At 40.3% G+C, this 110,600-nt stretch overlaps 6 protein-coding genes across 8 annotated transcripts in view; 2 read left to right on the top strand and 4 right to left on the bottom strand.

The window, feature by feature from the left end:
• Positions 1 to 29,333, bottom strand: part of LOC121324100 (phosphofurin acidic cluster sorting protein 2-like) — an 89,523-nt gene extending 60,190 nt beyond the window's left edge. The window contains exon 1 of the mRNA XM_041265570.1: positions 28,765 to 29,333. Coding sequence (XP_041121504.1) covers positions 28,765 to 28,883 — 119 coding nt within the window. The 5' untranslated portion in view covers positions 28,884 to 29,333. The remainder of the gene's footprint in view (positions 1 to 28,764) is intronic.
• Positions 29,334 to 34,245: 4,912 nt separating this feature from the next.
• LOC121324799 (serine/arginine-rich splicing factor 5-like) lies at positions 34,246 to 42,758 on the bottom strand. Of its 3 annotated transcripts, none has more exons than XM_041266983.1 (8): positions 42,657 to 42,758; positions 41,766 to 41,905; positions 41,137 to 41,207; positions 38,496 to 38,612; positions 38,258 to 38,327; positions 35,948 to 36,021; positions 35,420 to 35,527; positions 34,246 to 35,118 (listed from the first exon to the last, which is right to left on the bottom strand). In XM_041266983.1, exons 2-8 carry the CDS (start codon positions 41,889 to 41,891, stop codon positions 34,842 to 34,844), a joined length of 843 nt encoding a protein of 280 aa, XP_041122917.1. In that variant the 5' UTR covers positions 41,892 to 41,905; positions 42,657 to 42,758; the 3' UTR covers positions 34,246 to 34,841. The 3 variants fall into 3 exon arrangements, with proteins under 3 accessions (XP_041122917.1, XP_041122915.1, XP_041122916.1); XM_041266981.1 differs by having other exon boundaries at positions 34,246 to 35,121; positions 42,657 to 42,757; XM_041266982.1 differs by lacking the exon at positions 42,657 to 42,758 and adding an exon at positions 42,558 to 42,623 and having other exon boundaries at positions 34,246 to 35,121.
• Positions 42,759 to 54,505: 11,747 nt separating this feature from the next.
• LOC121324796 (serine/arginine-rich splicing factor 5-like) lies at positions 54,506 to 63,089 on the top strand. Its single transcript, XM_041266978.1, has 8 exons — positions 54,506 to 54,605; positions 56,705 to 56,844; positions 57,165 to 57,235; positions 58,345 to 58,449; positions 58,598 to 58,667; positions 61,881 to 61,954; positions 62,118 to 62,225; positions 62,477 to 63,089. The coding sequence occupies exons 2-8, from the start codon at positions 56,719 to 56,721 to the stop codon at positions 62,787 to 62,789; spliced, it is 867 nt and encodes a 288-aa protein (XP_041122912.1). The 5' UTR covers positions 54,506 to 54,605; positions 56,705 to 56,718; the 3' UTR covers positions 62,790 to 63,089.
• Positions 63,090 to 67,182: 4,093 nt separating this feature from the next.
• On the top strand, positions 67,183 to 77,313 carry LOC121324795 (serine/arginine-rich splicing factor 5-like). The gene is made up of 8 exons (XM_041266976.1): positions 67,183 to 67,280; positions 70,661 to 70,800; positions 71,121 to 71,191; positions 71,562 to 71,678; positions 71,845 to 71,914; positions 75,837 to 75,910; positions 76,235 to 76,342; positions 76,670 to 77,313. The coding sequence occupies exons 2-8, from the start codon at positions 70,675 to 70,677 to the stop codon at positions 76,980 to 76,982; spliced, it is 879 nt and encodes a 292-aa protein (XP_041122910.1). The 5' UTR covers positions 67,183 to 67,280; positions 70,661 to 70,674; the 3' UTR covers positions 76,983 to 77,313.
• An 8,342-nt stretch (positions 77,314 to 85,655) lies between these two features.
• LOC121324797 (serine/arginine-rich splicing factor 5-like) lies at positions 85,656 to 98,169 on the bottom strand. Its single transcript, XM_041266979.1, has 8 exons — positions 98,075 to 98,169; positions 95,200 to 95,339; positions 94,704 to 94,774; positions 94,183 to 94,326; positions 93,652 to 93,721; positions 91,199 to 91,272; positions 90,751 to 90,858; positions 85,656 to 86,932 (listed from the first exon to the last, which is right to left on the bottom strand). The coding sequence occupies exons 2-8, from the start codon at positions 95,323 to 95,325 to the stop codon at positions 86,662 to 86,664; spliced, it is 864 nt and encodes a 287-aa protein (XP_041122913.1). The 5' UTR covers positions 95,326 to 95,339; positions 98,075 to 98,169; the 3' UTR covers positions 85,656 to 86,661.
• Positions 98,170 to 100,786: 2,617 nt separating this feature from the next.
• On the bottom strand, positions 100,787 to 108,290 carry LOC121324798 (serine/arginine-rich splicing factor 5-like). The gene is made up of 8 exons (XM_041266980.1): positions 108,198 to 108,290; positions 107,116 to 107,255; positions 106,678 to 106,748; positions 106,148 to 106,264; positions 105,519 to 105,588; positions 103,593 to 103,666; positions 102,738 to 102,845; positions 100,787 to 101,563 (listed from the first exon to the last, which is right to left on the bottom strand). Exons 2-8 carry the CDS (start codon positions 107,239 to 107,241, stop codon positions 101,275 to 101,277), a joined length of 855 nt encoding a protein of 284 aa, XP_041122914.1. The 5' UTR covers positions 107,242 to 107,255; positions 108,198 to 108,290; the 3' UTR covers positions 100,787 to 101,274.
• Between the last annotated feature and the right edge of the window lie 2,310 nt (positions 108,291 to 110,600).

Here is a 110,600-nt window from a genome sequence, read left to right as displayed (position 1 = left end):
ACACCACACAGAACAGCAAACACACAGGAACCACAGCACCACACAGAACAGCACAGGCACCACAGCATCGCACAGGAATTAAACACACAGGAACCACAGCATCGCACAGAACAGCACAGGCACCACAGCATCACACAGGAATTAAACACACAGGAACCACAGCACCACACAGAACAGCACAGGAATTAAACACACAGGAACCACAGCACCACACAGAACAGCACAGGCACCACAGCATCGCACAGGAATTAAACACACAGGAACCACAGCATTGCACAGAACAGAACAGGCATCACAGCATCACACAGGAATTAAACACACAGGAACCACAGCATCGCACAGAACAGCACAGGAATTAAACACACAGGAACCACAGCATCGCACAGAACAGCACAGGAATTAAACACACAGGAACCACAGCATCGCACAGAACAGCACAGGAATTAAACACACAGGAACCACAGCACCACACAGAACAGCACAGGAATTAAACACACAGGAACCACAGCATCGCACAGAACAGCACAGGAATTAAACACACAGGAACCACACAGAACAGCACGGGAATTAAACACATAGGAACCACAGCACCACACAGAACAGCACAGGCACCACAGCATCGCACAGGAATTAAACACACAGGAACCACAGCACCACACAGAACACACAGGAACCATAGCCCAGTCACGGTATGCTACAATCATTTCTTTGACATATTAGACACACTACCAACAGAAACTAACCCCATTCTGCTCTGTGATGTCATTAAACTAACCTTGCAATTTCCTAATCTGCTACTCAAATTAAATGGAGGCTTATATTCCACCCACACTGTAACAGAGGCAGGAAGGGACACTGAGCTATTTCTTGCATGCTCTGAATAATATATACAAAGATTAGCAGTCCAATGTACTGTACAGGGTTGACAGAACAGAACATGAGAAATACCTGTCTTAACATGGGGGATGTAGGGCAGCCAGGGTGCTACTGATCTGACATTCCCACCCCCTTTGGAGGGACAGGCACCATTCCTCAATGATTCACTGCCTCCAGGAGCTGTACTACGGTGAAAAAATACAGCAAAATCCTCTCCAGAATCATCCCTTTTAAATCTGTTCCTTTCTCCAGACCTAGGAAGATGCAGCTTTTATTAAAGGATATGTACTGCCCCGTCACACAACTGCAGTGTCAAGTACACAGCACAATTGCTCAAGCAATATAGAGCATTTTGTATAGCTTCAGTTTTATAGACATTTCCTGTAAAAGGTTATCAATAAAGCAAAAACACTGAGATGCAAGCCTCCACCTGCAGCAAGGAATAGGTGACAGGAGCCTGTCTGTTAGACTCGTAATGTGACAAGCAAGATTCGAGGAGGGTGGAAGTTTGTGCCCCTAAACTTCTGGAATGTCAACAACTTCCTATGTCACACAAACCGTCGAGCCCTGCATGACATCAAGGAGTTATATATTGGTATAAAACTGAGTAGACTGTGTCTTTAATGCACTGCCTGTGCTCAGAACTTCATGGTCATGCTGCGTGGACTGAACAGAGACAGAGAGATGCTGACAGCCGCAGAGAGCCCCTTCACTGCCGCTCGGGGACAAAGGGGACAAGAAAACAAATCAACAACAAACAGCTTTGAAACCTAAGCTACTGTAGTTCACCTTCACAGGGGTTCTATGCTGTAGAGTTTGCCAAGGTACAGTACATGAAGCTTGCTTTTATTCACTGAGATACAATCAAGTGTATTTAATTCACACAGCCTGTCCTGTACAACTGAAAGATCAGGAAAATAAATCTACAAATACTTCTCAAACAGTCGCTATGATGCATCTCTCTGTTACACTGCAAATCGGGGGCACTGAATGAATCTGTCCAATTAAAATGTACAGAAAAGATTCTCTCCTTTGATTTAATCAGATACCAGGTTATTCTACTATAATATGATATGAATTACACTTTTGTTTTCCAGCCAATTCAAAAACCCATGTTCGTTCCAATACTGGTAAATAATAGCTTGTCCGAACAAGAAATAACATGAAAAATTAAACATGCTGTGATAATCTATTAAAGTTCCAACTTTACCATCATGTGTATGGTGTTGAAACACATGCACGGTTCATGAAAAGCACGTGTTCTGTCAGTAATGTCTTGGTTATTACCTGGGTTTGGTTTTCTGGGAGCACTGGGAGGTGTGCTGCCCATGGTCTCCTCATTCTTTTGTGTTCTTGTTTATTTGTAAGATCTGTTTCTCAAACAGATGAAGCGGCTGTCTTTAATTCGACACTCTGATACAAAGCTCTCTTTCAAGCCCTGTGACAATGCAGCTGCCACACAAAGACAGAGTGATGCAGTGAAAAGGCTGCTTCCATCATCGCCCCCATTCCTCAGCAGGGCTGAATTCAATCAAACCCACAGCTCGTCAGTGGGTCTTAAACCCCTCTGAAATTACAGTGCTGAATTCTGTTTCGTTTCACCGACCTCGATTAGCAGGAATCTTGGACTATCGAATGGTTTCCCTGGGTAAGGCATTCTGAGACTCATGCTAGTGCTGCTCACACTGCTATAAAAAGACACCTGGGCTGACCTAACCTGTGCTACATATTAACTCATACTCCTGATATTTGAGCAATGTCATTAAGAACCTCTCACAATGACTGCAAATATCAAACCAGTCAAGGAGGACAGCAATTCAACTCTTAAATCTAAAACTACTTTTTTCAAGGAGGGATCTTGTTATTTTATGGCTTTCCTAATTGACAAAGGGTCTCCTCGAACCGGGTATAAAGAATAAAAGATCATGCTAAACAACAATACTATGTTATTGGTGTCTGATCTGACAAGACCACCAAGAAAGGGACAGTAAATACGAGACAGTATGACGGTCTTGTTATGAGAACTAGAATTCAATTGACCGGTCTCAGTATTATTATTACCTGTATTACAGTTGCAGGCACACTACTTTCAAAAACCAACACTGAGCAGCCGGATCACATTTTAAATGAAAAGTTTCCAGCAAACTTTACAGGTTCGACAACAGCTCATAGTGCAGTAGAGGCTAGACAATAAAAATCAATACAACTCAATATTTAAATCAACAATTTCAAGCAGTCATTATTAGTATTAGCAGTCCGGTTCCAATGTGAGTTTCACAGGGAGTGCTAGCAGTGTGGTTCCAATGACAGTGGGTAACACTCTTTTAATGAGGTTGTTGATGTATACAATGTACTGTACCCAACTCCTGCCTAAAACTGAAATCCAGGTGAACAACGTTATTCACTGTATAAATCATGGTTGCCCAAGTCTTCCTCTCCCAATCTACCCCCTCCCTCTCTCTCCTTTCCCCTCCTCGCTTCTATCCCACATTCCGTAACCCCTCTACAGTACCTTCCATTACACCCCTCCCTTCCTGAACAGAAAAGCTTTTTCAACCAATATCACACAATTGCTAAAAGCTATGTTCTTGCAATGGAATCAGACTATGACCTAGAAACCATTCCTGTATGCGCCTGCAGACTCTTTTGTGCAGCATCAGAAAAGTCCCATTCCCGATGATCCAAATGGAAACAGAGTTCAAGTCTCCAAGCGCGACTGCAAAGATTGTTTTAACTTCAACCAGCGTGCAAAAAGCGAATTGGGACATTCCATTTTAAATGACCAGACCCCTCCGGCACAAAACATTTGATTTTGTCAATTCACTTTTTCCATGCGCCACTGAGCTACTGTACTCTAATCTGCAAAGTCTCCTAGTCCTACTGCTGGTTGAGCCCTTCTCCAGCTGTGCCTCTTCAATTCAGTCAGGCTGCGGTGAAAGAGTAAACGTGTAAAGCAGCCTTTTAGAGAGGTAACCCCAAGACATCAGAGCACGTGCATGTCTAACCATATTGCAGTTACTGAGACCTCAGAGGACCAACAGAACATGGCTTTGATAGGGTTTGGAATACTTTATTGAAAGGGTACATAAGGAACTTTTTATTTTATTGTGTTACATGTTTCCATGTGTTCCTACAACAGTTTATGTAAGGTGTGTGTACCGTTTTAATTTCTTTTATTTTTTTTACATTTTGACCACTTTTTTTAAAACTTTTAAATTGCATTCCCTGCCTCAAGATGGCTTCACATGTATGCGCATGGACGTCTCAGAACAACATTTCCCATCATCCTCCTGCTCACATATGTAACAGATAGATTTACCAGTGAGCAGGAGGATGACGGGAAATGTAGTTCTGAGAGGTCCATGCGGGTACATGTGAAGCCATCTTGAGGCAGGGAATACAATTTAAAAGTTTAAAAAACTAGTCAAAATGTAAAAAAAAATAAATTAAAATTAAACAGTACACACCTTACGTAAACAGTTGTAGCAGCACATGGGAACATGTAACAATAAAATAAAAAGGTTCTTATGTACCCTTTAATTGATTAAAACCAGTCATTTATTTGAGTTTGTATTTTTATTCTGTATCTAAATCAAATGTGGAATGTAGCTACATCATGCTGCATACAAGATTTAGTTGGGCTTTTTTTACATTTTAAACAATAGAAAAATGATTTAGCTGAAGTTTACAGCTACAGCATTCTGGTCTTATCACAGAAGTCACTTAGCAAAGGCTAGACTAGACCACAATAATGCACAGATTTCAAAAGAGCAACAAAATCTATCAACAATCAACCGCAACACTGAAATAACAAGCCCTTTCCTACGAGTGTATCAGAGAGCAACTAATTTTCAGACACAAAGTACGTCCTACAGTATAAGGGGTCCTGGGCTCTGCTCCTGCATACCGAGTTAGCATTTCAATCAATTGGGTTACATCTGGCTGAGCTTGTCTGGAGAGCCCAAGTGCCAGGACTGAACAGCCTTCCTCCTTGCTTGATCAATATTGTTTGTGAAAAGTAACTTATTTGAAAATAATTAAACACAAACTGTAAATAATTTTAAATAATTAAAATACAGATTGCAGAAAGTAACTATTATTTGAAAATATTTAAATATGGTTTGTGGAAAGCAATTATTTGAAAATATTTAAATATAAGTAGTTGAAATAATTTAAACTCTTCATAAATATGTAACTGTTAAAACATCAGACTAATCCTGCATTGTAAGCAAGTTGAGCCTTGTTCTCGTTAACCACTCATGTATCTTTTGGGAACTGCTCTATTTCAATTAGATTTAATTTGATCAATTAATTGAAATATTTGAGCGTTTCAGCGGGTAAATATAGGTTTAAAAATATTTTTAAACCTCTGGTTTAATGGTCTGTTTTGAAATGATTGAAATGAACATGTTTAGCATTTTCCTCATTAGAAATCCTCCTCAACCACCATGTAGTAAGACTTGGTCCATAATAATTCATTTAGGGTAATTATTCATTAACTATTTGGGAATAGTTGAAGATATTTTTATTGTTTTCAAATAACTTACATATTTAAATATGTTCAAATAGTATTTGTTTTCGGCAAAAAAAAAAAAAACAACAATATTTTCAAATAAAAATTTGACTTATTTGAATATTTAAAAACAAAATGGATTTATTTCAAGCATATATATAATATATATATATAATATATATATATATATATATATATATATATATATATATATATATATATATATATATATATATATGACTATTTGAAATAGTTGGTGTTTACAAATACAATCTCAAATACAAGTGTACTTGTCCCAGGTCTGGTGGATAGGTCACATGGTTACAGGATTGGCTCTTCAGTGCTGGCACATGGATTCTCCAGGCAAGTTCAAAGCAGCTCAGTCAGGCAGAGGCAGATTTACAATGAGAATACTGGAGAAACAGAACACAGAACTTCAGAAAGGATTACTGTAGAAAGATGCTACAATAACAAAGAAACACAAATGTTTCAATAATACTTGCAGATCATTACTCTAAGGCCTCATCATCAGAGAACAGAACCCATTCACATATGGGTCACAATGACCTGGACTGTAACATTGCAATGTGAGGAATGCCAGACCACCCTTAGAAACGTTTAACATAGTCCTGCATAAGTGCAATACAGCACAGTGAAAGCATGGTAAAGCATAGGAAAGCAGTGTAAAGCACAGGCAAGCAGTGTAAAGCACAGGGAGGTGTATTGTAAAGCACATTTAAAGCCATAACTGCATGTATAACCATGCTAAAGCGTGAGGAAATACAAAATGACCATGCAAATGGAATGTGGTAAAGTTTTCAAAGGCCATAATTTCACACGACTTGTTCTGCAGTTTGCCGACATGGCTCTGCAGCATAATTAGACTGTGCTTGAAGTCCACCTCCTCAGGACTGGAGTATCAGAGTGTCACTCAGGCAGGAATCACCACATCAGTAGCTGTGCTCCACGCTCCCACTCATCTCCACACAGATCAATGGGGTGACTGACGCACACTGCAGCTTAAGCTGCCTGATCAATCGTCCACTGCCTCTTTTTGCACCTGCTGTCCAAAGATCACATGCCAGCTGCTCAAGACAGCTCCACTGAGTGCAGATTCAACTGAAATATTGTTGCTTCGCTTCAAATGAGTCCAGGAATAGAGCAGTCAGATATTGCTTCAGAATTTCAGATGGAGGATTTTTAATTGACTCCTTCAATTGACTGAAGTTCACTTTGCCGTTTCCTTTTTGCTTCTCTTGTAGTTTCAGTAACAGCTAGGAATCAAATTTCTACAGCGACCAGAGAATTCTGCTTTCTCAATCCATTGCCCTACAGGCTCTGACCTTCAGCATAGTCCTGACGCAGGGAGATGCACCTTTCCTATAATGTCTTAGAGACAGTATGAAGGTACAGTTATAAAAACTGTAATCTAATTCTTCATGTTTCTGTATTACTCAAATAAACCTGTATTAAGACTGAGGGGCTCAATCAAAGTTGAAATGAAAAGTTCCCTGCAAACTGAAGGGAGGCTACAAGCAGCAAAGTCTCCCGCACCGTTCACCGGAACTCCATGACAAACTGCAGGTTAAAGTAACAGCTCAGTGCACTACAGGCTATACAAGAAAAAAGCAACACAACTCGATATTTAATCAAGCTCTCTGAACCATTTCAAGCTTCATAAAAATGTAAGGGAACAAAAACAAAGCATCCCCTGGGGGCATCGTGGAAAGACAATAACAAATCAAACAGCTTCCAAACAGGAAGTAAAATGAATGTCTGAAAAAAATCATTGCACCATTGACATAGCCGGAGGTGAAAACAGTGTGGCTGTGAAACAACACTCCCACAACTGAACTGAGTCTTGGACGCCCTGCGGTTACATAGACTCAGTCGTTCAGCTGTCTGAATAGATTGGATCAACAGGATTGGATGAAGGGCAACAGGAAACCTCTCTCCTGCTATCAGCCAGTCTCATATTGTCACTCAACGTGTCTAAGCAATGGGTGTTACTGAGCATCTGAACCCTGGAGACTTGTCCACCTGTCCTGACTAGCAAGGGTCCTTGCATCCTAATGAGGCAAAACAACCCCAACCAATGTTGCTCCCTTCTCCAGAGACCAACGATGACAGCTAAGATCAGCAACAGGATTGGAAGCACACTGCACTACTGCCCCTGTGCTCCATGCTGTGCTGCCTTTACTAGGGGAGAGATAAAGAGGACCCTTTGCACAGCGCTGATTCAGGCTACAGAGCAAGCCTTATTATGAGCTTGTTTAAATGACTTTGTTGCATTAATGTTTAGATGTTTCTATGAAAGCTTGCAGACTCATAACTTCTTGGATTGATTGGAAAATGAGTACGAGCCTTTTTGAGCCTGGGGGGAGCAGACAAGGGCAATTCCAGATGATCACAAAGCAATGTCCCTTTCCCACTATTAGTAGATTTAGGAGCACATTGGCATGGTTTGCCATGCTAACCCTTCTACAGGAGAAAAGCCCACAAACAGACAGATCACAATTAACATTATTAACACAATGCAAGACCAACATCCCTTTTGGAATTAACACAGAACTACAAAAACGTTTACATTTGTTAGGGAAAAAGTCAGGTAAGCAGTTCAACCATTGCCTTCCTGTGTGTAATGCTCAGGGTCTGGCACATGGTAGATGAATTAAAAACTCATGATCAGCCTCAATGTGCTGGTGCTATGAATAAACACTACCAGACTGATCAATAATCTCAGATCTGCTAGTATCCGGTCACAGTGAAGTCTCTGCTACTCTTGATCAGCCCCAATGTGCTGGTGCTGTGAATAAACACTACCAGACTGATCAATAATCTCAGATCTGCTAGTATCCGGTCAAAGTGAAGCCTCTGCTGCAAGGCTTAGGCTGGTAAATCAGATTAAATATTTTAAACCATTTGTGCAAACGGCCATGTTACATTAAAACGCATACATTTGTATTTACCCTATTTATATTTTATAGTGACTTTCATACGCATCTCTCAATCACAGTGGTTTGAAATGCATCAACATGCTATAAATGAAGAAACATTTTGTACAATTCAAGATCCTCTGTTTAGGATTTGTATTCTTGTGAATACAAAAATGTATTCTCGGAAAAGCAGAGCCAGTGCAGTGCAATCAGCCAAGGCAATGCTCCCTGTGGAATTTCTAGTGAAGACTTGGCACAGCCAGGACTCAAACCTGCACTCCCCTGATTGCATGACTCACCCTGCACACCCCCAGGCAGTGCCTTCCCTGTGTGGAAATGATTTAACTCTCCACAAATCCACATTGCACACGGGACGAGAGACTCAGCCGGTCCATACAGTGCTGTCCTGGCTGCCCAACACAAGTTTATTTTTATATACAGTATGTATAAGCCTGTCTCCCGCTGATATTAGTTTCACTGTGCTGTCTTACCCAGGAAGCAGAAATAGAAAAGGTAAAACCCTTTTTAAAAAGCTGTGAAACCAACCGCTCCACTTACAGAAATAAATTCATAGAAACTGACCATTCCATTATGCTAATGCAATTTCAAAATGAGCACATGTACAAAAACTAATGAATTGAGAAAGAGACAGAGAGATCAAATGCAGAACAATAAGAGATTGTGTCTGGATTGTTTTCATTTAGCCCTTGAACAGGATATTTGAACCCATCCACACATTTTTAATATTGACTCTCTCACCTGTTCAATATTGTTGTTCCTGTTGTTGTATTTTTCAACTTTTGGTTATTGCAGCTCAACTGGAACAAATGCTGGGAAGGAGTTTACTGGGTGTGGTTTTGGTGATATTTAAAGCACATGTGTTTGAGAAACAGGTGCCAGTGTTATGGGCAGGTGTGTGCATGCAAAAGTAAGGCTGTGGGACTCTTCCCCACCTAGTGGGACTGTGAAGGTGGTAAAACTGATCAACAGAAACATTCCTTGTAAAGCTTGTTTCAAGGGTTTGAAATTGAGGCAAGTTGTTGAGCTTGAGAACCCCCTGCTGATCCACTGGAGCGTTCTCTATTGCTTTTTCTACTGAGATCCTTTTACCAAGCTTACTGACTAATGAAATAACCACGAGGGGGGGTGCAACTGCATTGTCTGCCCCCTCTGCAACTCTGAGTTTGTAAAAGGAAAATCTCACAGTTCCGGAGGGCAAAGAAACTACAGCTCCACACCCCTCATTTTCCAAACCCCATCAATTTCTTATGTAGCTTTTAGGAGTCTTTTCAGAAGCAGGTCAAAAAGGGAGAGTAGTTAGAAACATTGGTAAGTAAAGCTCTGAGCACAAACAGCACTAGAGAATGACAGAGAATAGCCATCATATTAATACAGGGAAGAGCCGAAATATTGCAGGTTTCACAGATAGCACTGCTTGAGGCTCAGGTGAGGTAGCCAAAGAGTAGTGCTCATCTGGGTCTGTGAAACCAACCAAATAGTGTATTTTTAAATCATATTCTATAACATTTTATTTCATTTCTTAATAGGTCATGCCACAAACAACACAGCTGCCCTGTAATTTCCATGTTCTCTGCATCGCTCTGTCCTTTTCCAGTTCATTTGATCAAAAGCGTTCCTGTTTAAAATTTAAATTGGGTTCAGAATGATTTCATCACTGCCTTGTAGGCCTGTTGCCATGACAATCATATGAAAACTCCCTACACGGTCTTAAATGAGTCACTACCAAGGGTTAAAAACAGCTTCTTTCCCATCATTAGCAAATAAAAAACTTCTTCCAAGAACCTTATTGTTTTGCTGTTTTCCAGAATGAATGACTCCTGTGTATTCAACCACAAGACAAAGTTTAGTGACAGTGCTTCTTGGTTTCCCCTCCTGCATCCCAAGCATTGGATAATAACTCACTACAGACAAGGGGTAGAAGATGGGGATTTCACCTCTGGGTGAGAGCAGCCAAACATGACATTTTACTATGGAAATTGTTTCACCTACTGCACATCTTGTCTACTGTGTATTGATCCTAAGTAGGATCGCCATGCGTGGCATCTTTAAACATCATCTTTTAGTATTTCTCACGTTCCATAACACTAAACAACATTAACTTCTTTAAACGTGTCCTCTGATATACCCCTGTGTGTAGACTACAAAAGCACTCCTCATTTGAATGACATGATCAATTCATAAGAACACACTCAAGATCCTTTTCTGTAAAATATACGAGAGTCCTGGAACACCACACAAGCCTTTGAGACATTCAGGAGATGCTGGGATAGTGAACAAGCAAGGTGAATTTTGAGAGAGTTGTTGAAACTAAGCTGCACATTATCTCTGTGTTACATGGTGGAGTTTGGTTGCAAACTACTGAGCACACGCTCTGAAAGCCGGTGTGTTAAGCACAGGTATAGAGCTTGTTACCTCGGGAGCTTGTTCTGCATGGCTCCGTTCTCAGATTTCAAGCAACTCCCTCTCTTGGAACAGCAAAGATTCCACAGGGATGAAGAATTTCATAAGAGAGTGTCACGTGAACATTGGCTTACAAACTATTCCCATATGCACAGGAATAAAAAGAATAATCCAACAGTCTCACTAATCCACAGCAGTGGGGCCAGATCCAGCTCAGATCAGCGATTTGTTTGTGGTCCTGACCAGAATCTGTACCGTAATAAAAATGTTCATAGCCTCTTGTTAATATTTTTTGTATACTTCTATAAAATAACCCCTTTGAATAAAATAAACAGAGACAGCATGTCTTCCACGAGATCACAGAATGATTGAATATGTTTAGTTGCTATAGCTGCCATCCGCATGCATTTCATTACCAAAGCAGCATGGTTCAGTCGTGCACTACCACGGTTCAGATTAGCAAGTGTCGATTGGAAATTCATTAACCTGCAGGGTAAGGAATCGGGTTGCAGTTTCAGAGAATAATCACTTTGTATTTTTTTTGTAATACGCACATTGAATATATTCACTGACACGGAAGTGTATTTTTTCACTGTATTTCACATACAATGTATATTTAGTTTAGTAACTAAATATGTGTGCTCAGTGAATGTTAAATTATCGTGTGTGTGTTTGTGTTTATATCTAAAGTTTCACAGATTTTGAATTGAAGTCTGGCAGGGATGGGGTTAATGTGCAGAATGAATCGATTCATTGTCCATTAGGCCTGGCCTGTATAGAAGAGGAGCTGGGAGAGAGCTCCTGGTGAGTTGGGTTAGAGAAAGGGCTGGGAGCAGCAGCTAACTCTGGGGCCCATTTATTTTGTTAAAATATTTTGCTTGTTTTTGTAAACAGTAAGTTTACAGTGAGTGAGCAGTCTGCTTAACATAATAATAATAATAATAATCTTTATTTTAAATAGCGCCTTTCATGTACAAGCATCACAAAGCACTGCACTGTTCAATAAAAGAGACACAACACAACATTATAATTAAAACATAAGAAAACGCGAACATATCAAAGTACCAAAGTCTCAGAGTCCTTGATCACACCAGGATGAGCATTCCACAAGATTGACCCACAATCTTGGTGCAGAACTGCAGAATGCTCTGTCACTCACTGAACACAGCCTTGTTTTTAGAATGATTAAAAGACTAGAGTCCATTGACCGCAAATTCCGTGATGGAATACAGTTGTGCACCAAATCGTTTAAATAGCATGGAGCCAATCCGTTTAGGGCCTGTCACAAAGACGGCTGCAGTGGGTGACATCAGACCAGAAACCAGGAACCAGGAACCAGGAAATAAACAACAGAGATGGAGTTTGGTGGAGCTGAGCGAATGGTCTCGCTCAGCATTTAATAGTGCACAGACAGACAGAAAATAAAAGGTTGCAAGACAAACAAAACTCAGGATACAGCACTGGTAGCCAAAACAAAACGGACTAACACTAAATAAACACAGTGAGCTGATATTTTACCTACTATTATTATTATTATTATTATTATTACCTCCGTCTCCAATCCCGTTCTCCACTCACCAAACACACAACCCAGAGTGAGTGAAAACATGCTGCCTTTATGCAGCTGTACCGAGACTCGACTGCTAATCAATCAATCAATTGGAGTCTCGGTACAACTGCACGTGAATTAATAAAGTGCAATTCCCTGTGCTCACATCTTATTACTTTTTACTTGTACGTGAAGTGCTGTGCAAGCCTCGTGCCTAAATACAAATATACATTTTAAACACTTGTGTTACACAGACCCGTTTATATTCCGTGTACCAATGACTATACACCAACATTAACACACAACATACAACACAAAATACATACAGGGGCGGGCACTTTGCCACAGGGCCTAGGAGGTCAGCAGCAGAAAAATCAATCCTAGGCTTGACAGGCAGCCAATGCGAGGATACCAAATCAGGAATTATATGTTCATCGGATTTAAATTTGTTAAAACCCAAGCAGATGAATTCTGAACATACTGCAGAACACTCTTAGAGACACCAGCAAGCAGAGCACTGCAGTAATCAAGTCTAAAAGAGACAAAGACATGTACTAATTTCTCAGCATCAGACAAAAACAGTAAAGAACGGAATCGGCCAATGTTACACAGAACAAAAAGGACACCCTGGTGACAGTCTGCACATGGGACTGAAAGACTAGGGTCAAAAATAACACCAAGATTTCTCTTTTCAGAGCTAGACCTACTCTCAAGCAATCAATAACCATACTAAATTTGTCGAGTTTACACAACTGATCCTGAGATCCAAGTATCATTACCTCAGTCTTATCACTACCAAACTGCAATAGTTTAATTTCTGTCAAGAAAGGTGTAAGTGCAGAGACCGTGAAATCAGCGCCACGTTTAGTCTGCACATAAATTTGAGTGCTGTCGGCAGAAGAATGAAAATTGATGCAATGACAATGAATTATCTGTTCAAGTGGTAGCATATAAATGCTAACTAAGAAGCGCCAATATAGAGCCCTGAGGGACACCAGAGGTAGTGCTGGACTCCAAACCTCGCCTTGTCAAACTGCTTTCTGACAGACAGGATCTGAAATTTCTGACAATCTGAAGTTTGCAGTTCAGAAATCCAGTTTGCTGTTCCTGGCACTTTTTTCAACTGTTACAGAGAGGATTACGTATCATAACCGGTACAAAATTCAAAGAGGTTATGTTATTGTGGCCTTGATAGGGAGCCACCCCTCTGGTATGCTCTCTAGCTGTACGTTAACACATGACACTTTGAGCTGCCAGCCTTGACAGCACTTGCAACTTAAACCGTCCCAACAGCCATCCGCCCGCACACTGCTTTCCTCCGCCTGATAGTGACACAGTCACTGATACATTCTGGAATATGAACAGTGCTTTTTTCAAGCACTGTTTGTTTGAATATTGGAATATACGTCCAGCTCTAGTTATTTTTGTAGCTATCTCTACACTGCAGTCTGGGCTGCTTCAACAGATTCCAACGTGGCCAACAAAAACACATCATCTCTACATAATGTGGCAATGACAGCGACACTGGCAAGAACTAAAAAACTAAAGTCTAGTAAAAAATATCATGGAACGTTATCTTGACATTATCGAATTGGTACGCAAACCTGTGGATGTGTACGGCCGCTTCACAATTTATTTCTAGAAATACATATTTTAAATATGACCTGGTTTTCAGTAAGCTGCTTATTAAGATTGGGGTCAAGTCAGTTGGAATTGGTTGCCTCACCAGGTTTTTATTTTGTATTTCTGTTTTGTAATGTTTGATTTTATGGCCATCTTTTGAATGATTCGTAACTTCTTTTTTACTTACTGATTTTATAATATGACATTTCTTGCCGCTTTTCTTGTCTGGTCTCTCTTGGTTAATCAGGGGCGTAGAAAACAGAGAGGCGGCCGCCTGGTAAAAATCTGCTAGGTACAATTTTTAAAGAAAAATAAAAATGTGCAATGTGATGTTTAGCTGCCATGCCTTTTCATAAATCTGTTTTTCTTGCGCAATGGGAACACCTTCCCCCTCCCCAGATATAACGATCAATAGCTGTTAGTTTTTAGTATTGTATTATATTTGATGCCATGGGCGAGAAGACTTGGAAGTAATTCTATTTATAAATTCACTGTTTGGCAACAGCAATTAAAAAAAAAATTCCTAATGTTTCCATTACAGAAAAAAAATCCAAGGTAGTACTGTTTTTAATACTGGCGATTTAAAAAAAATAAAAATAAACTGTTTCCGGCATCTTTAAACAGCTTGTTCAGTGGTAACAGAGCACTGGATACTGAAGTAAACTGCAGCTACGTTCCAGCATGAATGTGACAGTGCGCCTCATTCAACCTTGACCTCTGTACAACAGAAGCAGTTTATAGTATATTTATGTAGATTTAAAGCAACGTTATTCTTATATACACTGTATATGATGTGTATAGGTTTGGTTACAGTGGCTCTCAAAAGTATTCACCCCCATCTTGGACTTTTCCACATTTTATTATTTTGACATTGATCAACACAAAAAAAGTCCATAATGTCAAAGTGAAAAATAAAATCTACAAATTGTTCTAAATTAACAATTACAAATACTAAACAGAAAATAATTCATTGCATAAGTATGCACCCCCTTGAGTCAATATTTGGTAGAGGCACCTTTGGCAGCACTTACAGCCATGAGTCTATTTGGATAAGTCTCTACCAGCTTTGCACATCTGGACACTGCAATTTTTGCCCATTCTTCTTTGCAAAATTGCTCAAGGTCCATCAAGTTGAATGGGGACCTTTGGTGAACAGCAATTTTCAAATCTTTCCACATATTCTCAATTGGATTGAGGTCTGGGCTTTGACTAGGCCACTCCAGGACATTGACCTTTTTGTTTTTAAGCCACTCCAGTGTGGCTTTGGCTGTATGTTTGGGGTCTCCCAAGTCCCAGGTCTCTTGCAGACTTCAGCAGGTTTCCCTCCAGGATTTCTCTGTACTTTGCTGCATCCATTTTGCCCTCTATCTTCACGAGCTTTCCAGACCCTGACACAGAGAAGCATCCCCATAACATGATGCTGCCACCACCATGCTTCACTGTAGGGATGGTGTTCTCAGGATGATGTGTGGTGTTAGAATTGTACCAAACATAGCACTTAGCGTTGAGGCCAAAAAGCTCTATTTTGGTCTCAGTCTCCCAGATGCCTTCTGGCAAACTCTAGCCATGATTTGATGAGAGTTTTTTCAACAATGTCTTTCTTTTTACCACTCTCCCATAAAGGCCAGTTTTGTGAAGAACCCGGGCTATTGTTATCGTATGCACAGTGTCTCCCAGCTCAGCCGTGGAAGACTGTAACTCCTTTACAGTTGCCATAGGCCTCTTATTGGTCTCCCTGACTAGTGCTCTTCTCGCCCAGATACTCGGTTTTTGAGGACAGCCTGTTCTAGACAGATTCGGTCATGCCATATTCTCTCCATTTCTTAATAATGGACTTTACTGTGCTCCGGGGGATATTCAATGCCTTGGAAATGTTCTTATATCCTACCCGATTGCTGCTTTTGAAGAACCTTATTCCGGATTTGCTTTGATTGTTCCTTCATCTTCATGATGTAGTTCTTGTTAGAAAATGTATTAACCAACTGTGGGACCTCCCAGAGACAGGTGTAGTTAACCTGGAATCATGTGAAACACCTTAATTGCACACAGGTGGACTCCATTCAACTAATTATGTGACTTCTAAAGACAATTGGTTGCACCAGAGCTTATTTAGGTGTGTCATAGCAAAGGGGGTGAATACTTATGCAATCAATTATTTTCTATTTTCTATTTGTAATTAATTTAGAACAATTTGTAGATTTTATTTTTCACTTTGACATTATTTACTTTTTTGTTTTGATCAGTGGCAATGTTGTAACACAATAAAATGTGGAAAAGTCCAAGGGGGGGTAAATACTTTTGAGAGCCACTGAATCAAAACAAACAAAAAAAAAAGGCTTTCATGTTTTTGGCCCTGCCCCAAGGGTAAAACTAAAAATTCTCAGACAGCATATGGGAAATCCCTGTTAATGACGTAGAAAGAGTTTAACTGTGTGCATCGATTCGATATGTTTGCTCTCGCAGCGGTACAGGTGAAAATAGACCGAATGGACTTGCCCTGCTATATGTCCACAGAGACATGTCCCAAGAGGAAGCGTTACAGCGTTTTGATAGATCAGGCCATGGGAGGATTGGCAAACTATTTAAAGTAAAGCCTTCTAAACCAGTGTTTTTAATCATGGCATCATACAGTCCCAGCAATGTCAGCACCAGTCTTACCAATTCCAGCTGTAGCATCAGTGTCACCAGTCTCGGCATTAACTTCAGTAGCAGTGAATCAAATGCATGTCTCAATGAAGGTATAACTCTATCTACTTATTCATATGTATTACTTCTATTCTTTTTGTCCTTTTAATATCACATTATTCACACTGTTTGAAATTAGTCATTTTAGGTTGGTGTTGTTTTGCTGGGAGATTTGTTTAAAAAAACTGTGTGTCATGAAATTTCAAACATCACCTAAGGTGGGTCACTGGGTAAAAAGAGTCAGCGACTTATATTGCTTTGCAGTTTGCATTACTAGTCTCCAAGCTTCATGAACAGGATATGCAGGTTTTTTTTGTTGTTTTTTTTTTAAGACAAAAATCTATTCCTAGCTACGCCCCTGTATATTTGCAATGTCAAAGACTTTGACAAGTATGGAGTGTAGTTTGTGGTGATTTTGAATTTGCAGCTGTGATGGGGGCATGTATGTTACAGACAGACTGCAGTGGGCAGAAGTTTGTAATGGAGACTACATTCAGCAGAGTGGATTCTCTGTTTTCACTTAGTTTGACTGAATGTCACAGCCTGAACTTACAAAACACCAGCAGCTGCCAACAACAGTGATAAAACATCACCAGCTAGTACAGAAATTCTTTAAAAAAAAAAAAAAAAACACATTTGCAAACAGCTTTTCTGGCTCATTTACCTAAAACAGAGTTGCTAAACTATTCAGGATTCAAAATGTGTTTGTTTTGTTAAACTATCCTTTTCAGAATGGAATCTTGGCAAGCTCTTAAATGAAACCAAGAATTCTCTTGAAGATTCTTCCCAGTCCCTTATCAGTGTCTGTGGACTTTGACATCTTATTTTTTATTATTATTATTATTTGTTTATTTAGCAGAAGCCTTTATCCAAGGTGACTTAGAGACTAGGGTGTGTGAACTATGCATGAGCTGCAGAGTCACTTACAACAACGTCTCACCCAAAAGACTGAGCACAAAGAGGTCAAGTGACTTGCTCAGGGTCACACAGTGAGCAAGCCGGGATTTGAACCGAACACAAATTTACCACGTTTGTTCCAACTTTCTAAGACGTCCAGAATTCATCTGTGGCATTGGCGGGTTTCATGCTAAATGAATGTTTGAAGACATTAAGAAAGACTTCTCTTCAAAACATCTGTCACTGAACTTGTTCAGTTTCTTTCAGTATTTATAAATGAAGCACTACAAGTGTCCAGTGTAGCCCCTTTAAAAAGCAATCTTGTTCATTTGAAACATACGTTTGCTATCTGCAGAGATGGAAGTGCACCACAGGTAAGGCTGATGAAATTATTTTGTTGTTATCTACCAGCACTAATCGTAATGTTCCTGCACTATTGGCGTGGTTAATGAATCTCACACTAAGTGGAAAATGCTCAAACTGTTATGCACTGGGAGTCCTGAACAATAACGTAGTAATAAACACTCCCCTGGCCCGGCCATCAGTTGAAAAACCACTGTCCACACATACACGGGGTTCTCATCATCGTGTAGCAATCTACTTGGAAAGGTACCAATCACAACTGTCCGAACCAAGGTTTTAAACTCTCCACTAGAAGTACACTCCTGCAAGTGCTCCTGTGTGTAGTTTTAGCTCTGGGTTTCCCTGCTTGCAGGGTTGTTTTGTATGGTGTGAGGATAAAGCAGTGTTCTGTTTCAGGTGTTCTGTCTGGCTCTGCTCCGGGATGCTCTCATGTGTTGTTTCAGGTGTTCTGTGTGGCTCTACTCTGGGATGCTCTCATGTGATATGGACTCTGTTGTTTCAGGTGTTCTGTCTGGCTCTGCTCCGGGATGCTCTCATGTGTTGTTTCAGGTGTTCTGTGTGGCTCTACTCTGGGATGCTCTCATGTGATATGGACTCTGTTGTTTCAGGTGTTCTGTCTGGCTCTGCTCCGGGGTGCTGAGATACTGTGCGCCCTCATAGAGTACCACACACAGGGTGCATCTATACACGCCCAGACTCTTACTGGGATAAAGAATCTCCTTACCATCACAATTGCATTAATGCTATGAATCCATTCTAAAAGCAAGTACGTAGAGACAAGACTTTTCGTTGCTTGAAAATAACCACAGATAAACTGCAGCTTTAACAAATTGTGCCCACAACTACTCAACTAAAACATCTTAGTTTAAAAAAATAATAACTGAAACCACTGTACTCAAACTCGCACTTTGCTGCACTGTGACTCCCTAGTTCTAGCAATAAAAATGACTATGCAATATTTTTTTTAAAATCAACAATAAAAAATAAATAATAATTAATTACAAATGCTTCCAGGATGCCACGGTTTACGCGATCGTAGCACTAGGACAGCTTTCGATTTTGTCAGTCAGAGAAAAGACAAATATATCTTGTCCTTGGAGTGATGCGTTAGGAATATTGAAGCGATCAAAAATCTGCCAGGAAACCATACAAAGCAAATCATTTAGCACAAGCTTTGAGGTGTTTTTTTTTTTTTTTTTTTTTTTTTTTTTTTTACTGCTGATCGGGTCCTTGTTGTCAGCACTTCTTTTGCTGCAGTGCCACTTGATCCTCCTTCATTACTCCCGCTTTCAACACATTTCTTCAGAAAACTGTCAACTTTAACTCCCTTCAAAACAAAAACCACAGACACTACAGAAGTGCATCCCATTGGCATGGCAAGTGGGTTGCTAGGTAACCAGTTCAGAACTTTCAAACAAAGGCAGGTAGGGGGAGGGACTCATTGGGAGTACAGCGGATTAAAAAATGGCTCCATCTTTACAATCCTCCCTTTTCTATTTTGACGGCAGCTGCTGTGCTCCGCGTACAAACACCGGAAAGCGACAGCTTGAGGCTTTCAGTCGACTAATCATACCTAACCCAGCGTCATGTGTTCCAAAATAAAACAACGTTCCAGGCAGAGGAGTGGAGTTCAGAGTTCAGAGGCAGTGTGTAAACATGTTTTGTTAGATATTTACTTTTAAAACACAGAATGACATTTTATCAATTTGTATTATACGTTGTGTTATGTAAACGGTATGCATTTATTTATCTGTTAACCATTTAACCTATTAAATCACTATTCAATAATTCAATAAAATCGCCCAAGAGTTACAAACATACAGCATAATGCATTTTGGATATATGGATATCTATTTTCATACATTGATTAGACAAAGAAAAAGCCACGTTTGGTGCCTACGACTTGTTCTTTGAAAAGTCGCCTCAGGGTTAGTGCAAAGGATTTGTAATGACTAGGCATCAAATAATACCTAATAAAGCACAATGACAGTTTTTTTTATTTAGACTAGTCACTTTTTGGAATGTCATGGTTATATTAGGGTGTGATCTTGCAGAGTCCTCTTACTATTTCACGGTTATATTAGGGTGTGATCTTGCAGAGTCCTCTTACTATTTCACGGTTATATTAGGGTGTGATCTTGCAGAGTCATCTTACTATTTCATGGTTATATTAGGGTGTGATCTTGCAGAGTCCTCTTACTATTTCGTGGTTATATTAGGGGTGAGCTGGGGCTGTGATCTAGCAGAGCTATCCTAGTTGCTTGAAGGAGTTTGTTAGGAAGCTGACACTGCAAAAAAAACGAACAAAAAAAAAAAAAACAGTACCACAGGCTTTATTGCTGAGAGAGTCACTGAAGCGTTCTGCTAATCTGATCATTAGTCTCACCCACAACACCTGCACCAGCTTCCATGCACAGAATGGTGTTCTGATGAGATAGTGGAGTTCATTGCTATATTGATTCCATTTATATTTAGGGAAAAGAGAAATACCACAATTGTATTACTTGTATGTAGTGTTGAATCTGAAATGCTTTTTTGCTCTTAATTGTTTGGTTCTTATTATTAGCGTACTTTTGTGGATAAATATTTAAATAAAAATCAATGCGTCTTGTAAACGCGGCAATTAACTCAACAATTAACAACAGTAATTAACTCAACCAGTGCAGCAAAATGCAATTGTCAGCAAGAAAGCTCTCAGGTGTGTGAGAATGAATTTATTATGCAAATAATATGAAATAGATGAATGCAATGGACACAGTATAACTCAATCAATCAGTCATAGCTCCCCTAACCAACACACACACACAAGGAGGCAGTGCCAGCATGGACGAGGTTAAACAGACTCTGCATTAGGGGCTGTGAAAACAAAGTGCCTTCTTCCTACTCCACACTCTCTCAGCACAAACACTCCCCAAAGCCAAACAAAGGACGACTGTCCCCCGAGATAAATGTGACATCTCAGCACTTCACCCCCACCAACAGGCACAAATATGACAACCTACTGGAGACAGCTGCTTCAAAAAATATTAAAAGAAAGAAGCCAGGTCAACTGAATATGTGTGTGTGTGTGTGTGTGTGTGTGTGTGTGTGAGAGTCTGTGTCTGTATCTCTGTATCTGTGTGTGTCTGCATCTCTGTGTGTCTGTTTGTGTCTGTGTACGTGTCTGCTCCCAAAGGTGCTCCACTCCCATTGTCCTCAGATACACACTCCGGGAGAGGCAGCGAGGCCGAGCTACAGAATGACAGCCAGGAGAACAAGAGATGCTATTCCAGTGAGTTAGCGGGACTCAGAGCTGGACTAATTCCCAGTCCTGTTTCTTTGAACTATAAATCAGAATGACATTTTCTGCTACCAATAAATGGCTTGAAATGATCCCAAGAATATAAATGTACTATTTCCACAGTAACCTATGGATTTCTCTCATTTACAAATGCACCTTTCATTTTTGGCACAACTAATAAATCATTGTGCCTATTTAACCATCTAAAATATCCCACTTAGTAAGTATGATCAGACACTGACAAAATGGTTATTAATTTATTACACTTATTTCCCCAAAGCGATGGTAATCGGCTGCATGACTGACTGAAATGTGATTGTGACTGCTGGAGTGTGACGATCAGGAGCTTGTTAACAGTCACACCCATTACAGTCTGGCTGGGATCTTCAGTGTGGTATTTATGTGGGTCTGAATGTCCCAACCCAACAACCATAAGGCATGAGTAACTAAGGAAGATATATGGTTTTCCATCCATGTTTGCCTTGATCTCTCCAGCAACTGAAGACCCTGAGACAGGTGAGACTCCCTGTATGGCAGCCCTCCTGCAACGAGTCTGATCAGAGCAGGCTCAGACTGCCGTCACATTACAGGGATGGCAATAAGACTCCTATTGCACAGCGGTTTCACCCATTCCAGGTTTTTTAATATGTGCTTGATTAGCCACAGTGTACAGTTAACAAGCGAGGGTGTGTCTTATGAAACCCGAGTAAGAGAATCACACAGTACAGCTGCGTAGTGAGTATGAAGCAAAGATCTCAAAGAGTTAGGTCTTTATGACCAGGATAACAGAAAGCCACATGTCAAAGTGAAGGGTTTGTAATCACCTGCTGAAATGCTTTTTGAGATATTAGTAGGGGCAGCGGCAGCAGATTTGCAAACTCATATAGCTGCCTTAAGGCCTAATTACTTGAGACATGCAACAGTTTTTTCAAAGTTGCCAAAACTTGTCCTTCCTCTTTCCAATACTGCTATCCTCTCAGTGACGTCACTCTGAAAATCAACAGCAGTCTGATTCTGTCATTGCTTCACCTATCTCAACAGCAGTCTGATTCTGTCATTGCTTCACGTATCTTATCTGGTACAATGCAGCGTGGACAGTAAATGAGTTTGTGTGAACTCAACAAAACCTGTCGTCAAAATTGCAGAGGCTCCATTTTTGAAACAGTGAGGGGTCAATCTAGAGGAACACCAGTGGGGATGAGCAAGTGAAATTTCAGCACCTTCGATAAAGAGCTGGCCTTTTCAAACACTTTAAAAGCACTTTCCCAGGTCAAACAATAAAAACAGAAAACTCAGTAACGGAGTCTGGCACTCAGGATTATGCAGAACGGCTCAATGCAAGCACCACTGGAAGTGTAGTCTTTGAAAGAGCTCTTCGGAAGCAGGGCAAACCTGGTTGTCAAAACATAAAGAAAATTCCTTTACCTGAGAAGACCTCTCACTACATGCCTCCTGAGCATAAATACAGCACTGTAACAAGATGCAATGCACTCTGAACTATCTGTCTAGGATGGTGGTGGAAGATCTTAACACAGGCATCCATCCATACCAAAATAAACCCAACGATTACGTTAGGATCAAGACCATAACACGCAAGGACTCTGCAAGTATGATACATGGATAAGGAATGATGTCATCCATACCTCTCGCGGCACCACTCCACTTCTAAATTTAAATCAGTCAAATTGTGCATCATCCAAGCACAACGATTTTTTGTACCTGATCCTTGCATAGCTTAAATCTGCCTTTATGTCTTGCTTGATCTTTGTAAGGCCCTTGTGTTTATCTTAATGTTTAGCAATATATTTATGACGAGTCCTAACAGATCAGTAAGGTGAATTTCAAACGTAGACAGTCGATATCCAGTAGTTCAGAGTCGAAATGAAAACACTCATAAAATCTTTCTATCTACACTAAGTATTATCACATGAATAGTACCTATAAATGTATCTTGTCTGTTCCAAAAAAAAAAGTAAAAACTGTGCACTGTGACTTTCTCTGTCGAGGTATAAAGTCCACGTCGTATAAAACATAACATCGGCTGAAACTACAACCAAATAAATTGCACCTTGGTGACATTTCATTAATAAACATTGCTTGTGTGGTTTATCATGTCACAGAACCCCTTGATGAAATTCAATTTCCACACAAAGACCACCTTTTAATAGTAAAACAGCAGAAAGCTAACAAAAACTAAACAATTAATAACTATTGCTTCATTGTTGGGCTACAACACTATTCTGAACAGCAGGCTCCAAACTACAGCTGGAATAGTTCAGTGGGCAAATAAATGTGAAGAAACACGTTCTGGTTCGTAGTAGCCGAGTTTGTGTACCATTTCAATTTGAATGTCGCTGAAGTCACTTTGACCCAATTTGCCCAGGTGCATGGAGCCAGTCTGTTAGAGAAGAAGGATCTGAAGACTGCACTTTACTGCATAATACATTCAGACTCCCAGGGGAAATCACGGAGCTACCCCGCTGTAAACCAGGCAGGAAGCTCCTGCATGCTGAAGCACACACGGAGGACTCATCACCCCCCTGTGTACAATGCCCTGAGACACGCCGCTTCTTAATGGCTTTCCCCACAGCCAACAGCACCACTGGGCATAAGGAACAGCTGTGTGCAGCGGGCAGGTTTTCTGGGGCACTAGGTGAAACACCTCCGTGAGATCCCTCGCCTCTTTAATTGTGCTTTTTTTAGCCTACTCAAGCTGTGCATTACGAGGGAAGTGTATAAACAAATCAGGGAATTCAGGAGTTCATCTGAGACAGCGATGCAGCCTCGAGTGTGAAGAGGATAGCAACCCTATATCAGAACCTGGGGGGGGGGGGGGGGGGGGGGGGGGGGGGGGGGGTGCAGCACACTGGTACTACAGGGAATGCTTCAATTTTTGGGGGATTCACTTATTCTCTTTTCAGAATTTTCTGGCTCAAAATGAGTGTTTAGCATGGCTTTTGTTTATCACATCACAATGAACTGAACATTTTTTCTGGAAAGAAGAACTCTTCTGGAGTTATCGGCTTCATTATTGCTAGCTCCTTTATTTTGTCATAGTGCCTCTCAGTATGATCACATCCTGCCCAGAACTTTGATGCTCCGCAGTTCAGTGAACCAAAATTAGATGTTAGAAATGGAATGAACGGAACGATCAGATTGGCTAGGAACATTCTGAGGATGTGTAAGACATTAGAGATGCATTACAGCGCAGCCCGACACCAAAATAACAAAGCTGTATGAGTCATGCCATTGTCATGCCATTATATTGCAGAAGCCATCAATGGCAGGACTATTGGCAAGAGTTTTAAGACTGCAAACGAGTGCACATTATACAGTTAGACCCACCATGACAAATATCTGGGACTGCCATTCGTCTGAAATCAATGACTTATCAATGTAATGCCACAAATCCATCAGCACTCAATCTCGTCTCCTTCCCAGTATCAAACTGGGGCTGCAACTGGACAAAAGTCAAAGATCACCTGTATGGGTCATTTTTTTGGTAGGATTGATACTTATTAATTATTACTTCACCAACCTCCAATATTTCCCCCAACATAAATGTGTTCTTGCAGCAGGAGATTTAAAGCTTGCTGCTCACATCCAGTGCACAGTACACTCATTAGGTAACATCCACTACCAGCATGACTTGGATAGACAACACTCCTAACCAGGGCTGGGGAGTCCCCATGGAAATCAGTTTGATCTCAATCTGCTGCTGATGAAAATCAACAAGTCTGATTTCAAAGCGCTTTCGAGTCAGTGCCAGTGGCAGGTGGAAACGGGCCACAAGTAAGCATACCTGTGGCCTCTAATCTTGGCTACAGTGCCACTCGAAATCAGTTACAAAGCAATGCATCAGAGCAGGCAAACTAAATCAAACAAAGAAACCCTAAATAAGAATAATAATAATCTTTATTTGTATATAGCGCCTTTCATAGAGGACCACCATCACAAAGCGCTTTACAAGATAAGAGACTAGGGTGTGTGAACTGTGCATCAGCTGCAGAGTCACTTACAGCAACGTCTCACCCGAAAGATGGAGAACAAGGAGGTTAAGTGACTTGCTCAGGGTCACACAGTGAGTCAGTGAGTGAGCTGGGATTTGAACCGGAGACCTCCTGGTTATAACCTGTTTCTTTAACCACTGGACCACACAGCCTCCTAATATATACTAATAAGAGGCTGGCAAAGGTCCTTTTTTTTTTTTAACTAAGTTTTGAAATGTATTGTTGCAATAAGACATTAAGCTTTATAATTCAAAACAAACTCTCCCATACAAAGAACAGGTCAGAACTTTCATTGACCACCACAAGGTGTTAATCAAGACTTTATAATGCAAATAATAAGTGTTGGCAAGGCACCATCTCGTACGTCTTTAAATTCTCATACAGTTTAAAAAAAAATGTATTCAATTTAAAAATGGGACAGAAGGGGATATTATTCTTTACTATCCTTTAAATCAGTTTAAAAACGATGAATGCATTTAATAAATCACAACACTATGCAGGGATTTGAAGGCTTATTTTTAATGTAAATTATCTTTGTTTCTGCTTTGCTACAATTGCAGATGATTTAAAAAGAGATGCGAATAATGAATTATTCAATTGTTCTTATGCTTCAACTATAATATGCAATATGAATAATTCAATATTTAAAAAATAAAAAAAATGCAAAATATTTTATACATCAAGACCTTGATAAATCAGGCCTCTGCTGTACTTAGATAATCAGTGAATAATAAGTAACTGAACATTTTGTGCACAAGTGAAAAGGACACAGTATGTGAAAACTGCAAAGCGGTAACCACTGGTTGCTTAATTAATGTATACAGAAATTAGGCAGGCTGCTCCATTCATGCACCACTGCTATTTTCAAGCAGACGTTATGCCCGTTGATGACTGTGGGTGGCAGATGAGATCCGAAGGTGATAAAGTCGCTATCCAGACTAATCCTCTACAGCCTCTCCAGACTCAAGGTTTTGCCCATTCTCCAGAGCCTACGGGGTTAAGCAGCTTTTTAAAAATGTTCAGTCTATCATCCAGACGATGCATAAACCACATCTCCACTTTCTGTCATCAATTTAGCCCAGTCAAACATAAGAAAATGCAGTAGTTTACATTTTGTAACAGAGGAATTCTGCCTACATTAACCTGTGCTTTAATGTTTATGTTCAAAATGCAGGGTGGCATTAGATGCTTTCCAAAGAGTTTCCACAACACAGGAATCTTGACAGCTTCAATTATTGTGAAATATTAGCAGGAGTACGTGCACTGGTTTGCAAACTCACTCACTTCCGGTAATGCAAAAACATTATGCAAATTCAGAAGGTACAAAGCATTTCTTGACAATGTTTTCATCAGAAGCGATCTTAATGATTCATGTATTCATATCAGCATGATGTTTAAAAATGTAAATGGAGGCTCGTGGTTTACAGTACTTCAAAACAATCAATATAAGAATCAGCAGTAGGCTGTCACTGAGCTGCTGACCCTAAACAAGCACTCTCTCCAGCGTGGGTGTTTTCGAAGCAGGTTCAAAACTCTTCAATGTGGCACACGATTTTTGCTCCCTTTATGTTGGTCTGAAAGGCACTATATAAAGCCTTGTTATATGGTACTGAGTTGCCTTGGCAGTCACCATTGCAGAAACACATGAACAGCATGAACCAGGATTGGGGTCAAGTCCTGACTTTCAATTCCGATTCAGATTCTCTTTCATTTGAAGCCAATTTAACTAACAGTGAGGCTTTGTTTCAGTAATGTGTTGCCACCGAGAGGAGCTCATTTTAACAGAACGCGGCTAATTGCAATGTTGATGAACAGTGTGTTGGAACTGATTAAAAGGGAACAGGCACTGGAAATGGAATTGGGAATTGATTTTAAAAAGGAATTGGCTGACACAGTGATCATTTAGGGATAGCAATATATGTAGCAAGTGGGGAGAACAGACACCACCAAAACACCACAGAGATATGAACATCTTCAATGCAATACAGTGGAAGTGCTGAGGGTCCAACCCCAGTCTCAAGGTTCTACTGTCCTGAAAGAGCTGCATTACTGCGCATGCTCATGAAGTACATTTAGTGCTGTTCTGGGCTTCATAAGAGGTCATGAAATTGCACTTGCATTAATGTGCAGAGGTAACTCAAATATGCTTTGAGTTTAACTAAGCTTTGAGTTTAACTGGTGATTAGATCGTTTAACAAGCAGCTCCACTGAAAATTATAATGCAAGTGCCCAATTTAAGCTTCAGCTACTCAAAATGATCGGTCGATCTTGGGCAGGTGTTGTGACTCTTAGTCTCCCAGTTTGTGGCTTGTCATTGGAAGAGTGTGTCTCGTTATACCTGGTTTGAAATTGCTGGCTGGGAGCTCCCAAGGCTGCGAGCCACAGTGCGCTGCCTTAGTCCAGCCTCCAACATGCCGATTGCACTAAATCACTGCTCTCTTGACAGATGTGGCATATTGGTGTTTTTCTGTGATTTTCTTTATTGCTTTTATTGAAGCTTGCAATTCAACAGCTGAAATCGCTCCGATGAACGTCCAATCAACTGTGCCACTAATTAGGTGATTAAGAGCATATGCTTCAGTCAAAGTCACTCAAGCATGTCACGGTCAAGGTGATCAAGTGATTAAAAAGAAACCAAGAACATTGTCAGTGTCCATCCTTTATATACCTTTTTTTTTAAATAAGTGTTATAATAGTGATAAGTTTCTTTTGATGCGTGGTATATTTACTGACAACTGTGAAGGTAGTCATCTGCTCTAGCCAGCTAATATAGACCAGGGATGGAAACAGGACTCCCACTGCATTGCAGTTTGATCCATTCCTGATTTCACTGTGAGCCGAGTATGACGCACCTCAACTTGTTTTACCTACACACTGTGGCTAATCAAGCTGGTAGCAAACCTGGAAACTGTTGGCAATAGCAGTCCTATTAACATCCTTGTAGTTAAGCTCTTAATACTGTGAGCATAAAAGCGACTTGAAACTCTGAAGAGCCACTATAGTCTCAAGTTTAAATCGGAGCACAAGACCTGAGATTTAAAAAGAACCTCAAAAGCAAATTTAAAATCCATCCTCGCTTTACCATACACACACACACACACACACACACACACATATATATATAAGACAACCGTACTGCTGGAACGCCAGTATTTACTGTAATGTGCACGTGCTCAGATATCAAACAATGCAAAATGTATTTGAATAACCGCACTGCTGAGCAAACCCCACGCTGTTGCGAGGAAACCATGTTTTCGTAGCTGGATTCATTGTTGTCAGTGCAATTTCGAAGCAGGTGTAAAGTTAGTGCTTTTCACTGCATAGCAGCATCCAAACCGACGCAGTTTGCTGGCGGAGAACACTTGTATACGTTTTCACATCATACTGCAAAAGGAAACGACCTCAGTTTTATTTTTATTTTTCTCCGACCCCGCACATTACAATGCTGTCTGCTCTCCCGCTGCGAACTAGGCACGGGCTGAGCCAATTCGCTATGCTGTCTGTACAAAATATTTGCAACTCTAGCAAATGCAAATACGTTTTAAAAAATGCACTGCGAACGTCGTAACGCGACTGACACTTACTGACTGTGTAACCTGAGCAAGGCTCACCTGGGTATGCAGCTTGGAGACGAGCCGTCGATTTCCCAGGTAGCGAACAGGTTCATCGGAACGGGTCTGTTCAGCGCACCGCTCCCGGGGAAGCTGAGCCGGCCGGTCTTCTCCGCCATGGTCGGTCAGTCAGTGAGACTCACAAACGTTGACAGCTAAATTATAGATCTGCTTTGATATATGCGTTGTATATAAATATCACCAGTTCCTATCTGAGCTCTCCGTGCAATGATACTGTGCGGTTTACTTCCACGGGTTCACGTCGCTGTGCCCATGTCTTTATTTCCTCGGCTTCTCTGTTCAGCTGAACTCCACTGTGCACTGAAGCCAGGGTCTGCAGAACCTTCACCGCCACCCCCAGGAAATAACGTCACTACATCTGCCCAGCGAGTCGCTTCACACACTGCTGCTTTTTGTGGGCATGATGAATCTGCAATGCTGCTAATCCATCAATTGTTGAATGATAAGAATGAAGCCGTTGTGAGGACATTGTTAGAGGATTGTTTTTGTATTCTTCATCTGAATTTTGAAGGTCGTTTTTTTGACAGTTTCAGTAGTGACAGTTTTGCAAACCTGAATGCAATTCCATTCACTGTGCGTCTCTCAGCAAACCACAAGGAAGGGGCGTCTCATAGGACTGCAGCTGGACATGTGTAAATTATCAACAGCTTCATATAAGGAACTGTTTTCAGGTTGTCCCATGCCTTGTCTTTATTTGATGATAGTAGACTCGGCACTTGGAAGGGTGTTCACCCTACACTGGCTTGATTGGCGATTCTGGTATATAATATGTTTCTATCATTACCAATCATGTAACTACAATAAACGTGCTTGTCAGAATTGCTAATTATTGTATACTGTGTACAGAGCACATGTCTCCAGGCACATTGAGCATCGGAGCAACACTATAAAGTGAAAACAGTATTGAAAGTTGAACGGTTGGTTTCACAGACCCCGATTAACACTAATCTCGGATAGCTCATTGTATCGTAGATGAGGTAGTCCAGCGTGAATATCAATAGGTATCTGAAACCAGCCTTTCTTTTTGTGATTTATAATATATGAGCCAAATCACAAACACAAAGATATTGTTTTATCTTAGCTACAGCTATGGACAAAAGTTTTGCATCACCCTATAAAATGAACTCAGTTTGCTTCATAACGTCAAATAAAACCTGCTTAATGATGTTACAGTAACATATTGAATTACATACCGCTTTGTAGTTTTCCATATACTTAACAAAAAACTGACAAAAATCGAAAAATGTGACATTTCAAAAATCTAAAATTAAATACTGTACTACTATTATGGCTTCCGGTAGTCTTTTGTGATACCATCTTGTAGTTTTTTGATTGCATGATTCTGTTTAATATAGTTGCTGCAGAGTGCTGCTGTGGACAAACCTGTATATCCTGGAATAAAAAATGAATACAACATTCAACAGAAGAAATGGGGGGTGATAATGCTGCACAGAAATAGCTCTCAAACCAGCTGCGCTAAAAAAAGAAAAGTGACTACAGCTATCGCCACTCCTTGACCTTTGATCCAAGAGCTATGGGAAAGATTCCTGGCATTTGTCGCATCCAGACAATGAAAATACTTCATGAATACTGATGCCCCCTGCTGGAGACATTAAGGACAGCAGCACTGAAACTGCTCTGTACCTTGCAGGTACCAAACCCTGCCTGGCAAGAGTAAAACACAGTGGGGGCAAGTGTAGACTGCCACCTGCTGGAATATTTAAGTACAACACACAGTATGTAGTAGTTTGACCTGAGTGCTGTGGTCTAACTACTGTACAACACACACTTTAGAGAAATACGCAATTTTATATAATATATATATATATATATATATATATATATATATATATATATATATATATATATATAATTGTAAAAAAATCTACATATACGTAAAAAAAATAAAGTGCTGGAGGATTTGATTTTTCATTGGTATTTGTGATTTTCTATACTTTTATTTTAACTGCATAACAAATTGTAAGGAAACTTGTTGAGGACATTCTTTAGAACAAGTTCATATCAGAATGTGGGAATATAAAGATCTGATCGTCCGTCTGTCTTCAAGTACCGATGTCACTCTTACATACACAGAATCAAGAGAACCGTGTGCAGCTATCGGTATATATTGGAGGAGCCTGCCCTCTTGCACTTAGTACATATGGTAGATGTGGGTCACTTGCTCTGTAATTTTGCATGTCATAAATTAATCTCATCTTTTATTTACAGCCTAGGTAGAAAGAGCAAAGATCCAGATGTAACCTGGGGCTCTGGAGCTACAACACATAGAAGGCATGAAAGTCTATTGCATTAAAACTCCTTTTATACTGCGCTTCCATTGCAATGCAATGGCTTTGTCGTCACAATCAAATTAACTAGCCAGATCTACGTGCCTGTTGGTTTATAACCAATAAATCCACCTGTTATTGGACAGAGGAATACTGAGTAGAAATAAACAATTTAATCACAAGTCTGTCAGTAACATGCATCCCTCACCTCGACTGTAATTTCAAAACTAGAGCCTTCAGTATGACAAAAAAAAGACATGACCATGACATATCAACAATATGTATGAATTAATAGAAGAAATGTAAATGAATAGTTTAATGGAAATCCTATATGTGGTATTTAAGACCTAAATTGGAAAAAAGGAGGTGTTAGAATCACGATAAACTATATTAAAATGACTGATATATAGTATGCAGAATAGCATATATCCCAAAAATGTAATCCTTTCAAGAAATTACGCTAAATAAGGTTAAAACCAAACTCATAACAACTGGATATGCACTTTTCCAGCTAGGCACAAGAATAAGCATGAATGCTGAAAGATGGAGTGGTTTATCTGATCAGCAACATCAGCTGAGCCAGAACCATTTCAGCAGCGTACAATATGCTCAAAGCGACAGGTCAGTTAGTCACCTGCCAGACAAATGCTCATAAAATTGTCTGAGAGCATCAAGTGAGGTACTGTGCTTCAATATTGCCAACTGCCCTCCTGTGTCTTGGCAACATTACTAAATACAGTAACCCGTGCACGCACACACAGGGGCTCCTTATAATCACATAAAAATCACACAAGACCTGAAACCTCCCACATTTATAGAAGAACACACCAAATTAGAATCAAATGCTATACAGGTTATAGGAGACTAGAAGCTTAAAGATGTATGCAAAATTATGCAGTAACTGCTTTTGCTATGCAGTGACACAGACACAACCAGTGCATTTATTCAAGGAGGACCCAAAAACAAATAATGGAATAATCAGTGTCACAGATCTTAGGGTAAAGATCTGCAGCTTTTTATATCATTAAAATAGAATCACCTCTTTAATTTAAAGTATGGGGCTTCATTCAAATGAACCTCCTCACTAAGTAGCCTGCTATCAAGATCTCTACATTTACAACTGAACTACTTTGACAGGAACAATTTGTTTGTGATGTTGATTTAGGTTTCCATTGACATTGGTGCAGAAGACCAGTTTACACTTTGCATGAACAAGTTGTTACACACAGCCATAAGGCACTATGTATTTTTAATGTGTATGGACCTGTGCCAACAGGTAGCAGAAGAATTACCAGTAGTTGTAAAATATGCAGTACCTTGAAAACATTTTCATATACACTAAACAAAAATATAAACACAACATGTAAAGTGTTGGTCCCATGTTTCATGCAATGAAATTAAAGATCCCAGAAACTTTCCAAACACAAAAAAAGCTTATTTCTCTCAAATTTTGTGCACAAATTTGTTTACATCCCAGTTAGTGAGCATTTCTCTTTTGCCAAGATAATCCATTCACCTGGCAGGTGTGGCATATCAAGAAGCTGATTAAACAGCATGATCATTACACAGGTGCACCTTGTGCTGGGGACAATAAAAGGCCACTCTAAAATGTGCAGTTTTGTCACACAACACAATGCCACAGATGTCTTAAGTTTTGATGCTGCTGACTGCAGGAATGTCCACCAGAGCTGTTGCCAGAAAATTGAATGTTCATTTCTCTATAATAAGCCGCCTCCAATGTCGTTTTAGAGAATTTGGCAGTACGTCCAACCAGCCTCACACCCGTAGACCACGTGTAACCACTCCAGCCCAGGATCTCCACATCCGGCTTCTTCACCTGCAGGATCGTCTGAGACCAGCTATTAGGACAGCTGATTAAATTGTGAATTTGCACAACCGAAGAAGTTCTGCACAAACTGTCAGAAACCGTTTCAGGGAAGCTCATCTGCATGCTTGTCATCCTCACCAGAGTCTTGACCTGACTGCAGTTCAACATCGTAACCTACTTCAGGTGGCAAATGCTCACCTTCAATGTCCACTGGCACGCTGGAGAAGTGTGCTCTTCACGGATGAATCCTGGTTTCAACTGTACCAGGCAGATGGCAGACAGCGTGTATGGTGTTGTGTGGGTGAGCGGTTTGCTGATGTCTACGTTGTGAACAGAGTGCCCCATGGTGGCAGTGGGGTTATGGTATTGGCAGGCACAAGCTATGGACAACGAACACAACTGCATTTTATCAATGGCAATTTGAAAGCACAAATACCGTGACGAGATCTTGAGGCCCATTATCATGCCATTCATCACCTCATGTCATGTCAGCATGATAATGCACGGCCCCATGTTGCAAGGATCTGTACACAATTCCTGGAAGCTGAAAATGTCCCAGTTCTTCCATGGCCTGCATACTCACCAGACATGTCACCCATTGAGCATGTTTGGGATGCTCTGGATCAACATGTACGACAGCGTGTTCCATTTCCTGCCAATATCCAGCAACTTTGCACAGCCATTGAAGAGGAGTGGGACAACATTCCACAGGCCACAATCAACAGCCTGATCAACTCTATGCAAAAGAGATGTGTTGCGCTGCATGAGGCAATTGGTGGTCACACCAGATACGGACTGGTTTTCTGATCCACGCCCCTACCTTTTTTTAAGGTATCTGTGACCAACAGATGCATATCTGTATTCCCAGTCATGTGAAATCCATAGATTAGGGCCTAATGAATTTATTTCAATTGACTGATTTCCTTATATGAACTGTAACTCAGTAAAATCTTTGAAATTGTTGCATTTATATTTTTGTTCAGTGTGGAAAAAAAAAAAAAAAAAAAAAAAACGACAACTCGAGAAATAATTTAAATTTTTTTTCTGTGTTACCAACTTGGTTATACAGGTTTATATTCCCTTCAGGAAGTCGTGTTTTAAAAGCCGAGCGTTATATTCTGCTACAATTATTTTGAAAACTTCGTTCGTAAAAAAAGAAAATTTTATATATATATATATAAAAAAAAGACTTGACAGTATAAATATTTCCAAACTGAACCTGCCCTCTCCCTCCCCACTAGGCCCCTATAGTGCATTCCCTGTTAAACACAGCATCACATTTTCAGATCGGTTCCCCAGGTTCATTAATATTACCACCCTTCCCCACTTTACTAAAATTGTCACTTTGCTGTGCAGAGCGTTCAGAGGGTAAAAACAAACAAGACACCAATTTACTGCTTATGGGTTACTGTCCACTCCTTTAAGCAGAATAAAGTAGTTCAGAACAACAGTGTCACCCTGAATAAAATTCACAACGTTGTCACTGCCTAGGTTTGGGCTTGCTGTCTATATGATTTGAAATGGAAGAGGATATTTCTTGGCTCATTCAAAAAATACATACATATATATGCAAATACAGTTCAAGGTTTGTTTTTTGAATTTTTGGTATAGCAAGGAATCCAAAAACACCACCAGGAAAAATTTATAACCGCTAGCCAGAACACCAATACCCATCACAAAATAATAACTAATGGAAAAAAGAAAAAACACCGTTTTTTGGGGGGGGAGATGATCCAAACATTACAGGTGGATAACATGGCATTTTTCAAATTATTAAAAAAAAAAAAAAAAAAAAAGTTATGCCTACTGTGGCATTCTATTATGCAACCGAAAATAAATCACACCAGCTGCTTTAACAGACAGATGACTGCAATTCTAACCAGACACGAGACCCGTTGCCACATCTACAGATACAGCAGGTGCAGGCAGGGAGACGGCTCTCAGTGCTGGCTCTCAGCCGAGGGGGACCTGGATCTGGACTGCCTCTTCTGCACTGGAGGGGATCGGGAGTGGGATCGAGACTTGGAGCGAGACGGGGAGCGGGAGGGGGAGCGAGGGGCAGCCCGAGGAAGGGGTTTCCTCTCTGGGCTGTGGCTGAGCGAGCGAGACCTGGTACGGCTATGTTTCCTGCTTCGGCTCCTGCTCTGGGATTTGGAACGGCTCCTGGATCGGGAACGACTGCGAGACCTGGTGTAGCTCCTGGAGCGGGAGCGGCTTCTGCTATTAAAACAAACACATTTACAGTAGATCCACGCATTGAGTTAAATTTAGTTATAAATATACAAGATTCAACTTGCTTTAAAACAGAACATCAAAGTGATGTCTGCTGTATCCATAAAGGTAAAAGCTGGAAATGTGCAACTAAAGGCATAAAGTTTGTCTACTTTGAGCATTTAAGTTAGATACTGTATACAAAATACATGCTCAGAACTAGTAGAGGGCAGGAGATTGAGTAACAGTAAACCAAGTATAGTACACTTGGCGCGCTACCCTTTTCACAAAACACGTATATACTTACTTCTTCTTGCGATCCTCAGTCAGTTTGAGTTTGCGTCCGTTAAGTTCAGTCCCATCTAGTTTATCAATTGCGTTCTTCATATCGCTGTGTGAAGCAAATTCCACCACTCTGGAAAACAAACAGAAACACACATATATTAGAGAGGGATTACAGGGAGACCTACAGGCTTTACTGGCAATAGCACAGCTGGACCCCTTCATTCCCTATCTACATCACCTCCTACACAAAGAGAAAATAAAACTGATGGCACAAGACCACGGGAATATAATGTGTATTAAATGTGCTCAGTAACCCTCTGAAATAAGTAAGTATCAAGCCCAAATTATCATTAAATAACAAATTAAAGTAGAATACAGGCATTAAACTTAGTACTACTCAATGGTTATGACAGAGAAGCGAATACTCAATTAAAATCTTTGTTAATGACTGCAAAGTAGTCTACTTCACCAGTAATCGTTGCAGCACTAGCCGAAACCATTTCTAGTATTTAATACATTGTGGCCTGGCCTGGTTTGTACAGGAACTTACCCTTCATTCTTGTTGGATCTGTGTGCATCCACAAATGTGACTTCACCAACCTTCCTCATCATATCCTTTAGATCCTGCGTTGTAAATAAGAAAACAAGATGTTACAAAAACAAAATCAGCAAGAGAAATCTCTTATTTGAAAGTTACAATTTTAGAATGTACATTAGAGCTGTTAAACTCATTAACAAGATAATAACACAAGGTGTGTCAAAGGCTATTTATATATAAATAAAAGCAGTCTGGCATAACACCAGCATCACCTGCTTAAGAGCAATTTGCTCCAAAACCAACAACACTTGCACAGGCAAGTAAGGAGTCACAATGCTTTGAGGTCTCCCCAAAAAAACGTAAGGGACAATGGAGATTTGGGGATAAAACTTCAACCTCCACCACAGCCTGTGCTGCATTAATGGACACCAACAGTAGACTGAAAGAGGCTCGATCCAAACCGGACGATGAATATTTTGAGTGATAAATCCTTGAGTTCTGAGGTGCATCTGTGTACCCAACCACTACTTTCGTAAGGCTACAGTACATTGCTTTGACACCATTTCAGGTATTTACTAACAAGAATAAAAAGCAAAACCAGCATGAATGGATAGGGGTTGATTATCCGCTTTGTATTATTAGCAGTCCATGACAGCAAAATAGCTGCAATATGAAAGTAGCTAACTGAAGTCTGGAATAAAACTGTTAAAACGCCAAAGAGGTCTCCAGTGAGATGCAAAGCAGAGACATCATCTCGTTGGGACACCCCTACCAGAAAGGCGCATTGTCTCAAGCATTCAAAAGGGTTTACTGCAGGCCAGACACCTAAATCAAGGGAATAATATAATACACTCCAGGTGTCAATGCCATTAGCTTAGACTTATATGATAGCATTATCAAAACAAAAGTGCCTACCGAGATTAAAGGTGTCCGTATTACAGTGAATGAGCCATCACACTGTGCGACAAGTGTGTTTTGGGGTATCTAGAGATGTAGCATGAATAGGACTGCCTTTCGGTCTAACGCACGTCTGAAAAAAAATGTACTGCGATTGCTCACCATGATGCCTTATCAACTGCGCTGTCCATGTAGCTGAACAGGCAATCATAATGGGAACCAGCTGCTTCAGCGATTACTAACAGAATCTAGCTTCGCAGCGCAACTGCTAGTTCCAAACTGTTCAAGCAGTGGATGCCTGAAATTCTGATATAACACTGCAGCCAAATACCCGTCCTCCATCCTCCTAAATTCAAGTGTATTCAACTTGCACCTACTGAGAGAAAGCCCTCCTCCCACCCCAATCACATTAGCTAGTGCGCTACTTACCATTCAGAACCCAGGGTGGACCTTAAGCAAAGAGCCACTTGTCCAAATAGCAATGGGACCAAGCCTTGTATAGCCTTTGAGAAAGGGATGTGGCTTTGGGTTTCGGAATCCAACTTCCACAAGAAAGGAACCACCAGAGTAAGGAGGCTGCAACCGTTAACACCCCCTTCCGCCAGCAACAGAAAAATAACCAATCAGGGAAGAAAAAAAAACTGCAGCCAGGGAAGCCAGACCACAGACCCTCCAGATTGCAGCTATGGACCTCCTAAGGCTGACCTGCGCTAGACCACTTTCACCCGCTAGGGGGCCCCAGCCAAGATATAGACCACGGCAACTGTGTGTAGGGAGAGGCACCAAATGGACACTATTCAGGACAACAGCAGAGGGTGCTAATCACAATACACCCCCACCTCCCAGTCCCATAAGGGAGGGGGAGGGGGGGGGATGCAACACCGCTCAGGAGAGACCAGATAAGAGCAGCTGTTAAAAAAAAAGAAGGTTTAAGACGTACTTGGTTAGCTTAGAAATAAAATTGATTGTTTAGATTTACAAAAAACTGCTTAACAAAAAAGCTGTAGTAAAAAAATAAAAGTATTGCATAGTATATTCATTCCTCATTCAAATCTGAGTTTTAACCAACATCCCAGTTATAAAACTAAGTTAAAGGGAGGGGTAGAGTACAAACTGACAAGAGGATTTAATTGTTAGACAAAGATCTGATCAATCTGTAGAAGTCTGGGTAATGAATCCAGGACAGAGCACCAACAAGGAGCACTGCATACCCTTTCATGGCTTGGCAAGGGTGTGCCTGCATATTGTTGGTTCCAACAAGGTTTACAGAATTTAGTTAGTTTTATTTCTCACGTAGATGTTCTCTTTTTAAATCTGTGTTTTATCAATGGGATGGCGGTTTTATGCAAAAAAAAAAAAAAAAAAAATCAGCATCAGGACAATTTCTGCTGGAAGATTAAATGAAACTTAGATCAGTGCTCTAACCTGCCAACTTATCCGGGACGAGAGGTTCTCAACAATGATTCTGTGCTCTGTGCGCACAGGAGGACCATACCTGCAAAACAAAGTATACACTTAAGGCAGCTACAAAAGCATGCATGTTTGTCAGTGCATTTCAATGTTTGTGAAGATAAATAAGACTTGTCTTTGCATTTTTTCCCAGCTTTGCTTTATAGTTACAATTTTACAGAAAAGCCAGGTACAATCTACATTATATTCTTACATTGAGCCGCGAGTCTGACGGTAACTGCTGAACCGCGGAGAGAACCTTCCTCCTCCTCCTCCTCCAGCTCCTCCACCTCCTCTCCCCCTGGGAGAGCGGGCATGCTCGATTGTGACCCTGCATAGAAACCAAACAAGAGTTAGTCTCATCATACTCAATATATCACAGCCAATACATTGAAGAGATTAGTGTAACTTTGGGGTACTGTCAAAGTAACATGTTGAGCAAATCTCTGCTATTAATGAAAACAAACTAAATATAAAAGCAAAGACTACACACTGAAATAGATGGCTGCACATTTACTAAAAAGATCCCCTTAGTACTGGCAGCAGGGCTCTACTTTTAGATTTCTAACTACTGGCCCCTTGGACCATTGAGCTAGTGTTTTTACTGGCCCAGATCAATAATCTGGCCCAATATATTTCTATATTTTAAGATTTTTTATTTTCAATACGTTTCTAACTGTGTAGGGCAGGGGTCACCAGCCCTGGTCCTGGAGAGCTACTATGGCTGCTGGTTTACGTTTCAACCAATCTCTTAGTTACTTAATTGAACCAATTACTGGTTTAATTAGTCAAGATTAACAGGTGTTCCAGATCTTTAGCCACTGATGATGTAAAGACACCTATAAAACCTGCTGGACAGGGGCTGTCCAGGACCAGGGTTGGAAACTCCTGGTGTTGGGTAACCGAAGATAGCCCACGTCTCTCAAAAGAAAAAGTGGCTAAACAAAGCCTTTGAATATACGTTACTTCAGAAAATTAAAATACTATTACATTTCAATACTATATACAAACGATACTATAAGCAAACCCGCAATCAAGCTGTTACCATATGAATTATAATAATCCTTATTAGGGATGGGTCAGTGTAGTCGAATACATGAAAATAAAACTATTTGAATAGCATAGTCCATATTCGAGTAAACAGAAAAATGTGTGAACTGAAATACAATAAATGTATATAGCTAGTGCTAAAAGGAGGAAGACAAACTTGCGTAACATTGAAATTAAAGTTTAACATTACGGTGATGAATATAAGAGACATACTAAATGTTAAGCAGGACAATGCAGTGACTAATAAGAAAAAGAAAGATACTTTAACTCTGGACTACAGTTCCCTATCTATTGTTGACATTGTGAATGGATAGTACAATCGACATCTGCACTGACCATTAAATACAACCAGGTATGTTCCTTGCTTTGAATTACTTAAAGGTCATTGAATAAACAAAGTAACTTGAGGTCAGTACTTAAAGGATAGTTGTAATTAGTAGAAATGTTATGCTCTTGCAATGTATTTTCTGTTGTTTTGCCCAGGTTACAATATTTGTACTATTCAGATTTCATAAATGTTATTTGTTAGTTAAAAAGAGATAGAATATTTAGGTTGTTATACAATAGGTATTTTACTCTGAATACAGCAAAAAAAGATTTGGTTATTTTTTCAACATTATGCTACTGTTGCTTTAATTGCAAGAGATACGCACTGTGACGTTCTCACACATTGTGATCTGTATTAATTCAGTAAACAAAAGAAAACCTGTATTAAAACGAACAAATAGTCTTAGACTTTGTTTGTACACTTTGTGAACCCAGCTAAGCTTTATTGGCTTACACTTATGCTGTCTGCTTGTACACATACGCATTTGTGCTTTATTCTTGGGAGCGTAAGAGAGGGACTAGAGTTTAGGTAATCAAATATGCAAAAATGTTGGACCCTGTGCATTCTAATAGGAAACTATTTGAAATTTCCATTCCTAATAAAACACTAGAAAAACAATTCATAATACAAAATAACAATCCATCTCAGAGCATTGCTGCTTGTGCAGCCTCTCCCAAGTCAGTGCTGCGTGACACCGAGTCCTGGAAAGACAATTCAATTCCGTATCAGGGAATCCATCAGAGCACCTTGTGGATTTTTTGCTGCAGTCACAGTAGACAAACACCTGTTATTTTGCAAACTACTACTGTGAGATTGGATATGATGTAAACAAAATGTTGAATTTAACAAATAAAACTGCTGTTTTATCTGGAAGTCTGGGAAACATGGCAGAACATTGCTTTTTTTCACTGTCAACGAAGTCTCCCCTCTAAATGTTCGACTCCATTACTTATAATTACTTTCTTCATGATTATTGATTTCAGCACTTTCCTTTTGGCTTATTGGTTGCTTAGTTGCAGAAAACCCAATTTGTGAAGATTTGCCATGTAGCAGGCGAGATTCTTACCAATACAGTACTTCGCCAGGTAGTCTCTGATTCTCCCGTGAAAGTTCGGATTACGTCGTTAGAGGGGGTGGGCTGGTTTGTAAATTAGTTTTTGCAGCTTTTTGGCACACTGGTTCATTTTCCTCAATTCATGAAACAGAAGCCATGTGCACTACACTTGTACTATATATTAGCTAAATGTAACCGGCCCAGTCAGGCCTGTGTGGCTTCCTAACTACAGGCCAAAATGCGATCTCTATCGGCCCCGGTTAATGACGAACCCTGACTGGAATGAAAGCCAATCCTCGGTGCTTAGGGCCAATTTAACCACTCATGGTTATTTTGTGGGGCCAGACAGTCAACCAAAACAGTATACTTTATGGTTGTTTAAATACTAAAATCATACCTTAGCCTTACAAATCAATGTATTACCTTTCATTGCACAGTTCTTTCCCATTCAGTTCATAGACTGCATCATCAGCATCTCTGTGGTCATCAAACTCCTGTATAACAAGCAGTCAGGTATCACTAACAATGGACATTTAGTGGGGGAAAAAAAAAAAAATTGCCGGGCACGTGGTGTACATAGGGTTCCAACACCACTATGGATATCTTTGAATGACCAAAGTGTGCTCCAGGGGCCGGTTTTTCAAAACGTTTAACCTGGCTCAAAGTGACTCAGATTTTGTTATCCTATATTTTGTGATCGAGATTACTTATCTGGATTATTGGATTATTCTGGTCTGGTTTTTCAGAAAAATGTAATCCAGCAGTGACATTATCCAGACAACAAATAATCACGATTACAAAATCCAATTTTTGAATAAAAGTTAAGTGTTTTTTTTTTTAGGGGTGGGGGTGGGGGGTGCAGTGGTGTCACGTTACAAAAACCATAGCTAAGGTTTCCTTATAACAAAGCTAATGTATTACCCTTTGTTTTACTTGCACTAACAACTTACTAGTGCACGCAACTAAACATACAGCAACATGTTTTCTCTGGTGTATAATGTGTCTATGCACTTCTAAACTTCAATAGCAATGCACAGACTAAAGACACTTACCACAAAGCCAAAGCCGTTTTTCAGATTGATCTCCCGAATGTGCCCGAATCCTCTGAAAAACTTCTCTACGTCCCTCTCTCTGGCGTGGGGGCTCAGCCGGCCGATGAACACTCGACACCCGCTCATTTTCAAATGCTTCACTGTGGAAAACACAACCAGGAGTCTAGAAATCACTGTCTTAATTCCGAGAGCCTCTTTATAGTGGTTTAAATTCCACAGCACCAAGGCCTGACTCTAGAGAAAAGCATGTTGTCCGCTAAATACTAACAGACCAAGAACACGGATGAATGCCCGTCTAATCCAGCCAACCCCACTTACATTATTTGGTTAACACCCCTCCTCTCGATTACCTTCATCCAGCAATCAAATATTTACATTTACCAAGGCACATCGCCAGACACAAGTTAACCATGCACTGCACCCACACCCTGCAGGAGTTAATCAATGTATTTCTGTACTATTCTGCATTATGTACTTAACTCGCTGGTAAATTTTATATTTTTATATATATTAGTCATGTTTTTTTTCTATGTATCATATTAGATATATAATATTTTGACCAAATTACGGGCATTTGTTTCAAATTAATTAGTACAAATATGTTTTTTACTTTGTCAGAGACCTTCCACCATTGTATACGTGCACACTGTGACTTCCAATCTGAAGACTGGGTGGAATTAGATTGGCAATTTTAACTGCGCATTGTGCATGGAAGTGCGAGCCGCGCATATTTTTCAGATTGAAGGTAAAATAAGCAAACAATGTATTTTCCCGTCCCCCTTTAATACTCACGTCGTGTTAAATTGTTTACCCATGTTGCACACAACCAAACTATGCGAATATTTCGACTAAAAGGCCTCGGCGTTTTAAAGTGTTCGCTTCAACACTCACCTCCTTTCTCTTGACAGCTGAAAACAAATGGCGACCGAGTCGGTTAAAGGCAACCGGAAATGAACCCAGAATGCAGAAAAGTAACAAGGCACTGAGAACGAGTATCTTGTGACTCGAAAAGGGGGTGCTGTAAACCTCAAAGCGACTACCAATCTGCTACAAAGCACTGGCAGCTACCACAAGCGCCGGCCTTTATATTTATATTACTGGACGTGGGCAAAATAAGCTATGGTACATTTTATAAAACATATTTTAATGACGACATTGTAATCGAGAAACACGAGTAACTAACAGGGATCAATTGAATTCTAAAGGACAAGTCGAAAAACTGCAACCCGAAATATAATAATACATTAAAGATAATGATTAATTGATTAGTATTCCACATGAATGTTTAGTAATTAAGCACAAAAAACATAATTTAAAAAAAAGTACAATTGCATGACGCCACTACTACGCTCTTTCAAACATCGCTTCAAACAACCTGATGCTTACTTTTTAAACGCAGTTAGAAATTTAGACCCGAATAGGCATGTTTTCTTTATTTTGGCTTAGTACTAATAAAATTAATTAATGGATGTGACAAACAACATGACAACGAATGTGCCGCTTTATTCATGTATGCCAGGTGTTTCTATCGAGTTCCACATCTGTGTAATTTGGCAAAGGTTTGCCTTACATTTCCAACCAATTCAATGGATGCAGACATGCAGTCTCAATGTATGGACAAGTCCATACCAGACAGAGAATGGCGGCAGCAACTGCTGGGGGATGTTGCAAGCTTGCCTTTAACAAATGACAGCACTCTGTTTTAGTAAGGAAGCAAGTACTGTACCACTATTTTTAGGCTTTTATAGTGCTTTAAAATATTATCTACTTAGATTTATTTAATGTTTAAACAGGTCCGTGAAATGTCTGCAAAATCCAAATTTTATTCCATACACTACCCAGGGAAAATATGTATATTCTCTGCGATTCCCCAATATCCACACTGAGAGAGAGAAGCACTAATGCGAGGAGGCAGTGTGGTCCAATGGTTAAAGTCCAGAGCTTGTAATCAGAAGGTCACCCATTCAAATCCTGCCGCTGACTGACTTCACTGTATGACCCTGAGCAAGTCACTTAACCTCTTTGTGCTCCATCCTGTGGATGAGATATTATAATTATCTCTTTGATACAGGACTGACTGATACAAGTAATACCTAACATAAGTACGAACTCAAGGACTTCAGAATGTCACTGAAGAAGTTTGCCACATTCTTCATCTTCCTGATCCGAACTTCATTCGCCCAAGGCAAGACAATTCATTGTGAATAATGATAATACTAACTGGAAACTGTTTTTGTAAACCAGAGCTACAATTTCAGTGCCCTGACACAGCAATATTTTACGAGAGGGAATCTCACAGAACCGCTTAGCGGCATTGCACATTGCTCTGAATTGGTTCTTATTACTTTTATACATTACAGTGATCTGAAAATTTCCATTTGACTTTAAACTTACTCCGGACCCATATCATAGTGACCGAAACTGTAGATCAGACTGATTTCATACCCTGAATAGTTCTGCAGGGAATTTACCAGGACACATTCTCCCTTTTAATTACATGTTTGCCCTGGAGAGCTTCTGCATTTTGTGGCCAGGATTAACGAGTTGGTTTTACAGTATGTGCTGCTTGTTCCACTGATAACCTCTTAACTTTTCTGTGTTTTTTTTTTTTCTAGGATGGTCTTGGGGGAAACAGCAGGGGGCAAAAGGTTAGGAAACAAAATGTAGAGTTCTACAGGTTTTCCTTTTTTAAACGCTTGGATCTTTCTAAGATCTTTGCGCAGTCAGCCTTTCCTGCTTTTATTCTGGAAAGTGTTCTTAACGGTAAATTCAGCAAAGTTAAGTTTGTCTGATCGACTCCACCTAGAACAGGGCTTCTCAAACTCGGTCCTGGGGACCCCCTGTGGCTGCTGGTTTTCATTCCAACCGAGCTCTCAGTTACTTAACTAGACCCTTAATTGAACTGATAATTTGCTTCATTAGACCTTTTTATTTATTTTCAGTTCTTAAACAGTTGCAGTTCAAGTTACTTATAAAATGTTATAGCTAACTTGAAATATGCAACTGTTCAAGAGCTGAAAAGTAGTAAAAATGTCTAATTAAACAAATTATTTGTTCAATTAAGGGTCTAGTTTAGTAATTGAGAGCTCTGTTGGAATGAAAACCAGCAGCCACAGGGGGTCCCCAGGACCGAGTTTGAGAAGCCCTGACCTAGAACATGTTGTAGTCTTACAATGAGCTGCATGTTCAGCGTATTGGAACATTCTGTCCGGTACATTTCTGGCAAAGCTGCGCTCGATTGGCTTCACAGACAATAAAAAGTCTCTCCAAATCGACTTGCGTCACACTTCACATGTTTGCATATACCTGGAGAACCGTTATCCAATTGTCATAAAACGATATTAACATTATTTAGCTTAAAGAGTAAGTAGCTGGGTTCTGAAAGTGTTACACGTCCCCACGTGTTGCTACAACTGTTTAAATAACGTACCTGGCATCTTCTTTTTCATTGTTAACATCCCGACAGCTTTTTACACTTATAACTTTAAAGTCTGTTTCAAAGCTCTTTTTAAAATGTCTGCTCTAGTGCACTGATAGCGTAGGGATTATTGCCCACATTGTCAGACCCGTCTGGGAGTTTTACGCTAGGAGCGCTACGGTACATTGGGTGAAAAGTTTTATGTTGCAATATTTGTCAGTTCCATTTTTGTATTTGTACAAGAAAACTGACAACTTCTTTCACTTTTTTTTTCTAGGATGGCAAAAGGTTAGGGCACAGACTTTTACACAGTACAAGCACTTATATGAAAGAACAAGCTGTGATGATGGGAATACTGTTTTATTTGTACTTCCTTACCAAAAAGTACTGGTAACAATATTGTTCAAGACAGACACTGGAATAGCAGCAGGCATCATGTTTGTGCATATTTTATTATACCTGGTACAAGCTCCCAGTGCCAGATTCAGTTTAGGGCGAGATAAAAATTCATGAAGTTACTGATGTTTATTGATTTATTTAAAGTCTGTTTCAATTGATTTTTAATAGTCTTAAACAATACAGAATGCCACTTTATTATTTTGAAAAGCTGTCCTCATATTGCTTCCAGCACTGAATATGTTTCTCCCCATTAATGAACAATATACCTAACCCCCCCAAAAAAATCACTTTATCTAGAGGAAGATGGATGGTCTTGGAAATCCATTGCTGGAATAGGAGTGGGTGCAGGTAAGCCCGACTACTGAAGTGTGAGAACAATCCTAGAATTGACCATTTAGAGTTTATCTAGGTTGATTTAGTTCTCTTATAAAAATCATTTTATTGATGTGTTACAAGGTCGAGGCTTTGCTCTGAACACACATACACATGCTAGACACAAGGGATGTTTAATCAACAGTAGTGTTTTATTAAGTACACAAATATTAAACAGAAATCAGAAAAAAAGTCATAAAGTCAATCTTAGTTTCTAAACACAAAAACCCAAGTCAAAGCTCTGTTATAACACTGTGCTTCCACTGCATCCCCCCTTCAAGAGTCACATGAAGGAACACAGAAACGTGATTCATTGGAAAAGCAACCATTGGTTACTGGGTAGGAGAGCCAAGGCTTCTCGGAGTTGGAGTTCTTGACCTCACCTTGAAGTAGAATGCAGTGAAATATCTGGAAGGAACGACTACTACATTTATTTCATTATTCAAAACAAATACCATAAAATCTAATATGCATTTACCGTCTTGTGACAGGGTCTTCCTCGAGTCACGCGTGTGGGTAGCCGCTGTTCAAGCATACAGAGAGACAGAGGTGGTGTTGAAACGCCGGCACAGGCGCGCAGGATTTATTAACAAAAACATAAAACGAAAGTAAAATAAAGACGGTCATGTGACGTTACCAGCGATGGTAACGCACAGAGGACAAATACAGCAAACTGTACAAAAAGTGCAAAATAAAACACACTACCCCAAACTATAACTCAAAAGGCGCCGTGAAAACAGCAGGCCTTGCAGCAGCCCCGATCACAGTGATCGCCATGCTTTTATATTGACGCTCTGTTGAGACACGCCCACCTGCCTGCTGGAACAGCCGATTGCTTTCAGCTGCTGCTCCACGCAGACTGGTAATCGTCCCCAGCGGAGCGCCACAGTAGCTAAACAATTAAATCAATTGTAACAATTAACACAAAAACATACAATAAACTACATATTTCATTGTGCAAGGCTTACGCTTTGCCACACGTCTATACAGAAAACATGAGGTAAACACAATTATAGTAATTCCTGTAGGATAATAATCACCAGCATTGCGTACTGTAAGAGAACAAAAATGCAAAGGGATGAATGGATCGCCAGTCGATTCTTCCTGTTAATTTCACCCACACTACCACACAGGGGCTCCACTGATATCTCGCTCTCTCTTTAGCCATAGCTGTGGTTGCCGCCCCAGTTGTTCTAACTGGGGCTGGCTTCACATCTGCAGGCATAGCTGCAGGATCTGTTGCTGCTACAGCAATGTCCGTCACAGCTACCTACAGTGGATGAGGAGTTGTGAGCCGGGGTGTGGTTGCCACTCTGCAGTCTGCAGGTAAGCAGCAACAGGGTACTGGTTAAAACTATATGTGGGGGTAGTGTTATACATTAGGAAAAGGTAGCCCTTGCTGTGAGAGCTGTGTGTGAACCACACCTGTCACTGTGATCAGTCTGTGAATGGGGCATTTGAAGGGTAAGGGATTATAAAAAGAAAAGGAGACTATACTGAGAAAGGAAGAAAGGAAAATAGGAAAAAAGAAGATGAGGTAGGGATGATCTGTTGATAAAGAGCTGTGACTTTGGTAGTTCCACAGCGATACACCATCATAAACTGCAATTTTTTTATTTTTTTTATTTTTTTTTTACATCCACTGAGGCACACACTTTGGTTAGCTGAATTGCTGAAAATAGCCATCCATTCTACGTACTGTCAATTAACAACACACACAAGTTATCAATTATTAACAATTTCAATTGTCCGGGAAAAAAAATTGCTTAAGAAACTGCTTGTGTATCGCTGTCCTAAAGGCAACTATTTTCTTCCTCCAGGGGCCGCTGGGATGGGAGTTGCCGCCAAAACAGCTGTCTGTGCTGCTGGTGGTGTTTTGGGATATTTAGGAGGGAAGGAGGAGGACTCAAAAGGACACTAAAATGAAACCTTGTGATAAAATTAGACAAACAGGGATGTCAAGTTTAAGCATGGAAATACAAATACTAAATAAAACCAATGACAAACATTTCGACTAGAAGACTTTCTCAATGTCTTTATTGAAAATAAACATCCTGTTTTAAATGCTTTAAATTAACCAACTGAAAGAAACAGTAATAAAACCTCACTCCCTTTGACAAAGACTTATTCAAAATGTTTGGCTAATATTTAACAACCTTTATAGAATTAGCCAAATGTTTGCTTATCTTACAGTTGTGTGGTTATACTTGTCTTACCTCTCATTAGCACTAGCAATGTTATTACTGGTCTTTGATTGTTTTTTTGAAGTTATTTGAAAATAAGAGGTAAAAAAAAAATGCACTTCCTGCTCTGTAGCTCCATATCACTCCAATGGTCTCCCTACAATCAGGTCACGTGACCTGTTGCACAGGAAGTGATTAGATACCAGGAAGAAACTTTTAAATTGTTTTATCTTCAGTATTGGATTCACAAAATCGGTATGTCCCACATTAAAGCATAAAAAACAAATAATGAACCAAAAACACAAGAAAAGGGGCCAGAGATAGCGCTGCTAGTGCTAATAAGGGGTGGGAAATATGATTTTAAAACCTTAGCACTCATTTCATTTACAGTGTAACTACTGCTACTAAATGGGTGCTTGGTTTCAGGCTCAGTCGAGCTCAAGTTGTAATTGCAGTACTTATTGCTTAGTCTTCAGTATTAGTTTTGACCTTGACTTCTGCTTTCAGTACAGTGGTAGAGTGGTTAGTAAGCAGTACCATGTAGTATCTTCTGTCATGTTATTAAATTGTGTATTTTTATATGATGTGCGTTGTACTCTACTGCAATCATACTGCAATCAGATTGTTTGTTTGTTTTTATTTTTTATTTTAATAAAAGAGAGATGCTTTGAAACATAAATGTCCAGTTCTGACAGTACAGATGAGCTGTAAGTCTGAGCATGGGGTTATTTAAACGAAGATTATTTAATTAATTTATATATTTTATATGTCACTACCAAAATCTGGAACAAGACAAACCGTGAAGCAGAGATGGGGTGTGTGAGGATTCTAATCGAATGATTGATTAGCAATCGAATCTCGATACAGCACACAGGGTTGGGTGTTCAGAGTGGAGAACGGGAGTAGAGAGGAGGTGAAATTAATCAAAACAAAACAATTGCTACACGTGCTGGTTAAACACCAGCATGATACTTGTTTGTTCCTTGTCCGTCTGTTAGTCTGTTTATTTTGGCCCTAGCGCCTTTTTGTTTTTGTCAAGTGTTTTTGTTTTGTTCATCCTTTTTATTGTCTAGTAAACTGGCACATTTATTCATTCACTCACGACTCAGTTGTCTACTTGCTGCCTGGCCTGACGTCACCACCAGCCATCCTGGTCACACTTGGCGTCAGAGAGATCGGAAACAGCGCCTTCAGGCCAGGAACGGTTCTGCGGGTACAATACAACCCTTTGGGTTGGGTTGGGTTGGGCAACGAAAGACACAAAGTCCCTGTAGCAAGAAGGCGGCCGACGGTGTCATTGTGTCTACGCCTCACCTTGAGGAGAGTTCCTTGCAGGTCCCGAACTGGTGAGGGGAGGTCTGTGGCACCGGTGATGAAGCCAGGGGCGTCGTGCATGCCAGTGATGTGACAACCAGAGAGGCGGGTACTGGGGAAAGGCACTGCTGCCAGCCTCGGCACATGATAGGGGGCAAAGCGGTCGCAGTGTAGTACTTCCTTCCGATTCCGGACAAGCAGCAGAATGTGGGCCAGGACTGTACACGGTCCCATCCAGGGTGCATCCGGCTTCAGACAGCGCCCTTTCTTTCTGCGGAGACTATAGACCCAGACCAATTCACCCGGCTGGAAATGACGGCCTCTCTCTCACAGGTCATAGTTCCGCCGTTGTCTCACTCAGAAGGCTTGGAGCTGCTCTTGGGCGAAGGAGTGACCGCTGTCTATGCGATCCCGGAACAGCAGCAGCACCCCCAATAGTGTGATGCATCTGAGCGAGGCAGGCACCACTAGCTGCAGTCGGGTTTCTCCCATGGACGTAACTAGCCATCTGCAGTGCAGGATGCCCTCCTTGAGTTCCAAGGAAGCCCAATGTGACCACAGCACTTTCACCATCTGTGAGGTCGCCAGTCCCGCTTCTTTCCATCGTAGGATCAGGATGAGCTCTGGGTCTTGTCTCTGCTGCTCCTGCCACTCAGCAGCAGACAAGGGCTGCACTTCTCTTACTGTCACCGTGTCCCCTTCCTCTTGCAATGCCTCTCTCTCCCTGGCTTCGTGTCGGTCGCAGTATCCCCACCCCATCTCATTAAACGGTCGTCTGAATTCCCATGCTTCACCCCTAGTCAGTTTCAGATGTCCAGGTCATAAGACTGGAGTATCTCGAGCCAGTGGGCTACCTGTCCCTCGGGTTTCCGGAATCGCAGCAACCACTACAGCGTGGTGTGGCCAGTGCAGACCACAAACCAGCGACCACAGAGGTAGGGGCGGTAGTGTTTGATGGCTTTTACTACCGCCAAGAGCTCCCTCCTGGTCACACAGTAATTGCACTCTGCTTTACTGAGGGCATGACTAAAATAGGTCACCACTCTCTCAATCTTCAGGACCGTCTTGAGACAGCACCGCGCCGATACCTTTGTTGCTGACATCTGTATCCAGGATGAAGGGAACTGTTGCGGACGGAGCACTGGTTAGAGCATTTCCACTGAAAGTTCCGTTGCTTCTCCAGGAAGCGGTGAAGGGGGGCTGGCGATGGTAGTGAATCTTTGTACAAACTTCCTGTAGTAGGACGCCAGGCCCAGGAAGCTGCCGACTTGCCTTTTGTTGGCTGGGATGGGCCACTGCTGTATGACAGAGGTTTCCCCCGGGCCAGTAGCGATGCCCTCTTCGCTGACCTGGTGGCCGAGGAAGGTGGTCTTGCGTCGGAACAGGTGGCATTTGTCTGGGTGCAATCGCAGCCCGGCAGCCTGGATCCTCTGCATTACTTGTCGCAGGTGGAGCATGGCCTCTGAGAAGGTCGGTCCGTGTACCAGCAGGTCATCCAGGTACACCACAAATGTCTGCCTGGGGACGCCGTCCAGTACTCTCTCCATCAGCCGTTTGAACGTGGTCGGGGCATTGCACAGTCCGAAAGGCATTACGTTGAACTGCCAGAGACCCTGTCCGGTGGAGAATGCAGTCTTTGGTTTGGCATCAGGGGCGAGCTCCACTTGCCAATAGCCGCTCCATAGGTCTAGGGAGCTAAACCAGGAAGACCCAGTGACTCGTCGATGCGGGGGAGTAGGTTGAAGTCCTTCCTGGTGACCAGGAAGGACTTCAATCTACTAGGTGCACGCCGTTCGCAGGAGCTTTCAAAAGAACTGACGCTGACTGGCGCTCACCACTCTCTCGCTCTGCCCATGTCTGTTGCAGGAGCCCTTGAAAGGATGATGCATGCTGGGGTCTGTCACCGCTCTCTTGCTCTTTTTGCATCTTTTGCAGGAGCTCTCAAAAGAGCTGACACTTGCTGGGATCCGAGGGTTGATGCCACTCTCTCACTCTGCCCACGTCTGTTGCAGGAGCTCGGTCGATGCTTTGCTCTTGGCACTCGCCGTTGGTTGTGGTGGCAGCGGCCATTGCTCTGGCTTTCCACTAGTGTTTCAACCCTGGCCGACCCCTTTTCCAGGAGCCCTTGAAAGAGCTGGCATGTACCAAGGTTCCCGCAAAGCCTGTTGCGCTGAGTGGGGTGGCTGGGTCCTCTAGAAGGAATGGCGGGCCTGCTCTGAAAGTCACTGTCCCCTTTGCCGGGTCCAGCCACCATCTCGCCTGTTGAAGGAAATCCAGCCCCAGGATGCACTGGTCCTGAATGTCGGCGACCCAGGTCGAAGGCGGTCTCCCCCAGATGCAGCTGCAGCGTCCCTCTCTCTCACATTGGGGAAAGTTGTCCCGTCACCGTCCGCAGTTGCACTGCCGTGGTTGCCACTTTAGCCTGGCGGGTCTGACCAGGGTGACGGTGAATCCGTTGTCTATCAGCGCGGTGCAGGGCACATCCTCCACCCTGAAGTTCAAATGGAGATACTGGTTCTCTCCACGATGACTGGTATGCTGGTGGTTTGTTTGGGGTTGGAGACAAGGGCTGAAGCTTCCCCTTCTACTTCGGCCCTCTTCCATTTCCCGCCGGTGACCGGTCAGGTCTTGGCCCCGGCGCTTGCCGAGGGCAGTAGCTGTGGATGTGATCGTACATGTTGAACAGTCATGATTTCCTGCAGGGCCTCCGCCAATGAGGCAATTCTCTGGGTTGTGTCGCCTTCCTCTTGTTCGGCCCGTCTCTCTTTCCAGGTCATGTCCTCTCATTCTTGAGCGAGTTGCAGGGCAGTCTGTAGCGATCAGGGTTTAGCAAGGTTTAGGTATTTGCTGAGCTCACCTGGTCCCATGGCTTAAATGAACTGGAACCGGGCTTGCTCCTCTTGATCTCAGGCGGCAACGTCTGCGTACGCCCGCCGGGTTTCCCTCTCCAGGTCTGTGGCTAATCAGGCCAGGGACTCCCCTGCTGTCCGTGCACGCCTTTGGAACCTGGCCCACAGCAGCTCTGGTTCCCCTGTGTTGCCGAACCGGCGTTGCTGGGTGGCCACCAGGGTGTAGTAGTTGCCCATCTCTGCCTCGGCCAGGTTCAGCGGCACCATCTGGGCCTCCCGTCTCAGCTCTGCCGTCAGCTGTTGTGCCTTCTCCTCTCCACTCCACTTGCACAGCTTCCCCAGCACGGTTAGCTGCGCGTGGAAGGCCTCCCAGCTTGTGGTGTCATCAAAGCTGGGCAGTTTTGTAGCCCGCAGTGCTGCCTTCGTCATTCGGTCGATCGGCCGGCATTCTTGTTTGATTGCAAGCCTCCGGCACGGCGCTCTGTGGGACCCAGCCGGCAGGGCTGGCCTTAGTCCCCTAGACGGGGCCCTAGGCGGTGACCCCCCACCCCAAAAAAAATCCCCCCACACATTATATCAATAAAACAGTAGGCTACTGCTCACCTTCAGTAATCAAGTAGGGAAGCCATACTGCATGTGTGCTGTCACTTAAGTGAAATAGAAACCGTTTGCAAACGTTACCCTTTTTATATAAATTAAAAATTATATTTAACTGATCTACTTAACAAATCCACGTGTAACATTTCACATTTGAATACATTCAGCTGCTGTTTTGAGGGCTCGTTCATTTTTGCTGTGTAAATTAAACTAACATGCACAACAAAACATCATGGCTTTTTTTACTGAATATTCAAGAATATTTTATACCACGCTGCATTTACTAGTGGACTTCCAAACATTTAATTTGTTACAGTTACCTATTCAGAGAGTTGGTGTGGTGGTCTGTCTTACTTTAATACACACAATCTCGGTTTCACTATCGATTAATAGTAGCTACTCTAAGAAAATCTTCCAGTAAAACTTTAAAAGACGATGCTGCTCTCGCCTACAGAGGGACAGGCTATTGGTTAGCCAATCAGACAGCTAATCCTTAGATGTTGCATTTTTTTCACATGAGGAAATGTGTTAACTTTGTCAGTCAGAAAGTGCAACTGTGGTAAACGTTACATTGGTAAGCAGAAATCAATACTTTGGAGATGATTATTGTTTAGAGTCTGAGTCGGATTCATTTGCTTCCCGGATCATATTCTTATTTGTCTAGATACAGCTGCAGAGCTCCTTATTGCCGCTTGACTTGAACTTCTTTGTACGGTATTTTTTATTTTCCTTTTACAATGGCCAGTCTCGTACTTGCGAGTGGTTCACATAATACTCGCAAGACTGTTTCCACTCTGAAGACGTCAAACAATTTGTGACGCGCGTGGGGACCCCTTAGGTGTGGGGCCCTAGGCCGCCCCATGCACTCTGCCGTCGGTGACTGAAGTTCTTGTGTGCGGGTCTGGACTCACCTCTCTTTGCTACGGGTACCCGGCACTGCACTGTGCAGGACCCAGCCGGGCCCCGTGCGCTCTGCCGCTGGCGACCCCTGCCTCCCAGTACAGCTCCTGAGCTGTCCTTCTTCGTGGAGATACCAGGACAGTTGATCCATCTCCTAGCCACTCCGGCTTGATGCTCGGGTGATCCATTCCCGATCCCACTGACACCAGTGTAGCGTTCTGCGCAGGCAGAGTCTGCTGCTCTCTGGAACCACACACGCAATATTGGCGGCGCAGCGCTCTTTTATAGCGTAACTCTGCCATTAAAGGAAAGTATGGTACCTGAGACAGGTAAAACATACCAGAATGAATTGGGCTGTGAGTTGAAAAGTGTCCCAAACTGTCCTGCTGAACACGGGGCCACATGATCACTTTAAATATATACAGGAAAGAAACATATTAAACAGAAGATTAAGGGGAATAGAAACTGAAGTAACAACAGTAAATTATATTTTAAAGGTAGAAGGGAATGGAAAACAAATGTAGAAAGATAAATGTATCGCCACATTTCTAAAAAAAAAAGCATAGGGAAATGGGAGAAGCAACAGCAGCAGCCCTGGGTAACAACGCAACCAAAATCAAATTAGAAAGTTAACTAAATGTCTGAAACGTGTTCTAAATAAGGCGCGTTTTCCAGTAAGGTGACGTTCCATATCAATGTCACCTCCACGCCGGTAGGGGTCGACTCTTCCGCTCTGCGCTCGCGATCATTTTCCGGTTGCCTTTCTGACTCCGCCGCCATTTTCCAGCAGATCTCCGAAGGGAAGCAGGTAAATGTTGAGGAGAAGCCTTTAAAATCGAGGCCTGTTACTCAAAATATTCGGATAGGTTGGGAGTGTGTAATATATATGCAAACTATTTAAAATGATATGAGTATTCAAGGGGACGGGGAAATACATTGTTTTGCTTATTTTACTTTGAATGTGAAAAATATGCGTGGCTCGCAGTCTGACGAATTGTTTGTTTTCACGCAGTCTTGAGATTTATAGACACATGTGTGATAGAGCAAAATTATGTGATGGCACAAGGTCCCTCACAATGTAAAATAACTGTTCATACCAATTCGAAGAAAACACACTGACCAAAAAAATAATAATCTGATTCCGTGGCAGCCAGCAGCAGCTTCATTATAACCACCCATTCACGTTCTCTAAAATACACAGACAAGCATTTCATTTCTCCTTCTGGTAATAGGACACCCCCCAAAAAACTGCTGCCAGTGGGTTTGCAGGATATAGATAAAGAGTTCATTGTGTCTGGTAATATTTCTTGGTAAATGTAAATATTTGATATTGGTTGGGTTAGGGTACACCTAACGCACACACTCAAAAAGAGAACATTCTGCCAAATGTGTGCTCGTTAAGTTTTAATAGGCCATTTTAACACAACTAAAGTGAAGAAAATACAGAAATTATGAATGTGTTTATGAAAAATAGGTTAAAACGTTACTGCACAGGGCCGTGAGCGCCGGATGTAGTAGCCTCTAGAGCAGGACCCCCTGTGGCTGCTGGTTTTCATTCCAACCGAGCTGTCAGTTACTTAACTAGACCCTTAATTGTACAAATAATTTGCTTAATTAGACATTTTTATTTCTTTTCAGCTCTTGAACAGTTGCATATTTCAAGTTAGCTATAACTTGAACTGTAACTGTTTAAGAACTGAAAACAAGTAAAAAGGTCTAATTAAGCAAATTATCAGTTCAATTAAGGGTCTAGTTAAGTAATTGACAGCTCGGTTGGAATGAAAACCAGCAGCCACAGGGGGTCCCCAGGACCGAGTTTGAGAAGCCCTGTTCTAGGTGGAGTCGATCAAACAAACTTAACTTTGCTGAATTTACCGTTAAGAACACTTTCCAGAATAAAAGCAGGAAAGGCTGACTACGCAAAGATCTTAGAAAGATTCAAGCGTTTAAAGGAAAACCTGTAGAACTCTACGTTTTGTTTCCTAACCTTTTGCCCCCTGCTGTTTCCCCCAAGACCAGAGGGTACAAAAGAAACGGTGTTGAAATAGAGAGTTAGTTTGATAATGACAGGTAAGTTTAGGGGTTAGGTGTGAGTCGCATATGATATGGCATGGACTGAAGTTGCCAGTGTATTTTGTTTTACTATATTTTTGTAAATAACTATAATTTTTGTTTTCTGCCTTTTTTCCCTACAAGAGGTCAAGGATGAGAAATTTGGTAGAATTTTGTGTTTAAGTGTGTGGGTTGAGTTTTAAGTTTTTTTGCACCCTTTAGCGCCACTACATCCAATTCTGACCTGAACTGAAAGGTAATACGTAGTCTTATTTTCATCTATATTTCATAAATAAATTCATAATTTCTGGGTTTCTCACTTTGCTGTTATTACAATTACCTATTAAAGCTTAATGAGCAAAAATGTGGCAGCATTTTCTGTTTGTACCTTACCTGATGGGAGAAGGAATCGAGGGGAGGGATGTTGAAACCTTTAGGAAGTGTTGGCTGGATAAGAAAGGCATCCTTGTTCATGATCTGTAGTTAGTGGTCGTCGTGCTGTTGTCTAGTTAGGCTTTAATAGTGCCAGTAGTGGTAGTGTACTATATTTCTACGTGGAGCTGTAAGTTGCTTTCATTGAGGACCACTACCCCTGTACTGACGTTGGTAAGTCCAAACTTGGCTTAACGCAGCACTTCCCGATGTTGGGGCGATGCTACCTTCATTAGCTAAAATTGATTAAAAGAGTTTTTTGTGTGCATGTTACCACAAACGCAATTTTACATTTATTTCCTGTTTGAAAATTGCGATGTTTGTGTACTACATTACGCCAAGGCAGCTTTTTAAAATGAAATTTAGACAAGGAAGCTCTCAGAAGTAAATTGATTTCTATATTCCTGGTTGTGTTTTCCACAGTGAAGCGTTTGAAAATGAGCGGGTGTCGAGTGTTCATCGGTCGGCTGAGCCCCCACGCCAGAGAGAGGGACGTAGAGAAGTTTTTCAGAGGATTCGGGCACATTCGGGAGATCAATCTAAAAAACGGCTTTGGCTTTGTGGTAAGTGTCTTTAGTCTGTGCATTGCTGTTGAACTTTAGAAGTGCATAGACACATCATACACCAGAGAAAACATGTTAAATGTAATGGGACACTACCCATTGTAGCATACATGTTTAACATTATTTGATTAAGTCTTTTAGCAGGTTTCAGATGTTGTTTCCTGAAGATTGGGTCTTGATGTGTTTGCTGCTGATTTTTCCATGTTCAAATGCCTCAAAGATATCTATAGCTATGTTGCAAACCTATGTACACCACATGCCCAGCAACTTTTTTCCACTAAATTTCCATTGTTAGTGATGCCTGACTGCTTGTTATACAGGAGTTTGATGACCACAGAGATGCTGATGATGCAGTCTATGAACTGAATGGGAAAGAACTGTGCAATGAAAGGTAATACATAGATTTGTAAGGCTAAAGTGTGTTTTTTTTTTTTTTTTTTTTTAATTGTTACAAGACAAATAGAACAAAACACATCCACCCCTCCCACCGAAACCACCCACTCAACAAGGAACCTTGTTACAAAGTTTTGAATATCATTGCAAGACTTTGACATAATTTTTGTAATTTCGAGATTTTATTTCCCGCCCATTACCCAGGGACGCTAGTATCTTCACATTACATTCATATATAGTCGTATGTCATATTAGTATATATACTATATATATAATATATATATATATATATATATATATATATATATGATATATATATATATATATATAGCATATCAGCGCTTCACTAGTCAGTGGATTGTCTAGTTTTTTTAGAATCGCAATCTGATACTGCCGGTATTTTTAATTTTTCTGAAAATGTATTTGGGATATCACAGGGTCCGATTCTGGTTTATATAGACTGGAATAAAAATTTAAATGTCCAATTCATTTTTTGCTGCTCTGTTATAATGGTGTCATATTTATTTAATACTGGAGATTGAGAATTTGTTCTTATGATGTTCCTTATTCTTACTAAGTATGATTGTACAACCATAAATTGGAATGTTTTGGTTGACTGTCTAGGCCCCCAAAATAACCAAATGGGGCCTTCCTGAGTGGATCAGTTAAACTGGCTTTGATTCCAGTGCTAGGGGGATATTTTATATTTGCTGAACAAGGCAAAAAGAGTGCTTTTTGACAACCTATATTCACGCCAGAGATATGTCTGCGTTACTCCTTTTTTTTTTTTCAAACAATCTCTATAGTTTCCAACAAAATGCAACAAAATGATTTTTCATTTTGGAGGCATAGTTACACAGTGCATGCTTTTTATTAAGATAAGAGTTGACTTCACTGTGGAGGTGGCATCCTGTGCGTACAGACCACAATGTTGACAGTGTGTGTTTATTATCTCTCATTATTTGTTGTCCAGGGGCCAGGTTTGTTATAGCCGAAGGTTCGTTATGATGAAGGGCGTTATAGCGAGGGTGTACTGTACTAATCCCGTCAATGTGTTGGTTGTGATATATTGAGGAGGATGAAACTAACAGTTTGGTTTCTACACAGGGTCACAATTGAGCATGCCCGCTCTCCCAGAGGGAGAGGAGGTGGAGGTGGTAGTGGAAGGTTCTCTCCAAGGTTTAGCAGCTATCGTCGGACTCGTGGCTCAATGTAAGATACTACACTTCAGACCTGGTAAAAAGTGCATAAAGACAAGCCTTTTTCTTAACCATTGAAATGCACTTTGACAAATACACATGTTTCTGTTAAGCCATTTTGTGCTTTTGTAGCAGCCTTAAGTGTATACTTTGTCTTGCAGGTATGGTCCTCCTGTGCGCACAGAGCACAGAATCATTGTTGAGAACCTCTCGTCCCGGATAAGTTGGCAGGTTAGAGCACTGATCTAAGTTTAATTTAATTTTCCAGCTGAACTTGTCCTGTTTCTGATTTAGTTTTTTTGGCATAAAACCGCCATCCCATTGATAAAACACAGATTTCAAAAGAGAACATCTACATGACAAATAAAACAAATTAAATTTTGTAAACCTTGTTGGAACTAGCAATACGTAGGCACACCCTCACCTAGCCAAGCCATGAAAGGGTGCTCCATGCAGTGCTCCTTGTTGGTGCTCTCTCCTGGATTCATTACCCAAACTTCTTCAGATTGATCAGATCTTTGTCTAACAATTAAATCCTCTTGTCAGTTTGTACTCTCTACCCCTCCCCTTAACTCAAAGTTTTATAACTGGGATGTTGGTTAAAAATGATGTGAAGTTTCAGTATACTATGCAGTACTTATTAAATTTTTAATTTTTATTTTTTTTAACTACAGCTTTTTTGTTAGGTAGTTTTGTAAATCTTACCAGTCTTGTAAACAAACCATTTTATTTCTAAGCTTCTAACCAAGTGTGTCTTAAACCTTATTTTAAACCTGCTCTTATCTGGTCTCTCCTGAGCGGCGTTGCACCTCCCTCCGTCCCTCCTCCCCTCCCTCCCTCCTTTCCTCCCTTATGTAATGTAGCAACCTCTGCTGCTGTTGTCCTGAATAGTGTCCATTTGGTGCCTCTCCCTACACACAGTTGCCGTGGTCTATATCTTGGCTGGGGCCCCCTAGCGGGTGAAAGTGGTCTAGCGCAGGTCAGCCTTAGGAGGTCCATAGCTGCAATCTGGAGGGTCTGTGGTCTGGCTTCCCTGGCTGCAGTTTTTTTTTCTTCCCCGTTTGGTTTTTTTTTCTGTTGCTGGCGGAAGGGGGTGTTAACGGTTGGAGCCTCCTTACTCTGGTGGTTCCTTTCTTGTGGAAGTTGGATTCCGAAACCCAAAGCCACATCCCTTTCTCAAAGGCTATACAAGGCTTGGTCCCATTGCTATTTGGACAAGTGGCTCTTTGCTTAAGGTCCGCCCTGGGTTCTGAATGGTAAGTATCGCACTAGCTAATGTGATTGGGGTGGGAGGAGGGCTTTCTCTCAGTAGATGCAAGTTGAATACACTTGAATTTAGGAGGATGGAAGACGGGTATTTAGCTGCAGTGTTTTATCAGGATTTCAGGCATCCATGCTTGAACTGTGCCCTTTTAAGCTATTTCCTTTATCCCTCACCTTTTACTTGTTTCTTAAGCCATAACCAAAAGCCAGCACCTAACAGTTTGGAAGTAGAAGTTGCACTGTGGAGCCAGATTGTACTGTTAGTAATCCGCTCAAGCAGCTGGTTCCCATGATGATTTGCTGTTCAGCTACATGAAGAGCGCAGTTGCCAAACTTGAGAATGGGGGACAACAGAAGATGGAGTACGTTGTGTTGGCACCTTTTGCTGGATCATTTTTTTCTCAATCGCTGCAGTACTGACACCTTTAATCTCGGAAGCCACATGATGCTATTCCACAGTGTCCTAACCTAATGATATTGCCACCTGTAGTCTGGTATATTGTACCCTTGAGCAGGGGCATCCCAATGAGACCACATGCCTGCTTTGCATCCCTTTGGAGACCTCTTTAGGGGTTTAACAGTTTCCTTCCACACTTAACCCTTCCGCTCCGGTGAACATTCAACTTGTTTGAGGTCTGACTGACATAACAGGACTTTCGGCTTGTGTATCAGGACGAATATCCACCAAAAGCATACAGTAGTATATTTTTCTAAACTGCTGAGAATCCGAACATTAATAATAGAGTAACATTTTCACTCTGATTTATACCCTATGATTACCTTGTTTGAATGTAAAAAATAAGTTTTAAAATGTACTTTTTCTTTAGAAATGTCTGGGTAAGTGTAATTTAGTGATCTCCTACCTAAGAACTGTAAAAGTCGTAGCCACAACTCTCAGGAACAAGGATCAGAAAGAATATACAAATACATGTCTGGTTTTAATTGTACACCAAATTGTTTGACGGGTGCCTATTGTGAGAAGTTCGCCATCAGATTAATCTGTCAACTCGTCAGCATATTCTGTAAAGAATGTTTCTTTTGAGTTGGTAAGCATTCTAGGTTATGTAAAGCAGTTCAGTATGCTCTCCGGTAATACTGTGCTTTTAAAATCATGATATATACAGTAATCAAAACCGAAATCTAAGATACTGAAGTGCTGCACTTAATAATAAAATGTATCTCTATTGGCCTGGGCTTTAGTGAAATGCATTTTGATTAGAGAGTCATCTCAAGTTTATCCTGTGATTATTTCACTACAGTTTATTTAGTTTATTTTTGGTTTTATAAACGTTTCGGATGATTTAGTATAATTTCTGGTAAGCTTAAGCTTGTACTTGTGATTGCTGAATCTCCAGATAAAAAAAGAAAAAAAATAGCTTTTTCTGTGTAACGTTTGTTTTGAAAGTATATAATACCAAACCTGATTGGTTGTTGGAGCCTTTGGAGAGGTCATTCATTTAGTAAGCAATCAATGGTTGTTTAAAAAGACTACAAATGGGTGTTTGACATCACGATTACATCATCAATCATATGTGAACGATTTCTAGCGGCACCGTAACGGAAGGGTTAAGTCGGCTACTTGTGTAATCCGGCGATTTTAAATGTCATGGACTGCCAATAATCCTACATGGATAATTCACCCCAATCTCTAAAAGAGGAATCTCTTAAAATAAATAAATAAATAAATAAAGATGCCTGGAATGCTGCCAAAGCAATGTGCTGTAGTCTTCTGAAGGTAGTGACTGGATACACAGATGCAGCTCAGAACTCGAAAGGATTTACCTCACTCAAAATATTCATCAGACAGCTATGGGTTTGGATCTAACCTCAACTTGTTAGGGTGGGGTCCTGGCTCACCCAAAGATACGGTTTCCAGATAATGCACAACAACTGGGCATTCAGTCTGAGTGGCTGATCCGTGACTCTGCTGTTGGTGTCCATTAATGTAGGCTGTGGAGGAGGTTGAAGTTTTATCCCTAAATCTCTCAAGCAGGTGAAGCTGGTGTTTGCTGGACTGCACTTTTTTTATTCTTTATAATGCAGACACAAATCTTTGGTATGCATTGTCTTGTTATAATGTGTTTGAGTTCTAATGTACATTGTAAAATTGTAACCATAAAATGAGATTTCTCTTGCTGATTTGTTTTTTTGTAACATCTTGTTTTCTTATTTACAACGCAGGATCTGAAGGATTTGATGAGAAAAGTTGGTGAAGTCACATTTGTGGATGCACACACATCCAGCAAGAATGAAGGGTAAGTTCCTGTACAAACCACATATCAGAACTGCTAGTGCTGCAACAATTACTGGTGAAGTAGACTACCTTGCAGTCATTAACAAAGATTTTATTGCCAGTAAAGCCTGTAGGTCTCCCTGTAATCCCTGTCTAATATATGTGTGTTTCTGTTTGTTTTCCAGAGTGGTGGAATTTGCTTCACGCCGCGATATGAAGAACGCAATTGATAAACTAGATGGGACTGAACTTAACGGACGCAAACTCAGACTGACTGAGGATCGCAAGAGGAAGTAAGTATATACATGTTTTGTGAAAAGGGTAGGGTGCATACTTGGGTACTATACTTGGTTTACTGTTACTCAATCTTCCCCTCCTACTAGTTTTGCTCAAAGTATTATGCCTTTTAGTTGCACACTTCCAGCTTTTTCCTTTATGGATGCAGCAGGCGGTGTTTCAAGCAAGTTGAAACTTGTTTATTTATAACTAAACTTAAATACGCTTTTCAAAATGTGTGAATCTAATGTAAATGTGTTTGTTTTAGGAGCAGAAGCCGCTCCCGCTCCAGGAGCTACACCAGGTCTCGCAGTCGTTCCCGATCCAGGAGCCGTTCCAAATCCCTGAGCAGGAGCCGAAGCAGGAATCGCAGTCGTACCAGGTCCCGCTCGGTCAGCCACAGCCCAGAGAGGAAACCCCTTCCTCGGGCTGCCCCGCGCTCCCCCTCCCGCTCCCCCTCTCGCTCCAAGTCTCGATCCCACTCTCGCTCTCGCTCCAAGTCTCGATCCCACTCCCGATCCCCTCCAGTGCAGAAGAGGCAGTCCAGATCCAGGTCCCCCTCGGCTGAGAGCCAGCACTGAGAGCCGTCTCCCTGCCTGCACCTGCTGTATCTGTAGATGTGGCTACAAGTCTCGTGTCTGGTTAGAATTGCAGTCCCAGCTGTTAAAGCAGCTGGTGTGATTTATTGTTGGTTGCATAATAGAAAGCCACAGTAGATGCTGTTTTTACTCAAACTGTGCATAACTTTTTGTTTTTATTAAATATTTTCATTTGAAAACTATAGTTATCCATCCATAATGTTTGGATCTCCAACACCCACACTCTGCAGCATGTATGGGATTGCAATAGCCAATGTTTCCTAAAGAGGTGTGTTTTTCTTTTGTTTTTAAATAAAATTTCCACACCTTCATAGTTTTTCATTGTCTTGTAATTTTAATTTCATACATGGATGTTTGCTATGGCAGTTGAACTGGTTTTCTGTGACTTATTATTTTACACCCCCTTTAAGTAAGTTGTTGATGTTTTAACATACTACCACTTTTTTTTTTTCCAGGCTATGTTTTTGTTCTACTAGCCCCCAGTTGTTGTCAACCCCCCCCCCCCCCCCGTTTTTTTTTTTTTTTTTTTTTCCTTCAAATAAATAAAACCGTACACCTTCTGTCTGGAGGTTTCAGCTCAAGAACTCCTTTACAATTTTTGCTCTATTGATATTGCAATATCACAGTTGCAATATATAAGGCAGAATAATCTGATTAACAATTTTTTCCCGTTATATATATATATATATATATATATATATATATATATATATATAGTGTGTGTGTGTGTGTGTGTAGGGCTTCTGGTTTTTGGATTTAAACGATAAAACACCCGCCTGATACAAAAATAATTAAATCTGTGTATAGCCACTGGAAAAACTGGAAATGGTTTTTGTCATGTTCACCACCCCTTTCCTATAATAAAAAATAAAATAGTAGTACAACCTACTACAAAAAGTAAATTAAAAAAAAAAAAAAAAAAAAAAAAAAAAAACTTTGCCAGTGCAGCTGGGCAATGTTGCTCCTTCCTGACTGTCATTGATTCTTTCTGATCTACTTTAAATTCACCCAACTACTGAGTGGCAGCAAATTTCTATTGGAGACTCTACTTCCTAGATTTAAAACAAGATTAGTTACAAATGGGGACTTGTTTGTGGGATTTAAAGATGTATTACAGTTGATACAGAGGATTTAAAACATAATTGCAAAATGTAAAAAAATGCATATACAGGGATGGAAATTAGGTTTTGATTGCATGCAGTCTGATCCATTTATAGTTTTACTGTGAGTTTAGCAAGACACAGCTGAGCTAATTTCCTATACACTGGGGCTAATTGGACTTGTGTTAAAACCTGGGCCAAACTGCTATGCAATATGAGTCTTATTGCCATCCCTGTGTATACACAAAAACCCCAAAAGAATGTGCCTGTGACCATAAGGATTGTGTTGTGAAAGATAGCAAAGGAAAGAAGGTACAACTTAGGTGTGCTAGTACTGTCGAGTTACTACAATACATATGACAAAAAAATACCCAAGCATTTTGGAAAGAAACCAAAAATAATTAAATCCAGCATATAAAAAGCAAAAGACCACCAAAAAACGAATTATATGTAACTCAAATTGCTAAAAATAGCACCGAAAATGAAAATAAAAACTGAAAAACAGAAGCCCTAAATATATAGTTTGTCACAACAGTCTCGGACTGACAAACTGCTTAGGACAGAATAACAAACAGGTTTAATTCTTAACTTTGGATGCACAGAATTAAACCATGGTATTTTACAAAAACTCAAACTACTTGGTATCCAATGGTTGCTTTTCCAGTGAATCACATGTTTGTGTTCCTTCATGTGGCCTCTTATAGGGGGGATGCGCAGCACTGGGCTGGCTGGTGGTCCTCTTCCTCCTTTACTTCTGGGAGTGGGCAGTCCTTTAGATGCTTGGATTCATACTCTTTAGTGCTATGATAGTATTGTCTCAATGCTTAAATTTTTGAAAACAGCATTTGAATGATGGATATGAGTTATGGTCAAAGGTTTTATGGTGATGAAACAAAAATCGAGCAATTTGGTCATGATGATAGTTGTTAGGTTTGGAGAAAGTCTGGTGAGAAAAGAACACCATACCTACTGTCAAGCATGGAGGTGGACGGACGGCCCAACATGACAACAGTCCGAAGCACATGTCAAAATCTACTTCAGAATGGTTAAAGAAGAATGAAATCATGGTTCTGAAAAGGCCTAGTCAGAGACCCCGTTTACACTTGAGTCGTCTTTTCTCACATATGAACGCTCCAAAAAAGAAACTGCAGCCCAGAGCCAGCCCAGATAGGCTGTCGTTTCGATGTGGCTTGGGGCCTGCCATCCGGCACCAGGGCCGGCCCTGTATGAACACTCAGTAGATACGCCCACACGTGGGAAAGGTAAATAAAAAACTAAATGCTGTGCTAGGCAAGATGGTAGTGGATTAATATTGAATGGTAATTACTTCTACGTCGTACAACTTAAATCATAAAAATATTAAAACAAAATCTAGCTGGTTAACGTTCAGGTTGTTTCTTTCACATAATATAGGAGCTACAGCACATTCATAATTATGCTTAATAAGTACCTTTTCTTCCTGTTATTTAGTAACTAAGCGATAAATATAAAAACTGCAGGATTGTGGATCTCAATAATGGTCAATAATGCTGGTGACTTGTTATTTTGCACGCAACCATATGCACAGCTACAGATGTGTGCGTCTTTGAAATGAGATCATTTCTTTAGCTGCTTGCTTTTACACAGCCACAAAAAATACTGTTCTCATCCACAAATATTAAGATCGTTGATGGATCATGTGAGGCTGAGACCCTCACTGTAATATCTCAATGCCTGTTGGGATTATTATTGTTAATGTTCTTCTATTGACTATTTAGAGCACTAGTTTATCATCGTGCATGTTGTTGAGCAAAGTGAATTTGATATGTGACGGCGGCTGTATTTAGATTAGGGCGCTTCCCTTAATGAAGTTGTCGTTTGTTTTTTAATATATACCATAAAATTGCTACTGTACTACATTGAAAAATATCTATTAATAAGAAACAGCTGCTACAAATCAAGGATTACTGTATATCCCGGTATCTTCTGAGGGCAGGCTATCGTTCCATTAAAAAGAAAATAAGTAAGTCACATTTTAGGCCTGTTTTGAGTCACACATGTGAACGCTCAAAGGCGCCTTAAAAATGCAAATTTGAACGGGGTTGCAGACCATGAACGGGATGTAATCCCGATGTAAATCCGATTGAGAGGTCTGTGTGAGTTGAAGAACGCTGTGCGCAAGAGAAGTCCTCGGAATTTGAATGAACTGGAACAATTTTGTGTTGTCCACTGGTAAAAAAAAAAAAAAAAAAAAAAAAACACACTAAAGAATCATGCCAAAAGCGCATTGACAAATATCCTAATCGTTTAAAAGGGGTTGTTATTGCTAAAGGCGCCTCAACTAGCTATTCATTTCATTTTCCTTGTCATGGAATGAATACTTTGAAATTAGCATTTTTGGAGTTTTGCACAATAAATAAATAAATAAATAAATAAAATGCTGAAATAAATAATTGTATACATCTATTTCTTCTGACTTTTTTCTTCATTCACAAAAGCAAAACTTCAGCTACAATGATTTTTTCCTATAATTATTTTTTTTCGAGAAATTTCTAGAAATTATAAATTTCATTTGGGATATATTTGACTACAAGGGAACATGAAAAACAGCAGCCAAGAGCAGCCGGCGCAACAAGCTGTAGGTAACACCCGTGGCTAGAGCAAACATAAAGGGAAAACAGTGGAAAGGGAAGATTTTGTTAGAAAAATCACTCAAAAGTAGGGAAATACAAATCGTCATTTCTATAGGATTAGGAGCCGTGAGAAGGGGTTATGTAATAATATGGTGAACAAGAAACAGTGCGACATATTTAAGGTGACCATGTCTCTGTGTTCAGCAGGACAGTGTAGACTTTTCAACTCAAAACCCAATGCATTCTGGTAAGCGTAGTCTTAAAGGAAAGATTGGTACCTGAGACAGGTAAAATGTACCAGAATGCACTGGGTTGTGAGTTGAAAAGCCTGAACTGTCCTGCTGAACACGGGGCCACATGATCACTTTAAATATATACAGGAAAGAAACATATTAAACAGAAAATTAAAGGGAATAGAAATCGAAGTAACAACAGTAAATTATATTTTAAAGGTAGAAGGGAATGAAAAACAAATGTAGAAAGATAAATGTATCGCCACATTTCTAAAAAAAAGCATAGGGGAATGGGAGAAGCAACAGCAGCAGCCCTGGGTAACAACGCAACCAAAATCAAATTAGAAAGTTAACTAAATGTCTGAAACGTGTTCTAAATAAGGCGCGTTTTCCAGTAAGGTGACGTTCCATATCAATGTCACCTCCACGCCGGTAGGGGTCGACTCTTCCGCTCTGCGCTCGCGATCATTTTCCGGTTGCCTTTCTGACTCCGCCGCCATTTTCCAGCAGATCTCCGAAGGGAAGCAGGTAAATGTTGAGGAGAAGCCTTTAAAATCGAGGCCTGTTACTCTAAATATTCGGATAGGTTGGGAGTGTGTAATATATATGCAAACTATTTAAAATGATGTGAGTATTCAAGGGGACGGGGAAATACATTGTTTTGCTTATTTTACTTTGAATGTGAAAAATATGCGTGGCTCGCAGTCTGACGAATTGTTTGTTTTCACGCAGTCTTGAGATTTATAGACACATGTGTGATAGAGCAAAATTATGTGATGGCACAAGGTCCCTCACAATGTAAAATAACTCTTCATACCAATTCGAAGAAAAAACACTGACCAAAAAAATAATAATCTGATTCCGTGGCAGCCAGCAGCAGCTTCATTATAACCACCCATTCACGTTCTCTAAAATACACAGACAAGCATTTCATTTCTCCTTCTGGTAATAGGACACCCCCCAAAAAACTGCTGCCAGTGGGTTTGCAGGATATAGATAAAGGGTTCATTGTGTCTGGTAATATTTCTTGGTAAATGTAAATATTTGATATTGGTTGGGTTAGGGTACACCTAACGCACACACGCAAAAGTAGAACATTCTGCCAAATGTGTGCTCGTTAAGTTTTAATAGGTCATTTTAGCACAACTAAAGTGAAGAAAATACAGAAATTATGAATGTGTTTAAACGTTACTGAAGTTGCCAATATATTTTGTTTTACTATATTTTTGTAACTAACTAGAATTATTTTCTGCCTCTCTTCTCTATAATATAGTAGAGGTCAATGATGAGAAATTTGGTGGAATTTTGTGTTTTTAAGTGTGTGAGTTGAGTTTTAAGTTTTTTTGCACCCTTTAGCCCCACTACATCCGACTCTGACCTGAACTGAAAGGTAATATGCAGGCAGTCAGAATAACGGACACAAATTCAAAGGGCATAATAATAGGATGCTAAGGTTTACAATTTTAGAAAAGCAAACTATGAAGGTATGAAACAGAGACTAACAGAAGTAGATTGGAGTAAAATAGAGAAAACATCCACAGAAAAAGGATGGCTGTTTTTCAAAAATGTAGTACTAGGGGCACAAAACAATTACATCCCTAAAGTAGACAAATCTAAATGTAAAACTAAATTGCCAAAATGGTTTAATAGATCAATTAGAAAAAATATTCAGTGAAAAAAGGCACTTTACAGAGCATTAAAAGGGGACCAAAAACAAAGTACACAGAAAGAGTACACGGAACTGCAAACACAAGTCAAAAAGGAAGTTAGAAAGGCCAAGAGAGACATAGAAATGAACATTGCTAAAGGCGCTAAAACCAATTCCAAAATGTTTTTCCAATATTACAACAGCAACGGAACATTCAAAGAGGAGGTTAAACGTCTAAGAGATTCAAATGGCAAAATCATAGATGAAGAAAAAAATAGCAAATATATTAAATGATTACTTTTCCCAAATTTTTACAAAGGAGGATATGGACAACATGCCCCACATGTCAACCAGTTCCTACCCAGTTTTAAATAACTTTAGCATAACCGAGGCAGAAGTGTTAAAGGAACTAGGAGCTTTTAAAATAAACAAATCCCCTGGGCCGGATGAGATCCTCCCAATAGTACTCAAAGAAATGAAAAGTTATTTACAAACCGTTAACCAAGATCATGCAACAGTCTCTTGACACGGGTGGTACTGGCAGGCTGGAAAATTGCAAATGTAATACCGATCCACAAAAAGGGAAACAAAACTGAACCAGGTAACTACAGACCAGTAAGCCTGACTTCTATTATATGCAAACTTATGGAAACTATAAGATCCAAAATGGAAAATTACCTGTATGGTAACAGTATCCTGGGAGACAGTCAACATGGTTTTAGGAAAGGAAGATCGTGTCTAACTAACCTGCTTGATTTTTTTGAGGACGCAACATCGATAATAGATAATTCTGGTATAGTAAGCAAACTTGTCAAATTCGCAGACGACACAAAAATAGGAGGAGTGGCCAACACTGTTGCAACAGGAAAGGCCATTCAAAATGATCTAGACAAGATTCAGAACCGGGCAGACACATGGCAAATGACATTCAATAGAGAAAAGTGTAAGGTACTGCACGCAGGAAATAAAAATGTGCATTATAAATATCATATGGGAGATATTGAAATTAAAGAAGGACTCTGAAAAAAACCTAGGAGTTTTTGTTGACTCAGAAATGTCTTCATGTAGACAATGTGGGGAAGCTATAAAAAAGGCCAACAAGATGCTCGGATACATTGTGAAAAGTGTTGAATTTAAATCGAGAAGCAATGTTAAAACGGTACAATGCATTAGTAAGATCTTATCTTGAATATTGTGTTCAGTTCTGGTCACCTCGCTACAAAAAGGATATTGCTGCTCTAGAAAGAGTGCAAAGAAGAGTGACCAGAATTATTCCGGGTTTAAAAGGCATGTCATATGCAGACAGGCTAAAAGAATTTAATCTATTTGGTCTTGAACAAAGAAGACTACGCGGCGACATAAATCAAGCATTCAAAATTCTAAAAGGTATTGACAGTGCCTTTTTTCTGCCTGAAAAAAGAAACAAGGACCAGGAGTCACAAATGGAGATTAGACAAAGGGGCATTCAGAACAGAAAATAGGAAGCACTTTTTTACGCAGAGAATCGTGAGGGTCTGGAACCAACTCCCCAGTAATGTTGTTGAAGCTGACACCCTGGGATCCTTCAAGAAGCTGCTTGATGAGATTCTGGGATCAATAAGCTACTAACAACCAAACGAGCAAGATGGGCCGAATGGCCTCCTCTCGTTTGTAAACTTTATGTTCTAATGTTTCTTATGTTTTCACCTGTATTTCATAAATAAATTCATAATTTGTGTTTCTTACTTTGCTGTTGTTACAATTACCTATTAAAGCTTAATGAGCAAAAATGTGGCAGCATTTTCTATTTGTACCTTACCCGATGGGAGAAGGAATCAAGGGGAGGGATGTTGAAACCTTTAGGAAGTGTTGGCTGGATAAGAAAGGCATCCTTGTTCATGATCTGTAGTTAGCGGTCGTCGTGCTGTTGTCTAGTTAGGCTTTAATAGTGCCAGTAGTGGTAGTGTACTATATTTCTACGTGGAGCTGTAAGTTGCTTTCATTGAGGACCACTACCCCTGTACTGACGTTGGTAAGTCCAAACTTGGCTTAACGCAGCACTTCCCGATGTTGGGGCGATGCTACCTTCATTAGCTAAAATTGATTAAAAGAGTTTTTTGTGTGCATGTTACCACAAACGCAATTTTACATTTATTTCCTGTTTGAAAATTGCAATGTTTGTGTACTACATTACGCCAAGGCAGCTTTTTAAAATGAAATTTAGACAAGGAAGCTCTCAGAAGTAAATTGATTTCTATATTCCTGGTTGTGTTTTCCACAGTGAAGCGTTTGAAAATGAGCGGGTGTCGAGTGTTCATCGGTCGGCTGAGCCCCCACGCCAGAGAGAGGGACGTAGAGAAGTTTTTCAGAGGATTCGGGCACATTCGGGAGATCAATCTAAAAAACGGCTTTGGCTTTGTGGTAAGTGTCTTTAGTCTGTGCATTGCTATTGAACTTTAGAAGTGCATAGACACATTATATACCAGAGAAAACATGTTAAATGTAATGGGACACTACCCATTGTAGCATACATGTTTAACATTATTTGATTAAGTCTTTTAGCAGGTTTCAGATGTTGTTTCCTGGAGACTGGGTCTTGATGTGTTTGCTGCTGAATTTTTCATGTTCAGATGCCTCAAAGATATCTATAGCTATGTTGCAAACCTATGTACACCACATGCCCAGCAACTTTTTTCCACTAAATTTCCATTGTTAGTGATGCCTGACTGCTTGTTATACAGGAGTTTGATGACCACAGAGATGCTGATGATGCAGTCTATGAACTGAATGGGAAAGAATTGTGCAATGAAAGGTAATACATAGATTTGTAAGGCTAAGGCATGATGTTAGTCTTTAAACAACCATAAAGTGTACTGTTTCGGTTAACTCTAGCCCCACAAAATAACCAAATGGGGCCTGAGTGGATCAGTTAAATTGCCCTAGGCACTGAGGATTGGTTTTCATTCCAGTACAAATTCTTTAAAGTAACTCATTTTTTAAAGTGTATTCTTTGCTTATTCCATTACTATCAAATTTACTAAACCTACTACTGAACTTTAAAAGTACCCCCTAAGTTATCACATGGACACCACCCATAGAATGAAGATACACTATTCGCTTCAATGTATTGGCTGTGATATATTGAGTATGATGAGACTAACTCTTGTTTGGTTGCTATGCAGGGTCACAATCGAGCATGCCCGCTCTCCCAGAGGGAGAGGAGGTGGAGGAGCTGGAGGAGGAGGAGGTGGAAGGTTCTCTCCACGGTTTAGCAGCTATCGTCAGACTCGTGGCTCAATGTAAGGTTATACTTGCATGTACCTGGCTTTTCTGTAAAATTATAACTGTAAAGCACAGCTGGGAAAAAATGCAGACAGGTCTTATTTACCTTAACAAACGCTGAAATGCACTTTGACAAACATGCATGCTTTTGTAGCAGCCTTAAGTGTATACTTTGTCTTGCAGGTATGGTCCTCCTGTGCGCACAGAGCACAGAATCATTGTTGAGAACCTCTCGTCCCGGATAAGTTGGCAGGTTAGAGCACTGATCTAAGTTTCATTTAATTTTCCAGCTGAACTTGTTCTGATGCTGATTTTGTTTTTTGGCATGAAACCGCCATCCCATTGATAAAACACAGGTTAAAAACAGAACACCTTGAGAGATAAGACAAACTAAATTCTATAAACCCTGTTGGAACCAGGAATATGTAGGCACACCCTTACCCAGCCAAGCCATGAAAGTGTATGCAGTGCTCCTTGTTGGTGCTCTCTTCTGGATTCATTATTCAGACTTCATCAGATTGATCAGATCTCTTTGTCTAATAATTAAATCCACTTGTCAGTTTATACTCTCTACCCCTCCCCTTACCTTAAAGTTTTATACCTGGGATGTTGGTTAAAACTGAGATTTGAAAGATGACTGAAGCTTCAGTATACTATGCAATAATTTTATTTTATTTACTACAGCTTTTTTTGTCAAGTTTTGTAGATCTAAACAATCCATTTTATTTCTGAGCTTCTAACCAAGTACGTCTTAAACCTTCTTTTTTTAACAGCTGCTCTTATCTGGTATCTCCTGAGTGGTGTTGCATTCCCCCCTCCCTTATGGGACTGTGAGGGGGGGGGGGGGGGGGGGGGGGGGGGGGTTGTGATTAGCGCCATCTGCTGTTGTGTGTGCTGAATAGTGTCCATTTGGTGCCTCTCCCTACACACAGTTGCCGTGGTCTATATCTTGGCTGGGGCCCCCTAGCGGGTGAAAGTGGTCTAGCGCAGGTCAGCCTTAGGAGGTCCATAGCTGCAATCTGGAGGGTCTGTGGTCTGGCTTCCCTGGCTGCAGGTTTTTTTTTCTTCCCCGTTTGGTTTTTTTTTCTGTTGCTGGCGGAAGGGGGTGTTAACGGTTGGAGCCTCCTTACTCTGGTGGTTCCTTTCTTGTGGAAGGTGGATTCCGAAACCCAAAGCCACATCCCTTTCTCAAAGGCTATACAAGGCTTGGTCCCATTGCTATTTGGACAAGTGGCTCTTTGCTTAAGGTCCGCCCTGGGTTCTGAATGGTAAGTAGCGCACTAGCTAATGTGATTGGGGTGGGAGGAGGGCTTTCTCTCAGTAGATGCAAGTTGAATACACTTGAATTTGGGAGGGTGAAAGATGGGTATTTGCCTGCAGTGTTTTTGTCAGGATTTCAGGCATCCATGCTTGAACTGTGCCCTTTTAAGCTATTTCCTTTATCCCTCACCTTTTACTTGTTTCTTAAGCCGTAACCAAAAGCCAGCACCTAACAGTTTGGAAGTAGCAGTTGCACTGTGGAGCCGGATTGTACTGTTAGTAATCCGCTCAAGCAGCTGGTTCCCATGATTTGCTGTTCAGCTACATGGAGAGCGCAGTTGCCAAACTTGAGAATGGGAGAGAATAGAAGATGAGTACGTCGTACTGGCACTCTGCATACGTGTAATTTAGTGATCTACCTAATAACTGTAAAAGTATCAGTGAAAGCCACATCTCTCAGGAACTAGGATCATGAAGAATGTTAGAAGTACATGTCTGGTTTTCATTTTACACCAAATTGTGTGACCGCATGCCTAATGTGAAGAAGTTCGCCATCAGATTGATCTGTCAACTCATCAACATGTTCTGTAAAGAATATATCTTTCGAGTCATTAAGCATTCTTGGTTATGTAAAGCAATTTAGTCTGCTCTCGGTAATGCTGCACTTTTAAAAACATGGTATATACAGTAATCAAAACCTAAGATACTGAAGTGCTGCACCTCATAATACATTGAGCATCAAAAGAAACATCACTTATATTGGAGCATCTAAAGAAACGTATCACTCATATTTGGATAAAATGAACTAGACGTGATTCTCCGAACCCTAGAAGCCACACGTCGGCCAAGTTCATCCCACAAATGTGCAATTGGGCTCAGGTCTGGGGAATAAGGTGTCCATGGCATGACTCTCACGTTTGCATTCTGCAAGAAAGCTGTCGTGACATGAGCAACATGTGGATGTGCGTTGTTTTGCTGGAATGTTGTCACATTAGGATGGGCTTGCAAGAAGGGCACCAAGTGAGGCCTAAGGACTTGGTCAGCATATCGCTGTGCAGTTATTTTGCCATCAGTCACTACCAGCGGAGTTCTGTAGCGACTAGATGCTCCTGCCCAGACCATCACACTTGGACCTCCCCACCGATTGGTCTCTCGCGCAAAGCAATTTGCGTATCGTTCACGTCTACGCCATACTCGCTGATGTCCATCAGGGCAGTCGATTTAGAATCTCGATTTGTCACTGAAGAGGACCTGGTTCCACTTAAGGTGTTGTTGGCACCACCTCATCATGTTGCGACGGTGCACATTGCTGAGCACTGGACCACTGTATGGTTGTCTGGCCTGTAGATGATGACTGTGTAACCGCCTTGCTGTTCGGCTAGCAGTGTGAAAACGACAGTGAAGATGCTGCAAAATGATCTGTCGATCTTGGGCAGGTATTGTGACTCTTGGTCTCCCAGTTTGTGGCCTGTCACCAGAGTGTCTCTGGTTATACCATTTCACCAGGTTTGAAATTGCTGGCTGTGAGCAACCAAGACGGCTAGCCACAGCACGCTGCCCTAGTCCAACATGCCGATTTGCACAAAGGTGCTGCTCTCTTGACAGATGTGGCATATTGGTGTTTTTCTGTAATTCTTTATTGCTTTTATTGAAGCTTGCAGTTCATCAGCTGAAATCGCTCCGATCAACGTCCAATCAACAGTGCCGCTAATTAGGTGATTAAGTGCATATGTTTCAGTCATAGTCACTCAAGCGTGTCATGGTCAAGGATGAATGATTGAGTGATTTAAAAAGAAACCAAAAATATTTTATCAATGTCCATCATTTATATACCTTATTTTTTTGCCGCCTGAAAATACATGTCATAATAGTGATAAATTTCTTTTGATGCTCAGTATAAAATGCATCTCTTCAGGCCTGGTAGTTTGTCATCCCTGAAGTTTATCCTGTGAATATTTCACTACAGTTAATATTTAGTTCATTTATTTTTGGATTTATAAACATTTTGGATGATTTAGTATGATTTCTCGTAAGCTTGTGCCGAATCTTGTTGCTGAATCTCCAGACACAAAAAGAAAAAAGCTAGCTTTCTGTCTTAACTTTTACTTTTGAAAGTACGTAAAACCATTGGTTGTTGGAGTCTTTGGAGAGGTCATTCATTTAGTAAGCAACCGATGGTCGTTTAAAAAGATAAAAAATGTGTGTCTGACATCACCATTACATTATCATTCATATATGAATGATTTCTAGTGGCACTGTAACAGAAGGGTTAAGTCGGCTACTTGTGTAATCCAGTGATTTTACTGTCGTGGACTGCCAATAATCCTACATGGATAATCCACCCCAATCTTTAAAAGAGGAATCTCTTAAAAAATAAAATAATGCCTGGAATGCTGCCAAGGCAGTGTGCTGTAGTCTTCTGAAAGTAGTGACTGGATACAGAGTTGCAGCTCATAACTCTAAAGGATTTACCACTTTCAAAATATTCATCAGACGGCCATGGGTTTGGATCTAGCCGCTACCTGTTGGGGTGGGGTTTCCAGGTAATGCACAACAACTGGGCATTCAGTCTGAGTGGCTGATCCGTGACTCTGCTGTTGGTGTCCATTAATGCAGCACAGGCTGTGGAGAAGGTTGAAGTTTTATCCCTAAATCTCCATTGTTCCTTACCAACAACCCTTTTTTTTTTGGCGGGGGGGGGGGGGGGGGCTTCAAGTATTATCACTGCTACTGTTGGCTTTGGGGCCTGCACTTTTTTTTTCTTTTATAGTGCAGACACAAATCTTTGGTATACATTATCTTGTTATGTGTTTAAGAGCTCTAATGTACATTCTAAAATTGTAACCTTCAAATAAGAGATTTCTCTTGCTGATTTGTGTTTTTGTAACATCTCTTTTTTCTTATTTACAACCTAGGATCTGAAGGATATGATGAGGAAGGTTGGTGAAGTCACATTTGTGGATGCACACAGATCCAACAAGAACGAAGGGTAAATTCCTGTACAAACCAGGCCACAATGTATTGCATACTAGAACTGGTTTCAGCTAGTGCTGCAACGATTATTGGTGAAGTAGACTACTTTGCAGTCATGAACAGAGATTAATTGATTATTCGCTTCTCCATGATAAGCATTGAATGTTACTGTACACATTATATTCCCGTGGTCTTGTGCCATCAGCTTTGTTATTTTCTCTTTGTGCAGGAGGTGATGTAAATAGGGAATGAAGGGGTTCAGCTGTGCTATTGTCAGTAAAGCCTGTAGGTCTCCCTGTAATCCCTGTCTAATATATGTGTGTTTCTGTTTGTTTTCCAGAGTGGTGGAATTTGCTTCACGCCGCGATATGAAGAACGCAATTGATAAACTAGATGGGACTGAACTTAACGGACGCAAACTCAGACTGACTGAGGATCGCAAGAGGAAGTAAGTATATACATGTTTTGTAAAAAGGGTAGTGCGCCAGGTATGCTGTACTTGGTTTACTGTTACTCAATCTCCCTCCCCCTACTAGTTCCGAGCATGTATTTTGTATACAGTTTCTAACTAAATACTTAATAAAGTAGACAAACTTTATGCCTATAGTTGCACACTTCCAGCTTTTACCTTTATGGATACAGCAGACGTCACTTTGGTCCTCTAGATAATACAAGTTGGTGTTTAAAGCAAGTTGAAACTTGTATATTTAAACTGAACTTAAATACTCTTTTTAAAATGTGTGGATCTAATGTAAATGTGAAATGTTTGTTTTAGGAGCCGAAGCCGCTCCCGCTCCAGGAGTTACACCAGGTCTCGCAGTCGTTCCCGATCCAGGAGCCGTTCCAAATCCCCGAGCAGGAGCCGAAGCAGGAATCGCAGCCGTACCAGGTCCCGCTCGGTCAGCCACAGTCCAGAGAGGAAACCCCTTCCTCGGGCTGCCCCGCGCTCCCCCTCCCGCTCCCCCTCTCGCTCCAAGTCTCGATCCCACTCTCGCTCTCGCTCCAAGTCTCGATCCCACTCCCGATCCCCTCCAGTGCCGAAGAGGCAGTCCAGATCCAGGTCCCCCTCGGCTGAGAGCCAGCACTGAGAGCCGTCTCCCTGCCTGCACCTGCTGTATCTATAGATGTGGCTACGGGTCTCGTGTCTGGTTAGAATTGCAGTCCCAGCTGTTAAAGCAACTGCTGCTGGTGTGATTTATTGTCGGTTGCGTAATAGAAAGCCACAGTAGATGCTGTTTTTACACAAACTGCATAACTTTATTTTTATTAAATATTTTCATTTGAAAACTATAGTTATCCATCCATAATGTTTGGATCTCCAACACCTGCCCTCTGCAGCATGTATGGGATTGCAATAGCCAATGTTTCCTAAAGAGGTGTGTTTTTGTTTTGTTTTTAAATAAAATTTCCACACCTTCATAGTTTCTCATTGTCTTGTAATTTTAATTTCATACATGGATGTTTGCTATGGCAGGTGGACTGGTTTTCTATTTTACAGTGAGTGTGACGGTATTTGTCATGTGCATGGGTATGCCAATGAGTGAGTGGAGAGACACAGGATTGATGCGTTTGCTATGCCCTACAGGCACGCAGGATTTATTAATACAAAAGAAAATGAAAGGAAACAAAACGGGCTGTGACGTTACCAGCGATGGTAACGCACAAAGGACACATACAGCAAGCTGTGCAAAAGAAAATAAAACGCAGTACAAAAAACTACAAATAAAAGGTGCCGTAAAAACTGCTAGCCCTACTCCCCTAAACAGGAGGTCCTGCTGGAATACACCTCTGTACTGTAGGCTGTTGTTGCCTGAAACAAAGCTCCGTTCCTACCATGCCCCGGTATACACATGACCGCCAGCGGCTGCAGTTTCTTATTGTGTGAATGATGGAACCCTGACCCTGGTTAACACATGCAGTAGTCAGCAGTCTCCAGCGGGATTCCAGACCTCTGTAACACAGTTTCATGGCCTTGCAGCAGCCTCGACCAAGTGTGACCGGGTGTTTTTAAGGAAGTGGACACTCAGTTGGGACACGTCCACCTAGGGGTCAGGGATTAGCAGAGCCATTCACTTACTGCCTTTCCCCCTCAACCAAACACAGCAGACAGCAAGTCCCAATCGAGTGCCCACTAGCAAAGAAATAATTACAAAAATGCAAACACATTTTCACATGCAGGGGTCCCCTGCAACATCCCTGTTACAGTGAGTTATTGGTGTTTTAACACACACACATTATATATATATATATATATTTAGGGAAACATAACAGTGAGTGGAGATTTTCAGACAATAGCATTCCAATCAAAGAAAGGGTTAATTAATTTGACGTTTTGACACAAATGATAAATAACTTATTTATGGCCATCACCACTCCCTGGCATTTGACCACCAGAGCTTTGGGCAAGATTCCTGACATTTGTTGCATCAAGACAATAAAACTACTTAATGAATACTGATCCCCCTGCTGGAGACATTAAGGACAGCAGCACTGAAACTGCTCTTTACATTACAGATTCCAATCACTGCCTGGCCAGAGTTAAACACAGTGGGGGCAAGTGTAGACTATATAATTAAATAGGGGATGGTGTGGGGAATTCACTGACACACAAAACAGAAGTTGCAATTGGAAACACACCGCTGTGGTCCACTTTATTAATATTACCACAAGATGGCACTGTGCTGCTGGTTTACTCCAATACCACCAACGGTAAAAGAAGCTGAATACTGAATGCACATACACACAGGTGCTTCAAATAATAATACAAACAACAAAAAGAAAAAGAGAAAATAAACTTAACAAAACTACAAAATAAAGTGGCTATGTCCTGCAGCGCCCCCCACCGCTGCTACACCCTTTGCTACTCCCTCTCTATACATTTACAGGGGTTTCCCTATCTATCTCCACGTCCCTCGGGTATGTAAATAAATAACTGTTTTCCTTGCTTGGTTCGTGCTTTCTCTCCAGCCGCTGGTATTCTCTCTCCAGGTTTGTTTACACCGGCTTGGTCAGACACCCTGCATCACTGTGCGTCTTCTAAAAGGGGCAAGAGCGAGTGAGTCGCAAAGGCATTCTTTTATTGGTCGAGCGACCCCCCAAGGCCCGCTTCCCAACCACTCAGAGAGCAGGAGAGGCAACACACCCTTCCCATGTCACTGCCATGATCGACAGGCGAGGCCCACTAGGCTCCCAAGCTCCTCCTGCGGGATCATGCATGCGTCAGACAGCCAGCATAGACTTCACCCTGTTACAGTACAACACACACAGTATGCAGTAGTTAAACCTCAGTCCTATGGTCTATTTTAATGATTTAACAAGTCTGACCAAGTACTGCCAGCCATTAACTCCACCAGTGATTTTATAACCAACTGTAAAAAAACAAATTTAAAACAAGCCCTGCTAAAGGCCTAGCTTAAGTTAAACTTGAAATAAAAGGAGTGTCTGCACCATTGCATCAGTTAGAAATTATCATATTGTTGAATACGCCTCACCCCAAGCTTGACCTATTGAGTGCTTACTGCGTGACTAGCAGGAGCATAAGCTCTTAACAACTCTGTACTGTAGATTCAAAGCATAAGCAATCAATCAATCAATCAATCAAACCCGTTATTACCACCCCCCACACCCCCCAAAGACGCACACACTTTAGAGAAATATAAACAACAGCATTCATAACTGACACACACACACACACACACACACACATATATATATATATATATATATATATATATATATATATATATATACACACACACACACACACACACACACACACACACACACACACTGTGAGCCAGCTCAAGTTCACCACCAGGAGGCATACATGGCAAGCTTGATACGAGCCCACAGGTGTTGCCAGTAACGATCCGATAGACCTGTGGGCAGCATACGTGCCTGCCAGAATGTCAAGGAGTTAACGGGCTAACAGGCTGCAGGTGTGGTTAGGTAGGTGGTTATGGTTTCACCATTGTTAGATTATATTAGCGTTAACTGGCCCACTCCTGTAGCCTGTAACAGCACAATGCCTGGCTGGTTAAAGAGAGCATGTACCGCCAGTATGGGGGGTTGGTTGTTTTGTTTTCCAACCTGAGAACATTCTGGGTTTATCTAAACAAGAGCCTGAATGGAATAACTGGAATCCGTGTGGGATAACGCTGTGGTTCTTTGTATCTGCGATTCCCTGTTCTCTACAGGAGCTACAAGGAATGGCCTGTCCGCTGCTGGGACTCACAAAGGACTGGACTGCTGAACAAGGGTAGGAGAAGGGTTTCCTAAAGAAGCCAAGCAAGCTAAAAAAAAAAACTCCCAGGTGGAATTACTTATTCACCAACTGGACGTGGTTATTGGTTCAGTTGGTTTACATCGGCATTCTTTTGGTTTTGTTTTGTTTGAACTCTTATTTTCTTTTTGGACACGTCTTGTCAATGCAGCTGGCAGTTCAGTTTAAGAGCGAGCCTTATTGAATGCCTTGTGGACTTCAATAAAAAACTTGCTTTATTTTGGAAACCACTGTCTGTTTTCTCTGTGTGCACCCACCAGCTCACAATATACACTGAGTGTACAAAACATTAGGAACACCTGCTCTTTCCATGAAATACTGACGAGGTGAATCCTGGTGAAAGCTATGATTCCTTATTGATGTAACCTATTAAATCCTCTTCAATCCATGTAGATGAAGGGAAGACAGGTTAAAGAAGGATTTTTAAGCCTTGACACAATTGAGACATGGATTGTGTATGTGTGCCATTCAGGGGGTAAATGGGGAACACAAAAGATTTAAGTGCCTTTGAACGGGGTATGGCAGTAGGTACCAGGCGTGCCGGTTTGAGTGTGTCAAGAATTGCAACGCTGCTGGGTTTTTCACGCTCAACAGTTTCCTGTGTGTATCAAGGATGGTCCACCAACCAAAGGACATCTAGCCAACGGCAGGCCAGTGGTCGAAAATGGCTCATTGATGAAAGAGGCCAAAGGAGGCAGACACAGATTGTGCAGAGCAACAGACGGGCTACAGTTAGTCAAGTACAACATTGGTGCCGAAAGACCCATAAAAGAATGCACAGCTCGTCGTACCTTGATATGAATGGGGTATGGCAGCCGACGACCTAACAGAGTTCCACTTCTTTCAGCAAAACACAAGAAACTGCGGTTGCAGTTGGCTAAGGAACGAAAACATTCGACACTGGAGGACTGGAAAAAAATTGCCTGGTCTGATGAATCCCGGTTCCTGCTGTTTCACGCTGATGGGAGGACTAGGGTATAGAGAAAACCACATGAGTACATGCATCCATCATGCCGCGTGTCAGCATTGCAGGCTGTTGGTGGTGGTGTGGGGTGTGTTTTCATGGCACACACTGGGCCCCTTGATAAAAGTGGAGCAATATATGAATGCCACAGGCTATCTGAACATCATTGCCAATGTATCCATCTGCTAATGGATTTTTTCAGCAGGATAATGCCCCATGCCACAAGGCTAGGATTGTCCAGGAATGGTTCCATGAACATGACAGTGAATTTAACTTACTGCAGTGGCCTGCCCAGTTACCAGAACTCAATCCAATTGAGCAGCTGTCGGATGAGGTGGAAGAAGCTATTCGGAAAAGAGATCCGCTACCAGCCAACTTAACACAACTGTGGGAAGCATTGGAGTCAACATGGGCCAGCATCCCTGTGCAACGCTTTCGACACCTTGTAGTCCATGCCCAGGCGAACTGAGGCTATTCTGAGGGCAAAAGGGGGTGCAACTCAATATTAGGAAGGTGTTCCTAATGTTTTGTACACTCAGTGTATGTGTGTGTATATATATATATATATATATATATATATATATATATATATATATATATATATATATATATACACACACACACACACACACACACAGTGGCTCTCAAAAGTATTCACCCCTCTTGGACTTTTCCACATTTTATTGTGTTACAACATGGAATCAAAATTGATTTAATTAGGGTTTTTTGCCACCTATCAACACAAAAAAAGTCCATAATGTTAAAATGAAAAATGAAATCCACACATTGTTCTAAATTAATTATAAATATGAAACAGAAAATAACTGATTGCATAAGCATTCACCCCCTTGAGCCAATATTTGATAGAGGCACCTTTGGCAGCAATTACAGCCATGAGTCTATTTGGCTAAGTCTCTACCAGCTTTGCACATCTGGACACTGCAAAATTGCTCAAGCTCCGTCAAGTTGGATGGGGACCTTTGGTGAACAGCAATTTTCAACCCTCCACATATTCTCAATTGGATTGAGGTCCGGACATTGACCTTTTTGTTTTTAAGCCACTCCAGTGTAGCTTTGGCTGTATGTTTGGGGTCATTTTCCTGCTGGAAGATGAATCTTCTCCCAAGTCCCAAGTCTCTTGCAGACTTCTACAGGTTTTCCTCCAGGATTTCTCTGCTGTACTTTGCTGCATCCATTTTGCCCTCTATCTTCACAAGCTTTCTAGGCCCTGACACAGAGAAGCATCCCCATAGCATGCTGCTGCCAACACCATGCTTCACTGTAGGGATGGTGTTCTCAGGATGATGTGCGGTATTAGGCTTGCACCAAACATAGCACTTAGTGTTGAGGCCAAAAACTCTATTTTGGTCTCATCAGACCATAGAATCTTCTTCCACTTGGTCTCAGAGTCTTCCATATGCCTTCTAGCAAACTCTACCCGAGATCTGGTATGAGTTTTTTTCAACAATGGCTTTCTTTTTGCCACTCTCCCATAAAGACCAGTTTTGTGAAGAACCTGGGCTACTGTTATCGTATGCAGTGTCTCCCAGCTCAGCTGTGGAAGACTGTAACTCCTTTAGAGTTACCATAGGCCTCTTGGTGGCCTCCCTGACTAGTGCCCTTCTCACCCGGATACTCGGTTTTTGAGGACAGCCTGTTCTAGACAGATTCACAGTTGTGCCATATTCTCTCCATTTCTTAATAATGGACTTCACTGTGCTCTGGGGGATATTCAATGCCTTGAAAATGTTCTTATATTCTACCCCACTGGTGCTTTTGAAGAACCTTATTCCGGATTTGCTTTGAATGTTCCTTCGTCTTCATGTAGTTTTAGGAAATGTACTAACCAACTGTGGGACCTCCCAGAGACAGGTGTATTTAACCTGAAATCATGTGAAACATCTTAATTGCACACAGATGGCCTCCATTCAACTAATTATGTGACTTCTAAAGACAATTGGTTGCACCAGAGCTTATTTAGGTGTGTCATAGCAAAGGGGTTGAGTACTTATGCAATCAATTATTTTCTGTTTTATATTTGTAATTAATTTAGAACAATTTGTAGATTTTATTTTTTACTTTGACATTACACTTTTTTTGTGTTTATCAGCGGCTAAAACTCCTAATTAAATCCATTTTGATTCCATGTTGAAACATAATAAAATGTGGAGAAGTCCAAGGGGGGTGAATACTTTCCAGAGCCACTGTGTGTGGTGTGTGTGTATGTATATATATATATATATATATATATATATATATATATATAAAATGTGTGTGTAAATTGTGCTGGAGGATTTGGTATTTCATTGATATTTGTGATTTTCTATACTTTTATTTTAACTGCATAACAAATTGTAAGGAAACTTGTTGAGGACATTCTTTAGAACAAGTTCATATCAGAATGTGGGAATATAAAGATCTGATCGTCCGTCTGTCTTCAAGTACCGATGTCACTCTTACATACACAGAATCAAGAGAACCGTGTGCAGCTATCGGTATATATTGGAGGAGCCTGCCCTCTTGCACTTAGTACATATGGTAGATGTGGGTCACTTGCTCTGTAATTTTGCATGTCATAAATTAATCTCATCTTTTATTTACAGCCTAGGTAGAAAGAGCAAAGATCCAGATGGAACCCGGGGCTCTGGAGCTACAATACATAGAAGGCATGAAAGTCTATTGCATTAAAACTCCTTTTATACTGCGCTTCCATTGCAATGCAATGGCTTTGTCGTCACAATCAAATTAACTAGCCAGATCTACGTGCCTGTTGGTTTACAACAAATCAATCCATCTGTTAGGAATGGAGTAGAAATAAAAAATTTTATCACAAGCCTGTCAGTAACATGCATCTTCCGCCTCGGCTGGAATTTCAAAACTAGAGCCTTCAGTATGACAAAAAAAGACATGACCATGACAAACAGTCTATAGGAGACTAGAAGCTTGAAGATTAGTGCAACATCAAGGCACTTATCACTTTTACCATGCAGTGACAAACACAGGTCCTATTAATTTAAAATATTTAAATTAATTCAAATAAACTCCTCGTACAGTAGCCTACTATAAATATCTCTACAATTACAGCTGCACTACTTCAACAATGTGCCATTATGTTATTTTTTGTTCAGCTTTTACTGCTTACATTATTTTAATACATTCAGTTCCCTCCAGTTCCTGAATTTTAATCAAGCCTGAATGTGAGGTGCTGCTTAGTCGGTCTCACTGACGGCTACATTTCAGGTTAGTATTTTCAGTACCATTTCCCCTTAATAGGAAATATATTACCTTCTGAATTATCCAAAAATGAGTAATACATGCCATCTAACATGTAGTAGTCTATAATGTTCTCTCAGATTTTTTTAGATTAAAATCAGAAATTAAACTTAGGCACACACAAGCTACTTTCTTCTTTGGAGATTATTATCCACTGAAATAAACACTTCACAGTGAAGTTCAAACAATCAACACCCAAAAGAGAGATTTTTCATCTACCTGCCACTATGGATGAAACCCAGTGCAAGATATACTCTCAAGCACTGGTTACAATGGAAGAACACAATGTGCAATCACACACACAAATCACACCAAAACATTTAAAGGCAGCCAGGGGACCAAAAAACTGGCCTCAATACTAAAGGTATATAGAAATGAATGCCATAGAAGAAATATTGGCCTTAAAACAAGGTCTCACTGGATATATATGGTGTCTGAAAAAACAAAGCCAAGTCAACCAACTGAATATACAATGCAAACGACCTATAATAGACCAAAGCTAAATACACTATACTCCATTCAATATGGCTTTTTTACCTATTAAGTTTGTATGGGAACTTAGTGGTAGTAAATGGCAAACAAACTATGTACAAAGAACACTATGGGAAGGAGATGACAACTGGCTGAACTATTTACAGAGGGGAAGTGGGCTGGGCACATTTGTCACTTTGCTCCTTTGCAACTTCTTGCAATAAGAAACAAATGTATTCCAGTTCACTTGTAGCTCATGCATCTCCTCCACAAGAACAGTGTTTCCCAGACACATGTGACGCTCTTCCACATGTTCCATTTCACCTGCAATGATCTGAGGTATTAAGCATCACATAAACAAAAATACAGAAGAGAAAGTATTCTCCATATTGAGCATGATGGAAAAGGCTTTTGCAGAGAGAACATCTGCTCTAGTAAAATCGGAAAGTTTGGAAAAGTGCAGTGTGAAACCAATACAACTCGTTTGGTTCACTTGCATCTTACCAGACTAAACTAATCTGAAGTCATTTTAAAGAAACTCGAGTTCGCTTGAATTTTTCTGGCACGAAACAAACCTAAAAAAAAGGTTAACTTGCAAGTGAACCTCAATTCAAACCACTTGCAAGTGAACCTCAATTCAAATCACTTGCAAGTGAACTAGGTGTAAAAGGGTCCTAAAATACAAAGTACCTTACATTTTTTTTTCTCAGATTAAAAAAAAATATATATAAAAAAATCTCTTTATAATGAAAACACAACAAATTAACAAACTGGTTTATATAAATTTAATAAATTCTCTTCAGCCACAATTACAGCAAAATATTCTACCACATGTAAGGAGAGCAAGTGAAAAATGTAATTATAAACAGGGGCCCTAACCAATAGCAAAACCACTTATAGCCATTTCCACAGCTTTACTAGTCCAATTGAACCCACCCACTAGGACCTTATAGTGCATTCCCTGTTAAACACAGCATCACATTTTCAGATCGGTTCCCCAGGTTCATTAATATTACCACCCTTCCCCACTTTACTAAAATTGTCACTTTGCTGTGCAGAGCGTTCAGAGGGTAAAAAAAAAAAAAAAAAAAAGACACCAATTTACCGCTTATGGGTTACTGTCCACTCCTTTAAGCAGAATAAAGTAGTTCAGAACAACAGTGTCACCCTGAATAAAATTCACAGCGTTGTCACTGCCTAGGGTTAGGCTTCCTGTTTGTAGAAGTTGAAATGAAGAGGCTATTCCAGGACAGCACTGCAAAAAATATTAATAAAAAGGCATTTTTGGTATGGCTAGGAAACCAGTAACACCATCCTGAAGAATATTTTAAACAGCTGTGTTAAAACACCAATAACCCACTTAAAGGGGGTGTAAAATAATAAGTCACAGAAAAACAGAAAAAAACATGTATGCTTTGCAAACAAACCAGCACACCAAGGGCTACCACTTGCCATAGCAATCACCTATGTATGAAATTAATTTGCAGGACAATGAAAAACTATGAAGGGGTGGAAATTTTATCCAAAAAAAAAAAAAAGGGAAAAGGGAACACTAGCTGTTGCAATCCCATAAAGGCTGCAGTTTTCAAATAAATTTAAAAAAAAAGAAAGTTATGCCCAGTTTGTATAACAAGAGCATCTCATATGGTTTTCTATTAAGCAACCTACAATAAAATCACACCACCAGCAGCTGCTTTAACAGACTGCACTGCAACTCTAACCAGACACGAGACAACCACATCTACAGATACAGCTGGTGGAGACAGGAAGACAGCTCTCAGTGCTCGGTCTCAGCAGAGGGGGACCTGGACTTCAGCTTCTGCACTGGAGGGGATCGGGAGTGGGATCGAGACTTGGAGCGAGAGCGGGAGTGGGAGCGCGGGGCTGCCCGAGGAAGGGACTTCGTCTCTGGGCTGTGGCTGACCGAGCGGGACCTGGTACGGCTGCGTTTCCTGCTTCGGCTCCTGCTCTGGGATTTGGAACGGCTCCTGGATCGGGAACGACTGCGAGACCTGGTGTAGCTCCTGGACCGGGAGCGGCTTCTGCTCCTAAAACAAACACATTTACATTCGATTCACACATTTTAAAAAGACTATTTAAGTTTAGTTATAAATACCGTATAACTTTGAATTAATGTAGCAGTGTTTATTTTAAATTGCTAAAAACATCTGCGTCGCTTATTCAAGGGCAGCAGTAATTATAAGTACTAAGGTTTTCGAAAACCATAATTGTTTTCCCTGTTTTTTTGAGGGAGGCGTATATTAAGTTCATTTCTGCAGCTACAGCTTGATCAGGATGGCAAAGAAGTCCTACAATTTAAACTGAAAGCTGTTGAGCTCACAGATCAGATCAGTGTTTGACTAGGTGAGGCCACATACCAGTGTAATGTGGAGAGGGAAATAACAACAAGAAAGAATATCATCACCAAGCAGGTCGGTTTATTTTCCCTTTCTTTTCTAAACACTCCCAGTCTCCTGGTCCAGGCAGGGCTTCGGTGAGAAAGATGAGTTGATCCCGTAACCATCTCCTAACAGCAATGCTACAACGAGAGCTACACTAGCTTCTGCTTGACAGTGACACACCAAACCCCCCCCCCCCCCCCCCCCCCGAACTTCCCGTCTAGATCACGATTCTGCAGTGTCTCTTATTAGACAAAATACTGTGCATACAGCCAAAACAGAAATGCATTTAAGAAACTTAAATCATACAACTCCTAATTCCTAAATATATTTTGGCAAAGTGAGTAAAAATCATTGTGTGAGCTGGAGAACAGAGGGTTTTATTTCCTGGGTTTATTTAATCTCTGGTTTTCCCCACTAGACGTCATGGTTTTCCGTAGATCTGCAGGTGGTTCAGGTGCTAAGGAGTTCTGATCATGTGTTTGAAATGACCCTTGTTGTCTTTAAAGGGCTGTTAAGATGACTGACACTTGTATAAGAGGAAGCTTGTCTTTGTGCTTCATTGAGGATTGTAAGGAGACGTGGAAGCCAGCTGTGTGGGAGTTATAAAATACAATAGCGAACGTGTACCATCTCTGTTCTGAAGACCAGCGTTTACTGTACGTAGTTCCATCTGTTGTGGATACTGTATTACCTGTACGCTTACTTCCTGTGTGGAGTTAAAATACTGGTGTGTTTTTCTTAATTTTTTTTTGAATATCACAGAAATAGCCTAGCCGTCCTAACACCATAGTAAGGGTCCAGAAATGATTGTGAAGTTAGAGCTTGAGTAGGAGCTAGGTTTGTTTTGTTTATTTGTGTCTGCATCCCCGTGTGGGAAATTAATAAAACAAAAGACCTGAAATACAACTGCATCCAGTCTCCAGCCTGCTTATATGGTATACCTTGGTGACACTGTTACAACATCTATTTATTTTAGTGCTACTGTGTTTACTTCCACACCAGTATCAGTGCATAGTGCCGTGTACCTACGATGTTCTTTTTTTGTTTGGGTTCCATAAGCTTTACATTAAAATACCAGTATGCTCCAGTGTGGAATTGTATTATTTTAAACACATTTTATTCAAGTTTATTCAATTCATTTTGTTTCTAGTTGTAATGTTTTGCCACACTGTTTTGTATGCATTTCTTAATTAAAGTGCTGCATTTATTTGAGCTGGGGTATGAGAAAATTATTTAGTGGCGTTTACTCGAGGGCGGCGTCTATTAGAAATCTGATATTAGAGCGCAGCGCTTATTCAAGGGCACCGGTAATTCAAGTAATACAGTATATAAGATTTAACCTCTTACGCCCCCATTCCACAGGCGGAACATCAGTACTGCAATTACACATTATATTTCAAAAATCATCTAATATTACAAAAGCAAAACAGCAAAAAAAACTGACTCAATATCATTTGTTTATAGCCTAATCCACTGAAGAGTAATCGATGTGCGTACGTAAACAAGACACATATTTGCAAGCTAGGGAGCAGTGTTACGCTCATAGGATCACGGTTTCTTACCATTTTCTGATCATTTTTCAATTTTGTAAAATTTATAAAATCGAACAAAATGGCGAAGAGTGTTCGAAAGCATCCTAAAAGAAGTCGATTCAGTCTTTTTGAAGTTTCAGGAGATGCATAATAGTGAAAGTGATGTCGAAAATGACTTTCTGGGTTGGAGAGCGCTGATTTAGCATCTGTGAAGCAGCATTTGAAGATGGATTGGAGCCTCTTCAGGAATTTAAGTATAATGGATCCACACTAATATTATTATTATTATTATTATTAATTATTATTAATTTTCAATATGCATTTTTACTGTAAATGTTATTAGAAAATGCAACCATTTGACTCAAGGGACACATAAAAATAACTTTTTTTTTAAAATAATTTTTATTGCATAGTAAAGAGCAACACTATGTCTCATCTGTGCTGCTGTATACGGTCCCTGATCTTGACGACGCAATACAAGTTGCAAGAAGTAATTGTCTTTATTATTTTCTCATTGATTTTCTATTAAGCAACCTACAATAAAATCACACCACCAGCAGCTGCTTTAACAGACTGCACTGCAATTCTAACCAGACACGAGATAACCACACAGTGTAGGTTTCTTAGCCTTTCAAGATAAGCTGTCTGCCTGCTCCAACAATCATTCACTCAGTTCCTTTGTCTGATGAAAGGAACTGAGGTGTTCTCAGTCTGGCAGCCTGATTTAGAGCAGCAAAGGTGTCTGCAATCTCATTATTATTACTATTATAATTATAGACATTTAGCAGACGCCTTTATTCAATAATCAACATATGTTCACGTATCAGCAGTGCGTGAATGAGTGTAACCACTATTTAAAAAAAAAAACAAACTCATTTTTATTTTCATACTTTCAAGCAAGTGAGTAACAAATAGTCAGGTACTGAAAATTCAGAGCTACAAAAAAACTCAGTAGCAACATTCTCCTGCACAAACACACAGTTATGTGAGAGCAATGTGCCCGACAGTTGTGGCATATTAGCCGAGAGTATTTGTCATGCATACTCATCATGGATACATTTCGGGCACCCCAAAGCTCTCCAAAAAGGCCACCTTTTGAATGAAATATTGGACATAGTAAAAAATAGGATTACAAAATCTAATTCATGTGGCAATGGATAGCATGTGAGGTGCCAGAAGGTAACCTACCTTTTAGATCTTGCTCAAGAAACTAGTATGACTTGCCATAAAGACTTATACAATATTCATTTTTGGAGAGGTTTGGGGACCCTTGGGCCTAGCTTTGTAAAAACTCATGTAGAATTTGATCCCTTTATTCAATCAGTTTCGAATTTTTATCCAGTATAGTAGACATGTTGAATTTTTTCATGTGCTACAAGGTGAAAAAATGACGAAAGAATATAAACAAATGAAAAGCGTTTCTTGTTTATGTTTTTTTTCTGGATATCTCCTTCCAGTGTGGTACTGAGTAAGACTTATATCAAATCTGAGGTTTTAGTCCTAATGGCCAGGGGGTTACCTTGAATTCAAGCCCTAAACCATGCCTGTACTGTCTACTTTGGAAGATAATGTGATTTATTTAAGGCCATAGCTCTCCAGGCGGAAATTGCCTGTGGGAGGCTGGGGGTTTAACAGGTTAACTTGCTTTAACGACTTTTATTATCTAGAAGACCAAAGTGATGTCTGCTGTATCCATAAAAGGTAAATAGTTAAATGTGTGCAACTAAAGGCATACAGTTTGTCTACTTTATTTAAAATTCACGTTTTAGATACTGTATACAATACATGCTCAGAACTAGTAGCCTTGCAATTCTTGAACTGCATTAAGTAATAGTCTCAAATTACGAGAGGGTGGGGGGGATTGAGTAATAGTAAACCAAGTACCAGTACACTTGGCACCATACCCTTTTTACAAAACACGTATATACTTACTTCCTCTTGCATTCTTCAGTCAGTTTGAGTTTGCGTCCATTAAGCTCAGTCCCATCTAGTTTATCAAGGGCGTTCTTCATATCGCTGCGTGAAGCAAATTCCACCACTCTGGAAAACAAACAGAAACACACATATTAGAGAGGGATTACAGGGATACCTACAGGCTTTACTGACAACAGGACAGCAGAACCACTTCATTCCCTATTTCCACCACCTGTGTATACAGAGAAAACAAAGTGATAATGTGTACTTTGTTACAGGCATTAAACTTGGTACTACTCAATGATTTCAGCCAATTTTTATTAAGACAGAGAAGTGAACAATCAATTAAAATATTTGTTAATGACTGCAAAGTAGTCTACTTCACCAGTAACCGTTGTAGCACTAGCTGAAACCAGTTCTGGTATTTAATACATTGTGGCCTGGCCTGGTTTGTACAGGAACTTACCCTTCATTCTTGTTGGATCTGTGTGCATCCACAAATGTGACTTCACCAACCTTCCTCATCATATCCTTCAGATCCTGCGTTGTAAATAAGAAAACAAGATGTTACAAAAACAAAATCAGCAAGAGAAATCTCTTATTTGAAGGTTACAATTTTAGAATGTACATTAGAGCTCTTAAACACATTAATAAGACAATGCACACCCAATGCAAGTGTTTGCATTATACAGAAAAAGAAAGCGCAGTCCGGCATAACTGCTCCACCTGCTTGAGAGCAATTTGCTCCAAAACCAACAGTTAAAAAAAAAAAAAAAAGTCTGTTGCTAGTGCACAAAAGGAGATTTAGACATATTTTAATCCCCTCCCTCCCCCTTCCTTGTGGGAAAGGGCAGCTGGAGGAACTTCAACCTCCTCCACAGCACGTGCTGCATTAACGGACACCAACAGCAGAGTCACGGATCAGCCACTCAGACTGAATGCCCAGTTGTTGTGCATTACCTGGAAACTGCACCTCCTCAGGGGAGTTGGGACCCCACCTAGCTCTAGTACCCCAGGCTAGATCCAAACTGATGGTCGTCTGATGAATATTTTGAGAGTGGTGAATCCTTTCGATTTCTGAGCTGCATCTGTGTATCCAGTCACTATTTTCAGAAGACTACAGAACATTGTTTTGGCAGCATTCCAGGCATTTACTAACAAGAACAAAGACCAAATACAGCAGGCAAGAAAATAAAAAATGGTATTTTAGAGAATCATCTTTTATAGATACTTGATTATCCATGTAGGATTATTAGCAGTCCACGACACTAAAATAAATTGACTGGACAAGTAGCTTACTTAAATGCTGTTAACGAGATGTGGTCTCGTTTGGAAAGCCCCTACCAGGGACCATTCAGTCTTCAGCATGCAAAAGGATTTCTTGCAGACAAGAGACCTAATCAAGGGTATAACATACCACACTACACGTATCAATACCATTAGTTTTGGACACCGTGGAATTGCATATGATAGCATTACAAAACAAACGTGGCTTGCGAGATTAAAGGTGTCCGTACTACAGTGAATAGGAAACGATCCAGCAAGATAGAGTATGATATACTATAGTCTACTACAGTCCCCATTTCTAAATGTGCTCAGTCAAAGACAATAGCCTGTCAACATACTGTGCAACTTAAGTGTGTTTTGAGGTATCGCAACTCAGCCATCAACTGAAGACATGTAGCATGAACAGGGCTGCCTTTACGTCAACAGCATATCTTAATTGTATTGTCCATGTAGCTGAACAGCCAATCATCATGGGAACCAGATGCTTGAGCGGATTACTAACAGTACAATCTGGCTGCACAGTGCAACTGCTTGTTCTAAATTGGTAGGTGTTGGCTTTTGGTTACGGCTTAAACAAAAATAGTGGACAGAAAATAGCTTAATTGGCACAGCAAGTAACCCGTCCTCCCTCCTCCCCAATGAAGTGTATTCAACTTGTACCTACTGAGAGAAAGCCCTCCTCCCACCCCAATCACATTAGCTAGTGCGCTACTTACCATTCAGAACCCAGGGCGGACCTTAAGCAAAGAGCCACTTGTCCAAATAGCAATGGGATCAAGCCTGGTATAGCCTTTGAGAAAGGGATGTGGCTTTGGGTTTCGGAATCCAACTTCCACAAGAAAGGAACCACCAGAGTAAGGAGGCTCCAACCGTTAACACCCCCTTCCGCCAGCAACAGAAAAGAAACCAAAACTGGGGGGGGGGGAGGGGGGAGCCAGACCACAGACCCTCAGGATTGCAGCTATGGACCTCCTAAGGCTGACCTGCTAGGGGGCACCAGCCAAGATATAGACCACCGGCAACCGTGTGTATGGAGAAGCACCAAATGGACACTATTCAGGACAACACCAGAGGGCTCTAATCACAACAGTCACTCCCCCCATGTCTCATAAGGGAGGGGGGGATGCAACACCGCTCAGGAGAGACCAGATAAGAGCAGCTGTTAAAAAAAGAAGGTTTAAGACGTACTTGGTTAGAAGCTCAGAAATAAAATGGATTGTTTAAATCTACAAAACTTAACAAAAAAAGCTGTCGTAAAAAAATAAAATAAAAGTACTGTAAAGTATAATGAAGCTTCACTCATCATTCAAATCTCAGTTTTAACCAACATCCCAGGTATAAAACTTTGAGATAAGGAGAGGGGTAGAGAGTACAAACTGACAAGTGGATTTAATTGTTACACAAAGAGATCTGATCAATCTGATGAAGTCTGAATAATGAATCCAGGAAAGAGCACCAACAAGGAGCACTGCATACACTTTCATGGATGGCTAGGTTAGGGTGTGCCTGCATATTGCTAGTTCCAACAGGGTTTTAAAACCTGTATTTTATCAATGGGATGTTGGTTTCATGCCAAAATTCAGACACATGACAAGTTGACTTTGAAGATTAAACTTAGATCAGTGCTCTAACCTGCCAACTTATCCGGGAAGAGAGGTTCTCAACAACGATTCTGTGCTCTGTGCGCACAGGAGGACCATACCTGCAAGACAAAGTATACACTTAAGGCTGCTACAAAAGCATGCAATGGCTTATCAGAAACAGGTTTGTCAAAGTGCATTTCAATGGGTAAGAAAAAGGCTTGTCTTTATGCACTTTTTACTAGCTTTCCTTTAAAGTTACAATTCCAAGGAATAGCCAGGTGCATTTAAGAGTGAAGTGTAGCACACCTGGTGTCAATTCCTGTATTTTCAACTTGTTTGGTGACACCGTTTCTTTGAAAAAATGAGCTATATAGTATGTTTTTGTATTCATACCTGAAATTACTGCTTGGTTATTTTGGGTAACTACAGTAAACATGTTAATGTGTGTCGTTGTAATTGTAATCACTGCAACATAATTGTAACTAATTGAACAAACCAGCACTGTAATTGTAATTTCCGCAAACCATTACGCTACAATTGTAATTAAAATTAGCCCCAGGTCTGAAGTGTAGTATCTTACATTGAGCCGTGAGATTGACGATAGCTGCTAAACCGCGGAGAGAACCTTCCACCACCACCTCCTCCTCCTCCTCCTCCTCCTCTTCCTCCTCCTGCTCCTCCACCTCCTCTCCCTCTGCGAGAGCGGGCATGCTCTATTGTGACCCTGCGTAGAAACCAAACGAGAGTTAGTCTTATCAGACTAAATTTATCACAGCCAATACACTGAAGTGATTAGTGTATCTTTATTCTGTGGGTGGTATCCTTGTGGTAACTTAGGGGGTATCTTCAAAGTTCAGTAATATGTTGAGTAAATCTCTGCTATTAAACTTTAAATATAAAGCAAATAATACAATTTAAAACATTAGATAAATGGGAGTAAATGTATTCAATTCACCAACGGTTTTAAAAATACCCCCTTAATACTGGAATAAAAGCCAATCCTCTGTGCCTAGGGCCAATTTAACTGATCCACTCGGGAACCCATTCGGTCATTTTGTGGGACTAGACAATCAACCAAAACTGTCCTTACAAATCTATTACCTTTCACTGCACAGTTCTTTCCCATTCAGTTCATAGACTGCATCCTCTGCATCTCTGAGGTCATCAAACTCCTGTATAACAAGCAGTCAGGTATCACTAACAATGGAAATTTAGTGGAAAACGTTGCTGGGCATGTGGTGTACATAGGTTTCCAACAGCTCTCTATATATAGCTTTGAATGCACAACATGTGCTCCGGGTGTTTTAGAGCATGGGAAAGCTTAGCAGCAAACACATCAAAAACAAATCTTCAGGAAACAATGTTTGAAACCTGCCATCCTGATCAAGTTGTAGCCGCAGAAATAATCTTAAACGTACGTCACCCTTAAATACTATACAAACCACAATAAAAATGGTGCTTTTCAAAACCGCAATGCTTCTAATTACCGCTGCCCTTAGCAATTTAAAATAAAAACGCAGCAGAGTTCATTCAAAGTAATATGGTATGTAGTTATAAAGCTGGATAGCAATGCACCGAATAACGTTCAGACACATACCACAAAGCCAAAGCCGTTTTTTAGATTGATCTCCTTAATGTGCCCAAATCCTTTGAAAAACTTCTCCACGTCCCTCTCTCTGGCATTGGGGCTCAGCCGACCAATGAACACTCGACAGCCGCTCATTTTCAAATGGTTCACTGTGGAAAACACAAAAAAAAGTATAAATCAAAGGAGCCTCCTTATACTGTATGGGTGTAAAACAGAGCCCTCAGGTCAGATCCGGCTCCCGCAGCGATATAATTTGCTTATTCAATAGGATACACGTAAAAGAAGTTGCAAAAGAAATAAAAAATTAAACACACAATATAAATAGATACTGATCCATTTTTTATTTAACAATCACCAAAAGATAGACAAAGAATATTACTGACTGCTACTACTGTTTCCTGACACTGGGACCTTTGCTTGAACCCGTGCATCAACATCTGGTGCAAATGACTCGGCTGAGGATATCCTGAGCATCAAATTAAGGGGTGTGTGGGTCAGTTTGTGGAGAATGACAGAACTTACAAATCAGAACTAAAACCCTTTTTCTGGTATCACTGGTGTTGAAATTTGAATCAGCTGATGCACTGCTGCCTCACCCACATGGGTGGCGATTGACAGCAATCACAGCAACATGACAATCTGTGTTGCTCATGCGAAGGAACTTGCTGGAGGCATGTTTGCACACATGTTCTAAGAGGTGGCTGTGACTGAAATTATCAATGTGTGCCATTTAGGGGAATGTAAATATGATCATTTTTGTTAATACAATAACTGAGGTTTTGGGTTCGTCTTTGTATATTTATAACTGTCACTTGGCCCACACCAAGTGCAGGGGATCGGATCAGGCCCGCCAAATGAAAAGAGTTTGACACCTCTTATTTTAGGGCGCTCTCAGGTAGAACTACTTCCTGTGTCAGGCATCAGTCTTTGTGCCAGTCATCAGGCATTAGTCTTCCTTGCGTCAGTTATTTATCAGTCCTCCTCGAGTGAGGGGTTGGGCGGAATCGTCTACATCACCCACTCAAAACAAGAGCAACAAACTTTCAATGCTTCCATTAGATGGCACAAATGCCAATCAAACATTTGACAAGTAGATGGCATCAAGTTATTGTGCTGGGTGAGTAAGAAGTTAAAGGTGATTGTATAATTTAACATAATAATAAAAATGTAAACTAACTGCTAACAATACAGGGTAGCAGCTGATTAGCTGATGCATTCTTTACTGTTCTTATATTTAACATGTATATTTTAAGCGTTTTAAAAATGTGCTGTTACGATGTGCAATTTAATTACTTGAATTTACATGGATTTAAATAAGTCAGATATTCTCAGCATATGACACATTTTTTACACAATTAACTCCGAGATTAAAATGATGCTCGAAGCCACAATGGAAAATGTTAACTAGTTATATTTTACAACACAAAAGTGACCTATATTTTATTTCTGTAACAATGTGAATTACATTGATTTGGGTTTATTTGAATTACAATTTCATCAACATAACAGCCTCTCTGTATTCGTTGTTTTATGAATGCCCTTGGGTTGGGATTTATGTTTTGTCTTTTTCCTCCCCTAGAACTGCTTTGGTGCCCCTGAATCTTCACGCCTAACAAAGGAAGCATTGCCTTGCCCTTCATGACCTTAACTTCATGCCCTGCATCTGCAATACCAAAAATCAACTACAAAATACAAAACAGTTCATCATTCTAGAAATTAACTGGGTATGACATCATAGACCAACTTACCAATCTATTAATATTACAATGCCTTAATAGTATCAATGATCTAAACAGTGTTTCTGTAGGTAAAAATGCCAACATACAAGTGAAACAGCACTTAAATCACTCAATCTGTTTTTTTTTTCCCCCATCTGTTACTAAGAATTACAGAAAAAATATTTTGCTCTTACTTGAATTTGATCTTTCTACTGACTTTACTGTACTTCATAACTGCTCTTATCTGTAATGTGACATTTTGTAATGTGATATTTTGTAACAACTGCAAGTCGTCTTGGATAAGGTCGTTTGATAACAAAATAATAATATATATTGTCCCTGTCATGTTTATGCTCTGTATTCTCTCGCCCCCTCTACTTCCCCGTTTCAAAACTCCACGCCCAATAACAGTAGCCTCTCAGTTTGTATCCAATCACAGCAGTCTCGTGATTGAAACATCTTCGTTACGCCCCCAGAGGTTCATTGGGGCGTGTCTTCAGGAATATACAGGTAGGAAAAAATGACGCACTTGGTGAACAAACAGCAAATAAGCCAACGCGTCCTTCATTGGTATTTGTCACAAATGTGCCTGACAACAGGAAGGTGCGACACATGAGAACGTCCTAAAATGGACACCGTACAAGTAGTTCAAAAGCAGCACGGAGAAAAAAAAATGCTTCTATTGCTGACTAAGTGAAAGTGAAAAGGGGAGTTTTAGAATTTGTTTTCGTTTAAGTCGCTGCGAAAGAAAAAAATAAAAAAAAATTCGTCGAAAAGATACACACCACCATAGTCGAAATATATGATTTTTACCAAATTACGGGCATCGTGTTTTTTTTTTTTTTTTCTTCAGAAAATTCATAGAAATGTTTATTTTTCCCTCGAAAAAATAACTGACACAACAATTCCTTTACATTTTGTGTATTAAAATTTCAGCGCATTCTGTGTAAATTCTAAGTCTCGTAATAGCCAGCGAGCCACGCATATTTTTCGGCAACGAAAAAAACGAAGCAAATATATTTATTTTCGCAGTTCACTTTTCGGACTAAAATGGTCTTAATACGCCTGTCTTATTGAATTGTTTACATATTATATTACACACATTCAAACTGTCCGAATATTTCGAGTAAATGGCCTCGGTGTTTTAAAGGCTCGCACAAACTCACCTCCTTTCTCTCCGCCGTACACTGCAAAATGGTGACAGAGCTAGCAGGCAACCGGAAAAGGACCCCAGCACGCGGACAGACACGCACTAGATCTAGAAAGATTCGCTCGGACACGCGCATGGAAACTCCAAGCAGCAGTACGCAAACCGCGCGCCCATATTCCCTAAAAGGCAACAGAGAGGAGCGGAGAGAGAGAGGAGGTGTTCGGTTTTTGTTTAAACTTGGACTTATTCCGGTAATACATTACAATCATAAATATTACGTGAAAATATTGATTCACAAAACAGGTGTGTTTTTTGATCGTTAAATAAAACCCCAGAATGAAGGTCGGTAATATATAGAGGTCATACAGCTAGTGAACCGCATAGGAGACGGGTCTTTTGATATTGCCATGTTAAGAAATAAAATAAAATAAATAAACTACTGTACAACATAAATACACCCGCATATTTCAACGCTACTCTCATGGATTGACGGTTTTTTTTTTTTTTTTTTTAAATAGGCATGAATACCAATAATAATTTAGAATGAAATAGCTTTAAAAAGCTAATCTATCCTAGCTAATAATATAGCGTCTTTCCAAAACATAAGACGTCATATTACCTTATAATAATAATAATAATAATAATGTATTTATTTGACTGACGCTTTTATCCAAAGCGACTTACGGGTACAATTAATTATTCTTGCATACAAATTCTGGTACCCATTTATACAGTTGGGTTTTTACTGGTGCAATCCGGATAAAGTACAGCCTCAACATTTGTGTAACTTTATATTGGAAATGATGGGGCTAAATATTCTATGAGCTGTAACTTAAAAACAAAACAAAAAGAGCTATACTATTATTGTTTAAGGTACAGAAAAGTATGATATGAAAATAGTTTCATCTTGCAAACTAACATTTACAACATTAACGATTTTTTCCCTGTAACTTTTCTTTGACCCCTTTACTCCCCCTTACTTTTTTTCTGATGAAAGAACATTAAAATCTACAAGTCGAGTGTATTTGTCCTGATATAAAATTGCACAATAGTGAGTAACTTTACATAAGAGATTTGACAAACCTTTACAGATTAAATGAGGTATTGCAGATTAATAAAATAAAAAGGCAACAAAATAAATAGCAAGTTGATAGAACATTTACATTATAATTTGGAAAGTCGGAAACAATTTTTACAAATCTTTAACTCTATAGAGAGGAAATACACTAGCTGTCCCATTAGTCATCATATTTAAAATCTGAGGTTGTTTGACCTACCACTTCATCCTCGGGTACCTTGTCTGCACAGCTTTGTAGTAAATAACATAACCTAAAAATGTTCCCATCTGTTACAAATAGAGCTTTTATGTAAGGGAATAGAGAAAGAAATGTACTCACGTATCCTTTTAAATTATAGATTTTAATAGAAATGTAATAGTAAGATACATGGGAAATGTAACATTATTATTATTTAATTGTTGTTGGCAGACACCTTTATCCAAGGGGACGTAGTTTTTCAAACATTAAAATACAATATACACACATTACACAGTGTAACAACAAATTCAGTCACATTGTGAAGTTACGATAAATTTCTTTAGACAAAACTTAAGTACAGTAAATGGAAAATATGTACAGTATTTCAAAACTGATTTATTAATTTGCAAAATATAAAGTGATCAGACAAATCCAAAATATAACTTTTTTTCACCAAGAATGCAACAATATGTTTGGAGGAAGAGTTCATCAAAAGTTCGCCATGCCCAGTGTTAAACATGGCGGAGGTTGTGTGATGGCACAGGCTTGCTTTTCTTCATGCCAGTGTTAAACATGGCAGACATTGTGTGATGGCATGGGCTTGCTTTTCATCTTATTCATGTTATTGGACAGAGTAGAAATTTCAAAACTAGAGCCTTCAGTATGACAAAGTTGATGACTATGACAGCTCTTAAGGTAGCTGTGGTAAAGCCGCTGCTTAAGAAAACTAACTTGGACAGAAAACCAGATATTTCTGCTGTGCCTATTATAGTTTCTTATCTTGTCAACATCAAGTGTTGGATCTCAATTTTTTATGTTGAATTCTGATAAAACTGAGGTTATGCTACTGGGCTGACAGAACTACATATATATTGCTGATTCATTTGGGGTGGACATTAGGTCTCCCTTCAGAATTAAAACTAGTCATGAGAAATGTGACATAGTAGGAACATTACTAAATCTGAGGAATATTGCAAAACTCAGATCTATAATCTCTGTACCTGGTGCTGAAAGATTAGTGCATGCCTTTGCATCATCTAGGCTTGATCACTGCAATTCTTTTCTGGTATTCCAAACCATGCTTTGTCTCGCCTGCAATTTGTTCAGAATGCTACTGTTAAGAGTTCTGACTAGAACCAAGAAAAGCAAACACATTACCACTGGCTCCCTGTGCAATTTAGAGTTGATTTCAAAATTCTGCTTTGAACTTACATGGCCTTGGATCTGCTGACCCCATACATTCCTAATCAGTCTTAAATCACAGAATACAGGATTGTTGGTTATTCTCAAGGCTAATAATAAAAACGAGGAAGGGCTTTTTGTTATAAAGCTCCAAAACTATGGATGATAGTTTGCAAGTGAACGAGGTGTGAAAGTGTCCTAAAATATACAGTACCTTAAACAGCCATTTTTTAAAAAAAAAAAAAAAAAAAAAACCCACACACCACAAGATCCAACAAGAAACACAAGAATTGGTCCATAAAAATTTAATCAGCACAAAATTACAAGGCCACAGCAAAATGTTCTACACGTCATGTCTCATTTTTGGTAGCTAAGAACCCAAAAACACAACCTGGAGAAAAAAAAATTGACAGCTAATTAAAACACCAATAACCCACTTAATGGTATAACAAGTTATAGAATAAGGAAAAAACAAACCAGTCCGCCTAGGGACATCACTTGCCATTGCAGTCATCCACATACAAAGCCAATTTACAGGACAATGAAACATTAGCTGTTGCAATCCCATACACGCTGCTGAGTGTAGGTGTTGAGGAGATCCAAACATTGCAGCTTTCAAATCAAAATGTAAAAAAGCATCTCCTTCAGCTTTTCTGTTACGCAACCGACAATAAATCACATCAGCAGCTGCTTTAACAAGCCGGTCTGCAATTCTAACCAGATATGAGACCCGTAGCCACATCTACAGATACAGCAGGTGCAGGCAGGGAGACTGCTCTCAGTGCCTGCTCTCAGTCGATTGGGACCTGGATCTAGACTGCCTCTTCTGTACTGGAGGGGATCGGGATCGAGACTTGGAGCGAGAGTGGGATCGAGACTTGGAGCGAGAGGGGGAGTGCGGGGCAGCTCGGGGAAGGGGTTTCCTCTCTGGGCTGTGGCTGACTGAGCGGGACCTGGTACGGCTGCGATTCCTGCTTCGGCTCCTGCTCGGGGATTTGGAACGGCTCCTGGATCGGGAACGACTGCGAGACCTGGTGTAACTCCTGGAGCGGGAGCGGCTTCTGCTCCTATAACAAACATTTATATAGAGCATTTAAGTATAGTTATAAACAAACAAGATTCAACTTGATTTAAAATAGACTTGTATTATCTAGGAGGATCAAATTGATGATCCCCCCCCCCCCCCCCCCCATAATGGTCTTCAGTTAAATAGGCTTGCTACTATTCGATTTTTATTTTTGCCAAATCTATTAATATTGATGTTTATTTTAGAAGGAATTTACTATTTTTTTTCAATATTTATTTTTCAATTCAAGCAGTGAATAGGTGAAATCAACCTTTATGCTTTTAAAAAAAAAACACAAAGAACCCCAGACTATGCCATTGAAAAACATCTCATTTAGAGAAGCCCCGTTATCATATTCAGCATGCAACAAAACCATGGTTACCAACATTCTAATTGAAAGAATGTTTAGTCACAGCTGAGCTATACATTTAAAAATGGTCTCAAATAAATAGTAAAACACAGCATATAAGTGTATTACACAGACCTTTATAGCATATATTTACAAGTAAAACAGTATGCACAGAACAAAATGATAGTTGAACAGAACTAAAGTAGGCGCTTTGAATGACAGGTGCTGTAGCTGGCAAATGAGTGCATTCTAGCACTACTTTCAATGAGATCTGTCAGAACAGGATGAAACTACAGTACTAACTGACCACTGAGACGACTGCCAGGCATTCAGAGTGGAATGGAGATGGAACAGACAGCAAGTATAAAAACTACACAAACTAGAGATGATTTCTAACAGATTATTTTTGGTAAGAAAACAAACAGTGAGTGGTTTTACCAATGTTTGTCGTATAGAAATTTTAGTCAAACTTTTGGGGGAATTAACGTTTAATGAGCTTTACCAATTAATATCAAAAAGTTGCAAGCCTAGTTATAACGCTAATATTGTGTGGGTTCTAATTTGATGCATCGATTCACCAATATGTAATCGAAGCCTAGGAAATACAAGGACAGATCAATTAATGCATTGATTAATTGTTGCACCCCTATTTAGCATTTAAGTTTAACACTGTACACAATACAGTCTCAGAACTAGTAGCCTTGCAATTCTTGAGCTGCATTAAGCAATAGTCTCGAATTACGGGGGTTGGGGAGAGACTGAGCAACTGTAAACCAAGTATAGTACACTTGGCACCCAAACCTTTTCACAAAACACATATACTTACTTCCTCTTGCGATCTTCAGTCAGTTTGAGTTTGCGTCCATTAAGTTCAGTCCCATCTAGTTTATCAAGGGCGTTCTTCATATCGCTGCGTGAAGCAAATTCCACCACTCTGGAAAGCAAACAGAAACACACATATTAGAGAGGGATTACAGGGATACCTACAGGCTTTACTGGCAATAGGACAGCAGAACCCCTTCATTCCCTATTTCTATCACCTGCGTATACAGAGAAGACAAAATGGAATACAAAGTGTACTAAATAAAATGCGGTCAGTAACCCTCTGAAATAAGTGTCAAGTCCAAATGACGATTACATAGCAAATTAAAAGTAAAATACCTGCATTAAAAACTTAGTACTACTCAATTAGTTAAGCCACTAGTCTACTTCAATAACACTATGTAACAATTTTTGTTCCTGGGTAGTAAGTGCAAATACAGTATAATCGTAAATCTCAAAAAAACTACTCACTTCTAAATGTTTTGTAGTCATCTTTGTATTACTTTAGTATAAATACATGTTAATTTGGATTCATCTGTTGTTTTTTTCTGACTATGTGAACGAAGACAAACATTTGCCAGTTTTCCCATTGGAAATAGTGATATTTTGAAATATCACTGTCCTGGTCACAAAAGCAAAGTTTGTGGGGAATAATAGCCATTTTCTATATTTTTGAGGCATAAGCAATTAGGAACTTACTACCCAGGAACAATATATATATATATATATATATATATATATATATATATATATATATATATATATATATATATATATATATATATATATTACACAGTGTAATCATTGCAGCACTAGCTGAAACCAGCTCTGGTATGTTCTGGTTTGTACAGGAACTTACCCTTCATTCTTGTTGGATCTGTGTGCATCCACAAATGTGACTTCACCAACCTTCCTCATCATATCCTTCAGATCCTAGGTTTCAAATAAGAAAACAAGATGTTACAAAAACAAAATCAGCAAGAGAAATCTCTTATTTGAAAGTTACAATTTTAGAATGTACATTAGAGCTCTTAAACATCTTAAGAAGAAAGCGCAGTCCAGCATAACACCAGCATCACCTGCTTAAGAGCAATTTGCTCCAAAGCAAACAGTAAAAAATTGCTCAAGGGACAAAGGAGATTTAGGGAGATTTTGCATTCCATGGCAGTAAAATAGCCAGATTACACAAGTAGCTTGAAGGGTGGAAAGAAAACTTAAACCCCTAAAGGAGAGATCCAATGGGATGCAAAGCAGAGACGTGGTCTCGTTTGGAATGCCCCTACCAGCTAGGAGCATTCAGTCTCAAAAGCAAAAGGGTTTACTGCAGGCCAGAGACCTAACCAAGGGTATAATATACCACACTATAGGTGTCAATAACATTAGCTAAGGACACAGTGGAAAAGTATGATAGCACTATCAAAACAAATGTGGCTTCTGAGATTAAAAGGTCTCAGTACCACAGTGAATGTCAAACTATTTATCAAAAAGTGCAAGTATGACACCTCAACTACGCTGTCCGTATAGCTGAACAGCCAATCACAAGAACCAGCTGCTTCAGCAGATCACCAGTAAAATCTGGACCCACAGTGCAACTGCTAGTCCCAGACTGGTAGGTGCTGGCTTTTGACCAACAAAAATAAAAAGTGGTTGAAGTTTAACAGGCAGTGTGTGCCTGAAATCCTGATAACACCAAATACCTTTCCACCCTCCTCCCCAATGAAGTGTATTCAACTCTTATCTACTGAGAGAAAGCCCTCCTCCCACCCCAATCACATTAGCTAGTGCGCTACTTACCATTCAGAACCCAGGGCGGACCTTAAGCAAAGAGCCACTTGTCCAAATAGCAATGGGACCAAGCCTTGTATAGCCTTTGAGAAAGGGATGTGGCTTTGGGTTTCGGAATCCAACTTCCACAAGAAAGGAACCACCAGAGTAAGGAGGCTTCAACCGTTAACACCCCCTTCCGCCAGCAACAGAACCAAAACGTGGAAGAAAAAAACCTGCAGCCAGGGAAGCCAGACCACAGACCCTCCAGATTGCAGCTATGGACCTCCTAAGGCTGACCTGCGCTAGACCACTTTCACCGGCTAGGGCGCCCCAGCCAAGATAGACCATGGCAACTGTGTGTAGGGAGAGGCACCAAATGGACACTATTCAGGAAAACAGCAGAGGGCGCTAATCACAACAGACACACTGTCCCATAAGGGGAAGGGGTGGGGGGTAGCAACGCCGCACAGGAGATACCAGATAAGAGCAACTGTTAAAAAAAGAAGGTTTAAGATGTACTTGGTTAGAAGCTTAGAAATAATGGATTGTTTACAAGACTGGTAAGATTAAAATTAAAAAAAAAAAAAATATATATATATATATATATATATATATATATATATATATATATATATATATATATATATATATATATATATATATATATATATATACATACATATATACATATACACACACTGAAGCACAAAGTTTTGTTTCAGCCATCCCAGGCTGAAAACAAAACCTTGAGGTAAGATTAAGTCTGGATAATGAATCCAGGAGAGAGCACCAACAAGGAGCACTACATACTCTGATGACTTGGCTGGGTGAGGATGTGCCTGCATATTTCTGGTTCCAACAGGGTTTATAGAATTTAATTTGTTTTATTTCTCAAAGAGGTGTTCAGTTTTTAAACCTGTGCGATCAATTGGATGGCAGTTGTATGCCAAAAAAAAGAAATCAAAAACAGGATAAATTCAGCTGGAAGATTAAATTAAACTTAGATCAGTGCTCTAACCTGCCAACTTATCCGGGAAGAGAGGTTCTCAACAATGATTCTGTGCTCTGTGCGCACAGGAGGACCATACCTGCAAAACAAAGTATACACTTAAGGCTGCTACAAAAGCATGCATTGGCTTATCAAAAACATGTTTGTCAAAGTGACTTCCAATGATGGACTTCCACTTTGCTTTAGTTACATTTCTACAGAATAAGTCAGGAGCACTTAAGAGTGAACTGTAGCAGACCTGGGGTCAGTTCCAATGTAACTGCGCAAATTTTAATTAACAGCAACTACAATGTCATTGTAGTTTAACCTTGGCACTCCCATGTAATTAAACCACATAATTGATCGACTACAGTTCAATTACACATGTCATTCAATCAAATTTATTTTCAACCACTTTTAGTGATCCCATTTGTTCAAAACAATAAGCTATATTAGTATGTTTCTGTATTGCTACCTGAAATTATTGCTTGGTTATTTTGAATAAATAGGTTAAACATGTTAATGTGTGAAGCTATTTATATTACTAGTTCACATTTAGGTACAATTGTAATTATTGCAGCATAATTGAACTGTATTGCAATTTCAGCAAACCATTCTGCTAGAATTGTAGTTATAATTGGCCCTGTGTAGTATCTTACATTGAGCCACGAGTCTGACGATAGCTGCTAAACCGCGGAGAAAACCTTCCACCTCCTCCTCCTCCAGCTCCTCCACCTCCTCTCCCTCTGGGAGAGCGGGCATGCTCGATTGTGACCCTGCATAGAAACCAAACAAGAGTTAGTCTCATCATACTCAATATCACAGCCAATACATTGAAGCGAATAGCGTATCTTCATTCTATGGGTGGTGTCCTTGTGATAACTTAGGGGATACTTTAAGTTCAGTAGTAGGTTTAGTAAATGAGATAGTAATGGAACAAGCATTAAATAAAGCAAAGAGTACACTTTAAAAAATGAGATAATTGGGAGTAAATGTATTCAATTCACCAACGGTTTTAAAAAGATCCCCTTCGTACTGGAATGAAAGCCAATCCTCAGTACCTAGAGCCACTTTAACCACTCAAGAACCCATCTGGTTATTTTGTGGGGCCAGACAGTCAACCAAAACAGTACATTTTATGGTTGTTTAAATATTAAAATAATACCTTGGCTTTACAAATCTATGTTACCTTTCATTGCACAGTTCTTTCCCATTCAGTTCATAGACTGCATCATCAGCATCTCTGTGGTCATCAAACTCCTGTATAACAAGAGGGTCAGGCATCATTAACAATGGATATTTAGTGGAAAAAAGTTGCTGGGCATGTCTTTGAATGCACAAAGTGTGCTCCAGGCATTTGAACATGGGGAAGCTCAACAGCAAACAAAGACCAACTCTTTAGGATATAACGTTTGAAACCTGCTAAGGCTTGTAAAATCAAATCATGTTAAACTGGTATGATAGTGGGTAAAGTGCCCATTACAAAGCTGTATAGTTAAGGTTTCCTTGTTACCCTTTGTTCTACATACACATACAAATGCAACTGATGTTACACATTCTCTCTGGTGTACAATTATGCAGTTCTAAAGTTTGATAGCAATGCATCGACTAAGGTAAAGGCACTTACCACAAAGCCAAAGCCGTTTTTTAGATTGACCTCCCGAATGTGGCCAAATCCTTTGAAAAACTTCTCTACGTCCCTCTCTCTGGCGTGGGGGCTCAGCCGACCGATAAACACTCGACATCCGCTCATTTTCAAATGCTTCACTGTGGAAAACCCAAGCAGGGATCAATTTTAAATTCTGGAAGCTTCCTCGTTTAAATTCGATTTTGAAAGCTGCCATGATGTATGAAACACACATCGCAATTTTCAAAAAGGAAAAACCTAACATTTTCTCTGTGGCAACAAGCACAAGAATACTTTCTCCCTCTCGATCCATTTTAAAATTAGCGTAGGAAGCGCCGACCCGACATTACTACTACAGATCATAAACACGGCCATCCTTCTTATCCAGCCAACCCCACTTACCACCACTCCCCTCGATTCCTTCATCCATCAGTCAAACATTTATCAAGGAGCATTACCAGAAGGTGTTAACCAAAAACTATCCACATCCTGCATTAGTTAAGCAATGTACTTCATTAAAAAAAACCCTAAGCAGTTTATACTAGTTAATCGACTGGCTCTACATATTCTGCTGGCAGCATCAGCGGCCTTGTCCCACTAAAACGTTACTGATAGAAACATGTGCCAAAAGCAAAGCGAACATTTTTTTTTTTTTTTTAAAGAAATACACATAACGTCAAAGAAATACACAACTACTATAGTCGAGATAGATGCGTTTTTGCAAATTAAGCGCATTAAAAAAAAAAACCTCATAGAATCCAATCCCCCCTCCCCTACAAACAATTCCTTTACATTGTGTATACAAATCTCAAAAATAAACGAAAAACTGAAACGTAACCGCGCATTTAGCATAATGGAAGTCCAAGCCTCGTGATCTCCTGATTGCCAGCGAGCCCCGCGTATTTTCGGTTAAACAAAGCAAAATAATTTATTTTTCCCTTGTCCCTTTTCGGACTAAAATTGTCTTGATACTCACGTCTTGAATTGTGTTTTTTTATATATATATATATATATAAATATCTCTCCCCCCCCACAAAACTATCCCGAATAATTCGGGAGAAAGGCCTCGCCTCGACACTCACCCGCTCCGCCTCGCTGTCTGCGGGAAAGTGGCGATGGAATAAGAAAGACCAGCGGAAAGGACCCAAGAGGCTGGAAGTAGAGCGGTTTCAGAATGCAGCACTCAAACCGAAGACTCGACCCCTGCAGGCGCGGAGGTAACAAGACACTGGGCGCGAACAATGTTTAATGAATCAGATATATTACTATAAATGGGCAGATGACGTGAGTGTCAATTTTGCTGTATCGGCGCTATGCTTCAGTGCGAGAGGTCCCGGGTTCGCGCCCGCCCTCCGCCTGTGTGTGGATTGCCTCGCCCTGTGTAATGCGCCTGCCTGCGGGAACCGGGATCGCTACACAAACATCTTGAGGATCTGAACACTGATCATGACACTTGATCAATGCCCCCTCGAACCCACTTGTAGTTGCCATCTTGTGGAGAGTCCTTTTCTTCAGTCAGTTGCCAGGTTTATTGAAATATGCAGGGAGTCTGGTCCCAGGTACAGAACAAACAGAATACTCGTTCTTACAATTTTTGCATGACATTAAATATCCTTCTGTATAGATGGTCCACCTCCTCTTTCTCTGACACTTAACCAATTGCAAAGGTACAACACATTATTCTGTTACCATATATTTAATTTAGTGTGTGTGTGTGTGTGTGTCTGTGTGTCTGTGTGTGTAGACTAGTGTGACGACCTCTGAACTCAGTGCATTCTTCACACCCCTGGTGCCCAAAAGGTCCATACATCTGGTTTTTGTCATCTTCCTTGTTCCTATTTCTCCGTATTGCTTGAGACCCTTTGAGTCCAGTGGCATTATCTCTTATTCTCCCTGAGAACCTTTGGGTCCAACGCCAGTCCCTGGGAGCCTTTTTGCCCCTTTATGCTTTGCATTCCAAAAGTCTTATAGCCTGACCCCTTCTGGTCCACAGCATTGTTATCTTGTTAGCTTGCAGTCAATGCTGGGCAAGAAGCTTGTAGATGCAAGGGCTCTATCAATTGTTAGCAGTACATGCAATTTGAACCAAACAGTCTGCTATCTGCAATATTAGTTTCTTTTCAGAAAAGAACACCAGTATAGCTCTGCCAGTCCACATGCGTAGCAAACTGCTAATCAACTCTCGATCCATGTTTTGCAACACCAAGTCAGATATTGATGCAGTAATTACTGAGCCAGAGACTTCCACTTCCAGATGTTCCAAACTGTGCAGCGCCGACTGGATGAAATTTGCACAAGCCTGGTAGCTGTTGACTTTCCAGTATCAGCAGTATGATGCTTTCAAAGTGCCTAATGCAAAATGTTATTGTTGTTTTTCTCATGTTATGTTAAATTTCTGTTCTATTCCTCTGTTTACCAATGTTGATTAATAGTAATTAAAAAAAAAAAGCAAAATTCCAATAAAGTTAAGCAATTATTCACTACTAATATGTCTGTTTTCCTTTAAGATTAAAAATACATAATTTAGGTCTGTATTTTAATTAAACAGGCCATGGTTTGAGGTAACCTGCTTTGGCCCTATGGTGTAACCCATATGTTAATTGTATTAAAGTGCAGATATTTGTGTGAAACTTGTTGTGTCTATACAAACACATAGAATACATCAATTAAATGTGGTAAAAAAATCATTTTTGTCTTTTCTAGTCATTTTTTAATTTTTATTTATAGGTATTATTGTGAGCTCATACTAAAAAAAGTCACAAAGGAAATCATAAATATAAATACGGAAATATAATTGTATGCTTGTGAAGCAGGATAGCTAAATAGTAATGCATGAATGTTTATGTGCATAGAAACTGTACATAAGGCAATTTATTTCTAGAAAAATGTGTAGTTACACCGAAGGACACTTTTATGATATAAAGGGGGTACCATACATATATATATATATTATATATATATATATATATATATATATATATATATATATATATATACCTACCAAGTGTAAGCTTCGAAGGAAACCAAAAATACTAAGTAAAAATTCATTTTTAAGACAAAAAAAGTTTCAATTTTTGAAAACCTTATCCAGGGGATATATATATATATATATATATATATATATATATATATATATATATACACACACACACACACACACACACACACACACACACACACACACACACACATATATATATATATATATATATATATATATATATATATATATATATATATATATATATATATATATATATATATCTCTGGGAAAAATTAAGAGACCACTGCAAAATTATCAGTTTCTCTGGCTTTACTATTTATAGGTATGTGTTTGGTTAAAATGAACATTTTTGTTTTATTCTGTAAACTACTGACAACATTTCTCCCAAATTCCAAATAAAAATATTGTCATTTAGAGCATTTATTTGCAGAAAATGACAACTGGTCAAAATAACAAAAAAGATGCAGTGTTGTCAGACCTC

The sequence above is a fragment of the Polyodon spathula genome, chromosome 12, assembly GCF_017654505.1.
Source record: "Polyodon spathula isolate WHYD16114869_AA chromosome 12, ASM1765450v1, whole genome shotgun sequence".
Classification (NCBI taxonomy): domain Eukaryota; kingdom Metazoa; phylum Chordata; class Actinopteri; order Acipenseriformes; family Polyodontidae; genus Polyodon; species Polyodon spathula.
The sequence above is the reverse complement of the archived record's forward strand: the minus strand, read 5'-3'. Positions and strand labels throughout refer to the sequence as shown.

What these genes read in the sequence shown, in the direction of transcription:
- LOC121324797 (XM_041266979.1), bottom strand. Translation starts at nt 95,325, where the DNA reads ATGAGCGGCTGTCGAGTGTTCATTGGTCGGCTGAGCCCCAATGCCAGA. An exon ending in CGTCAATCTCACGGCTCAAT is followed by an intron (nt 93,722 to 94,182) that starts GTAAGATACTAC and finishes TTTGTCTTGCAG; the next exon opens with GTATGGTCCTCCTGTGCGCA. An exon ending in AGATCCAACAAGAATGAAGG is followed by an intron (nt 90,859 to 91,198) that starts GTAAGTTCCTGT and finishes TTTGTTTTCCAG; the next exon opens with AGTGGTGGAATTTGCTTCAC.
- LOC121324796 (XM_041266978.1), top strand. Translation starts at nt 56,719, where the DNA reads ATGAGCGGGTGTCGAGTGTTCATCGGTCGGCTGAGCCCCCACGCCAGA. An exon ending in CGTCGGACTCGTGGCTCAAT is followed by an intron (nt 58,450 to 58,597) that starts GTAAGATACTAC and finishes TTTGTCTTGCAG; the next exon opens with GTATGGTCCTCCTGTGCGCA. An exon ending in ACTGAGGATCGCAAGAGGAA is followed by an intron (nt 62,226 to 62,476) that starts GTAAGTATATAC and finishes TGTTTGTTTTAG; the next exon opens with GAGCAGAAGCCGCTCCCGCT.
- LOC121324795 (XM_041266976.1), top strand. Translation starts at nt 70,675, where the DNA reads ATGAGCGGGTGTCGAGTGTTCATCGGTCGGCTGAGCCCCCACGCCAGA. An exon ending in AAAGAATTGTGCAATGAAAG is followed by an intron (nt 71,192 to 71,561) that starts GTAATACATAGA and finishes GTTGCTATGCAG; the next exon opens with GGTCACAATCGAGCATGCCC. An exon ending in AGATCCAACAAGAACGAAGG is followed by an intron (nt 75,911 to 76,234) that starts GTAAATTCCTGT and finishes TTTGTTTTCCAG; the next exon opens with AGTGGTGGAATTTGCTTCAC.
- LOC121324798 (XM_041266980.1), bottom strand. Translation starts at nt 107,241, where the DNA reads ATGAGCGGATGTCGAGTGTTTATCGGTCGGCTGAGCCCCCACGCCAGA. An exon ending in AAAGAACTGTGCAATGAAAG is followed by an intron (nt 106,265 to 106,677) that starts GTAACATAGATT and finishes GTTTCTATGCAG; the next exon opens with GGTCACAATCGAGCATGCCC. An exon ending in CGTCAGACTCGTGGCTCAAT is followed by an intron (nt 105,589 to 106,147) that starts GTAAGATACTAC and finishes TTTGTTTTGCAG; the next exon opens with GTATGGTCCTCCTGTGCGCA.
- LOC121324799 (XM_041266981.1), bottom strand. Translation starts at nt 41,891, where the DNA reads ATGAGCGGGTGTCGAGTGTTCATCGGCCGGCTGAGCCCCCACGCCAGA. An exon ending in AAAGAACTGTGCAATGAAAG is followed by an intron (nt 38,613 to 41,136) that starts GTAATACATTGA and finishes GTTTCTATGCAG; the next exon opens with GGTCACAATCGAGCATGCCC. An exon ending in CGTCCCGGATAAGTTGGCAG is followed by an intron (nt 36,022 to 38,257) that starts GTTAGAGCACTG and finishes TTTACAACGCAG; the next exon opens with GATCTAAAGGATATGATGAG.